General features: G+C 37.9%; 1 protein-coding gene across 5 annotated transcripts; it reads left to right on the top strand.

Moving 5' to 3' along the window:
* Window positions 1–26,101: 26,101 nt before the first annotated feature.
* On the top strand, window positions 26,102–98,967 carry LOC127531521 (zinc finger MYM-type protein 1-like). Of its 5 annotated transcripts, none has more exons than XR_007938638.1 (4): window positions 26,102–26,225; window positions 26,770–26,855; window positions 26,901–28,620; window positions 58,183–58,321. XR_007938638.1 is itself a non-coding variant. In XM_051941052.1 (3 exons), the coding sequence occupies exon 3, from the start codon at window positions 30,042–30,044 to the stop codon at window positions 32,115–32,117; it is 2,076 nt and encodes a 691-aa protein (XP_051797012.1). In that variant the 5' UTR covers window positions 26,102–26,225; window positions 26,770–26,997; window positions 29,813–30,041; the 3' UTR covers window positions 32,118–32,136. The 5 variants fall into 5 exon arrangements, 2 of the variants coding, with proteins under 2 accessions (XP_051797012.1, XP_051797013.1); XR_007938641.1 differs by lacking the exon at window positions 26,102–26,225 and adding an exon at window positions 26,232–26,692; XM_051941052.1 differs by lacking the exon at window positions 58,183–58,321 and adding an exon at window positions 29,813–32,136 and having other exon boundaries at window positions 26,770–26,997.
* Window positions 98,968–133,538: the final 34,571 nt, after the last annotated feature.

Consider the following 133,538-nt stretch of genomic DNA (forward strand, 5'->3'; position numbering starts at 1 on the left):
GACAAAGGCCGAAACTGCTGCTGAAAGTGATGATCTGAACTGAAGATGTCTCTCCCAGGAACTTGAAAAGAAAGAAAAACACTTTTCACTGAGCTTTAATAACCTCTTACAGGAACATTTCAATTTCTTTTGAGCTAACAGAAGTAAACATTTAGGGGTGACATCAGAGATAATCTTGTCTTTAAAACTGAAATACTGTTTGTGTCGCTGTGCAGTGTTCTAAAAGTCAGCCTCAAAAAACTGAATACCGTTCAGGGAATAACAATTTAAAAATGTGCTGTATTGCTTTTTATATGTGTCCACCACATATGTATTTGTATAAAATTAAAAATATTGTACAGCAGAGCATTAGGTTGGTAAAATCTCTTCATAATCAGTTGCCCTCAGTGTTTTGTCTTTCTTAAACAGTCAAGATTTGTCTTTTGGTTTCCACAGCATTTTGAAAAAAAAAAAAAAAAGAAAGAAAAAATAGCCATTTTGATTATACACTCACCAGCCGCTTTATTAGGTACACCTGTTTAGCTGCTTGTGAACACAAATCGTTAATCAGTCAATCACATGGCTGCAACTCAATGCATTTATTCATGTAGACGTGGTCAAGACAACTTGCTGAAGTTCAAAGAATTGGGATTTAAATTACTTTGAACGTGACATGATTGTCGGTGCCAGACGGGTTAATGTGAGTATTTCAGAAACTGCTGATCCTCTGGAATTTTCATACACAACCATCTCCAGCATTTACAGAGAATGGTCAGAAAAAGAGAAAATATCAAGGAAGTTATGTGGACCAAACTGCCTTGTTGACGTGAGAGCTCAGAGGAGAATGGGCAGACTGGTTGGAGATAGTAGAAAGGCAACAGAAAGTCAAATAACCACTGGTTACAACCAAGGAATGCAGAATACCATCTCTGAATGAACAACACGTCCAACCTTGAAGAAGATGAACTACAGCAGCAGAAGGCCATTCCTGTCAGCTAAGAATGGGAAACTGAGGCTAATTCACACAAACTCACCAAAACTGGACAATTAAAGATCGGAAAAGCGTTACCTGGTCTGAGGAGTCTCCATTTCAGCTGCCACATTAAGATGATGAGAATTTGGTGTAAACAACATGAAAGCATGGATCCATCCTGCCTTCTATCAACGGTTCAGGCTTCTGCTGGTGGTGTGAGGGATATTTTCTTGGCACACTTTGGGCCCCTTAGTACCAACTAAGCATCATTTGAACACCCCAGCCTACCTGTGAGTATTGTTGCTAACAGTGGCGGATTTAGCAATTTGGGGGCCCAAGGCGAATTTAGCTAGGGGGGCCCTTCAAATCCTTACTTTTAACAAGGACCTTTTAAAATGTGAGAAATACGATTCAGATTCAGATATCAATCACAGCAATGTGTAGAGAGAGACAGAGATCGAGCGAGAGACAGAGACACAGAGAGTGAGAGTGTGTGAATGAATGTATGTGTATGAGAAAGAAAATGTGTTGGAGTCAAAGAGAGAAAACAACAAATCTTGGAGCCATTTAAATTCACTTTCTATAAAGTGGAGGACTTGTGGATCTTCTGCGAAGAAATTGCAGACCGACGAAATTTTTCGATATAAGCCAAATGCAAAACTCAGGAATAATTCAATAATCTGTTCAATTAAAGGCAGAAAAAACAATAAAAATGTATTTTCATATTTGTCATTCTTAGATCATGCACACATAATAATTTCTGTTCCTTATATCTTGAACAACACAGATAGGTTAGTGCGTTTTAAGAAAATCAATACAGTTTAAACTAGCCCTATGCTGATGTTTTTAAATTTAATAAAATCTGATTGACTTCTATGTCTTCTATCTTTAGGTGTAAAGTATGATATACAAGACATAGCTGGAATCATTTAATGTGATAGTAGACGAAATAATGGAGTGTGTATAATATATATTAACATGTTATACATTATATACATGAGATGTTGAGTCTATGAAAGAAGCTTGATTCATTATGTTGATATGTTGATGATTTGATTTAACTACACTTCAAAAGGGCCTTAGGTTCACAATGTAAACAGATGCATAAGCACATTTAGTTCAAATCTTTACAATAAAACAAACTATTCAATTATAAATTATTCATAAATGGCAGGCCTCCAATCAACAAGCGTTGTTTTTCTGTATGAAAGAGGCACAAGCTATATTGACGGAGTTGTAGTGCAGATGTAGGCTCATGCAATAATGTTGCTGGCAAACGTCTAACCATGATAAATGCTATGTATACAGAATAGACTACATCAACATGCATTCTACATTTAATAAACATGCTTTTCGCGTTACACTGTTGAGTCATAAAATATAAATCCACGACAAAACCACGATCAACACGATCTTATTTTGAAGTTCCTGGCGTGCACTTCCTGTCCTGACCGACCTGACGCTGGAGGCGACCTGAGCAAGGAGCCTGCAGCATAGCGTTCTCAGGCGGTAGGTCTAGCGTTCTCAGGTGGGAGGTCTGCAGCCAGACTCTCTTGGGGCGCGATCATCATAGACATATGCCTATGGTGATCATGGCAGGGCCAGCCGCTGGCATAAACACTCTATGCCGTTGTTTATAGCCACATCCACTAGAGGGGGCCACACCACAATAAGTGTGTGATTCGCTTTTACAGTTTAAATATGTTAACTTATTTTTTTTCTATTATTTTGAACACTTATTGGTAATTGTCTCTATCGTTTTAAGGATACATTTTTTAAAAAATAAATATTTGCTGTTAATCATGTGCATGTGTGTTTTAACCCAATTACAAGCTGTGCAAGTGATTTGGTAGTTGCCCTGTGCATGTTTTGGGGCCACAAAAAAAATCTTGCTTAGGGCCACCAAAATCCAAGGGCCGGCCCTGGATCATGGCCTCGATGGAATAGTCCATTATTAAAAGAAATGGGAGGGGTGTACACGGATACTTTATTTCTTTGTATTTTAGTTTGTTGTCTTTGTTTTCCATTTAAACATACAAATTTACTATTTAAAAATGCAATGGCTGGGGATCACTGTCCACAGGGTCCCGATTCCCAGCTGAATGGAGAGTGGGCTGCCGGTCTGGGGGCCCCTGCAGTTGGAGGGACCCCAGGCAGTTGCCTACCTTGCCTCTATTGTATCCCGTCTGAGGTTAATTGATTACTCTAAATTGTCCGTAGGTGTGAATGTGAGTGTGATTGTGTGTCTGTATATGTAGCCCTGCGACAGACTGGTGACCTGTCCAGGGTGTCCCCTGCCTTCGCCCGAGTCAACTGGGATAGACACCAGCACCCCCCACGACCCAAGTGAAGATAAAGCGGTGTATAGAGGATGGATGGATGGATGGACCAAATTAAATGCATCATTACAACATCCATGTTAAGTTATTTTTTTATGTACAGCCATGGCCATAAGTTTGGACACAAGTACCATGACGCTTGTGAATCTTAGAAAATACCACAAAATTGTCACTTACAATACAGTACACAACTCCTGAGAACTATACTAAGTTTCATATTTAAAAAAAACATCAAAAGAGTTTGGTGTCATTTTGTTATTCTTACCAAATTCAGTTGTGAAAGTACTGCATTTTTTTGTTATTTTCTTCTAATATGTTTTGGGAACAAAGTTGTTCCAATTGTTGGAATTTATTGATAATATTATATCCCTTGTTGATTTGTTGACTAATTAAACTGGTGCTGTCAAAAAATATTAGTTATGTTCTGTAATAGACATCAAAACAGACATAGTAAGTCATGCTGTGTCCAAACTTATGGCCATGGCTGTATAATGTCCTCGGGCGCCTACATAAGGGTTCAGCGGGCCACCCATGCACAGAGGCTGGTCCCTGACACAGCAGCCTGGGTTCAATTCCTGCTCATGGACCTTTGCTGCATATGTTCCCCCTACTCTTCTATCTCCTTTCCTGTATGTCTACACTGTATCTGTCGACAAAAGGCCAAAAAAAATAATGCTAAAAAACCATAATGTCCTCAACAGTTCTTTCTGTTCTCTGGCATTTTGAAAACTGATCATTGTGAGAAAAATAACAGGATAATATTATGAACTGATTTTTCCAGAAGTTATGTTTACTTTAATTCTTCATTTTATCTTGTTAAAATATTACAGAATTTTAGTTCAGTTCCCTCCTTCCTGTGAGGAGGAGTCGATGCAAATCTCAACATTTTTCCACGGCTACTTATTCAGCTGCAGAGAGGAAAACAGAGAGTTGGACACTTTGTGGAAGATGATGGACTACAGGACAGGACTGCTGCTGTTAACTCTCTGCTGGGCAGGTGAAGGACTTCAACAATCCTGATTTGACATGACTCTTACATGAGTATGAACAGAATTCATTTGATGTTTTCTTCATGTCTTGGCAGGTGTTGATGGTCAGACTCTGACAGAATCTGAATCAGTGGTTAAAAGACCTGGAGAATCCCACAGACTGACCTGTACAACATCTGGATTCACATTTAGCAGCTATCCTATGAACTGGGTCAGACAGGCTCCTGGTAAAGGACTGGAGTGGATCGCTTATATCGGCACATATAGTTCTCCTATCTATTACTCCCAGTCAGTCCAGGGTAGATTCACCATCTCCAGAGATGATTCCAACAGTAAAGTCTATCTACAGATGAACAGTCTGAGGACTGAGGACACAGCAGTGTATTACTGTGCCCGAAGACACACAGTGAGAGACAGAAATAGAAGAGTGGTACAAAAACTCCTTCCTCTTTTAATCACCACCATGGAGACGGCAGTGTAAGGTTTAGTGACAACAGCATGAGAGAAACAAGTCACCTTTTATAGTGTCTGTCTATGAAAGATTTAGTGAATTTCCAGAAGATCTGAAACTTTGAAGAAAGTAAAAAAAATCTAATAATCAAAGTCTAAACTCATGTGGACAGAATATTGACATGTTGATGCAATAAAACATTCAGTAAATTTATTTCTATCTGCATTTGAAGAGAAGATCAGTGAATTTATCTCTGTGCAGATTGTTGTCATTTTTTCTGGTGTTTCCTCAGAATAACAAAAGAATACAACCAGTAAAAAATGCTGATATTATTATATTAATATTATACCACACTGGATGATGTTCTATTTGATTTTTATTTCTGACAACCACATATATTAAATTAAAATGTATGAATATTGCAAACATACATACGAAAGCATGACATACCATAGTTTTTATCTTAGCAAAACAATAATTTCTGATTTTATCATGTTTTTTTAATTTTATTTTGTCATATGTTTGCATTTTTAAGCAACTGTTTTTATTTTATTTTATTTACATGATCCTGCTTTATTTCAGAGTTTCCAAATCAATGAATTTCATATGAACCTGCAAACTGTAAACAGTTAGAGCAAACTTAAATTTTATACTATTTAGATCATCCTGAACTGTAACTTCAGTGTGCAGCAGTAGGTGTAGTACAGAAAATATGGAAATAACTAGATGAATACATAAATGCTGATGTTAAAAAATGAACAAATAAAAAGACTTCACTCATATTTATGAATCTGTTGAACAGCATAGATGTCAAAAGTTTGAAAAGCATAAAAAATACACTGTTAAATAAAGCAATGATCCTAGTAGTCTGCATGAGCTTTGATTATCATAATTATTTCAAATTTAATTCAGATAATTTTCTGCATTTGTGATTCACATTTATAAATGCAGTAATAACTTATTAGCATCAACAGTAACAACAATTTTAATTGTTTGTATTTCTTAAAAAAATGAATCAACAAATTGATTTCAAAATGTGAAATGTTGGTAAAACAGTTTGCAGAAATGTGTTGTTTGCAAAAGTCAGCACTATTTAGTTCATATTGACCCACGACCACGAATGTAACAGCAGGTGAGCAGGAACAGATTCATAATAAAAAATTAGTCTCCAGTATATGGTGTCCTAATATATTTATTTATTTATTTATTGTTTTGTTTTTTGGATCTGTCTGCCCAAGAGTTTCTGGACAGGAACACTGACATTGAGTGAAATAAAAATAATATTAAAACATTGTAAACACTCCTTACACATTTTTAAAGTATTTTTTAATTTTAGCCTGGTATGAATAAACATCAGTTATAAAATAACGTGTTGTAATCTCCTTAAATGTGACACAAAGATCTTTGAAGGTCTGAAAGAATCCAGGCCTTCAACCAGCTGAATCCAACTCAAGCATTCATTTATATTTTCATGCTGTCACTTCATTGACTATGAAGGAAATGAAATCAATCAAGAAATCTATTGTTTTTGTGTTTTCTGCGTTATTATATTTGTGAGACAATATACAGTTTTATCTTCCTGTCAGAAGTTAACAAAGGGTTACAATATTACTCTCCTAAATCAATAAATATTTAACAGAATCTGCTGGATGAGACATCACAAATGAAAGAATGAAATTTGGCCTACTTTAATGTCATGGAGGAAACAGATGTTTTTTCGATGCTGAGTTGTTGAAATGATGTTGAATCTCATGTTGTGCTGTTTATAGACCTGCCCTCTGATTTGACTGATGCAGGAGGAGCCTCATGGAAGCATTTTCATGTGGATTCAGTTTATTTAAAGGACATTTACAGACTTGAAGACATATCAGTCACATTGTCAACATGGATCACAGACAGCTCACACTGTTGGTGGTTGCTGTGTTTGTTTGGAGTGGTGCTGAAGGTTGGAGCATAACAGAGTCTGAAGCAGCAGTGAAAAGACCTGGAGAGTCCCACAGACTCACCTGTACAACATCTGGAATATCATTTAGTAGCAACTGGATGAACTGGATCAGACAGGCTCCTGGAAAAGGACTGGAGTGGATCGCTATCATCGAATTTGACAGTTAACCAGACAGACAGACAATTTGACATCTTTTACTCTCAGTCAGTCCAAGGCAGGTTCACCGTCTCCAGAGACAACAGCAAAGAGCAGCTGTATCTGCAGATGAACAGCCTGAAGACTGAAGATTCTGCTGTTTATTATTGTGCTCGACACACACAGTGACTGAAGTTGGTTGAACAGCTGTACAAAAACCTACAATCCTCATCAGACATGAAAAACATCCTCAGTTTAGAAAATTCTCTCACAACTAAACATCCTTTTTTGTGACCAGTGGTATTTCTAAAGACATTCCTGAGAACTAATTGGAACTAAATATAAATTTGAAGCACATATTTTACATAATATCTTAACATCTTGTCACTGAAACTGGTCTGGTTGCTGCCTATTAACTTCAATGCAGAATGCAAAAAAATGAAAACTGTCTCAAGTTTAATGGTGTAAAAATTTTTAAATTTATTTTATTTTAGCATCTACCAGCCCAGGAATGGCTGGAAAATATTATTGATATGAAGTGAATTATCATCATGCAATAAAATAATATTGACACTAACATTCCAAACACTCTTTACATATTTTTAAAATATTTGTTTTAGTTTGGTGCTAGTGTCCGCTAAATGTCTCACAGGCAGAAAAAAAATGGATAATTTGGAAATAAGGAGCTAAATTTCCTACAATGCTCAGTGGGGTGGCTGTGGATCAGGTGGAAGAGCGGGTCGTCCAATGATCGAAGGATCGGCAGTTCGATTCCCGCTCTTGCCTGGTCACATGCTGCATGCCGAAGTTTCCTCGGGTGAGATTCTGAACCCTGACTTGCCTACCAGTGACTGTTCCACTAGTAATGTAATGATTAGCAACCTGTGTGTGTGTGTGTGTGTGTGTGTGTGTGTGTGTGTGTGTGTGTGTGTGTGTGTGTGTGTGTGTGTGTGTGTGTGTGTGTGTGTGTGTGATTGTTGTAAAAGTGCTTTGAGTACTCTGATGAGTAGAAAAGTGCTATACACATGTGGACAAAATTGTTGGTACCCCTCAGTTAAAGAGGGAAAAACCCACAATTCTCACTGAAATCACTTGAAACTCACAAAAGTAACAATAAATAAAAATTTATTGAAAATTAAATAATCAAAAACAGCCATTACTTTTGAATTGTTGATTAACATAATTATTTAAAAAAACAAACTAATGAAACAGGCCTGGACAAAAATGATGGTACCTCTATAAAAGATTGAAAACTGTTTGACCAGAGTGACATGATTAACTCAGGTGTGTCATTTAATTGACATCACAGGTGTTTCCAAACTCATAATCAGTCAGTCTGCCTATTTAAAGGGAGACAAGTAGTCACCCTGCTGTTTGGTGAAAAGGTGTGTACCACACTGAACATGGACAACAGAAAGCGAAGGAGAGAATTGTCCCAGGACATCCGAAAAAAATTATAGACAAACATCTTAAAGGTAAAGGCTATAAGACCATCTCTAAACAGCTTGAAGTTCCTGTGACAACAGTGGCTCATATTATTCAGAAGTTCAAGACCCACGGGACAGTAGCCAACCTCCCTGGACGTGGCCGCAAGAGGAAAATTGATGACAAATTGAAGAGACGGATCGTTGGAATTGTATCCAAAGAGCCCAGAGCAACCTCCAAAGAAATTAAAGGTGAACTCCAAGGCCAAGGTACATCAGTGTCAGATCGCACCATTCGTCGTTGTTTCAGCCAAAGTGGACTTCATGGGAGACGACCAAGGAGGACACCACTGCTGAAAAAAACTCATAAAAAAGCCAGACTGGAATTTGCAAAAATGCATGTTGACAAGCCACAAAGCTTCTGGGAGAATGTCCTTTGGACAGATGAGACCAAACTGGAGCTTTTTGGTAAGGCACATCAACTCTATGTTCATAGACTCAAAAACCAAGCATACGAAGAAAAGAACACTGTCCCTACGGTGAAACATGGAGGAGGCTCAGTAATGTTTTGGGGCTGCTTTGCTGCATCTGGCACAGGGTGTCTTGAAAGTGTGCAAGGTACGATGAAATCTGAAGACTATCAAGGCATTCTGGAGAGAAATGTGCTGCCTAGTGTCAGAAAGCTTGGTCTCAGTGGCAGGTCATGGGTCTTCCAACAGGACAACCATCCAAAACACACAGCCAAAAACACCCAAGAATGGCTGAGAGAAAAGCGTTGGACTATTCTAAAGTGGCCTTCTATGAGCCCAGATCTGAATCCCATTGAACATATGTGGAAGGAGCTGAAACATGCCATTTGGAGAAGACACCCATCAAACCTGAGACAACTGGAGCTGTTTGCTCATGAGGAGTGGGCCAAAATACCTGTTGACAGCTGCAGAACGCTCATTGACAAATACAGAAATCGTTTAATTGCAGTGATTGCCTCAAAAGGTTGTGCAACAAAATATTAAGTTATGGGTACCATCATTTTTGTCCAGCCCTATTTCATTAGTTTGTTTTTTTAAATAATTATGTTAATCAACAATTCAAAAGTGATGGCTGATTTTGATTATTTAATTTTCAATAAATTTTTTATTTATTTTTACTTTTGTGAGTTTCAAGTGATTTCAGTGAGAATTGTGGTTTTTTCCTTCTTTAACTGAGGGGTACCAACAATTTTGTCCACGTGTGTATAAGAGCAAGTCCATTTACCATTTAAACCTTGTTTACATAAAATCTTATAAATGAATGAGAAACATCATTTTTGGCAACTGTGACTTTTTAGTTGGGTTTTAAAATCGCAATCATTAATGCCAGTTTGACTGCAGAGAAGATGATAAAACTTTTAGTTTGATGCAAAGTTTATGTTTCTCATCATCATTTTGACTGATTCACATTCATTTCATATAAAATCACGTTTTTACTGAATTTGTTCTTCATGATCACATCATATTCTCTGCAACTTTCTTCACTTTTATTTCTGCTGAAGTTCTCTTTCTCTGGCTTCATGAAAACAGAACGACTCACCAACAGTTTCAAGCATAACGTTAACAATATAAAACGTGTTTAATACAACAAAGTGTTTTTTTGTTGTTCATCTTTACATGATGCAGACGTGAACAACCAACTCCACAATGTGTTTGTCAACCTTATACACAAACTAAAGTGAAACATGGACAACAGAACATTTGATGAATGGTTCTTCTACAGTAAACATTCATTTATTGTCCAGTTTCTGTCACTGAGAGTCCAGTCATCCATCCATCCATTCTCTATACACCGCTTTATTGTCACTAGGGTCGCGGGGGGTGCTGGAACCTATCTCAGCTGACTCGGGTGAAGATACCCTGGACAGGTCGCCAGTCTATCACAGGGCTACATATACAGACAAACAATCACACTCACATTCACACCTACGGACAATTTAGAATAATCAATTAACCTCAGCATGTTTATGGACTGTGCTACTGGATGCACTGGATCAGACAGGCTCCTGGAAAAGGACTGGAGTGGATCACATGGATAGATAGCAGCAGTGGTAGCAGAAAATCCTACTCTCAGTCAGTTCAAGGTCGGTTCACCGTCTCCAGAGACAACAACGTACAGCAGCTGTTTCTGCAGATGAACAGTTTGAAGACTGAAGATTCTGCTGTTTATTACTTATTATTTAGTATTATTATACTGAAGTTGTGTTAGCAGCTGTACAAAAACCTCCAGTCGTCCCTTCTTATAGAAACCTCCAAATATTTTTGATGTTTTCTGTCAAATAATTTGTTTTACATTTATTGTATTATTTGATGTTTGTTAATGCTTTATTTTTGAGATGTTTAATCTTGTCATAGCACAAAACGCCATGAAAATTGTGAAATAACAAATTTTTACTCAAGATTAAACTCATTAAAAACTCTCCTCTTGCTGAAATGAAACTACTACAAATACAAGGAATTTTCACAAGTTTTGTTGTGTCATGAAGATAATAATTTCTGTGAAAAAGTTCCTGGGATTTTGGAAAGCTAAATATCTTGTCATCTGAGCAGCTCTTTTCTTCACAATCTTCTACTATTTTTTCGTATTTTGGTGCTACAACATTTTATAGTATTTGCAGGATCCTGATTGCTGCAGCTTCAGTGTAGAAAACAAATTTAGTCTAAACAGAAAGTGAATGACTAAATTAATGAATGTGTATTATTTTCTTAATGCAATTTTAAGTCGTAAAATATATCAACATGTGAAGTAATAACATCTCTCATTGATTTTAGTTTTACTAAAATATGATGTGATTAAAACAACAATTTGGTTTCATAGCAACACATTAGGATGTAGTACATATAGTAAGAGCAGACATGAATTATTTCCAAAACTATTGAGTGACGAAATCCAAATATCATGTACAACAGAGGTGTTTTACAAATGTGTTCTGAGCTGCACATACAACAGTCAGACCCTCTGATTGGCTCCACTTACTCTGATGCTTCATATGTTGGATTCTATGCAAACTCAGTGGCCTCCTTTGTTACTCAGCTCTAAAAACTTCTCATCAGACTGCAGAGTGGAGTTCACAGCAGCACAGGTTCACCATAAACCATGTTTGTGTTTGCTCTGTTTCTGCTCTTTGCAGCTGGACGTGAGTCTCTTATAACATCTGTATATTTGTCATCATCAGCAGTTCTTATTTTACAATATTAATAATTTGCCACAATGCTGTTTCTTGTTTTAACAGGTGTGAAGTGTGAACAGTTGACTCAGCCACAATCTGTGACTGTGCAGCCAGGTCAACGTCTCTCCATCACCTGTCAGGTCTCTTATTCTGGCTACTGGACAGCTTGGATCAGACAACATGCAGGAAAAGGACTGGAATGGATTGGAATGGCAGTTGGATCTTCAACACAATACAAAGATTCACTCAAAAGCAAATTCAGCCTTTCCACAGATGACTCCAGTAAAACAGTGACTCTGAATGGACAGAATATGCAGCCTGAAGACTCTGCTGTGTATTACTGTGCCAGATACACACAGTGACACAAATGATCAGTAGACCTGAACAAAAACCCCTCAGTGTCTGAACACTTGTAACATGAAGCCACCAGAGGAGGAGCCCTCAGATCAGGAATGAATTCAAACTGTTCATTCAAAGTTTAAAATGTGTCTTCTTTCTTTGACTCACAGAATTTTTGCAAAAATACTGAACTGGATTGAGATTAAAATAATAAAAAACAAAGCATTAATAAGCCCCTCATGTTAGCAAAGTTCATATTTTAGCATCCTGGTAGCTGAGCTGTGAGTTTCTCAAAACACTGAATAGTTCGATGAATAATGTTGATTTGTGTCTCCACAGGTGTGAACAGTATTGATCTCATCCAGCCAGACTCAATGCTTGTGCAGCCTGGACAGACTCTGACCATCACCTGTAGACTGTCTGGTTATTCTGTGACTGATAACAGCTATGCAACAGGTTGGATCAGACAGCGTGAAGGAAAAGCAATGGACTGGATTTTCCATATGTGGGGAGGAGGAAACTTGCACGAAAATAATGCTCTGAAGAACAAGTTCAGTTACAACAGAGACACTTCTGCAGGAACAGTGACAATAACAGGACAGAACCTGCAGTCTGAGGACACAGTTGTTTATTACTGTGTACGTCGCCCCACAGTGACACAAACCACCAACAGACCTGCACAAAAACTCAACAACCAGCAACCACACACGTTTTATCTGTACACAGTTCCTTCCTGACAGAGACACTACATATCAATATGAAACAGTTATCAAAGCTTCACCTTTTCCCCTTCACAACAATAATATGTGTGTTTTGATGGTGGTAGTTAAGAATATTTACTTTTATTTGAAGAAGACTAGCTTCCCACTCATCCACCTCCTCAAACAAATGACAAATTAGCACATGTTAATGTGTTTTGCCCTTTTAATATATGGCCAGAAACGTATCGTTAAAAATGAAAGATTCAAAGGTTTCAATTATCACATTTACACTCTTTTTATTGCACTGCATACTTACACTCTATTTCTTCAGAAATGCACATTTTACATTTATGCTTATACTGTTTCTACTGATCTTCATATTTCTGGGACATATTTTTTATGAAGGTAAATTTGTTTCTTTATTCTTTAATCGAAAAAAAAGTTGCTCCAATCTCAAAACATGTTTTCAATCAGAAAAAACTTCACTTCAATCAAAAAAAACATTTTCAATCAAAGAAAACTCTTGTTCAAACGCAAAAAAATATTTGAGACCCAAAAAATTGCATATAAACACGTTTTTTCTTTGATAGAAATTTTTTTGTTTTTGTTGTTGAAAATACATTTTTTGATTGAAGTCATATTTTTGGATTTGAGCCATATTATGGGTAGGACATTTGTTTCTTTATTACTCGATGAAAACAAAAGCATCCTCAATCTCAAAAAATGTTTTCAATAAAAAAAGGTCACTTCAATAATAATAAAAAAATTCAATCAAAGAAAAAACGTTTTCCCAATAGAAAAAATATTTGAGACTAAAAAACAAATGCATTCGAACACGTTTTTTCTTTGATTGAAATGTTTTCATTATTGAATTCAGTTTTTATTTGACTGAAAATATATTTTCTGATTGAAGTCATAGTTTTGGTTTTGAGCCATAAAATGAGTAGGACGTTTGTTTCTTTATTACTCAATCACAAAAGATATAGCTTCAATCAAGAAAATTATTTTCAATCAAAGCAAATAAAAAAGTGTTCGGAGTGTTTCGACTTTGTTTTGGCATTCAAACACCTTTTTTTCCAATCGAAGTGAAAAAAGTTTTGAAGCCTGTTTTTTGCGATTGAATCATTTTGACACAAGCATCCCACAGTGGGCGGATGCTTCTCCATTGGTCGGGCATGTTTGAGTGACAGGTGTCCACACCAATGACGAATCTCTCTCCAGAAGAAGTTACTTGTGTGCGGGGAAGTCAGTCTTTTCTATATATAGTGGCTAAATGTCTACCAACAACAATAAAATCAAAAAGCCACTGAAGGCACCGGATAGCGAATCTTACTCGGAGAGTTAAAGTGCGTGCAGGTAGTGATGGGACAAATGAACCGAGGCATCGAGGCGTGTCTCGAGTAAAAGTGGGCGTGTCAGATGAAGCTTCGCTTCGAGGCTTGGGTCGCTTCTGAAAAAGTCACGTGACCGATGACAAACGAGGCCTCGGTTTGTGCAGATCACGTGATTGGTTCGTTCAACGTATCGCTGTCCCATAAAAACGTTTCAGATCTCGAGTCACACTGTGGGTGTTGTTGGCGTTTGTGGAGAGAGGAGTGAGAGCAAGTTGTAGCTAGTATTATTCAGTAAGTATTATTAGTTAGTATTATTCGGTGTGAAATAGCAGTAGCTGGAGGAGTAGGAGAAGTGTAGGAAGAGCAGCAGTTTAGATTATTTCCCAACTGCAGTGCTTTGATGTGAGATATATATATTTTTCTTTTACATTGGTTTATGGGTTGTGTAAAATTATGGGTGTTTGTGTGTGTCAGTTTTACCATTTGTAAATGTAACTCCTGTATTTGGTGTTTGCACCTTCTGTCACCTTCTTCAGTCACATGGGAAATAGACACTGACGTGTATGCAAAGAAGCCACTGGGAGCCACAGTTCTACAGCAGGGCCTGCAAAGCATGTGTTAGTTTCTGTGTTACCTATTCTGAAAGACAACATGTGTAAGTGAAATATGTACAAAAGTTTTATTTATTATTAATAAAATGAGCTGTAAGCTATACACTGATGTTGGGTAATGATTAATTCATGTGATGGTGCATACATATATATATATATATATATAGTGGTGACAGTGATTTTACAAGAAAACACTGTAAGAACATTCACATTCCTGCCAGTTCCATGTTTGTTGGTTGTATCACAAATAGTCTCTCACAGACGGAGCAAGGAAGAAAGAGGAAGTCCTCACCCGTGTGGGAGTATTTTGAGTTGACTACTCATAATAAGGTTTTTATGTGGGAAAACTCATAATATATTGGATACCTGCCATATATTGAACTATTAGTCCTAATATGTATGATTTTATTAAAGGTGAGGTGTTCCAAGGAGCTGGAGAAATATTGTCCAAAAAAAAGAAACCACCGAAATCCCAGCTCTGTGGAAAAATTCTCATATTTTTGAATAATATCAAATAAAATGCTGTCCCTACTTTAGTTTTGTAATGGTACCACAAGCACAGTCACAAAACAAAAAGAAGCACAAGCACATTTTATTTATGTCGCCCTTATTACAATTAAAAGTAAACACTTTACAGAAAACCAGAACCTGACCTCAATCAAGCAGTCAAACTACAGATCTCAAATCTCTCCCCATTTGTTTCCACTTTCCTCTCTATCTCTGCTGTCAGGAAAAACAGACACTATATTAAGTATATTATATGTTTATTGGCATTATCATTTAAACACAATTCAAAGCTTCACATAGCAAAGCCAGTGTGTCATTATAGGCACTCTGCCTGTTTTACTTTTATTTGTCCACTTGATGGCGCAGTAGAGCAAAAGAAGCACCATGAAGCTTCGACCCATGAGTGAACCAACTGGATGGAAAGCCTCAGTGCTTCATGAAGCTTCATCTCGCCATCACTACGTGCAGGTACTGAGTCCATTGTCCAGCCAGAAAAAGTGCATTTTAAGGCAGGTTTTATTTTCAGTTCTAAAACGATGGTACAAACGATGTTCAAACTTGGCCTGCTGCTGCCTAACTCCCAGGTAAAAACCGTGTGTCCTCCCAGTGCGTTCTGTCACTGAGTGAGTGCCCATTGATTAAATAGCTACACCTGTGTGCCCAAATCACCCATGACCTTCAAAATAAGAGTATATAACTATAACTCAATTTAACAAATATAACTCATACTCAATAAAGTATTCTCAACAAAATAACATAACAAATAAACATTATAAGAAATAACAAACTACTGAATAGCTTCCACACTATAGTCGTATGTTTGTGCAGCTGACACTGCATCTGTGGTTGCAGGCGAACGCCACTACTTATTCCACCACCAGCTGCATTGTAGTATCCACGATACTGAATTTACTGTGAGTACAATGCCCTCAGCACACTTCATATTATAGGCTGGCCTGCTTCGCTGGCTCGGTCCCTAAACACGTTATATTAACCCGTTGCACTTCAGTTGCGCTTCAGTGTCCCGCCCGCGGTTCACTTTGAGATCTGCATAAGCAATTTGCTAAATGTCTGAAACTGCAAACATGAAGATACAAACACTATACGCCGATGGAAAGCTCAGATTCTCATGAATCCGCCGGTATAAACCATATAACGTGCTTAACAGTGTTTATATAGCCTATAATATGAAGTGTGCTGAGGGCATTGTACTCACAGTAAATTCAGTATCGTGGATACTACAATGCAGCTGCAGCTGGTGGTGGAATAAGTAGTGGCGTTCGCCTGCAACCACAGATGCAGTGTCAGCTGCACAAACATACGACTATAGAAAAGACTGACTTCCCCGCACACAAGTAACTTCTTCTGGAGAGAGATTCGTCATTGGTGTGGACACCTGTCACTCAAACATGCCCGACCAATGGAGAAGCATCCGCCCACTGTGGGATGTTTGTGTCAAAATGATTCAATCGCAAAAAACAGGCTTCAAAACTTTTTTCACTTCGATTGGAAAAAAAAGGTGTTTGAATGCCAAAACAAAGTCGAAACACTCCGAACACTTTTTTTTTTGCTTTGATTGAAAATAATTTTCTTGATTGAAGCTATATCTTTTGTGATTGAGTAATAAAGAAACAAACGTCCTACTCATTTTATGGCTCAAAACCAAAACTATGACTTCAATCAGAAAATATATTTTCAGTCAAATAAAAACTGAATTCAATAATGAAAACATTTCAATCAAAGAAAAAATGTGTTCGAATGCATTTGTTTTTTAGTCTCAAATATTTTTTCTATTGGGAAAACGTTTTTTTCTTTGATTGAATTTTTTTTTATTATTATTGAAGTGACCTTTTTTTTATTGAAAACATTTTTTGAGATTGAGGATGCTTTTGTTTTCATTGAGTAATAAAGAAACAAATGTCCTACCCATAATATGGCTCAAATCCAAAAATATGACTTCAATCAAAAAATGTATTTTCAACAAAAACAAAAAAATTTCTATCAAAGAAAAAATGTGTTTATATGCAATTTTTTGGGTCTCAAATATTTTTTTGCGTTTGAACAAGAGTTTTCTTTGATTGAAAACGTTTTTTTTTGATTGAAGTGAAGTTTTTTCTGATTGAAAACATGTTTTGCGATTGGAGCAACTTTTTTTCGATTGAAGAATAAAGAAACAAATTTACCTCCATAATTTTTCTACTCATCTTTATATTTTCGGGACATAACAACAAAAAGTTACAATGTAACACAATAAAATCAGTAAATATTTAACAGAATCTGCTGGATGAGACATCAAAAATGAAAAAATGAAAGAATAAACATTTACATTATTCTAATATCAAGGAGAAAACAGATGTTTTTTAGCTGCTGAGTTGTTGAAATGATGTTGAATCTCATGTTGTGCTGTTTATAGACCTGCCCTCTGATTTGACTGATGCAGGAGGAGCCTCATGGAAGCATTTTCATGTGGATTCAGTTTATTTAAAGGACATTTACAGACTTGAAGACATATCAGTCACATTGTCAACATGGATCACAGACAGCTCACACTGTTGGTGGTTGCTGTGTTTGTTTGGAGTGGTGCTGAAGGTTGGAGCATAACAGAGTCTGAAGCAGCAGTGAAAAGACCTGGAGAGTCCCACAGACTCACCTGTACAACATCTGGAATATCATTTAGTGGCCACTGGATGAACTGGATCAGACAGGCTCCTGGAAAAGGACTGGAATGGATCGCTGCTGAAGCACTCAGCTACGGCCAATATTACTCTCAGTCAGTCCAAGGCAGGTTCACCATCTCCAGAGACAACGGCAAAGAGCAGCTGTATCTGCAGATGAACAGCCTGAAGACTGAAGATTCTGCTGTTTATTATTGTGCTCGAAACACACAGTGACTGAAGTTGGTTGAACAGCTGTACAAAAACCTACTGACTCCTTCTTATTACATTCACAGGCCCCAGCAATAAAGTAAATGCATTTTTATACACATTATTATTTGTTTTGCTTTCATGAACTTTCCTTGAGAGGCCAGGTCAACGTCTCTCCATCACCTGTCAGGTCAATTATTCTGTGAGCACCTACAGCACACACTGGATCAGACAACCTGCAGGAAAAGGACTGGAGTGGATAGGTTATGACACAACCTTTCAAGATTCACTGAAGAACAACGTCAGTGGCAATTTAGACTCTTTCAGCAACAGAGTGACTCTAAATGGACAGAATATGCAGCCTGAAGACTCTGCTGTGTATTACTGTGCCAGAGACACACAGTGACACAAATGATCAGTAGACCTGAACAAAAACCCCTCAGTGTCTGAACACTTGTAACATGAAGCCACCAGAGGAGGAGCCCTCAGACCAGGAATGAATTCAGACCAGTTCACTCAGTAAAGGTCTCTTTGCTATCAGTCTTTGCACCATCGGTATGGAGTCACAGGAGTGCCACAATAAAGTATAAATCTGTTTTTAAAAATGAGGAAATAAATGTGTAAATATAAAGAGGAATAAAAAAAAGAATAAATAGAAGAATAATAGAATAAACAAATATACAAACAAACATACATAAAATGGTAAATTTTGTCTTTGTTTTTCCCTTTTCTGTTTTTTTCTTCATTTTGTCATTGCAACGAAAAGGGAATGAGAAAATGAAAAAGGTAATGATAAAAAGGAAAAATAAATGGAAAAAAGAGAAAAGGGAAAAGCAAGGACAAAATTTATGTATTTTTTTGTTTATGTATGTATTTATGTATTTATTTATTTGTTCTTTTATTTATTCCTCTTCGCATTTATACTTTTTTTGTCTTATTTCTTAACAGATTTCTTTATGTCTCTTTACATTTACACATTTATTTCCTTATCTTTTATCAGATCGATACTTTATTGTGGCACTCCTGTGACTCCATACTTCTACCTTCACAAAGTTACCAATTTACAACAAGTGACCATTTTCTTGTTTGTTTCTGCAGGTGTTGATGGTCAGACTCTGACTCAATCTGAAACAGTTATTAAAAGACCTGGAGAATCCCACAGACTGACCTGTACAGGATCTGGATTCACGTTCAGTAGCTACTGGATGCACTGGGTCAGACAGGCTCCTGGAAAAGGATTGGAGTGGATCGCTGCTACTGATTATGGTGGAAGCAGCAAATACTACTCTCAGTCAGTCCAAGGCAGGTTCACCATCTCCAGAGACAACAGCAAAGAACAGCTGTATCTGCAGATGAACAGCCTGAAGACTGAAGATTCTGCTGTTTATTATTGTGCTCGAGACACACAGTGACTAAAGACAAAAACCGACAGCACTTTGTTCTGTTGTAGCTCTTGAGGAAGAATTACACTTCCAGTTCATCCCCAGATGGAAAAGTTGTGAATTAAATTTTAAAATGCAGCAGTCGCCATCAAACATTAATAGAAGATTATGTCAATGAAATAAACGTGGCATTTGAAGAAAACACTGCAATAAGCTAAATCATTGCCATGGAAATGAAGCAGCAGAATAAAAGGCACAACAATCCAAATACAGGAATATTTCTGTAAAATCTGAAGTGAGCTGCAATAAAAAAGTGTAAATTAATTCTGCAATTTCTTTATTAAAGACATTAGAGGCCAATCAGTGACAAGTTTCTCTGTCTTCTCTCAAAGAGACAAACAAATCTGCTGTTCTCACTGATTTTACCTGAATGACACTGAATCCAGGACTAAGTTAAAGATTTATACTGACATCAAACATGTTTTTCACTTCTCAATCAGCTGCTCCATTAATGTTTCTTTCAGATAAAATTATTTCACACTGTCCCCCTTTTTGTCACACATGAAAATGATGTGAAAAATCTCGACAGGACTTCAGAGGCTGTGCTTAATGTTCTAACGTGGTCACTCCAGAAGACACACTGCTGACACCTGATTTGAATATAATTTATTCAACAATATGCAAATAAAGCTCACTTAAAAGGAAGTGTGTGTTTCTGTGTCAGTGAGAGGAAACCAGAGCTCACATCAGTTGAGCTCCAACATCAACATGTTCTCTGCAGCTCTGATTCTGCTGCTGGCTGCTGGATCCTGTGAGGAGCTTTCACTGGATTCACACTCATCAACACATTACAAACACTCAATAATATGATGCATGCTGGAGATAATGTTGATTTGTGTCTCCACAGGTGTGAACAGTATTGATCTCATCCAGCCAGACTCAATACTTGTGCAGCCTGGACAGACTCTGACCATCACCTGTAGACTGTCTGGTTATTCTGTGACTTCTAACAGCTATGCAACAGGTTGGATCAGACAGCGTGAAGGAAAAGCAATGGACTGGATTGTGCAGCAGTATGGAGGAGGAAGCTTGTACCAAAACAATGCTCTGAAGAACAAGTTCAGTTACAGCAGAGACACTTCTGCAGGAACAGTGACAATAACAGGACAGAACCTGCAGCCTGAAGACTCTGCTGTGTATTACTGTGTACGTATTAGAGCCACAGTGACACAAATGATCAGTAGACCTGAACAAAAACCCCTCAGTGTCTGAACACTTGTAACATGAAGCCACCAGAGGAGGAGCCCTCAGACCAGGAATGAATTCAGATCAGTTCACTATTAACGAAGGTAGCAATTTATTCATCAATGAAAGAGTAAAACAAGAAAGAACAAGATAATAAGAGAACAAGATTTTAGCTGCTTTGTCATTATTTCTAAAAAAAACAAAAACAAAAACAAAAAAACAAGATACATAAATGATAAATGCAGTTTTTATTCCGTATCTTCTCTTAATTTGCACTCTGAATACAGTGTTTGAGGACAGAAGATGTCTAATCACTGTAGCAACATCATATGTTCTGTAAAGATCATGACTATTATGACCAAAACTTTATATATGTGTGTGTGTGTGTGTGTGTGTGTGTGTGTGTGTGTGTGTGTGTGTGTGTGTGTGTGTGTGTGTGTGTGTGTGTGTACTTGTTTCTGCTATTCCGGTGGGGACTTTGACCTGACTATTTGCTATAAAGGTGGTGACTTGTCTTACGGTGGGGACCTAAAATGAGGTCCCCACGGGTGGCAACACCGTTTTCTTGGCCATATTGTTGTTAATAAAAAATGTAAAAGTGCAAAAACGTTTGTTTCGGGTTAGGCATTGATTTGGTGATGGTTAAGGTTAGGGTTAGGGTTAGGAGTTAGATATGAATGGGAGTCAATGGTAAGTCCCCACCGGTATAGAAAAAACAAACATGTGTGTGTGTGTGTGTGTGTGTGTGTGTGTGTGTGTGTGTGTGTGTGTGTGTGTGTGTGTGTGTGTGTGTGTGTGTTAATAAAGTTGAAACTCCATCCTGAACAAAACATTGTTTGTAAGCTTTATGCAAAGCAACACACTTGATATTTCTTTCACTTTTTCTCAAAAATATGGTTTATGGCATCCGTTTATTGGAGATTTGTATTTTCCATAAACCTTTTCGTCAAGCTTAAACATTATTCTCAACAGTTTTCTTCATTTTAGTTCCTCTTGAAATGTTCTTTTTTTCTTCTGTACTGAACATGTTAGGACTTCATCCATCCATCCTCTATGCACCGCTTTATCCTCACTAGGGTCGCGGGGGGTGCTGAGTCTATCCCAGCTGACTCGGGCGAAGGCAGGGGACACCCTGGACAGGTCGTTAGGACTTATTGTTAGTATAAAATCATCAGTATTACATTAATCTTACAGTGTTTGTCACAGAAAAATGTCAGTTTTTGTTACTTTAATTTGATGATCCAAAAATGTTGGAGGTATTTTAGAATTTAAACTTTTCAATAAACTGGTATATTTACATGATGCAGACTGTCCTTAAAAAGAACAATTAACTCGCTGTATTTGTCAATGAGTGTCAGAGACGCTACATATCAATATGAAACAGTTATCAAAGCTTCACCTTTTCCCCTTCACATCAATAATATGTGTGTTTTGATGGTGGTAGTTAAGAATATTTACTTTTATTTCAAGAAGACTAGCTTCCATCCATCTACTCAAACAAACTAGAAATTAGCACATGTTAATATGTTTTGCCCTTTTAATATATGGTCAGAAACGTATCGTTAAAAATGAAAGATTCAAAGGTTTCAATTATCACATTTACACTCTTTTATTACACTGCATACTTACACTCTATTTCTTCGGAAATGTACATTTTACATTTATGCTTCTACTGTTTCTACTGATCTTTATATTTTTTGGACATATTTTTCTCCTCATCTTTATATTTTCAGGACATAACAACAAAAAGTTACAGTGTAACACAATAAAATCAGTAAATATTTAACAGAATCTGCTGGATGAGACATCAAAAATAAAAAATGAAATAATGATAAGTAATTATTCAAATATCATGGAGGAAACAGATGTTTTTTTAGCTGCTGAGTTGTTGAAATGATGTTGAATCTCATGTTGTGCTGTTTATAGACCTGCCCTCTGATTTGACTGATGCAGGAGGAGCCTCATGGAAGCATTTTCATGTGGATTCAGTTTATTTAAAGGACATTTACAGACTTGAAGACATATCAGTCACATTGTCAACATGGATCACAGACAGCTCACACTGTTGGTGGTTGCTGTGTTTGTTTGGAGTGGTGCTGAAGGTTGGAGCATAACAGAGTCTGAAGCAGCAGTGAAAAGACCTGGAGAGTCCCACAGACTCACCTGTACAACATCTGGAATATCATTTAGTGGCCACTGGATGAGCTGGATCAGACAGGCTCCTGGAAAAGGACTGGAGTGGATCGCTACTGATGATACAGGCAGCCAGTACTACTCTCAGTCAGTCCAAGGCAGGTTCACCATCTCCAGAGACAACGGCAAAGAGCAGCTGTATCTGCAGATGAACAGCCTGAAGACTGAAGATTCTGCTGTTTATTATTGTGCTCGAGACACACAGTGAGTGAAGTTGGTTGAACAGCTGTACAAAAACCTACAGTCCTCATCAGACATGAAAAACATCCTAACTTTAATTCTCTTACATTTAAACATCTTTTTCTGTAACAGTGACATTTTTAGACATTCCTGAGAAATAATTGTTACAAAACATGGATGTTAAGCACATATTCAAAATAATATTTTAATATCTTATCATTGAAATTGCTTGTGAGGTTGCCTCTTAACTTGAATGCACTATTTATTTAAAAAAAAAAGAAAAAAGAAAGAAAAAGAAATAAAGTATCTAATGGTGCCCTAATATTTTATTTCTTAAACATTAGCAGTTTTGATGTTGAGTAAATTATCATGGCGCAATAAAATAATATTGAAACTATCATTCCAAACACTCCTTACATATTGTTTCAATCTAAATCCTCTAAATATAGAAGAGGCAGGTAATAAAAAGTGATAGTTTGGAAGTAAGGAGCTAAATTTCCTACAGTGCTCATCAGGTGAAATTCATCACTGATATGATGTCGATGTAGTTGCAGTAAATTGATTCTCTCAATGAAACTGAACAAATCATTTTAAACGACTCACTGACATAAAAATTTATTTAAATATGGAAAGCACAGCTTATGTAAAATAATATAAGCATTTGCAAATACATAAGAAATTTTAAAGTATTAGAAAACTGAATCACTGACAACACATTTATAGATTCCAGAAATAGAAAAGTTAACAGTTGTCTTATTAGTGTAAGTAGAGCAACATTTTATGTTGCATTTTATCATGTAATGACATTAAAATATCATGTATGAAGTCAGGAGGTGATTTCCATGTGTGTGTTCATTCTGCAGATACAATAAGTGAACAGACATTTCTATTGGCTTCTCTTGGACCAGCACTGATGCTTCATATGTTCTATGCAAACTCCATGAGCGTCCAGCTTTAAAAACATCAGACTGTCAGCAAAGTTCACAGCACATCAGTTTCACCTCCAACCATGTTGTCTGTAGCTCTACTGCTGCTCTTTGCAGCTGCATCCTGTGAGTCTCTTTGGATTTGTCACTATCTGTACTTCATTCTTTGTAGTATGACTTGATCATTCAACATACAACATTTTTTGTTTCAACAGGTGTGAAGTGTGAACAGTTGACTCAGCCACAATCTGTGACTGTGCAGCCAGGTCAACGTCTCTCCATCACCTGTCAGGTCTCTTATTCTTTGAGCAGCTATTGGACAGCTTGGATCAGACAACCTGCAGGGAAAGGACTGGAGTGGATTGGAATGAAATATACTGGAGACTCACACTACAAAGATTCACTGAAGAACAAGTTCAGCATTGAATTAGACACTTCCAGCAAAACAGTGACTCTGAATGGACAGAATATGCAGCCTGAAGACTCTGCTGTGTATTACTGTGCCAGAGACACACAGTGACACAAATGATCAGTAGCCCTGAACAAAAACCCCTCAGTGTCTGAACACTTGTAACATGAAGCCACCAGAGGAGGAGCCCTCAGACCAGGAATGAATTCAGACCAGTTCACTCAGTAAAACTCTCTTTGCTGTCAATCTTTGCTCCACTAGCAGCTCACAGGACTTTCAAAAAAGAAAAAATCTTTTATATTAATTCAAATAACAAAATGATCTTTCAATGGACCTCCATCAGGAAAAAGTTAGCTTGTGAGTTTGTGAGTCAAAAACAAAAAAGTTAAATCTAATTCCAGCAGCATTTACTGTTTCATTTATTATGATGTCATATAATGTTGAACAAGGACAGAATGTTTTGGATGCTGCTGCTGTCAGCTGGATCCTGTGAGACTCTTTCACACAGACTCAGGAAATAATCACATGAATGATGGAGACAATAGTAACTTCTGTGTCCACAGAAATTCACAATTAAATGTTTTGACCAAAAGTGAAATGAATGCAGAGTCAATTTCACATATCAAAGGTGATGCAAACAATATTTCTACTTGAAAACTCTGACATCCATGAAGACAGACTTCACTGCAGAATGCAACAAAATCTGAATATTTGATTGGTATTTTTGTTGTTTGCTGTGATTCTGTGGATGTGGAAAGATTTTTCTCCAGCTTTTCTAATGTAAGAAAGAGGAAAAATAGCAAATTAAACCCCAGTTTACAATATAAACTTGGAATGATCATTACATTATGAATTAAGTGTATTTCATAGGAATCAAACCTTGAATTGAACGACTGTAACTGTTCAAGTTCAACATATATGACAAAGATGAAGGCCAAGCCCAGTCCAACACTTTTCTTCCTGTGAGGAGGAGTCAATGTAAAGCGTCTTCAGTCTACTTATGTGACTGCAGAGAGGATGACAGAGACTAGTGGACACACAGTTTAACATGATGGACTTGAGGACACCATTGTTGATTTTTACCATTTTGTGGGCAGGTGAAGACTTTCACTGATGTTGGTTTGATCATCCATCTTCACAAAGTTACAAACCTACAACAAGTGAGAATTTTCTTGTTTGTCTCTGCAGGTGTTGATGGTCAGACTCTGACTCAATCTGAATCAGTCATTAAAAGACCTGGAGAATCCCACAGACTGACCTGTACAACCTCTGGATTCACATTCAGTAACCACTGGATGCACTGGGTCAGACAGGTTCCTGGAAAAGGACTGGAGTGGATAGCTGCTACTGATACAGGTGGAAGCAGCAAATATTACTCTCAGTCAGTCCAAGGCAGGTTCACCGTCTCCAGAGAAAACAGCAAAGAGCAGCTGTATCTGCAGATGAACAGCCTGAAGACTGAAGATTCTGCTGTTTATTATTGTGCTCGAGACACACAGTGACTGAAGTTGGTTGAACAGCTGTACAAAAATCTACTGACTCCTTCTCACTATTCACAGGCCCCAGCAATAAAGTAAATGCATTTTTTATACAGTTTCTTAAAAACTCTCTTTTAGAAAATGGGATTATTTTAGAAAAGCAGCTAAACTGCTCTCTATGTATTGTAAGAAGAAAGGAAATACTTCATCAATAGAGTAATAGACACAAGGGCGTAATTTACACAGGGGATATGGGGGTCATGACCCCCCAAAAATCAGGTTCAGCTCATGTAACCCCCACAATATAATCATATTTTTCCAATTTCATAAAAGCATTAATTATCTTGTTGATTTTTATTATTAATATCATTTACCAACAAAACATTAGCAAGTTTAATCATCTTAATGTAACCCCCCACACCCCCACTGAATACTTGGTATCACCCAACCCCCGGCGCCTCCTCTCCGTAACGTTCACTTCCCTGACCCTGTATATCTGGCATGGATGGAGACAGCAGGGCCGTGAAGAAATGAAAAGAGCGCGAAAAGGACAAACGACAATTCTTCATTGTTGGTCAACACCAACAACTTAAAAAAAAGGAAATATCTTGACCAAAAAGAGGTAAAATAGTCTACCTGTCTTGTTAAGTTAGCTGATGGTTTGTGACTGGATTTGGTTTGAGCTTGTCCTGTGAGGTACAGCCAGAGAGTGTCGGGGATGTACTGTTTAGGACCAGTGTCAGTTTTCACTGAATTGTAACTTAAAGGGCTGTTTGCTGACTTTGCTCCAATACACAGTGAAGGATGGCGGTGTAGTTAAACTACATTTCTCGGGGGAACCGGGGAGGTCGTAACGTCGCTGTTTTCCACATCAAATATCTTTTCAGTACTGAAGCTATTTTACTGATCAAACAACGCAATAGCATACACAGAAGCTACATTTTTCCAGGCATTTCTAAATCCTGAAGGAACAGGAATGTCTGCGTCGGCCTGAAGCGGTAACCATGGAGACAACAGATGCTCCTCCATGTGTTAAGTATCCGTCCTGCTGCTGCAGCACGGTGACAGTGACAGAGGAGGGGAAGAGAAGTACTTCATCTTTGACCTGGTCATTTTTAACCGGGCTGATACCATTTTAACATTAACTAAGCTTTTTTTTATACCAGGTTCAAGAATGATTGCCGAACAGGCCATGAAAGAGAGGCAGGTGACCAGAGAGGGAGAAGCACAGATGAGGAGAGAGAGAGAGGAGGTGACAGAGGAGGTGCAACAGTTGAGCAAGAGAGAGGAGGAGGAGGTGACAGAGGAAGTCCAGGTGATGGAGGATCATCAGGTGACCAAAGAGAGGGAGAGAGAGCACAGGGAAAGGCAGCACAGGAGGCACAAATGACCAGGTAACATACCTTAGCCCTTGTACTGTGTTAGTTTTCTCTATACATGCTCCATGCTAGGGTTGGTTTTGACCTGTGCCTTAAATCAGCTGTAAATTACACTTAAAACAATTATCTATCATGCAGTTTTTCCCTTATCTATTGTTACCTTGTCAGGCTTCATTATCCATGAATTACTGGTTTTAGTATATTTTGGTGTGGCCTTTGGGCCTTTCTTTGTCTGTATACCCCTTAAATTCAATTTAAAAAATGTGAAATGAACCTCAAGAGAATCATGTAAACAAATAAGAGGTTGTATTGTTACCTCATTATTACTGGGAGGTGTTAGAACATATATTGTAAAAATATATACTACTTTTTTATTCTAGTATTACAAACTATAGTAATATCTGTGGTGTGAAGGGTTAATTTCAACCATATATTGTTGTGAAGCATGGAGATATGAGATCCCAGAATCAGCCACAAAGGGGAGACTCTGACAGAACAACAGCTAAATAAGGGAACATTGTGATATTATAACCTGTAATTTAGGATCAAATTATGCCATAACCTAATGAATGTGTTTGAACTAACCAAGTGTCTATTCTTACATTCTATAATTTTGAAACAAGTGTAGAAATCAGAAGCGTGTCTCACTGTAAAAAGTGATGGTTTGATTATTTTTGAAAGGTTGTCTTGAGAATCTTTGTTTAAGAAGTAACCAGGTCAGAACAGCAGCTCACTGTGAAAACTGATGTTTTTGATAGATTTGACTAAAAAAAGAGAAACTTATGCTTTATGAAATGGGAAAGCTTTTAAGAGTTTTGGTTTGACTACTGTTAAAATAAGAGGTTTTAACTTTGTAATGAGGTGAGAAGTCACGAGTTAAGTGAACTAGGGTCAAATGTTCACCGTAAAGATTAAACTCAGAATAGATTGTTTTTTTTTAATAAGTCTGTACACATTGTCCAAAAGATTGCACAATGGGATGCCAGCGACAGTTAGAAGCTGACATCCGCTTTTCCATTTCCTGATCAGGAGCCTGTGCTGAGCTGCAGACAGGAGAGATCAGGGGGGCAAGATGGGCTGTCTGGACAGTCCAAAACAGATAGTTTCAGTTCCTTAAAAGTGGAGGTGTCCATGCGGTCAGTGTATGGGGCAAGTGTGCGAGTTGGGAGGGGGTAAAGATGAAGTTATTGCTCAAGTTAATTTAGTATGAGATCATTGCGTATGCATAAGGTTCAGTAAACTCTAAATTACATCTGATCGAGACGCAAGTTGGGAGATCGTTGCGGGTATCTGCCTGGGTGCAATCCAGACATCAGTCTGAGCACAGGGGATGATTACCACGTAACTCGGACGGGAATTCAACATGATCTGCAACGGAATAACTGTTCTGATGGAATTATGGACCAAAGTACTGCTCTTTCTGCATTGAGGATTACAGAACTGTGATCTGGAAATAATGCTGTCTGAAGGAACATTACTGTACTCTATTTTCCATGTGAGGAATAACACCTGAATGGATTAACAAAGTTTTTACTGGTCCAAACAATAAAAATGGATATATGCAGATCTAAATCTGGTCGGACCCCCGTCCACTTCCCCCTGGGCCCCGGCGGGTCGCAAACACTTGTCGGGTTTCAGGTGAGCAGCCGGGTGTGGCCACACCGTGGCTGCTCTCCCTCCAAATTATGTAATCTGGGTGAATATTACTTCTCTTTTATGAAAGCATAGTTCCAGTTATGAGTCGTGTTAAACAATTGAAAGAATAGTGATGTTTGATTAATTGTCTGATGATTAAGAGCTATTGCTACGCCCTGCTAAATATATTTTAATAAAGCATTATTCTGCAATTAAAGACAACAAATTGCAAGTGCTATTTTTATCCCTGAATGAATACTTATACATCTCGCTCTGGATGTAAAGTCAGATTACTGCGTGCATAACAATAGTAGAGGTTCTGAAAGGTTACCTAGTCATGGGGGCCAGGTTGGCCCTATATAAACATATCCTAGAGGTTGTCTATATGTCCATAATCTCTGAATTAAACCTGGCAACTTACCAAGAGCAAGATCCATGAGAGGAAAAGCTACCGTTAACAGGCGTGACTGGTGATTAAGTTTACCTATACCGAAGTGGCTACTCGGTTAAATTAATTATCAGAGGAAGCAGGGATAGGCGTCTGGATGAAGGCAGTGAGAAAGCTAGGCGAATTTTCCTCGTATTACCAGCTTCACAGTTCTTTAGAACCCATCTGGGTTAGACCCCAATGGGCTGGAGAACCGGACCCGTAGGATGGAGAGCTGGTCCGGTGATTCTCTGACAGCTGAATAAGTTAATTAGGGGGTTACTGGCCCTGAGGATCGACAATATTTACTTAAAGAAAGAGGCAAAACAGTATTTTTGTAGAACAAGAACTTTATATGCATGAATATTTCTGAACATTTATGAACATTTATATGTTAATATTCACAGATGCACCATGATTTCAGTTTTGGCTCTAATTATTGCCAAATAATCTTATTGTTATAACTGGGGCCATGACAAAACAGACAACACTATTTCAAACAGAGCACTTACAATTTAATGTTAATTACATGTTAATGTTTAATGTATTTTTCTTTCTTGTTTAATTTGTTTAAATCGAGGTTGCAGACAAAATCAAAAAGCCTTGATGCAATAAACAAATATTAATTAGTTCTTTAAACCATTTAAAACCTGAAACGGGTCAGTACCAACCCTAACACAAGAGGAAGGTTAAGAAACAAAATTGTGCATGCAAACACACACTATCAGAGCACTGAACTGATATTTGGTTCTTGTGGTTTCCTCACAGAGGGACACATAGTGAGGGCAGCAGTCAGGCAAATGAGCAGGTAAGAATGCAAGGACAATTTAACCATAAATAGTGTTATTTATATTTACAATACATTAATTTAATAGATTTTTATTTCAGAGACTGACAAGTCTTCCTGTCATGTTCACCACAGGGACTTGAGCCCCATGTTAGGGACCAGTTGAACACCGACAACAGGGACAGAGAAGGATTTGATGTTACAGACATCATGACCTGCACAAAGCCTGCGCAACCTGATCCTAAGTTTATTGTAGTGCAGAAGCGAGCTAAATGTGTGTTGACTTTTCAGCAAAAGTGGTTCACAACTTTTCCTTGGTTGCATTACAGTGCCACTTTACAAGGGGTCATATGTTTTCACTGTGCCAAAGTTTATTTGAATCAGTCAACATTTGCAAGCAAGTGTGACCCTGCCTTTGTGAGCGTAGGCTTTAGAAATGGGAAAAAGGCTATCCAGAGGTTCTCAGAACATGCTAAATGTCAGTTGCATATCCATGCCATGAATATCTTTGCTCAAAAAGGGAGCACTGTTGCTTCACAGCTTTCTTCAGCTGTTGCCAGACAACAGGAGGAAGCAAGGAATGGATTGTCGAAGATTGTAGGCTCCATCAAATACTTAGCTCGGCAAGGTTTAGCTCTGCGAGGTCATGTGGAAGAGAAAGGTAATCTATCCCAGCATCTTAAAGAAAAGGCAGAAGATGACCCTGCTTTTCAAAAGTGGTTAGAGACACACAAGCAGGATTACACAAGTCCTCTCATTCAGAATGAAATACTAGGCATACTGAGCAATGACATTGTAAGAGGAATAGCTGACACTATTCGATGCCTCCCAGTCACACAGTTTGCCTTGATAGTTGATGGGACACAAGACATATCAGGTCGAGAGCAAGAATCTGTATGTCTTCGTTATGTGGATCATGACTTATATCCTCATGAGGAATTTATTGGGATGTATTCAGTGACCGAAACAACAGGAGAGTGTCTTGCAAAAGTAGAATTAGATGTACTTTGCAGACTAAATTTGCCATTGTCAGCACTGCGTGGGCAGACATACAATGGTGCAGCAAACATGTCTGGCAAATATTCTGGTACACAGGCTCTTATTAGGGAGAAACAACCACTAGCTTTGTACGCACACTGTGGAGCACACTGTGTGAATTTGGTAGCACAAAAAGCATGCGCAGCTTCTACAGTTGTACGAGATGCGCTTGACTGGGTTCATCAGTTAGGAGTTTTGTGTGGACAGTCTGGCAAATTCAAACAGATGTTTCATCAGATCGCAAAATCTGACCATGGAACCCCAAGCACCCTGAAACCACTGTGTGAAACAAGGTGGACTGTAAGACACGATGCCATCCGTTCAGTTTTAACACAGTATGACTCTGTCCTCACTGCCTTAGAGGAAATGGCAGGGACTGACTCTCCCACTGCAGCCACTGCAAATGGTCTGTTTCAGCAGTTTATGAGAGGCAGTACTGTACTTGGTCTTGTGATGGCACAAGCAGTTATTGGTGAGCTGGAGTGTCTCAACAGTTCTCTTCAGAGAAGGACACAGACTGTTTCTGGTATGCAGGCTGCTGTTTGTAAGGTTCAGTCTACTCTCAATGGCAAGAGAAGTGATGAGGCCTTCCAAAGCCTTTTTGAGGAGGCATCTCCAGTTGTGAACTCTTTAGACTTAGAACCTATAACAATGCCAAGAGTTCGACAACCACCCAAGCGCTATAGTGGAGAATCAAGTGGTTTCGGTCCTAAAACTCCTGCAGAATTCTACAGAGTTGAGTTTTATAAGGTACTTGACACCATTCACACACAGTTCACAGAACGTTTCCAGCAGGGTGGGCTTTCTATCCTGCAAAAGCTGGAGAACACCTTGCTGTCAGGAAATGTTGACCCTGTGATTCACAACTATCCAGAAATTAATGCCCAGTTGCTGGAAATCCAGGTGCCTATGTTCAAACACAATTACACATACAATTCCTGTGGAGAGGCTACAAGCATTCTCAAAGGTTTGCCATGTGAGGTGCGAGGCTTATTTACTGAAGTTGAAACTCTGGTCAGGTTACTCCTTGTGGTACCAGTCTCATCCTCAGAGGCAGAGAGGAGCTTTAGTGCTCTTAGACGATTAAAGACTTGGTTACGCACAACTATGACGCAGCAGAGGCTGAACCATGTTGCAGTGTGTCACATCCATCAGGACAAATTGGACCTCTTAACTAAGAAGTCAGTGTGTGCCCAGTTCGTTTCTTTTACACCGAGACGCAAACAGGTATTTGGTGCTTTTATCTGAATTGCCCAACATTATCTATAGTCCGCTAGTTGCTGGCAGAGTAGATACCAGTATAGCAACCTGTTTATTTGTCAAATACTTGTCATGGGAATGGTATGTGTGATGGTAGTGTATTCTAATATGTTGTGACATAGCTACCTTAATATGTGGTTTACAGATAGGCCTACTGTTGTATTTTAATGCTTTTATTTGGATTTTGTTAATATGAATTGGTGATGTTCACCAATATGTGAAATCAGTTTGCCATGTTCAGAATAGAGGTGCAAGCTGCACTCCAGTGTGCCACCCTGTATTGTGTGTTGTATTGAGTGTTGCCATGAATTGTGCATAAGACATTTTCTGTTTGTACTTTAGTAGTGTCAATACAGTGATGCAATTGATTAATCTTTAAAGTTCTTGATTTTTTTTCATAGATGGTTGACATAAACCCAAAATCAATTAAGTGGAAGCTGCTACGGTCTTGCTAGCTAGTACTTAAACACAAAAGGAATTAATTGGTCATTGTTGCATAAATAGTCAAGTACACAGCTGCAACAACTTCAAGTAAATCACCAATGTATTTCTAATACAGACATGCCAAATTACCGCGATTCCTTTTACAAAAGTAAACAATTCAATAAATACCAATAAACAGGCACAAAGTTTAACCCCCCCAGTGGAAGACCCAAAGTTACGCCCTTGAATAGACACATTTTTCTTACTGATCTTAGACGTGTGGTTTTCCGATGAGATGAATGCTTAAAGCTGCTGCTTGTTATGTATTTGTACGTTTACTGTTGGAAGCTCCTTCAATGTCAGAAATGATACTGTGATTAAAGACTGATGAAACATTGTTCCTGCAGGAGAGTGGTGCCTGCATACATTTTTCATAGGGGTGGCCAGCTGCAGCCACTTAAAATCTTGGGGTGGCACACCAAAACTAAAAAGTCATAATTTCAGGGATTTTATTTTACTAGTACTATTATTACTATCTTTTTATTATACCGTAGTATGTAGGCTAGCAGAAAACTATCAGAAAGACTTGAGGGAGCACCTATTGATAAACTTATTGTCTTTATTGTTATATTTAATGCTACTAATGATCTAAAGTGCATAGACTAAGAACAGTACAGTTAACATTTTGAGTTAATTTCCTCCCTCTACCTTCCTCCTCCGTCTCCTCATCACTATGCCTCTGCTGCTCAACCGTCGGCTCTCTCTCTAATTTTCTTCTTGAAGTAAGGAGAGATGTCTGTTGACTTTCTCTTCATGGTCTGCAAATTTAATCTAGAAAAGCACTCAGAGAGTGCAGTACTCCACCAAGGCTGCTGAGTTAACGTGTTATTTACAATGGAAGAAATCTTTAATAAAAAATGACCTTGTGCCGAGCACAGGCATGTGTTATGCATGTGCATGTTATGTATGCAGGCTGCACAGTGGAGTAGTGGTTAGCACTTTCACCTTGTAGCAAGATGATCCCCGGTTCAAATTGGGCCTGGGATCTTTCTGCATGGAGTTTGCATGTTCTCCCTGTGCATGTGTGGGTTTTCTCTGGGTACTCCGGCTTCCTCCCACAGTCCAAAAACATGCTGAGGTTAATTGGTTACTCTAAATTGTCCGTAGGTGTGAATGTGAGTGTGATTGTGTGTCTGTATATGTAGCCCTGCAACAGACTGGTGACCTGTCCAGGGTGTCCCCTGCCTTCGCCCGAGTCAGCTGAGATAGGCTCCAGCACCCTCCGCGACCCGAGTGAGGATAAAGCGGTGTATAGAGAATGGATGGATGGATGTTATGTATGCATACGAAACTGCGTGTTACACTTATGAAGGTGTGTTGATCAGTTCATCACTTTTGGCAAGCCTTTGTTTTGCTAGTGTTAAAATAACCATTCCTTCCATGCTTTTATTTTGAAGATATATTTTTAATGTTGCAGGCTTTTATTTTGTCACCATTCCAGCGGCACAGGAAGTGTTGTCTAAGAAGCGGTTTCGTGACATGATGAAAAGTCCGAAAATTCACATAAAGATGACAGAAAACGGGGATGTGTTTAAACTTATAAGCACCTAGCGGGGACAAGGTGTTGGTGAAGAAATGAGGGAAGGACAGAAAGGTGAATTTGTGTTCAAATAAGGCTGATGGCTGAACTTAACTGTCTGGCTGGGGTTTGCTACATCGCATGACCTAAATACGTTGCGGTGGGAACTGATGGGACTCAGAAACACCCCATAGTTTAATCATTTGTTCCTTGTATGATTTCCAACTGATAAATCTGTCATTTTGTTGTAGGATCACAATCATGTGATCATCAGCGGGTAGCAGACATAGAGTTCACGTCATGGTTACAGCAATGCTGTGCAGGCTGCTATATGTGGCAAAGGGAAATCTTTAACAAAGCCGTGGATCCACAGTATAGGCCGCATCAATGCCAAAATTTAATCACGTGGTCCTTGTGTCATTTCTGGCCTTCCCTGAAAATTTCATCCAAATCTGTTGCTCCGTTTTGAGTGATGTTGCTAACAGACAGATAGATTCACAGAATAACAGATTCACAGAGAAAGGTACGCTGATCGTCATATAACTCTGCCACACCTTAGCGGAGTAATAATAGCAGCAGCTAACATTAGCTGACTATCAATGTTGGGAGGGTTGCTTTTAAAATGTATTCCCCTACAGATTACTGATTACATGTCCTAAAATTTAATCTGTAATGTATTTCCTTGGATTACTCAAGTAAAGTAATGTATTTTAAATACTTTTGGATTACTTTTAGCCTACTCAACAATCATCTCATTGAGTGTGTTTATCTGGGACACTGAATTTAGTTAACACATGTTTTAGAGAACGATGTAATTACTAAGTACATAAAATTAGCTGACCGGCAAGCTAACGCTAATTAGCCAACTTATCTCAAGATGCTTCTTCAAATTAGACGTGGAGTCCCTCGATGCTGAAAGCAGCTTTGTTGATGGTAAGCAAAGCTTGCTGTCACCCCCCCTCCCGCTCCTGTGCACTGGCTCGTCACGTTAATGACGAGCTGCTGTGCTAGAAGCACAGCCGGCGCAAGTTTCAGTCAGCGCAGCATATAAGCCTGACTCTCCTCACGGCTCACCGCTGGTTCATTGACCCATACTCCATGCTGCACTCTGCACTCTGCACTCCACCGCGAGCACACCACTCTGGATTTATGGATTACCTCGCCTGCTCGTCACCCCTGCTGCTAACTGCACGCCATCATATGCACACCGCTGCCTGGATTCTAATTCACCATTACCGGCTCCGTCTTCCTTCCTCACCCCAGAACCCCTGCTCCGCTCTGCATCCCTTCTCCGTCTCCTCCTGGTCCGTCTGCTCCTCAGTCTGCACCACATCCCCGCTACCGGCTCCCTCAGCTCTGCCCCCCACCTCGTCTCCTGATTCCTTGGACATTCTGTAAGTCACCTCTCCCCGTTTAGTTTTAGTTTAGCTTTCATCGTGGCCCTCGGCCGCCGCCTTTAGCTAGTTTAGTTTACCCCGCTCTGTTAATTCCCCATGCCTCCTGTTGATAATTCTCTGTTCATTTATTATTGAAACCTTTTCATAAATCATCCACCTGTCTGTTTGCCTGCTGCTTGGGTTCTACACGCCTGTCCATGACACTTGCATTGCACTGTGATGTCACAACCTTCTTGCCCAGGTTTGTAGGTAAAATGTTCTGTAAATTTCCATGCCAAAATTGTGTTTTTGCCCTCCCCCTCGTCGTTCTCTCATCCTCTGCCATTGTTGCCCTTTGGTTGTGGAACGTCCTCTCGTGCATTGACTTGCAGCACCTAATGCCACCTGCATCCGCCCAGTGCAACCTGCGTGAGGTGAGTTTCAAAGTAATCCCTACAAGTAATCACTTTTTTAAAGAAAGTAACCGTATTCAAAGTACACCAATTTCAATTGTAACTATAACGGAATACAGTTACTCTTATTTTGTATTTTAAATACATAACGCCGTTACATGTAATCCGTGACTCCCCAACTCTGCTGACTATGCCTACCTACTGTAAAGTTACCTAACACAAATAAGTTAAAAAGCACAGCAGTGCTGATCTAACAGGTTGCTGTAGCAGCACCTTTTGGCACTTAAAAAGCACGTCACAGTGAATATTCCTTCTCCCCCTTCGTTTTTTTCAAAAGAAATTATGACTTACTCATGGTCCTCTCTTTAGATCGGTGCTGCTGATCGATGCAGATCAATGGCGATGCTGTGGAGTTTGTGAGGAGTGATTGACATCACTGCTAGACAATGAGCCAATCAAGGGGGAAGGAGCCGTCTGTCATCTCTGATTGGCTACGTGTGCACCATCTGAGCCCTGTCCTGGCCGCGGTGTGAGCTTAACTGGCAATCGATTTTGTGACTGGTCAGTGGGGTGGCCAGCAGATTTGTAGAGGTGGCCACAGCCACCCCAGGCCACCACCTGATAGCGCCATTGCTGCAGGATTTAACAGGAACAAACTTCTGTGTATCACAGGTGAATGAACTATTCTTGAATGTGACTGCTGTTCTTGTTTTAAACTCTAGAGGGCAGACAAAGACAGCTTTAGCTTCATAGTGATAAATTTTCTCTTATTCATCATCTGCTGCAAACTTTTATGACAAGAAATAACCTCTGTCACTTTCAGCTGTGCACCACTGCTTCACTGCTTCATGCTATTTTTGTTATTCTAGTTTTTGCAATTATATTTTTCAAGATCTTAAAATGTCTAAATTCAATTAAATGTTTTAAATTTTATTTTCACAATAAAAGTCAACATCATGTTATTGTGTAACTCACCTAAATCAATAACTATTTAACAGAATCTGCTGAATGGGCGGTCAAAAATAATCAAAATATACTCTAATGTCATGGAGGAAACAGATGTTTTTTAGCTGCAGAGTTGTTGAAATGATGTTGAATCTCATGTTGTGCTGTTTATAGACCTGCCCTCTGATTTGACTGATGCAGGAGGAGCCTCATGGAAGCATTTTCATGTGGATTCAGTTTATTTAAAGGACATTTACAGACTTGAAGACATATCAGTCACATTGTCAACATGGATCACAGACAGCTCACACTGTTGGTGGTTGCTGTGTTTGTTTGGAGTGGTGCTGAAGGTTGGAGCATGACAGAGTCTGAAGCAGCAGTGAGAAGACCTGGAGAGTCCCACAGACTCACCTGTACAACATCTGGAATATCATTTAGTAGCTACTGGATGGCCTGGATCAGACAGGCTCCTGGAAAAGGACTGGAGTGGATCGCTTCCATTCACCCCAGTAGTGGTATATCCTACTCTCAGTCAGTCCAAGGCAGGTTCACCGTCTCCAGAGACAACAGCAAAGAGCAGCTGTATCTGCAGATGAACAGCCTGAAGACTGAAGATTCTGCTGTTTATTATTGTGCTCGAGACACACAGTGACTGAAGTTGGTTGAACAGCTGTACAAAAACCTACAGTCCTCATCAGACATGAAAAACATCCTCAGTTTTAATCATTCTCTAACACTTAAACATCTTTTTTGTAACCAATGACATTTCTGTTGTTTTAAAAAGGCATGTCTGAGAACTAATTGTTCAGCACATATTTTACATAATATCTTTATATCTTTCAGCTAACTTCGATTTTACTCATATAGTGCCAAATTTAAATTCAAACTGTCTCAAGACGCTTTACAGAATCCACATGGCTGAATCTTGTCACTGAAACTGCTTGTCAAGTCGCTGCCTTTAAACTTGAGCAATTATTTGTCAAAATCAGTCTCCATTATAATAGTGTCTGAATTTATTGGTTCTTTTTGCACCTATCTGCCCAGGAGTGTCTGGAAAGCAATGCTGATATTAAATGAATTATCATGGTGCAATAAAATAATATTGAAACTAACATTCCACACACTCCTTACTCTTTTACATACATATTCTTAAAAGTGACAGTTTGAAAGAAAGGAGCTACATTTCCTACAGTGCCCATCAGACCTTCCTCACATGAAAAACCTTATAAATAAATAAGAAACATCATTTTTGGCAACAGTGACTTTTTAGTTGGGTTTTAAAGTCACAATTATTAACATCAGTTTTTATTCCTGAACATCTTACAAACAGTTTCAGGTGTGATGCTGATCTTTACCTGCAGTAAAAGGCTGCATGCAGAAAACAGACACTGCATTAAAATAACAAGTCTCTGATTTAGTTTGAGTCAGTTTACATTAGAATAGAAAGAACTGTTTGAGAGATCCTGATCTTTTTTATTAACCCATTACAGGGATTCAAAGTAAAGTTTTGTGTCATTGTATTAGCATCAGTTCATGTATTAGAGAGCTAAAATATATGAAGAGTTCATTTGCAAAATCAGGTAACTCCGTTTTCAGAAAACTAATTTTTATTGTTTACTTGAGATAATAATAATAATAACACTAATAATTAATTTTTCTACTGAGTCAAATACACTCAACTTCAGTTTGATTGATATTATCTCAAGGAAACAATCAAAAAAAAGTTTTCTGAAAATGTATCAAAATGGAGTTATCTGTTTTTGCAAATGTTCTCTTCATATATACAGTGCCTTGTGAAAGTATTCGGCCCCCTTGAACTTTTCAACCTTTCGCCACAATTCAGGCTTCAAACATAAAGATATAAAATTTTAATTTTTTGTCAAGAATCAACAACAATTGGGACACAATCGTGAAGTGGAACGAAATTTATTGGATATTTTATACTTTTTTAACACTTAACAATCCGAAAAGTGGGGTGTGCAATATTATTCGGCCCCTTTACTTTCAGTGCAGCAAACTCACTCCAGAAGTTCAGTGAGGATCTCTGAATGATCCAATGTTGTCCTAAATGACTGATGATGATAAATAGAATCCACCTGTGTGTAATCAAGTCTCCGTATAAATGCACCTGCTCTGTGATAGTCTCAGGGTTCTGTTTAAAGCGCAGAGAGCATCATGAAGACCAAGGAACACACCAGGCAGGTCCCAGATACTGTTGTGGAGAAGTTTAAAGCCGGATTTGGATACAAAAAGATTTCCCAAGCTTTAAACATCTCAAGGAGCACTGTGCAAGCAATCATATTGAAATGGAAGGAGTATCAGACCACTGCAAATCTACCAAGACCCGGCCGTCCCTCTAAACTTTCACCTCGAACAAGGAGAAGACTGATCAGAGATGCAGCCAAGAGGCCCATGATCACTCTGGATGAACTGCAGAGATCTACAGCTGAGGTGGGAGAGTCTGTCCATAGGACAACAATCAGTCGTACACTGCACAAATCTGGCCTTTATGGAAGAGTGGCAAGAAGAAAGCCATTTCTCAAAGATATCCATAAAAAGTCTCATTTGAAGTTTGCCACAAGCCACCTGGGAGACACACCAAACATGTGGAAGAAGGCGCTCTGGTCAGATGAAACCAAAATCCAACTTTTTGGCCACAATGCAAAACGATATGTTTGGCGTAAAAGCAACACAGCTCATCTCCCTGAACACACCATCCCCACTGTCAAACATGGTGGTGGCAGCCTCATGGTTTGGGCCTGCTTTTCTTCAGCAGGGACAGGGAAGATGGTTAAAATTGATGGGACGATGAATGGAGCCAAATACAGGAGCATTCTGGAAGAAAACCTGTTGGAGTCTGCAAAAGACCTGAGACTGGGACGGAGATTTATCTTCCAACAGGACAATGATCCAAAACATAAAGCCAAATCTACAATGGAATGGTTCACAAATAAACGTATCCAGGTGTTAGAATGGCCAAGTCAAAGTCCAGACCTGAATCCAATCGAGAATCTGTGGTCAGAGCTGAAGACTGCTGTTCACAAACGCTCTCCATCCAACCTCACTGAGCTCGAGCTGTTTTGCAAGGAAGAATGGGCAAGAATTTCAGTCTCTCGATGTGCAAAACTGATAGAGACATACCCCAAACGACTTGCAGCTGTAATTGCAGCAAAAGGTGGCGCTACAAAGTATTAATGCAAGGGGGCCGAATAATATTGCACGCCCCACTTTTCAGGTTTTTATTTGTTAAAGTTTAAAATATCCAATAAATTTCGTTCCACTTCACGATTGTGTCCCACTTGTTGATTCTTGACAAAAAATTAAAATTTTATATCTTTATGTTTGAAGCCTGAAATGTGGCGAAAGGTTGAGAAGTTCAAGGGGGCAGAATACTTTCACAAGGCACTGTACAAAGATTTGTCTGTTAGTCAGAGGCATTTAAAGGTGGTCATGCTTGAAGATGATAATAATGAGGGTCTAAAAAAGTTTTAAAATCTGTCAGTAGTTGAAAATCAAAACCAGCAGCACAGAGCATGAAGAAGAAAAAATGTAACTATCCAAATGCTTTGATGAACTGTAGATATTTATCTAAATGCTGTTCTTTATGACATGTAGAGATTTTATACATGAGGACCTGTAGATCCTCTGTGATGTCTGCCTTCTACATTATCATGTCTAACAGTGGTTCTTAGTAAATGTGTTTGAGAACTGATTGAAACTCCTTAAATGTGACAAATGAACTCTAAACACAACTTGTGCTGTTAAATGGTTTGAAAATATCTAGTTTGCATTTACAGTTCAGAAGACTGATAATAATCCAACTTAACATTCATAGAAAGTAAATGTACCAGATAATATCAGAGTTACACAAAACATTTACTTTGTTTTGACCAAGATGGTCGAAGTGACTTGAGGAAATAATTGTAGAAAAATGGACCTGAAACCAGAATAGATTTGTCAGCTACATGGTAGAAAAAGCTATTTTTAAAAAAGTACTTTGGAAAGTTTCTGTTTGATTTCAGGTTATTTAGCTCAGCAGAGTGTTGTGAGTCAGAGTAAGAACAGAATATTTCTATGATTAGTTTTTCTCATCTGCTCCTCAACATGCTAACAGGGACTAACGTCCAACAGAAGATTGAACTGCACAAAGTTCCCTTTTTAAACCTGTAGAGGGAGGTCTATGCAAAGATTTGATCCTTTATAAACACACCATCTGGAATTCTCATGTCATTTGTGACGGAACCATTTGGACCCACAAACACTCATAGAAGTTGTTGTTTGACAATAGAAGATATGATTCTCTGGACTTTATTCTTTCTAATTAGTGTTCATGGTGAGAAAATCATTTCTGCTTTAAAACACTGAAGACTTTTTATGTGGTTCACAGAAATGTGATGGATGATGATGATTTGTTTGCTTCCAGGAGTCTGGAGTGAGATCAGACTGGACCAGTCTCCATCTGAGGTGAAAAGACCTGGAGAGACAGTGAAGATGTCTTGTATCATATCTGGTTACAGCATGACGAGCTACAATATTCACTGGATACGACAGAGACCAGGACAAGCTCTGGAGTGGATCGGTTGGATGAATACAGGCAACAATGCTGCCAGCTATGCCAGCGCCTTCCAGAATCGTTTCCCGATGACTGAAGATGTGTCCAGCAGCACTCAGTACCTCCAGATCAAGAGTCTGACAGCAGAAGATTCTGCTGTTTATTATTGTGCTCGACAACCACAGTGAGTGAAGTCAGTGAAGCAGCTGCACAAAAACCTCCACAGATGTCAGATAACAGAGAGACATCTGAGACATCATGGCTGAACTCAGTCATACTGTAGATTATCTACAATAATGTAAAGGCTTTAATGGGCCTGTTCAGCTCAAACAGAACACTAGCTCACAAAATTAACTATAAAAATGAAAGTTCTTTTGAAAATGTTCACGTCTGAATTTTTGTTAATGTTAAAATGAATACAGTTGTGGTTTTTATGCTGCAACACGTTTTGTGCACTTAAAAAAAAGCATAAAAGCTTCAGAATACCTGATATCATAGATTTGCTCTTGGATTTTATTTCATCAGTTGAATAAATGATTTTCAGTCCAGCTGTGTCCTCCCTCCTGTCATGTAAATGTAAAGTTTAGATGTCTTCCATCTCTGTTCATCTGACTGCAGGCACAACAACAGACAACAGTTTAGGTTTTTTAAATTATTTGTTGAGCATCCATGTAAACTCCTGCAGTACTCACCCTTTACTACAACTATTCATTACTGATGTTAGAGTTTGAGTAGCTTTTGAAAAATGAATACAGTTAAACACTTTGTCACAACCATTAATGTTTTATTGAACAAAAGAAACTGTATTACTAAGAGAAACCACACAGTCTAAATTCCATTCTAGATCTTCATTAAAACTGTACCTTATGATAGAAGCTACTCAATAAACAGCATTTGATGTGGTTGAATGATTTGGTTATTTTCCTTTCCACTACAGCATCAGCATTTTGTATTTAGTCAAACTAGTTTCAGTTCCTGAGTGTTTAATGATCTCTTGATGATTGAAGTTTCTCTGTAAGTCTGTGGCTTAAAACATAAATGAAATCCTGAAATCTTTGAAGGTTTTAAAGAATCCAGTCCATCAGCTGAAATCAAGTCATTCATTTAGATGTTCATGCTGTAGGTTCTTTCGCTATTACTTAAATAATTTAAATTAAGAAATGTATAGTTTTTGCTATGTTTCTACATAATTGTATTTTTCAAGATTATATTAATTGATTCAGTTTTATATTCATGTCAAAAGTCAGCAAAAGGTTACTGTGTAAGTCATTGAAATCAGTAAATATTTATGAGAATCTGCTGGATAAGATATCAAAAATGAAAAATGAAAATTTATGCTACTCTTGTCATGAAGGAATCAGATGTTTTTTAGCTGCAGAGTTGTTGAAATGATGTTGAATCTCATGTTGTGCTGTTTATAGACCTGCCCTCTGATTTGACTGATGCAGGAGGAGCCTCATGGAAGCATTTTCATGTGGATTCAGTTTATTTAAAGGACATTTACAGACTTGAAGACATATCAGTCACATTGTCAACATGGATCACAGACAGCTCACACTGTTGGTGGTTGCTGTGTTTGTTTGGAGTGGTGCTGAAGGTTGGAGCATGACAGAGTCTGAAGCAGCAGTGAAAAGACCTGGAGAGTCCCACAGACTCACCTGTACAACATCTGGAATATCATTTAGTAGCTACTGGATGCACTGGATCAGACAGGCTCCTGGAAAAGGACTGGAGTGGATCGCTGCTGATCTACTCAGCACCGGCAAATACTACTCTCAGTCAGTCCAAGGCAGGTTCACCGTCTCCAGAGACAACAGCAAAGAGCAGCTGTATCTGCAGATGAACAGCCTGAAGACTGAAGATTCTGCTGTTTATTATTGTGCTCGACACACACAGTGACTGAAGTTGGTTGAACAGCTGTACAAAAACCTACTGACTCCTTCTTATACATTCACAGGCCCCAGCAATAATATAAATGCATTTTTAAATTTTTTGCTTTAATAATAATATACTTCTTTTATGTCACGTAGTTTCTTTTAAAAATTCTTTCTGAAAATGTGATTACGATAGAAAAGCAGCTAAATTTCTCTCTATGTACTGTAAGAACAAAGGAAATGCTTCATCAATAGAGCAACAGACACACTTTTCTTACTGATCTTAGATGTGTGGTTTTCCAGCACTGGATGGGATGAATGCTTAAAGCTGCTGCTTGTCATGTATTTGTATGTTTACTGTTGGAAGCTCCTTCAATGTCAGAAATGAGAGTGTGATTAAAGACTGATGAAACATTATTCCTGCAGGATTAAACAGTAATAGACTTCTGTGTATCACAGGTGAATGAACTATTTTTGAATGCGACTGCTGTTCTTGTTTTAACCTCTAGAGGGCAGACAAAGACAGCTTTAACTTGATGGTGATTAGTTGTTTTCTTGTATTCATCACCTCCTGCAAACTTTTATGACAATAAATGACCTCTGTCACATTCAGCTGTGCACCACTGCTTCACTGTTTACTGCTTTTTTTGTTATTATTGTTTTTGCGCTATTATCTCTTTCAAGACCTTCAAATGGCTAAATTCAATGAAGTGTTTTGAGTTATATTTTATTGACAAAGTCAGCAACATGTTCTTGTGTAACTCACCTCAGTCCGTAAATATTTAACATAATCTGCTGGATGGGAGGTCAAAAAAACAATGAATAATGAAAATGTACTCTTCTCTAATGTTATGGAGGAATCAGATGTTTTTTAGCTGCTGAGTTGTTGAAATGATGTTGAATCTCATGTTGTGCTGTTTATAGACCTGTCCTCTGATTTGACTGATGCAGGAGGAGCCTCATGGAAGCATTTTCATGTGGATTCAGTTTATTTAAAGGACATTTACAGACTTGAAGACATATCAGTCACATTGTCAACATGGATCACAGACAGCTCACACTGTTGGTGGTTGCTGTGTTTGTTTGGAGTGGTGCTGAAGGTTGGAGCATAACAGAGTCTGAAGCAGCAGTGAAAAGACCTGGAGAGTCCCACACACTCACCTGTACAACATCTGGAATAGAATTTAGTAGCAGGTGGATGGCCTGGATCAGACAGGCTCCTGGAAAAGGACTGGAGTGGATCGCTTTCATTCACCCCAGTAGTAGTAGCCATATATACTACTCTCAGTCAGTCCAAGGCAGGTTCACCATCTCCAGAGACAACAGCAAAGAGCAGCTGTATCTGCAGATGAACAGCCTGAAGACTGAAGATTCTGCTGTTTATTATTGTGCTCGAGACACACAGTGACTGAAGTTGGTTGAACAGCTGTACAAAAACTAGTCCTCATCTCTTTGGGTGATACAGATCATGTATGAAGAATTTTTTAGGATATTTTTTATTCTCTGCTATGTAAACATGATTCATTTCAACTGTAATATTTTGAAATATAATTTATATTTAATTCTTCAAAGTTCTTTTAAAATTTACATGTTTTGCATACAAATTCAATGATATTGTCTTTAAATCATTCAATCTGTTCATTGAAAATAAAACAAACAACAGCTTGTCCATAAAGAAAGATGAAGACAGAAAACAATCTGTTTGCTGACAATAAACACATTTCATCTAACTGATGACAATAATGTCTGTAATGTATCTGCTGTCTACATGAAATCATAACGTGTGTTCTGCCTCTCCTACACATAAACAGAGGGTTTGAATCATCATTTTGAAGCTGTCCCTCAAGCCTGATCTGTCTGTTATGCTCTGCAGGAAGCATAATCTGTACATTTATTTGATTGTATCAGATATTTGTACCTTTTGTTAATATCATTTCATTGTTGGAACAGCAGAAGAGTATTTTGAGGATGTCTGTTTAGACTTATTAGATTTGTTGTGTCTGTATTTATGCAGCCATGCTTGCTGTAGTGTTCTTTAAGTCATTTGTTGTAAGTGTATTTTAAGAGTAATTTTTTATTTCCTTTGTATTGTTTGACGGTTTTACACGGCTTCCATTAAAACACCTAAAGTCAGCTCCTGTCTTGGCTTCTTCATGGGAGAGTGTTTAGGCCGCTGCATAGCTTTGTATGCAAAAGTGTAGTGAGGGCAGCAGAATGTGAATGAAAAGAATATTGACCCTGATGTTGTTTGTGTGGAGATCAATGTAGAAAGAGTTTTCATGATAATGTAGTGATATATTGATCAAACCACTGATGTGTTTTATTTGAAAAACTAAATTAAAAAGTGCATAAAGAATATCAAGAGTTTGAGGCAATAGAACGGTCGACAGATTTATGAATATGGAACAAAATCAACATTCTCCTGACTGACAATAGAAGAGCAGTTTTTCACAGCTTTTGTGTTCATATTAACATATTACCAAATAATAAGAATAATACAGAAAGAGAAAAATTACAATTAAGATAAGAAAGGAAGTGAGGAGTAAATCAGTTTTTTCAGATAAAAAGTGATATGATGATATTTATCTAAATGTTTGCAGAAACAGCAGTTAAAGTTGAATGAGTTAAAAATAAAAAGCATCAAATGTGAGGGAGATGAAGACAGAGAGCAGATAAAGTCAAACTCTTCTATTGGCTCCACTTAGTCCAACATTCAGGCTTCATATGTTTGATTCTATGCAAACTCACTGAGCTTCCTTCCTACTCAGCTATAAAAACTTCACAGCAGGATGTGGAGTGAATTGAACTGAACATCTGTCTCAACAGAAACCATGTTGTCCGTAACTCTGCTGCTGCTGTTGGCAGCTGGATCCTGTGAGTCTCTTCTGATGTGTCGTAGTCAACAGTTCTTCTTTAGCAGCACAACTTCATCATTTGTTTTAAAATCTGTTCTGTCTGTTGACAGGTGTGAAGTGTGAACAGTTGACTCAGCCGCAATCTGTGACTGTGCAGCCAGGTCAACGTCTCTCCATCACCTGTCAGGTCTCTTATTCTGTGAGCAGCTACTGGACAGCTTGGATCAGACAATCTGCAGGGAAAGGACTGGAATGGATTGGAATGAGGGTTGGTAGCTCGACAAACTATAAAGATTCACTGAAGAACAAGTTCAGTATCGACTTAGACTCTTCCAGCAACACAGTGACTCTGAATGGACAGAATATGCAGCCTGAAGACTCTGCTGTGTATTACTGTGCCAGATACACACAGTGACACAAATGATCAGTAGACCTGAACAAAAACCCCTCAGTGTCTGAACACTTGTAACATGAAGCCACCAGAGGTTGCAACCAGAGGAGGAGCCCTCAGACCAGGAATGGATTCAAACTGTTCATTCAAAGTTCAAAGTTTGTCTTCTTTTATTCACAGTATTTTTTACAAACAAACAAACAAACAAACAAACAAACAAACAAACAAAACTCAGCTGGACTGAGATTAAAATGATGACAACAAAGCATTAGCAAAGCCCTCATGTTAGCAAAGTTAACATTTTAGCATCCTGGTATCTGAGCTGTGAGTTTCTCAAAACTGGTTGTTCTGAGATTCAGACATTCAAAGTTATCTGCAACTTCAAAGCTTTAAATTTCTACGTATTAAAATCTTAGAAATTAGGCACTGATTTGAAATTTAGACAAACTAATGATATTCAGTTGGCTATAATAAGTAAAAACTAAAAATGGCTGAACCATTCCTTCACACCTGTAGAATATTATTGCACTAAGAACAATGTTCTCTGCTTTTTGCAGTGTGGTCTCACTCTAGCAGTTGTCATTTTGCATAACGGTGTATATATATTCTAATCTAGATGTGTACATATTGATACATAAATACATATATTATTTACTTTTGTTCTGATTATTTTGTCTCTCTATTTATTTTATTATTCTCTTTTTCTTATTCCTAGAGTGACACTAAAAGCTGAGACCAAATTCCTTGTATGCTGTGAACATTAAAGCTAATTCTGATTCTGATAACAGTAGTAACAGTATTAGTTATAGCAATAATAATGATAATAATAATAATGATAATTATTATTATTATTATTATTATTATCACATCAAAAAACAACAAAAGGACTGCAAATAACTTTATCAGTTTCCGTTTTTTCACACATTTTTTATTTCTGACTGAACAATTTAATTTCATCAACTGGAAAAATGAGTCATTAAAACATCCATGTAAAGTCATTTTTGATGTTTAAATAATGTCCTCAACGGTTGTTTCTGTTCTCTGGCATCTTGAAAATTGATCATCGTGAAGAAAATAACAGGATAATATAATGAACCGATTTGTCCAGAAGTTCTATTTACATTAATGATACATTTTATTCATTCTGTCTTGTTAAAATATTACAGAATTTTAGTTCAGTTCCCTCCTTCCTGTGAGGAGGAGTCAATGCAAATCTCAACATTTTTCCACGGCTACTTATTCAGCTGCAGAGAGGAAAACAGAGAGTTGGACACTTTGTGGAAGATGATGGACTACAGGACAGGACTGCTGCTGTTAACTCTCTGCTGGGCAGGTGAAGGACTTCAACAATCCTGATTTGACACGACTCTTACATGAGTATGAACAGAATTCATTTGATGTTTTCTTCATGTCTTGGCAGGTGTTGATGGTCAGACTCTGACAGAATCTGGATCAGTGGTTAAAAGACCTGGAGAATCCCACAGACTGACCTGTACAACATCTGGATTCACATTCAGCAGCTACGGGATGAACTGGGTCAGACAGGCTCCTGGAAAAGGACTGGAGTGGATCGCTTTTGTGCACACAGGCAGTTCTCCTATCTATTACTCCCAGTCAGTCCAGGGTAGATTCACCATCTCCAGAGATGATTCCAGCAGTAAAGTCTATCTACAGATGAACAGTCTGAGGACTGAGGACACAGCAGTGTATTACTGTGCCCGAAGACACACAGTGAGAGACAGAAATAGAAGAGTGGTACAAAAACTACTTCCTCTTTTTGTAATAACAACTCTAATTGTTTGCATTTAAAAAAAAAAAAAATCAACAATTTGATTTCAAAATGTGAAATGTTTGTAATTCATTTTGCAGAAATGTGTTATTTGCAAAAGTCAGCACTATTTAGTTCATCTTCACCCACAACCACGAATGTAACAGCAGGTTAACAGGAACAGATTCATAATAATTTAGTCTCCAGTATAATGGTGTCCTAATTTATTTATTGTTTTTTCTTTTGTTTGTCTGTTTGTTTTTTGCATCTGTCTGCCCAGGAGTTAGTGGACAGCAACACTGACAATGAGTGAATTATCATGGTACAATTAAAAAAACTCACACTCCTTACACATTTTAAAATGATATATTTCAGCCTGGTATGACTAAACATCTGTTATAAAATCACTTATTGTCATCTACTTAAACGTGACACAAAGATCTGTTTTATGGAGATTATTTGACAGATAAAAAAAGCAGATATTTTTCCTGTCCACTACAGTATCAGCATTTTACATATATTCAAACCAGTTTCAGTTACTGAGTGTTTAATTTCCTCTTGATGGTTGAAGTTTCTCAAAAATTCTGTGGCTTAAAACATAATTTAAATACTGAAACCTTTGAAGGTCTTAAAGAATCCAGTCCTTCTGTCAGGGACGAGCGGGTGGACCCAAGCAGAGAGCCACACTACCAAGGCTGGCTGGAATGAAAGCGTTTATTGTTGGAGGTGAAATGGTGGCTCGATGGGGGGAAAATCCAGGGTACAGGAGCGGCTGGTGTAGTGGGGGGTCTTGGCCAGAAACGGGGGGTCCAGGCAGGGGCAGAAGGGGTCCAGGCAGGAATGGGGGTCCAGGCAGGAGCGGGGGTCCAGGCAGGAGTGGGGAGGTCCAGGCAGGAGTGGGGAGGTCCAGGCAGGGAAAACCCGACGATGACTGGGCTGGGGAGAGTCGGAGGGGAAGGAGGACGGCAGGGATCCCGGACAGCTGACCTAGGTGAGGAGGCAGGAGAAAACAGCGTAAGAAAACAAAGACAGGAACTCAACAGAAAATGCAGAAGGCTCGAGAGTGAACTGAACTGAGTGGTCTTAGTTCAACAATCTGGCAGGGAGTGGAAGGCTGAGCCGGTACTTATTGTTGAGGTGAGTCATTAGTGTGATGATCGTCAGCTGTCCGGGAGCCGTGGAGGTGGTTGATTGCCTGAGTGGAGTCAGCTGAGAAGCTAGACTCCACTCAGGCACCGAGCTGTAGGGGAAGATACAGGGCAGAGGAGTGGATGGGAGACAGACAAGGCAGAGGAGAAGGGAGCTGTGACACCTTCAATCAGCTGAATCCAACTATACTATAATATTACTCTCCTAAATCAATAAATATTTAACAGAATCTGCTGGATGAGACATCAAAAATGAAAAATGAAATAATGATAAGTAATTATTCTAATATCAAGGAGGAAACAGATTATTATTTTTTGGCTGCCAAGTTGTTGAAATGATGTTGAATCTCATGTTGTGCTGTTTATAGACCTGCCCTCTGATTTGACTGATGCAGGAGGAGCCTCATGGAAGCATTTTCATGTGGATTCAGTTTATTTAAAGGACATTTACAGACTTGAAGACATATCAGTCACATTGTCAACATGGATCACAGACAGCTCACACTGTTGGTGGTTGCTGTGTTTGTTTGGAGTGGTGCTGAAGGTTGGAGCATAACAGAGTCTGAAGCAGCAGTGAAAAGACCTGGAGAGTCCCACAGACTCACCTGTACAACATCTGGAATATCATTTAGTGGCCACTGGATGAACTGGATCAGACAGGCTCCTGGAAAAGGACTGGAATGGATCGCTACTGAAGCACTCAGCTACGGCCAATATTACTCTCAGTCAGTCCAAGGCAGGTTCACCGTCTCCAGAGACAACAGCAAAGAGCAGCTGTATCTGCAGATGAACAGCCTGAAGACTGAAGATTCTGCTGTTTATTATTGTGCTCGAAACACACAGTGACTGAAGTTGGTTGAACAGCTGTACAAAAACCTACTGACTCCTTCTTATTACATTCACAGGCCCCAGCAATAAAGTAAATGCATTTTTATACACATTATTATTTGTTTTGCTTTCATGAACTTTCCTTGAGAGGCCAGGTCAACGTGTCTCCATCACCTGTCAGGTCAATTATTCTGTGAGCACCTACAGCACACACTGGGGCTGAATCCCAAACCGCCCCCTACACACTCCCCCTCCACTACCGAGTGTCACTCCAAAAGAAGTCACACTCGCAGCTGTGGAGGGCACCTATTATTGAAGGGGGAGGGTATAAATACGATCGGCAGGAATGGGACGCCCTGTTGCCTCACCGGAAAACGGAAGACGTCATCGCCATGGTAACACAAAGACGCCTACTGTGCATGGCCGTAGCGCTGTGGCACAGGTTGCATCTACACGTGGACAAAATTGTTGGTACCCCTCAGTTAAAGAAGGAAAAACCCACAATTCTCACTGAAATCACTTGAAACTCACAAAAGTAACAATAAATAAAAATTTATTGAAAATTAAATAATCAAAAACAGCCATTACTTTTGAATTGTTGATTAACATAATTATTTAAAAAAACAAACTAATGAAACAGGCCTGGACAAAAATGATGGTACCTCTATAAAAGATTGAAAACTATTTGACCAGAGTGACATGATTAACTCAGGTGTGTCATTTAATTGACATCACAGGTGTTTCCAAGCTCATAATCAGTCAGTCTGCCTATTTAAAGGGAGACAAGTAGTCACCCTGCTGTTTGGTGAAAAGGTGTGTACCACACTGAACATGGACAACCAGCATAGCCTATTTAGACTACATTGGGGTGGTGTGGATGTACAGTTTTGTTGGGTACCAGCACATGAGGGGGTGAAAGGGAATGAGATGGCAGACAAATTAGCCAAAGCATCACTTAAGGGAGAAATAGCACTGCATATTCAATTAGGCAGAGGAGAAGGGAAAACAATAATTAAAAGGAAAGGACTGGAAAAATGGCAGAAAAAGTGGGATGAAGATAAGAAGGGTAGGGGATTTCATAAAATTCAAAAATCAGTGAAAGTTAATATCTACGAAGAAAGGAGCAGGAGGGAAGAAATTGTCATCTCACGTTTACGAGTAGGACACACTGGGCTTAACAATATCATGTATCTGTTAGGGAAACGAGGAGATGATCTATGTGAAACATGCAGAGTTAAAGAAACCGTGGAACATGTGGTGATGCAGTGTAGGAAATTTTCAGTGGAAAGGGAAATGTTGGAGAGGAAAGTTAAGGAGTCGGGTAGGAAGTGGAGCCTAGTTGGAATGTTGGGAACAGAAGGAGAGGGGGAAGAGATAAGGAAAGGGAGGAGGGCGCTACTTGTGTTCCTGAGGGACACAGGGTTATTAAATAAGATATAAATAGGTAAATAGAAATGACTGAATGATGATACACACTCTTGTGCAGTAGGTGGCGGTATGCACCTTAAGTTGTTTGCGACCCGCCATTTAAAAAGAGAGAAGAAGAAGAAGAACATGGACAACAGAAAGCGAAGGAGAGAATTGTCCCAGGACATCCGAAAAAAAATGATAGACAAACATCTTAAAGGTAAAGGCTATAAGACCATCTCTAAACAGCTTGAAGTTCCTGTGACAACAGTGGCTCATATTATTCAGAAGTTCAAGACCCACGGGACAGTAGCCAACCTCCCTGGACGTGGCCGCAAGAGGAAAATTGATGACAAATTGAAGAGACGGATCGTTGGAATTGTATCCAAAGAGCCCAGAGCAACCTCCAAAGAAATTAAAGGTGAACTCCAAGGCCAAGGTACATCAGTGTCAGATCGCACCATTCGTCGTTGTTTGAGCCAAAGTGGACTTCATGGGAGATGACCAAGGAGGACACCACTGCTGAAAAAAACTCATAAAAAAGCCAGACTGGAATTTGCAAAAATGCATGTTGACAAGCCACAAAGCTTCTGGGAGAATGTCCTTTGGACAGATGAGACCAAACTGGAGCTTTTTGGTAAGGCACATCAACATGTTCATAGACTCAAAAACCAAGCATACGAAGAAAAGAACACTGTCCCTACGGTGAAACATGGAGGAGGCTCAGTAATGTTTTGGGGCTGCTTTGCTGCATCTGGCACAGGGTGTCTTGAAAGTGTGCAAGGTACGATGAAATCTGAAGACTATCAAGGCATTCTGGAGAGAAATGTGCTGCCTAGTGTCAGAAAGCTTGGTCTCAGTCGCAGGTCATGGGTCTTCCAACAGGACAATGATCCAAAACACACAGCCAAAAACACCCAAGAATGGCTGAGAGAAAAGCGTTGGACTATTCTAAAGTGGCCTTCTATGAGCCCAGATCTGAATTCCATTGAACATATGTGGAAGGAGCTGAAAATGCCATTTGGAGAAGACACCCATCAAACCTGAGACAACTGGAGCTGTTTGCTCATGAGGAGTGGGCCAAAATACCTGTTGACAGCTGCAGAACACTCATTGACAAATACAGAAATCGTTTAATTGCAGTGATTGCCTCAAAAGGTTGTGCAGCAAAATATTAAGTTATGGGTACCATCATTTTTGTCCAGCCCTATTTCATTAGTTTGTTTTTTTAAATAATTATGTTAATCAACAATTCAAAAGTGATGGCTGATTTTGATTATTTAATTTTCAATAAATTTTTATCTATTGTTACTTTTGTGAGTTTCAAGTGATTTCAGTGAGAATTGTGGGTTTTTCCTTCTTTAACTGAGGGGTACCAACAATTTTGTCCACGTGTGTAACAAGGATCGCTGCTGCTTCCAGAAGCATCCCACTTTTTTCACTCACATTTTTTCCAATCCTATTATCTGGCATTTCAGATCCAACAAATGAATAAATGAATTCTGTCAGTTGTGTTCAAATTTTAAGGTGTCAGGGGGTGCACAATTAAATCAAACGTCAGCAGAGAAGATTTGTTTCTTTTGTTTTATCTTTTTACACCACTCTTTGTGATGCTCTGTCAGTGTGAAAAAGGCGTGGGAGAAATAAAGAACGCATGTGGAACTTACATCGATATGTTTGTTTCCTCCTCCATTTCGACGTTGCACTTCCTGAAAAAGTTGTCCGGAGTGAGCATCAATGCAGACTCGCTATTTAAGGGCTGAACAGTCCACTCTCCCTCCGCACTACGCGGTTTGGGACGGCCCTTAATATGGAGGACCCTCCACGGGAACGCGCAAACGGAGGGGTAGTGTGTAGGGATAGTGTGTCGGGGGCGGTTTGGGATTCAGCCAAGGTCTCTTTGCTATCAGTCTTTGCACCATTAGTATGGAGTCACAGGAGTGCCACAATAAAATATAAATCTGTTAAAAAAAATAAGGAAATAAATGTGTAAATATAAAGAGGAATAAATAAAAGAATAAATAGAAGAATAATATAATAAACAAATATACAAACAAACAAATACATAAAATGGTAAATTTTGTCTTTGTTTTTCCCTTTTCTGTTTTTTTCTTCATTTTGTCATTGCACCGAAAAGGCAATGACAAAATGGAAAAGGTAATGATAAAAAGGAAAAATAAATGGAAAAAAGAGAAAAGGGAAAAGCAAGGACAAAATTTATGTATTTTTTTTGTTTATGTATGTGTTTATGTATTTATTTATTTATTTGTTCTTTTATTTATTCCTCTTCACATTTATACTTTTTTTGTCTTATTTCTTAACAGATTTCTTTATGTCTCTTTATATTTACACATTTATTTCCTTATCTTTTATCAGATTGATACTTTATTGTGGCACTCCTGTGACTCCATACATCTACCTTCACAAAGTGACCAATTTACAACAAGTGTCCATTTTCGTGTTTGTTTCTGCAGGTGTTGATGGTCAGACCCTGACTCAATCTGAATCAGTTATTAAATGACAGAAGACAGTTTCAGCAGAGACACTTCTGCAGGAACAGTGACAATAACAGGACAGAACCTGCAGTCTGAGGACACAGCTGTTTATTACTGTGTACGTCGCCCCACAGTGACACAAACCACCAACAGACCTGCACAAAAATTCAACAACCAGCAACCACACACATTTTATCTGTACACAGTTCCTTCCTGACAGAGACACTACATATCAATATGAAACACTTATCAAAGCTTCACCTTTTCCCCTTCACATCAATAATGTGTGTGTTTTGATGGTGGTAATTAAGAATATTTACTTTTATTTGAAGAAGACTAGCTTCCCACTCATCCACCTCCTCAAACAAACTACAAATTAGCACATGTTAATGTGTTTTGCCCTTTTAATATATGGTCAGAAACATATCGTTAAAAATGAAAGATTCAAAGGTTTCAATTTTCACATTTCCACTCTTTTTATTACACTCTATTTCTTCGGAAATGCACATTTTAGATTTATGCTTATACTGTTTCTACTTATCTTTATATTTTTTGGACATATTTTTCTACTCATCTTTATATTTTCAGGACATAACAACAAAAAGTTACAGTGTAACACAATAAAATCAGTAAATATTTAACAGAATCTGCTGGATGAGACATCAAAAATGAAAAATGAAATAAGGATAAGTAATTATTCTAATATCATGGAGGAATCACATGTTTTTTAGCTGCAGAGTTGTTGAAATGATGTTGAATCTCATGTTGTGCTGTTTATAGACCTGCCCTCTGATTTGACTGATGCAGGAGGAGCCTCAAGGAAGCATTTTCATGTGGATTCAGTTTATTTAAAGGACATTTACAGACTTGAAGACATATCAGTCACATTGTCAACATGGATCACAGACAGCTCACACTGTTGGTGGTTGCTGTGTTTGTTTGGAGTGGTGCCAGGCCCGGACTGGCAATCGGGAGAGGCGGGACTTTTCCCGGTGGCCTGCCTCCTTATTGGCCTGCCTGGACAGGCCAGCCACGGACTAGGAGGCCAATGAATAAAAGTTGATCGGCTTTTTGGCAGACAGGCCAGAGACAGCGAGACAGCAGCGCTCGAAGCCTTACAGAGTACACGCCCACCCTCCTGTCACTCACACAAAGCAAGTGCTCTGAGCTCAAAATCAGAAGAATAGGGATTGGTCAAAGTGACATTTTTTTTAGAAGAAACGTGCCATGATTGGTTAGTTGCTTTATGGCCCGCCCCTTCATAGCGAGAACGAACTGCAGAGCGGTGATATGAGAGTGAGGCCAGAGAGTGGAAGGAGCGGAGATTATGGAGCACTCTTACTTCAAGTAAGTTTACAAACGGTCAGTTCTTCTCACAAATTCACAAATGCATCATCAGACTTCAAAGGCCAAAATATAATAAAAAATGTCTGGCCCCAAATAAGCTCCACAGGTGTCAGGTGGGTTGCAGGAAGCCTGAAAACGTTTGAGACCCCTTCTTCAGGTAGGATCATGGCCGTAGCCAGGTATGAGGTCAGCGAGGTCCAGACCTCACCTATTTTTTCCGAGTTTTTTTTTTTTTTTCACCAAATATGCCCAACTGAATAAAACATAAACTCATAAAAACATCCATGGGCTTTGTGTTCTGTTTGTGCCTGTGTGCGTGTTGCGGTGAAAAGCTGTTTGATCAGCTGATGCACGTACCCGCAAATGCGCCCTGTGACGCGCTTGGCAGCGGGCCAAACCCCGTTCAAAAACTAGTGTTTTTATTATTAGCACTTTGTAGACCACATCCCCGCCCATCTACACCGAGATGACCACAATATATTTTATTTAGATAATTCGGCACTAGTTCGGCCTGTCAGATCATCTGATCAAAGAGTTTAATTACTTTATCCACAGCGGAGAGCGCGTCCCGCGCTTTTTTTTTTTTTTTTTTTTTTTGATGAGCGCCTGACTCATCAGACAACATACAATGTATGTTGAAGATATTTCTAACCTTGCCAGTGACGACTTGTGTCTGTGAGAGGTCATTCTCAGCCATGCGAAGACTTAAGACATGGCTTAGATCTACCATGTCCAACGACAGACTGACAGGCCTGGCGATGATGCATGTGCATCAGAAAGTGGAGGTGAACCGGGAGAATATCCTTGAACGGTGGGATGCCTCTGGTCACAGGAGGATTCAGCTAGCCTTTGATATAAAAAGTTGATTTGTTTTTTTGAAAAAATATACATTTTTGTTTGGAAAATGCTGATTTCACATCATTAAAAGATATTTAAACAACAAACATCTTGTGTGACTTGTAGCCTAAAAAAATATATAAAATAAATATTTTTAAAAAACATTGAAAAATTTTCGGCGCGCGCTTTGCGCACGCATCATGGACCTCACCTATTCCAAAATCCTGGCTACGGCCCTGGGTAGGATAGGCAGTTGACTTACAATTTTCAGTTATAAAATGAACGTTGGTGTTTGCATATACTGTTAGCTATGACCAGCTGACATCTAAATGATTTGCTGACAAAATAATATATATATTTTTAATCCTACATGTTATATAAATAATAGGAAAAGGAAAACATTAGAAAAATTGGTGAGGGTAGTGAAGAGATTACAGAAGAGAAAAGTACTGGACTGTATGGAGCTGTCATTATGGTTGTGTTTAATAGACTTACTGTCTGTTTAGTAGTGTTGCAATTGCTATAACATAACTGTAAAAGGCATATTTTTGGAAGGAAAAAAAAACAAAAATTTGGTGCATTATCCCACGTGACACAACCGTTGCGGTGGCGGAAGTGGCCTGACTGATTGGAAATCTCCCGGCCTGAATTTCTTTCCCAGTCCGTCCCTGAGTGGTGCTGAAGGTTGGAGCATGACAGAGTCTGAAGCAGCAGTGAAAAGACCTGGAGAGTCCCACAGACTCACCTGTACAACATCTGGAATATCATTTAGTAGCAACTGGATGAACTGGATCAGACAGGCTCCTGGTAAAGGACTGGAGTGGATCGCTACTGATGATACAGGCAGCCAGTACTACTCTCAGTCAGTCCAAGGCAGGTTCACCATCTCCAGAGACAACGGCAAAGAGCAGCTGTATCTGCAGATGAACAGCCTGAAGACTGAAGATTCTGCTGTTTATTATTGTGCTCGAGACACACAGTGACTGAAGTTGGTTGAACAGCTGTACAAAAACCTACAGTCCTCATCAGATATGAAAAACATCCTAACTTTAATTCTCTTACATTTAAACATCTTTTTTTTGTAACAGTGACATTTTTAGACATTCCTGAGAAATAATTGTTACAAAACATGGATGTTAAGCACATATTCAAAATAATATTTTAATATCTTATCATTGGAATTGCTTGTGAGGTTGCCTCTTAACTTGAATGCACTGTTTGTTAAAAAGAAAAAGAAAGAAAGAAAAAGAAATATCTAATGGTGACCTAATATTTTATTTTTTAAACATTTATTAGCAATATTGATGTTGAATAAATTATCATGGTGCAATAAAATAATATTGAAACTATCATTCCAAACACTCCTTACATATTGTTTCAATCTAAATCCTCTAAATATAGAAGAGGCAGGTAATAAAAAGTGATAGTTTGGAAGTAAGGAGCTAAATTTCCTACAGTGCTCATCAGGTGAAATTCAACACTGGTATGATGTTGATGTACTTACAGGGAATTAATTCTCTCAATGAAACTGAAGAAATCATTTTAAACGACTCACTGACATATAAATTTATTTAAATATGGAAAGCACAGCTTTTGTAAAATAATATAAGTATTTGCAAATACATAATAAATTATACAATATTAGAAAACTGAGTCATTGACAACACATTTATAGATTCCAGAAACAGAAAAGTTAACAGTTGTCTTATTTGTGTAAGTAGAGCAACATTTTATGTTGCATTTTATCATGTAATGACATTAAAATATCATGTATGAAGTCAGGAGGTGATTTCCATGTGTGTGTTCATTCTGCAGATACAATAAGTGAACAGACATTTCTATTGGCTTCTCTTGGACCAGCACTGATGCTTCATATGTTCTATGCAAACTCCATGAGCGTCCAGCTTTAAAAACATCAGACTGTCAGCAAAGTTCACAGCACATCAGTTTCACCTCCAACCATGTTGTCTGTAGCTCTACTGCTGCTCTTTGCAGCTGCATCCTGTGAGTCTCTTTGGATTTATGACAGTCTGTACTTCATTCTTTGCAGTATGACTTGAAACTTTAACATACAACATTTTCTTTATCAACAGGTGTGAAGTGTGAACAGTTGACTCAGCCACAATCTGTGACTGTGCAGCCAGGTCAACGTCTCTCCATCACCTGTCAGGTCTCTTTTTCTTTGGGCAGTTACACAGCTTGGATCAGACAACCTGCAGGGAAAGGACTGGAGTGGATTGGAATGAAAAATACTGGCTACTCATACTACAAAGATTCACTGAAGAACAAGTTCAGCATCGAATTAGACACTTCCAGCAAAACAGTGACTCTGAATGGACAGAATATGCAGCCTGAAGACTCTGCTGTGTATTACTGTGCCAGATACACACAGTGACACAAATGATCAGTAGACCTGAACAAAAACCCCTCAGTGTCTGAACACTTGTAACATGAAGCCACCAGAGGAGGAGCCCTCAGACCAGGAATGAATTCAAACTGTTGATTGAGAGTTTAAAATGTGTCTTCTTTGTTTGAGTCACAGAATTTTTGCAAAAGTACTGAGTTGGATTGAGATGTTAGCAAAGTCCATATTTTAGCATCCTGGTCGCTGAGCTGAGAGTTTCTCAAAACTGGTTGTTCTCAGATTCAAACATTCAAAGTTATCTGCAACTTCGAAGCTTTAAAATTCTACGTATGAAGACATTGAAATTAGACACAAGTTTAAAATGTATAAAAACTAATTAAATGTAGCTGGCTATAACAATAAGAACAACAACAAAAGGAATGCAAATAACTCCAATTTCCATAGTTTCACACAGTTTTTATTTCTGACTGAAAATTGTTCCGTCAGTTTCATCGAATGGAAAATTAATCATTGAAACATCCATGTAAAGTCATTTTTGATGTTTAAATAACGTTCTCAGTTTGTTTCTGTTCTCTGGCATCTGGAAAACTGAACATTGTGAAGAAAATAACAGGATAATATTATGAACTGATTTGTCCAGAAGTTATGTTTACTTTAATTCTTCATTTTATTCAATTCTATTTATATAGCGTCAATTACAGTCAAATCGTCTCAAGACGCTTTCCAGAACCCATATGCCTGACCCCCAGAGCAAGCCCAAAGGCGACAGTGGCAAGGAAAAACACCCTTTTAACAGGGAAGAAACCTCGAGCAGAACCCAGCTCTATATAGGGGGGACCCATCTGCCTGCTGGCCGGGCGGGTTGAGAAGGACAGAAGAGGGCAAGGGGGAGGGATAGGAGAAGAGGGAGGGGTGGGAAAGCAAGGAAAACAACACACATTTGGATACATGCATGACAGGATATGTGACACAGACAAAGTATAAGCTAACATTGAAAACTGACTCATAATTTACTCTTATGATGTACGGCTCTGACATTAAACATACTCCATAGCTAGCAGTAAAATTCAAACAGTATGTAAGTTAGCATAACAGTATAGTGAAGGCAATGCAGAGTTGACTGGTGGAAAAAGGGAGTTGGAAGCAGAGGGCTGGAGGAAGGTCAGCAGCAGCATCCCACAGTGGACATGGTGGAGACTGGACCAGCTGGTGGAACATCAACCGCAGATCTGAAGCATCCAGCTCTGGGAACAGGGACACTCTGAGAAATAGCACAGGGGGAAACAGAGTGAATGTACTGCAATAACGGTATACATATTAAATGTAAAGGTAGATAGAGAAGGGCTCAGTGCGTCAAGAGAAGTCCCCCAGCAGCCTAGGCCTATAGCAGCATGACTAGGGGCAGAACTAAGGGACGTCCAAGAGGGAGTCAGCTGTGCAAATGAAGACACAAGCCGAACCCCTGTGGGTCACCCAGTCAGCCCCAACTATAAGATTTGTCAAAAAGGAACGCTTTAAGCCTGGTCTTAAAAATAGAGAGGGTGTCTGCCTCCCGACCCCAAACTGGGAGCAGGTTCCACAGGAGAGGCGCCTGATAACTGAAGGCTCTGCCTCCCATTCTACTTTTAGAAATTCTAGGAACAACAAGTAAGCCTGCAGCTTGAGAGCGAAGAGTTCTACTAGGATAATAAGGTACTATCAGATCTTTAAGATATGATGGAGATTGGTTATTAAGAGCTTTATATGTCAGAAGAAGGATTTTAAATTCTATTCTGGATTTAACAGGAAGCCAGTGAAGAGAAGCAAGTTTCGGGGAAATATGATCTCTTTTGCTAACTCCTGTCAGTACTCTCGCAGCAACGTTTTGGATCAACTGTAGATGTTTGAGAGAGCTATTTGGACAACCCGATAATAAGGAATTGCAATAGTCAAGCCTGGAAGTAACAAAAGCATGAACTAATTTTTCTGCATCACTCTGAGACAGAATACACAGTGACACAAATGATCAGCAGACCTGAACAAATCTTGTTAAAATATTACAGAATTTTAGTTCAGTTCCCTCCTTCCTGTGAGGAGAAGTCAATGCAAATCTCAACATTTTTCCACGGCTACTTATTCAGCTGCAGAGAGGAAAACAGAGTTGGACACTTTGTGGAAGATGGACTACAGGACAGGACTGCTGCTGTTAACTCTCCTAAAATCCTGATTTGACACGACTCTTACAGGAGTATGAACAGAATTCATTTGATGTTTTCTTCATGTCTTGGCAGGTGTTGATGGTCAGACTGACACAATCTGAATCAGTGGTTAAAAGACCTGGAGAATCCCACAGACTGACCTGTACAGGATCTGGATTCACATTCAGCAGCTACAGGATGGTCTGGGTCAGACAGGCTCCTGGTAAAGGACTGGAGTGGATCGCTTATGTATGCACATATAGTACTCCTATCTATTACTCCCAGTCAGTCCAGGGTAGATTCACCATCTCCAGAGATGATTCCAGCAGTAAAGTCTATCTACAGATGAACAGTCTGAGGACACAGCAGTGTATTACTGTGCCCGAAGACACACAGTGAGAGACAGAAATAGAAGAGTGGTACAAAAACTACTTCCTCTTTTAATCACCACCATGGAGACGGCAGTGTGAGGTTTAGTGACAACAGCATGAGAGAAACAAGTCACCTTTTATAGTGTCTGTCTATGAGAGATTTAGTGAATTTCCAGAAGATTTTAATCTTTAAAGGAAGCATAATGAAATAATAATTGAAGTCTAAACACATGTGGACAGAATATTGACATGTTGATGCAGTAAAACATGCAGTAAAGTTATTTCTATCTGCACTAAAAAAAGCTCAGTGAATTTATGTATGTGTTGGTTTTTGCCTTTTTTTTTTGTCGTATTTCTTCAGAGTAAAAAATTTAACCAGTAAAATAATTCCAAGAGATTTTATTCATTATTAGATTTTTATTTCTGACAACCACGTACTTATTTCAAATGCACTGAATATTGCGAACACACATACCATAGATTTGATCTCAGCAAAACAATACTTTTTTATTTTTATCATGTGTTTGCATTTCTAAGCGACTGTCTCTTTATTTTATTTGTTGTTTTTCATCCTACAAAGTTTCATTCTTTTTAAATGATCCTGCAGCTGCTTTATTTCAGAGCTTCCAAATGAACCATTTAAGGTTTTTCATATGAACCTGTAAACAGTTATAGCAAACTTAAGTTTAACACTTTGATAATTCCAAACACTAACATGTGCAGCAGTAGGTGTAGTACAGAAAATATGGAAATAACTAGATGAATACATAAATGCTGATGCTAAAAAATAAAGATAAAATGACTTCATATTTTTGAATATGTTGAACAGCACATATGTCAAAAATGTGTATTATAATTTGATTTCAAAGCATGATAAAGACACTGTTAATATGCCCTAAAAAAAAAAGCAGTGATCCTAGCAGTCTGCATGGACCCCTTCTATAATAATTATTCCAAATTTAATTTCAGAAAAATATAATTTTCTTTTTTGTAATAAGCATTTATAAGTGCAGTGTTCATTTATTAGCTTCAGCAGTAATAACAGTCCCAATTCTTAGCATTTCTAATAAAAATTAACCAACAATTTGGTCTTAAAATGTGAAATGCTGGTAAAACAGTTTGCAGCAATGGCAGAAATGTATTATTTTCAAAACTCAGCACGATTTAGTTCACTTGCACCCACGACCACTAATGTAACACCAGGTTAGCAGGAACAGATTTAAAAAAAAAAAAAAAGATTCCAGTATAATGATGTCCTCATTCTTTGTTTTATTTTTTTGCACCTGCCCAGGAGCTGCTGGAAGGCAAGACTGATTGTTAGGGTTGTGGAGAACCCAGGTGCAGACATCACTGACAAAACGCAAGGCATAGCTTTAAGAATTTATTCACTAAATCAAAAACCATTCACAACTGAAAACGAGACTAAGGTGGACAAAAAAAAACTAATTAGACAGAGGCGAAACAGCAGACTAAGAAGGAAGGACAAAACTAAACAAGACAAAGGCAACGGCAAGACTAAGAGGTACTTACAGAAGGAGAACAAACAGCCAACACAAGAGCAAACTAGGGTATCAACAAGCATCAAGTCCAGTGGGGGTAATCCAAAAAAGGGGCGAAAAATGACAGAGTCCAACAACTGAGAATCCAGCGGAGGAGGGTAGTGGGGAGTGAAGACAAAACTGCATGAATGTCCAACTATGCGCCAGCAAAGACTGAAGGGAATGGCAGAGCTTAAATAACAGGAGACAGGTGAGTAGAATTTACTAATTAGTGGCAGCTGACGCTCGTGCCGTAATCAGAGCAGGTGACAAAGCCAGAAAATGAGTGACAGGAGAGAAGGGCCACAGACAGAGGGAGACAAAGACACACCAGCAAAAATACACACAGAAGAGCAACCAACACAGAAGGAACAAACAGGCACACGTCTTAAACAGAAAACAACAGAGTCCAAAAAGGGTCAAATCCAAACGAGGGGAGGAAGGAAAAGGGAGGAAAAGTGGAGCAGAAACAAGAGGCAGCAACAGGGCAGAATCCTGACACTGATATTGAGTGAATTATCATGGTGCAATAAAATAATATTAAAACTAACATTCCAAACACTCCTTAGACATTTTTAAGTGATTTTTTAACCTGGTGCGACTAAACATTTGTTATAAAATCACTTATTGAAATCTCCTTAAATGTGACACAAAGATCTGTTTTGTGGAGATGATTTGACAGATTAGAAAGCAGATATTTTCCTGTCCACTACAGCATTTTACAGATAGTCAAACCAGTTTAGTTTCTGATGTTTAATTTACTGTTGATGGTTGATATTTCTCTGCAATTCTGTGGTTTAAGACATAATTTCACAGCCTAAAAGAATCAAATCCGTCAATCAGTTGAAACCAACTCAAGCATTCATTTAGATTTTCATGATGAAAGTTCACTGACGATTAAAATAAAATTTAAATTAAGAAATGTCTAGTTTTTGTTATTTTTCTACATTACTGAAGTTTTCTAGACTTTATTCATTAAATTTTATCCTCCCGTCAAACGTCAACAAAATCTTATTGTTTTACTCACTGAAATCGATAAATATTTAACAGAATCTTCTGGATGAGACATCAAAAATGAAAAATGAAACAATGAAACTTCACACTACTCTAATGTCATGGAGGAAACAGATGTTTTTTAGCTGCAGAGTTGTTGAAATGATGTTGAATCTCATGCTTTGCTGTTTATAGACCTGCCCTCTGATTTGACTGATGCAGGAGGAGCCTCATGGAAGCATTTTCATGTGGATTCAGTTTATTTAAAGGACATTTACAGACTTGAAGACATATCAGTCACATTGCCAACATGGATCACAGACAGCTCACACTGTTGGTGGTTGCTGTGTTTGTTTGGAGTGGTGCTGAAGGTTGGAGCATGACAGAGTCTGAAGCAGCAGTGAAAAGACCTGGAGAGTCCCACAGACTCACCTGTACAACATCTGGAATATCATTTAGTAGCTGGTGGATGGCCTGGATCAGACAGGCTCCTGGAAAAGGACTGGAGTGGATCGCTTCCATTCACCCCAGTAGTGGTATATCCTACTCTCAGTCAGTCCAAGGCAGGTTCACCGTCTCCAGAGACAACAGCAAAGAGCAGCTGTATCTGCAGATGAACAGCCTGAAGACTGAAGATTCTGCTGTTTATTATTGTGCTCGAAACACACAGTGACTGAAGTTGGTTGAACAGCTGTACAAAAACCTACAGTCCTCATCAGACATGAATCAAATGGTCAGTTTAGATCGTTCTCTCACACCTAAACATTTATATAGTTTTTTAAATCTGTGACATTTCAGTATTTTTTACTAAACATGTATTTTTTGCACATATTGTACATAATATCTTAATATATCATCATTCAAACTGCTTGTCAGATTGCTGCCTCTTACCTCGAACACGGTATTTGTAAAAACTCAGCCCCCAGTAATACTGATATTGAGTGAATTATCATGGTGTAAAAAAAATAATACTGAAACAAACATTCCAAACATTCAATGCATTATTTCTTAAAGATTTTTTCTTTTCTTTTCTTTTCTTTTTTCTTTTTTTTTTTGCCCGTTGCAGATTTATTCCTAAAAAGTGCCTGAACACTTACAGCATGAAGTCACCAGAGGAGAAGCACTCAGACCATAAATGACTTTAAGAACAGAACACTGCTGTTTTTGTGTCTGAACACTTGTAGCATGAAGTCACCAGAGGAGGAGCCCTCAGACCAGGAATGACTTCAAACCAGTTCACTCAGTAAAACTCTCTTTGCTGTCAATTTTTGCTCCATTAGCAGCTCACGAGACTTTCAAAAAAGGAAAAATCTTTTATATTAATTCAAATAGCAAAATGACCCTCCAAAAGGCCTCCATCAGGAAAAAGTTAGTTTGTGATTATGTGAGTCAAAAACAAAAAAAATTAAATCTAATTCCAGCAGCATTTACTGTTTCAATTATTATGATGTCATATAATGTTGAACAAGGACAGAATGTTTTGGATGCTGCCGCTGTCAGCTGGATCCTGTGAGACTCTTTCACACAGACTCAGGAAATAATCACATGAATGATGGAGACAATAGTAACTTCTGTGTCCACCGAAATTCATAATTAAATGTTTTGACAAAAAGTGAGACGAGTCCAGAATCAATTTCACATATCAAAGGTGATGCAAACAATATTTGTACTTGAAAATTTTGACATCCATGAAAAAAGAGTTGACTGCAGAATGCAATAAAATCTGAACATTTGATTGGTATTTTTGTTGTTTGCTGTGATTCTGTGGATGTTGAAAGATTTTTCTCCAGCTTTTCTAATGTAAGAAAGACGGAGAGATGCAAAATTAAACTTCAGTTCACAATAAAAACTGGGAAAAATCATTAGATTACTAAATAAATGTATTTTGTAGGAATCAAACCTTGAATTTAACTACTGTAACTGTTCAAGTTCAACATATATGACAAAGATGAAGGCCAAGGCCACTCCAACTCAATTAATTAGAAAAGTACATAAATAAAATAAACGTGGCATTTAAGGAAACACTGCAATGTGCTGAAGTCAATAATGAGAATGAAGCAGCAGAATAAAAGGCACAACAACCCAAATACAGGAATATTTATGTGAAATCTGAAGTGAGCTGCAATAAAAGAAACAAAAGTGTAAATTAATGCTGCAGTTTCTTTATCAGATATTAGAGGCTATTGTGTGACAAGTTTCTCTGTCCTCTCTCACTATAAAGAAACAAACAGGACTAATTTAAAGATTTATACTGACATCAAACATGTTTTTCACTCCTCAATCAGATGCTCCATTAATGTTTCTTTCAGATTAAGTTAATCCACACTTTCCTCCTTTTTCTCAAACATAAAAATGATGTAAAAAATCTAGACGATACATTAGAGGCTGTGCTAAATGTTCAAGTGTGGTCACTCCAGAAGACACTCTGTTGATTTAAATGTAATTTATTCAACAATATGCAAATAAAGCTCACATAAAAGGAAGTGTGTGTTTCTGTGTCAGTGAGAGGAAACCAGAGCTCACATCAGTTGAGCTCCAACATCAACATGTTCTCTGCAGCTCTGATTCTGCTGCTGGCTGCTGGATCCTGTGAGGAGCTTTCACTGGATTCACACTCATCAACACATTACAAACACTCAGTAATATGATGAATGCTGGAGATAATGTTGATTTGTGTCTCCACAGGTGTGAACAGTATTGATCTCATCCAGCCAGACTCAATGCTTGTGCAGCCTGGACAGACTCTGACCATCACCTGTAGACTGTCTGGTTATTCTGTGACTGATAACAGCTATGGAACAGGTTGGATCAGACAGCGTGAAGGAAAAGCAATGGACTGGATTTTTCATCGGTGGGGAGGAGGAAACTTTTACCAAAATGATGCTCTGAAGAACAAATTCAGTTACAGCAGAGACACTTCTGCAGGAACAGTGACAATAACAGGACAGAACCTGCAGCCTGAAGACTCTGCTGTGTATTACTGTGTACGTATTAGAGCCACAGTGACACAAATGATCAGTAGACCTGAACAAAAACCCCTCAGTGTCTGAACACTTGTAACATGAAGCCACCAGAGGAGGAGCCCTCAGACCAGGAATGAATTCAGATCAGTTCACTGTTAAAGAAAGTAGCAGATATTTATCAATGAACGCATAAAACAAGAAAGAACAAGATTATTAGAGAGCAGGATTTTAGCTGCTTTGCATGTCATCATTTATGAAAACAAGACACATAAATGAAGAATGCAGCTTCTATTCTGCATCTTTGTTTAAATTCCATTTTGACCAATTTGTATACAGTGTTTGTGGACAAAAGAGCCCTCATCATCATTTTAACAACATCATATGTCCTGAAAAGTTTTGATACATCTGCTGGCAGCTAGATCTCTAAAGGACTTGATACTTTATCTAATGTAATGCAAACACTGTCTATTTTGTATAAAGCTACATTTAATATCCCTTCATAAACTTGTAAATGTAAAGTTTAGTTGGGGGACAAATTCCAACTCCATCCTGTCTGTGAGGACAGTTAATGCCAAACATAGTTCTTGACTTTGACTGCAGAGAAAATAAGAAGCCTTTTTGCTTCACACAAAGTAACATACTTCATTTTTCCTTTCACTTTTACTGACACAAAGATATGTTTTCAGGACATTAATTGACTGGAAATTTGCATATATTTTCCCCAAATCTATTATTAAGCCTAATCATTTTTCTCAGCAGTTTTGTTTGTTTTAATTCCTGCTGAAACGTTCTTCTCCCTGCTGTACTGAGCATGGACTTATTGTCAGTATAAAATCAACAATATTACATTTATCTTACAGTACTTGTTAGATTGAAAGATTTTAGTCTTTGAAGAAAGTTTAAAAATCTAATCATTGAAGTCTGCACATGTGGACAGAATATTGACATGTTGATGCAGTAAAACTATTAATAAATCTATTTCTGTCTGCACTTGAAGAAAAGCTCAGTGAATTTATTTCTGTGCAGGTTTTTGTCATTTACAACCAGTAAAAAATGCTAATGCAGTTACATTAATTCTAAATCACACCAGATGATGTTCTCTTTGATTTATATTTCAGACAACCACATACAATGCTACAAGGTTCCATTTTATTTAAATGATTCTGCAGCTGCTTTATTTCATAACTTCCAAATGAAACCATTTAAGGTGTTTCATATGAACCAGCAAACCTGTAACCAGCTACAATGAGCTTAAATTTTATAATATTTGGATCATCTGAACACTAACTTCAGTGTGCAGCAGCAGGTGTAGTTCAGAAAATGTGTAAATAACTAGTCTGCATGGGGCCCTTTGATCAAAATTTATTCCAGACTTAATTTATAAAAATTATAATTTTACATGCAAAAATGTAGTATTCACTTTGTAGCATGAACAATAATAACTGTAAATGAATTTTGAAAAAAAAGATGAATTAACAAATTGGTTTCAAAATGTGAAATGTTGGTAAAACAGTTTGCAGAAATGTGTTGTTTGCAAAAGTCAGCACTATTTAGTTCATCTTCACCCACGACCACGAATGTAACACCAGGTTAGCACAGATTTGTAACAAAGCACTCTAATATAATTGTGTCCTCATTTATTTATCTACTTATTGGGATTTTTTTCTTTTTTTGCATCTAACTGCCCAGGAATTTCTAGAGAGCAACACTGACACTGAGTGAATTGTCATGATGAAATCAAAGAATACTAATACTCACATTCATACACTTCTGACACATTTGAAATGATTTATTTAACCTGGTGCTACTGAACATCTTTTATAAAATCACTTATTGTAATCTCCTTAAATGTGAAAAAAACATCTGTTTTGTGGAGGTTATCTGATAGATATGAAAGCAGATATTTTCCTGTCCACTACAGTATCAGTATTTTACATGTAGTCAAACCAGTTTCTGTTACTGACTGTTTAATTATCTCTTGATGGTTGATGTTTGTCTGTAAGTCTGTGGCTTAAAACATCATTTAAATACTGAAATCGTTGAAGTTCTTAAAGAATCCAGTCCTTCAACCAGCTGAAACCAACTCAATCATTCATTTAGATTTTTATGAGTTTTCAGACCATCAATGAAATAAAATCAATATATCTGGGTTTTTTTTTTTTTTGCATAATTCCATCAATCGATTGTTTTTGTAATTTTCTGCTTAATTATATTTTGGAGACAATATTAATTAATAAAGTTTCATCTCCATGTTAAATGTTAAGAAAAGGTTACAATATTACTCTCCAAAATATATAAATATTTTTCAGAATCTGCTGAATGAGACATGAAAAATCAAAAATCATAAATCAAATAATGAAAATTTACACTAATGTCATGGAGGAAACAGATGTTTTTTAGCTGCCAAGTTGTTGAAATGATGTTGAATCTCATGTTGTGCTGTTTATAGACCTGCCCTCTGATTTGACTGATGCAGGAGGAGCCTCATGGAAGCATTTTCATGTGGATTCAGGATATTTAAAGGACATTTACAGACTTGAAGACATATCAGTCACATTGTCAACATGGATCACAGACAGCTCACACTGTTGGTGGTTGCTGTGTTTGTTTGGAGTGGTGCTGAAGGTTGGAGCATGACAGAGTCTGAAGCAGCAGTGAAAAGACCTGGAGAGTCCCACAGACTCACCTGTACAACATCTGGAATATCATTTAGTAGCTGGAGGATGGTCTGGGTCAGACAGGCTCCTGGAAAAGGACTGGAGTGGATCGCTTACATTCACCCCAGTAGTGGTATATCCTACTCTCAGTCAGTCCGAGGCAGGTTCACCATCTCCAGAGACAACAGCAAAGAGCAGCTGTATCTGCAGATGAACAGCCTGAAGACTGAAGATTCTGCTGTTTATTATTGTGCTCGAAACACACAGTGACTGAAGTTGGTTGAACAGCTGTACAAAAACCTACAGTCCTCATCAGACATGAAAAACATCCTAACTTTAATTCTCTCACATCTAAACATCTTTTTATTGTAACAGTGACATTTTTAGACATTCCTGAGAAATAATCGTTACAAATCATGGATGTTAAGCACATATTCAAAATAATATTTTAATATCTTATCATTGAAATTGCTTGTGAGGTTGCCTATTAACTTGAATGCACTATTTGTTAAAAAAAGAAAAAGAAAGAAAAAGAAATAAAGTATCTAATGGTGTCCTAATATTTCATTTTTTAAACATTTATTACCAATATTGATACTGAGTGAATTATCACGGTGCAATAAAATAATATTGAAACTATCATTCCAGACACTCCTTATATATTGTTTCAATCTAAATCCTCTAAATATAGAACAGGCAGGTAATAAAAAATGATAGTTTGGAAGTAAGGAGCTAAATTTCCTTCTGTGAATCACAGGTGAATGAACTATTCTTCAATGTGACTGCTGTTCTTGTTTTAAACTCTAGAGGGCAGACAAAGACAGCTTTAGCTTCATAGTGATAAATTATTTTCTCTTATTCATCATCTGCTGCAAACTTTCATGACAAGAAATGACCTCTGTCACTTTCAGCTGTGCACCACTGCTTCACTGCGTCATGCTTTTTTTGTTATTCTAGTTTTTGCAATATTATGTTTTTCAAGATCTTAAAATGTCTAAATTCAATTAAATGTTATAAATTTTATTTTCACGATAAAACTCAACATCATGTTATTGTGTAACTCACCTACATCAATAACTATTTAACAGAATCTGCTGAATGGGCGGTCAAAACTAATCAAAATATACTCTACTTTAATGTCATGGAGGAAACAGATGTTTTTTTAGTTGCTGAGTTGTTGAAATGATGTTGAATCTCATGTTGTGCTGTTTATAGACCTGCCCTCTGATTTGACTGATGCAGGAGGAGCCTCATGGAAGCATTTTCATGTGGATTCAGTTTATTTAAAGGACATTTACAGACTTGAAGACATATCAGTCACATTGTCAACATGGATCACAGACAGCTCACACTGTTGGTGGTTGCTGTGTTTGTTTGGAGTGGTGCTGAAGGTTGGAGCATAACAGAGTCTGAAGCAGCAGTGAAAAGACCTGGAGAGTCCCACAGACTCACCTGTACAACATCTGGAATATCATTTAGTAGCTACTGGATGAACTGGATCAGACAGGCTCCTGGAAAAGGACTGGAGTGGATCGCTTCCATTCACCCCAGTAGTAGTAGCCATATATACTACTCTCAGTCAGTCCAAGGCAGGTTCACTGTCTCCAGAGACAATGGCAAAGAGCAGCTGTATCTGCAGATGAACAGCCTGAAGACTGAAGATTCTGCTGTTTATTATTGTGCTCGAGACACACAGTGACTGAAGTTGGTTGAACAGCTGTACAAAAACTAGTCGTCATCTCTTTGGGTGATACAGATCATGTATGAAGAATTTTTTAGGATATTTTTTATTCTCTGCTATGTAAACATGATTCATTTCAACTGTAATATTTTGAAATATAATTTATATTTAATTCTTCAAAGTTCTTTTAAAATTTACATGTTTTGCATACAAATTCAATGATGTTGTCTTTAAATCATTCAATCTGTTCATTAAAATAAAACAAACAACAGCTTGTCCATAAAGAAAGATGAAGACAGAAAACAATCTGTTTGCTGACAATAAACACATTTCATCTAACTGATGACAATAATGTCTGTAATGTATCTGCTGTCTACATGAAATCATAACGTGTGTTCTGCCTCTCCTACACATAAACAGAGGGTTTGAATCATCATTTTGAAGCTGTCCCTCAAGCCTGATCTGTCTGTTCTACGCTGCTCTGCAGGAAGCATAATCTGTACATTTATTTGATTGTATCAGATATTTGTACTTTTTGTTAATATCATTTCATTGTTGGAACAGCAGAAGAGTATTTTGAGGATGTCTGTTTAGACTTATTAGATTTGTTGTGTCTGTATTTATGCAGCCATGCTTGCTGTAGTGTTCTTTAAGTCATTTGTTGGAAGTGTATTTTAAGAGTAATTTTTTATTTCCTTTGTATTGTTTGACGGTTTTACACGGCTTCCATTAAAACACCTAAAGTCAGCTCCTGTCTTGGGTTCTTCATGGGAGAGTGTTTAGGCCGCTGCATAGCTTTTGTATGCAAAAGTGTAATGAGGGCAGCAGAATGTGAATGAAAAGAATATTGACCCTGATGTTGTTTGTGTGGAGATCAATGTAGAAAGAGTTTTCATGATAATGTAGTGATATATTGATCAAACCACTGATGTGTTTTATTTGAAAAACTAAATTAAAAAGTGCATAAAGAATATCAAGAGTTTGAGGCAATAGAACGGTCGACAGATTTATGAATATGGAACAAAATCAACATTCTCCTGACTGACAATAGAAGAGCAGTTTTTCACAGCTTTTGTGTTCATATTAACATATTACCAAATAATAAGAATAATACAGAAAGAGAAATATTACAATGAAGATAAGAAAGGAAGTGAGGAGTAAATCAGTTTTCTCAGATAAAAAGCGATATGATGATATTTATCTAAATGTTTGCAGAAACAGCAGCTAAAGTTGAATGAGTTAAAAATAAAAAGCATCAAATGTGAAGGAGATGAAGACAGAGAGCAGATAAAGTCAAACTCTTCTATTGGCTCCACTTAGTCCAACATTCAGGCTTCATATGTTTGATTCTATGCAAACTCACTGAGCTTCCTTCCTACTCAGCTATAAAAACTTCACAGCAGGATGTGGAGTGAATTGAACTGAACATCTGTCTCAACAGAAACCATGTTGTCTGTAACTCTGCTGCTGCTGTTGGCAGCTGGATCCTGTGAGTCTCTTCTGATGTGTCGTAGTCAACAGTTCTTCTTTAGCAGCACAACTTAAAGCTGCTGTCCAGAGTTTGAATCGCAGCGTCTCCCAAAACACTGTTGGTCCCACCCTCCCTCTGATTTCGCCCCTTTATTTGTGCACGCGCGCAGTACCTGAGAGGAGTGCCCGGAGTGCTGCAGCATCTCGCCTGTTTTGCTGTTTTCCCCTCTTCTACATTTAGTACATTTAGTAAATAATAAAGGAATTACGTTAGAATTCTGTATTGAGTCTAACTTGTCCTAATACCAAAATAACATGAATCTGCTAGGACGAACTAGTAAAGTTTCAATATGTGATTACACTCGTGTACACACGTGGACAAAATTGTTGGTACCCCTCAGTTAAAGAAGGAAAAACCCACAATTCTCACTGAAATCACTTGAAACTCACAAAAGTAACAATAAATAAAAATTTATTGAAAATTAAATAATCAAAATCAGCCATCACTTTTGAATTGTTGATTAACATAATTATTTAAAAAACAAACTAATGAAATAGGGCTGGACAAAAATGATGGTACCCATAACTTAATATTTTGTTGCACAACCTTTTGAGGCAATCACTGCAATTAAACGATTTCTGTATTTGTCAATGAGCGTTCTGCAGCTGTCAACAGGTATTTTGGCCCACTCCTCAAGAGCAAACAGCTCCAGTTGTCTCAGGTTTGATGGGTGTCTTCTCCAAATGGCATGTTTCAGCTCCTTCCACATATGTTCAATGGGATTCAGATCTGGGCTCATAGAAGGCCACTTTAGAATAGTCCAACGCTTTTCTCTCAGCCATTCTTGGGTGTTTTTGGCTGTGTGTTTTGGATCGTTGTCCTGTTGGAAGACCCATGACCTGCGACTGAGACCAAGCTTTCTGACACTAGGCAGCACATTTCTCTCCAGAATGCCTTGATAGTCTTCAGATTTCATCGTACCTTGCACACTTTCAAGACACCCTGTGCCAGATGCAGCAAAGCAGCCCCAAAACATTACTGAGCCTCCTCCATGTTTCACCGTAGGGACAGTGTTCTTTTCTTCGTATGCTAGGTTTTTGAGTCTATGAACATAGAGTTGATGTGCCTTACCAAAAAGCTCCAGTTTGGTCTCATCTGTCCAAAGCACATTCTCCCAGAAGCTTTGTGGCTTGTCAACATGCATTTTTGCAAATTCCAGTCTCACTTTTTATGAGTTTTTTTCAGCAGTGGTGTCCTCCTTGGTCGTCTCCCATGAAGTCCACTTTGGCTCAAACAACGACGAATGGTGCGATCTGACACTGATGTACCTTGGCCTTGGAGTTCACCTTTAATTTCTTTGGAGGTTGCTCTGGGCTCTTTGGATACAATTCCAACGAGCCGTCTCTTCAATTTGTCATCAATTTTCCTCTTGCGGCCACGTCCAGGGAGGTTGGCTACTGTCCCGTGGGTCTTGAACTTCTGAATAATATGAGCCACTGTTGTCACAGGAACTTCAAGCTGTTTAGAGATGGTCTGATAGCCTTTACCTTTAAGATGTTTGTCTATCATTTTTTTCGGATGTCCTGGGACAATTCTCTCCTTCGCTTTCTGTTGTCCATGTTCAGTGTGGTACACACCTTTTCACCAAACAGCAGGGTGACTACTTGTCTCCCTTTAAATAGGCAGACTGACTGATTATGAGTTTGGAAACACCTGTGATGTCAATTAAATGACACACCTGAGTTAATCATGTCACTCTGGTCAAATAGTTTTCAATCTTTTATAGAGGTACCATCATTTTTGTCCAGGCCTGTTTCATTAGTTTGTTTTTTTAAATAATTATGTTAATCAACAATTCAAAAGTAATGGCTGTTTTTGATTTAATTTTCAATAAATTTTTATTTATTGTTACTTTTGTGAGTTTCAAGTGATTTCAGTGAGAATTGTGGGTTTTTCCTTCTTTAACTGAGGGGTACCAACAATTTTGTCCACGTGTGTATCCCTCTGGATGACGTTGTTTATCAAACTTAGTGCATTTACGCTTGTATATGTGTTACATTGTTTATTTACTTCTATCTAGAGTTCAGAATTGCATGACTCCTCTGACGAAGAGTATGTCCCAGACGCCCCAACATCTTCCTCCAGAGGTCGGGCATCTAAACGAAGCCGTCAGGCGGGCTATGGAGGCCGTGGTCGGGGAGCGACGCGAGCACCCCGAGCCAAAAACGTCCTGCAGTCTCTTGGCCTGACAAGCCGTGGGATTGGTAACTTTTCTGGAAGTTGCTGATCCCTGATGCTCTCTCAGCTCCTCCACAAGCAAAACAAATGTGCGCACGGTTGCGTAGTGCGCAGCTCGCCCTCCTCTGCATGGGCTTGCTTGCTGTGCGCGTAACCGTTGATTGACAGCATGACAAAGCTGAAGCTCGAACTTGATTGGTCGGCAGCGACCGGCGCTTTTTGGAATAACACGGGGGTCTATGAGAGGAAGGCGGAGCTCATGAATAAATTTTCATATCGCGTTATACTAACTTTATATTATAGTATCGAACTAGACTAACACATTTAAGCTTTGTTAAAAAATGATACATAAATTGAAAACAAACGGAAACTCCGGACAGCAGCTTTAATCATTTGTTTTAAAATCTGTTTTTCTGTTGACAGGTGTGAAGTGTGAACAGTTGACTCAGCCACAATCTGTGACTGTGCAGCCAGGTCAACGTCTCTCCATCACCTGTCAGGTCTCTTATTCTGTGGGCAGCTACTGGACACACTGGATCAGACAACCTGCAGGAAAAGGACTGGAGTGGATTGGAATGAAATATACTGGAGACTCACACTACAAAGATTCACTGAAGCACAAGTTCAGTATCGAATTAGACACTTCCAGCAAAACAGTGACTCTAAATGGACAGAATATGCAGCCTGAAGACTCTGCTATGTATTACTGTGCCAGAGACACACAGTGACACAAATGATCAGTAGACCTGAACAAAAACCCCTCAGTGTCTGAACACTTGTAACATGAAGCCACCAGAGGAGGAGCCCTCAGACCAGGAATGAATTCAGATCAGTTCACTCAGTAAAACTCTCTTTGCTGTCAATCTTTGCACCATGAGCAGCTCACAGGACTTTCAAAAAAGAAAAAAAATCTTTTATATTAATTCAAATAACAAAATGATCTTTCAAATGACCTCCATCAGGAAAAAGTTAGCTTGTGAGTTTGTGAGTCAAAAACAAAAAAAATTAAATCTAATTCCAGCAGCATTTACTGTTTCATTTATTATGATGTCATATAATGTTGAACAAGGACAGAATGTTTTGGATGCTGCTGCTGTCAGCTGGATCCTGTGAGACTCTTTCACACAGACTCAGGAAATAATCACATGAATGATGGAGACAATAGTAACTTCTGTGTCCACAGAAATTCACAATTAAATGTTTTGACCAAAAGTGAAATGAATGCAGAGTCAATTTCACATTTCAAAGGTGATGCAAAAAAATATTTCTACTTGAAAACTCTGACATCCATGAAGACAGACTTCACTGCAGAATGCAATAAAATCTGAATATTTGATTGGTATTTTTGTTGTTTGCTGTGATTCTGTGGATGTTGAAAGATTTTTCTCCAGCTTTTCTAATGTAAGAAAGAGGAAAAATAGCAAATTAAACCCCAGTTTACAATATAAACTAGGAATGATCATTACATTATGAATTAAGTGTATTTCATAGGAATCAAACCTTGAATTGAACGACTGTAACTGTTCAAGTTCAACATATATGACAAAGATGAAGGCCAAGCCCAGTCCAACTCTCTTCTTCCTCTGAGGAGGAGTCAATGTAAAGCGTCTTCAGCCTAGTTGTGTGACTGCAGAGAGGATGACAGAGACTAGTGGACACACAGTTTAACATGATGGACTTGAGGACACCATTGTTGATTTTTACCATTTTGTGGGCAGGTGAAGACTTTCACTGATGTTGGTTTGATCATCCATCTTCACAAAGTTACAAACTTACAACAAGTGAGAATTTTCTTGTTTGTCTCTGCAGGTGTTGATGGTCAGACTCTGACTCAATCTGAATCAGTCATTAAAAGACCTGGAGAATCCCACAGACTGACCTGTACAACCTCTGGATTCACATTCAGCAGCTATGGGATGCACTGGGTCAGACAGGTTCCTGGAAAAGGACTGGAGTGGATCGCTGCTACTGATTATGGTGGAATCAGCAAATATTACTCTGTCAGTCCAAGGCAGGTTCACCGTCTCCAGAGACAACAGCAAAGAGCAGCTGTATCTGCAGATGAACAGCCTGAAGACTGAAGATTCTGCTGTTTATTATTGTGCTCGAGACACACAGTGAGTGAAGTTGGTTGAAGAGCTGTACAAAAACCGACAGCATTTATTTCTATTGTAACTCCTGTGGAAGAATTAAACTTTCAGTTCATCTCTGGATGGAAAAGTTGTTGATTAAATTTTAAAATGCAGCAATCGCCACCAAACATTAATAGAAAAATATGTTAATAAAATAAACATGACATTTAAGGAAAACACTGCAATGTGCTGAAATCATTATAATGGGAGTGAAGCAGAATTAAAGGCACAACAACCCAAATACAGGAATATTTAGGTGAAATCTGAAGTGAGACGCAATAAAATAAAATAAAAATAGTGTAAACTAATGCTGCAGTTGCTTTATTAAATACATTAGAAGCCAGTGTGTGAGAAATTTCTCTGTCTTCTCTCACTATAAAGAGACAAACAGGACTAATTTAAAGATTTATACTGACATCAAACATGTTTTTCACTCCTCAGTCAGCTGCTCCATTAATGTTTCTTTCAGATTAAGTTAATCCACGCTTTCCTCCTTTTTCTCAAACATAAAAATGATGTAAAAAAATTGAGAAGATACATTAGAGGCTGTGCTAAATGTTCAAGTGTGGTCACTCCAGAAGACACACTGTTGATTTAAATGTAATTTATTCAACAATATGCAAATAAAGCTGACTTAAAAGGAAGTGTGTGTTTCTGTGTCAGTGAGAGGAAACCAGAGCTCACATCAGTTGAGCTCCAACATCAACATGTTCTCTGCAGCTCTGATTCTGCTGCTGGCTGCTGGATCCTGTGAGGAGCTTTCACTGGATTCACACTCATCAACACATTACAAACACTCAGTAATATGATGCATGCTGGAGATAATGTTGATTTGTGTCTCCACAGGTGTGAATAGTATTGATCTCATCCAGCCAGACTCAATGCTTGTGCAGCCTGGACAGACTCTGACCATCACCTGTAGACTGTCTGGTTATTCTGTGACTGATAGCAGCTATGGAACAGGTTGGATCAGACAGCGTGAAGGAAAAGCAATGGAATGGATTGTGCAGCAGTGGGGTGGAGGTGCACTTTGGCAAAATAACGCTCTGAAGAACAAGTTCAGTTTCAGCAGAGACACTTCTGCAGGAACAGTGACAATAACAGGACAGAATATGCAGTCTGAGGACTCTGCTGTGTATTACTGTGCCAGAGACACACAGTGACACAAATGATCAGTAGACCTGAACAAAAGTCCTCAGTGTCTGAACACTTGTAACATGAAGCCACCAGAGGAGGAGCCCTCAGACCAGGAATGAATTCAGATCAGTTCACTGTTAAAGAAAGTAGCAGATATTTATCAATGAACGTGTAAAACAATATAGAACAAGATTATTAGAGAGCAGGATTTTAGCTGCTTTGCATGTCATCATTTATGAAAACAAGACACATAAATGAAGAATGCAGCTTCTATTCTGCATCTTTGTTTAAATTCCATTTTGACCAATTTGTATACAGTGTTTGTGGACAAAAGAGCCCTCATCATCATTTTAACAACATCATATGTCCTGAAAAGTTTTGATACATCTGCTGGCAGCTAGATCTCTAAAGGACTTGATACTTTATCTAATGTAATGCAAACACTGTCTATTTTGTATAAAGCTACATTTAATATCCCTTCATAAACTTGTAAATGTAAAGTTTAGTTGGGGGACAAATTCCAACTCCATCCTGTCTGTGAGGACAGTTAATGCCAAACATAGTTCTTGACTTTGACTGCAGAGAAAATAAGAAGCCTTTTTGCTTCACACAAAGTAACATACTTCATTTTTCCTTTCACTTTTACTGACACAAAGATATGTTTTCAGGACATTAATTGACTGGAAATTTGCATATATTTTCCCCAAATCTATTATTAAGCCTAATCATTTTTCTCAGCAGTTTTGTTTGTTTTAATTCCTGCTGAAACGTTCTTCTCCCTGCTGTACTGAGCATGGACTTATTGTCAGTATAAAATCAACAATATTACATTTATCTTACAGTACTTGTTAGATTGAAAGATTTTAGTCTTTGAAGAAAGTTTAAAAATCTAATCATTGAAGTCTGCACATGTGGACAGAATATTGACATGTTGATGCAGTAAAACTATTAATAAATCTATTTCTGTCTGCACTTGAAGAAAAGCTCAGTGAATTTATTTCTGTGCAGGTTTTTGTCATTTACAACCAGTAAAAAATGCTAATGCAGTTACATTAATTCTAAATCACACCAGATGATGTTCTCTTTGATTTATATTTCAGACAACCACATACAATGCTACAAGGTTCCATTTTATTTAAATGATTCTGCAGCTGCTTTATTTCATAACTTCCAAATGAAACCATTTAAGGTGTTTCATATGAACCAGCAAACCTGTAACCAGCTACAATGAGCTTAAATTTTATAATATTTGGATCATCTGAACACTAACTTCAGTGTGCAGCAGTAGGTGTAGTACAGAAAATATGGAAATAACTGGATGAACACATAAATGCTGCTGTTAAAAAATAAACAGTTCAAAAGCCTTCAACTCATATTTTTTGATTTGTTGAACAGCAGATATGTCAAACATGTGTCTCAAATTTTATGATCCTGCTCCAGTTCCTGCCCTTCTTCCTCCTTTTGTCCTTTTCCCCATTATCTCTCTCTCCCAGTCACTCGCCCTCTGGCTCTGTCTGCACTCAACTGGCTGATTGCTGCTGTGGGTGTCAGCTGCAGTCATCAGCTCAACACCACTCACCTGTTCCCTTCCTCAGCTATATAAGCTCTGTTCTTCCCCTTAGTCTCTGCTGGATCATTGACAGACTCAGGTGTCATTCCAGACTCTGTCCCCCACAAACCCTACCACCTCTGGACTGTGTCAGTTTATGGGCCCTTCTGCTTCCCCTTTGTGGATTGCCTACAATTTCATTTCATTTAGCAGACGCTTATCTCTTGGGCTCTGTTTTTGGATTGACCTCAGTGTAGCGATATTGCCTTATTAAACGTTAATTTAATAAGTCTGCACTCGTTGATAGTTTATTAATCGGGGCACCACCCAGTCTATTTACTGGGAAATTATTAATCCATCTTAATAAAAATATTATTAATGGATTGAAAATTTTGATTAATCAGTCTAATATCTGAATGTCGAGAATCCTCGAAAAACATTGACCCCAGTCAACACATATAAACGCAAAAGAGACTGTAATTGTGGTTTAAATGAAAGATATTTATTGACTAAAACTAATAACAAAACAGTGATTAATACAGTAATAAGTATAATGGGTGTGTGTGTGTGTGGGTGTAGGTGATGATAGATGGGTGTGTGTGTGTGTGTGTGTGTGTGTGTGCGCGTGCGTTAATTATTCAGATTTGCATTTCTTACTAGGATTATGGACTGAGTAATCAGACCGCTGAAGGTATGACGAGATGATTAATAATTTGGAAAATGAACGACTGACCGGTGACTAAACGAAGTTATTAAAAGGAAGATTTTGGAAGCTATTTAAGGAAGATTTCAAGCTATTTTGAGACGTCAACCCAATAATTCAGATCACACCAATGTGTTTGCTGGCTTACTTTGTTGGAGAACGGGTCACTCACGAGGTCCGGCTGGGGCTGCGTTGCCTTGAACGGACCTGACTATACGGGTCGGCTGATGCTCCGGCCGTGAAGTCTGTCGCTATGGCAACGTCTTGGCGTCCTGCCGTCTGGTAGCTGTCGATGCTTTTGAGCGCCTCTGGTTCGGTTCGGGCCAGCTGGGTGGATCTCAGCCGATGGTGGGGAGAACGCAGGAACGTTCGTCCTTCTCTGGGGTTGACTTGACCGAAAAATAGCTTGATAACAAAATAAAACCGCAGGCTCTTGTTTTGTCTCGGTCAGCAGTTTTGGCTGGAGAACAGATGAATAAAGAGCCGCTAAAAAAAACTGTCGAAGCCGTGAAAACGGGATCAAATTAGTTCTTAATTAAAAATAATTGTCGTCAAATAAAAATGGACTTCATTTGTTTAAATAGTGAGCGAAGATATCTATTCTTTGATTTAAAAGAAAAATGATTAAGAGTCGTGGTTAGCAAAGGCCAGCCCTGCTACCAGGATAAACTTAGAATAAAGAGGACAAAAGATAGTGAAAGGCGCCAAAGAAAACAAAAGAGTCGCTCGGACGGAGTTTCGGTAAGCTAGTTAGTAAGAAGAGAGCGTAAGAGTAAGAGCGTAAGAGCGGAAGAGCGGAAGAGTGGAAGAGCGAGCAACGTAAAATGGCTGGTTTTAAGGGTTTTCTCTGAGAAGGGGCGTGGAAGTGTCGGCTGAGGCGCGCATTCCTTTGAATCTGAATGAGGAACCTCCTTGGGCTCAGAGGGGAGAGATGAAACCGGATCAAATAATGATTAAAAATATTAAAACGCGCAAAAAGAACGATTTGTTTACTCCTCCATGATCCTTACAATATATTTTAAACAATCAAAGATAAAATAAACTGATTATACAAGCTAGTCTAAGAATATGTGAGTCCTAGTTTCTATTTATATGTTCGTGTGCATTCTAATGGTTGTTATATGTATTGCAGTGAAGACATGGTAACATACATTCATACAAGGCAGAATAAAACAGTTTTCACTTCTTTGAAATCTGGATAAAGCAAAGTTTTTATAGTTAATACCGTGAAAACCTCGATAATGTCATGGCATTCCGACGTCCATAGGGGGCAATGTTGAACTGTGGAAGAGATGGGTCAGGCAGACAATAAACTTTCCAGAATTAATATCTCAGGACAGAAACATGCTAGAGACGTCGGAGTTGGACTAACATGTATAACAACTTATTATTTCAACTTTAATATCTTCAAAATCGCAAAATAAACGTCAGAAGCAGGATTTTAGAAAGAGTGTCCTTCTGTGCAACAAACAGGCTGAGTGTCTTTTTGCAGAGGTGAGAAGCAGGTCATTAGAATATTTATGACCCTGCTTATCTGATGGCAGACCGGGAGAGCAGCAGAGGTCCAGCTGCGAGGACACTTAGTTCATCAAAGCAGTTCTGTCGGTGTGGACCACAAACATTTGAATGGTAATCAAATTTAAAGGTGTTAACAGTACTCTGAAAAAAAGGGTCTGTATGTGAAGTTAGAAATACATGAAAGCATACATGTCCCAATTCAATACAGGAATAGTGATAGCCTGCAAAAAAAAAGAGTCTCTTAAGCAATGTCAGAGGTCGTCATAAACATGAATCAGGTGTCCTGGTGAATGTCTCTGAAATGATGCAGGTCTCTCTCTGGTCATAAAAAAAGCACTTTGGCTGTTTACTTAGGTCTTTGGGAGAGAGAGTTTCGTTGTTATCGAAGGAGGGAATCTGCTGTGGAATGTTCTGGTCACTTAAAGTGGATGTCTTACTACCTCAGCCTGTTTGCTCCCTCGATTATTAGTTTCCCCTGTGTGTGAGTACCTCTCCTTAGCTCTGTTGTTTTCAGCTGTTTGGTTTTTGCTCTACCTCCTTAGTCCTGTTCTCAGTTATTTAGTAGTTGAATTCTCATTTAATAAAAACCCCTTTCCCGATCACACCAGTTGTCCTGTCTGTTGTGTCTGCGCCTGGGTTCTCCAACCTCCCACCGTAACATTAAATTTGATTTGAAAGCATGATAAATACACTGTTAATATTCTCCAAATATAGCAGCAATCCCAGGAGTCTGCATGGGGCCCTTTGATCAAAATTTATTCCAAACATAATTTATAAAAATTATAATTTTACATGCAAAAATGTAGTATTTACTTTTTAGCATGAACAGTAATAACAACTCTAATTAAATTTTGAAAAAAACAGTTTGCAGAAATGTGTTGTTTGCAAAAGTCAGCACTATTTAGTTCATCTTCACCCACGACCACGAATGTAACACCAGGTTAGCACAGATTTGTAACAAAGCACTCTTCTGTATAATTGTGTCCTCATTTATTTATCTACTTATTGGGATTTTTTCTTTTTTTGCATCTAACTGCCCAGGAATTTCTAGACAGCAACACTGACACTGAGTGAATTGTCATGATGAAATCAAAGAATACTAATACTCACATTCATATACTTCTGACACATTTTAAATGATTTTTTTTAACCTGGTGCTACTGAACATCTGTTATAAAATCACTTCTTCTTAAATGTGACACAAACATCTGTTTTGTGGACATGATTTCATAGATATGAAAGCAGATATTTTCCTGTCCACTACAGTATCAGTATTTTACATTTAGTCAAACCAGTTTGTGTTACTGACTGTTTAATTATCTCTTGATGGTTGATGTTTGTCTGCAAGTCTGTGGCTTAAAACAAAATTTAAATACTGAAATCTTTAAAATTCTTAAAGAATCCAATCCTTCAACCAGCTGAAACCAACTCAATCATTCATTTAGATTTTTATAATATGAGTTTTCAGACCATTAATGAAATAAATCAATATATCTGTCTTTTTTTTTTGCATAATTCCAGCAATCGAATGTTTTTGTTATTTTCTGCATTATTATATTTTTTGAGACAGTATTAATTAATAAAGTTTTATCTGCATGTTAAATGTTGACATAAAGTTTCAATATTACTCTCCTGGATCAATAAATATTTATCAGAATCTGCTGAATGAGACATGAAAAATCAAATAATGAAAATTTACACTAATATCATGGAGGAAACATGTTTTTTAGCTGCTGAATTGTTGAAATGATGTTGAATCTCATGTTGTGCTGTTTATAGACCTGCCCTCTGATTTGACTGATGCAGGAGGAGCCTCATGGAAGCATTTTCATGTGGATTCAGTTTATTTAAAGGACATTTACAGACTTGAAGACATATCAGTCACATTGTCAACATGGATCACAGACAGCTCACACTGTTGGTGGTTGCTGTGTTTGTTTGGAGTGGTGCTGAAGGTTGGAACATGGCAGAGTCTGAAGCAGCAGTGAAAAGACCTGGAGAGTCCCACAGACTCACCTGTACAACATCTGGAATATCATTTAGTAGCTACTGGATGGTCTGGGTCAGACAGGCTCCTGGAAAAGGACTTGAATGGATCGCTACTGAAGCACTCAGCTACGGCCAGTACTACTCTCAGTCAGTCCAAGGCAGGTTCACCGTCTCCAGAGACAACAGCAAAGAGCAGCTGTATCTGCAGATGAACAGCCTGAAGACTGAAGATTCTGCTGTTTATTATTGTGCTCGAGACACACAGTGACTGAAGTTGGTTGAACAGCTGTACAAAAACCTACAGTCCTCATCAGACATGAATCAAATCGTCAGTTTAGATCGTTCTCTCACACCTAAACATTTATATATATTTTTTAAACCCGTGACATTTCAGTTGTTTTTACTTAACATAGATTTTAAGTACATATTGTACATAATATCTTAATATATCATCATTCAAACTGCTTGTCAGATTGCTGCCTCTTACCTTGAACACGCTATTTGTAAAAACTCAGTCCCCAGTAATACTGATATTGAGTGAATTATCATGGTGTAAAAAAATAATACTGAAACAAACACTCCAAGCATTCAATACATTATTTCTTAAAGATTTTTTTTTTTTTTTTTTTTTTTGCCCGTTGCAGATTTATTCCGAAAAAGTGCATGAACACTTACAGCATGAAGCCACCAGAGGAGGAGCCCTCAGACCAGGAATGAATTCAGACCAGTTCACTCAGTAAAGGTCTCTTTGCGTTCAATTTTTTTGCTCCATTAGCAGCTCACTTTTTCTTGTTTGCTGTGATTCTGTGGATGTTGAAAGATTTTTCTCCAGCTTTTCTAATGTAAGAAAGACGGAGAGATGCAAAATTAAACTTCAGTTCACAATAAAAACTGGGAAAAATCATTAGATTATTAAATAAATGTATTTTGTAGGAATCAAGCCTTGAATTTAACTACTGTAGCTGTTCAAGTTCAACATATATGACAAAGATGAAGGCCAAGGCCACTCCAACTCAATTAATTAGAAAAGTACATAAATAAAATAAACGTGGCATTTAAGGAAACACTGCAATGTGCTGAAGTTACTGTAATGAGAATGAAGCAGCAGAATAAAAGGCACAACAAAACAAATACAGGAATATTTATGTGAAATCTGAAGTGAGCTGCAATAAAAGAAACAAAAGTATAAATTAATGCTGCAGTTTCTTTATCAGATATTAGAGGCTATTGTGTGACAAGTTTCTCTGTCCTCTCTCACTATAAAGAGACAAACAGGACTAATTTAAAGATTTATACTGACATCAAACATGTTTTTCACTCCTCAATCAGATGCTCCATTAATGTTTCTTTCAGATTAAGTTAATCCACACTTTCCTCCTTTTTCTCAAACATAAAAATGATGTAAAAAATCTAGACGATACATTAGAGGCTGTGCTAAATGTTCAAGTGTGGTCACTCCAGAAGACACACTGTTGATTTAAATGTAATTTATTCAACAATATGCAAATAAAGCTCACATAAAAGGAAGTGTGTGTTTCTGTGTCAGTGAGAGGAAACCAGAGCTCACATCAGTTGAGCTCCAACATCAACATGTTCTCTGCAGCTCTGATTCTGCTGCTGGCTGCTGGATCCTGTGAGGAGCTTTCACTGGATTCACACTCATCAACACATTACAAACACTCAGTAATATGATGAATGCTGGAGATAATGTTGATTTGTGTCTCCACAGGTGTGAACAGTATTGATCTCATCCAGCCAGACTCAATGCTTGTGCAGCCTGGACAGACTCTGACCATCACCTGTAGACTGTCTGGTTATTCTGTGACTGATAGCAGCTATGCAACAGGTTGGATCAGACAGCGTGAAGGAAAAGCAATGGACTGGATTTTTGATCAGGTGGGATCCAGCAGTGGCAGCTTTCACCAAAATAATGCTCTGAAGAACAAGTTCAGCTACAGCAGAGACATGTCTGCAGGAACAGTGACAATAACAGGACAGAACCTGCCCAGCAGGCATCTGATGTCAATGCAACATCAACTTGATGTCATTCATTGAATAATGACATCAACTTGATGTTGCATTGACATCAGATGCCCGCTGGGTGCAGTCTGAGGACACAGTTGTGTATTACTGTGTACGTCGCCCCACAGTGACACAAACCACCAACCGAACTTGTTGTGAAGCATGGAGGTATGGGATCCCAAAACCAGCCATTTATAGGGGCTGACCGGGATCTCATAGAAGGGGGTGTTGTGAAGCACAGAGATATGAGATCCCAGAATCAGCCACAAAGGGGAGACTCTGACAGAACAACAGCTAAATAAGGGAACATTGTGATGTTATAACCTGTGATTTAGGATCAAATTATGCCATAACCTAATGAATGTGTTTGAACTAACCAAGTGTCTATTCATACATTCTTTAATGTTGAAACAGTGTAAAAATCAGAAGAGCAGCTCACTGTGAAAACTGATGTTTTTGATAGATTTGACTAAAAAGAGGAACTTATGCGTTATGAAATGGGAATGCTTTTAAGAGTTTTGATTTGACTACTGTTAAAATAAGAGGTTTTAACTTGGTAATGAGGTGAGAAGTCAGGAGTTAAGTGAACTAGGGTCAAGTGTTCACAGTAAAGGTCACTAGACTCAAAATAGATCGGGTTTTTTTTAACAAGTCTGTACACATTGTCCAAAAGATTGCACAATGGGATGCCAGCGACAGTTAGAGGCTGACATCTGCTTTTCCATTTCCTGATCAGGAGCCTGTGCTGAGTTGCAGACAGGAGAGATCAGGGGGGGCAAGATGGGCTGTCTGGACAGTCCAAAACAGACAGTTTCAGTTCCTTAAAAGTGGAGGTGATCATGCGGTCAGTGTATGGGGCAAGTGTGCGAGTTGGGAGGGGGTAAAGATACAGTAAACTATAAATTACATCTGATCGAGATGCAAGTTGGGAAATTGTTGTGGGTATCTGCCTGGGTGCAATCCAGACATCAGTCTGAGCACAAGGGATGATTACCACGTAACTCGGACGGGAATTCAACATGATCTGCAACGGAATAACTGTTCTGATGGAATTATGGACCAAAGTACTGCGTTTCCTGCAGTGTTGGAGGATTACTGAACTGTGATCTGGAAATAATGCTGTCTGAAGGAACATTACTGAACTCTATTTTCCATGTGAGGAATACTGGACCAAACAACAAAAATGGATAAATGCAGATCTAAATCTGGTCCGGAACCCCGTCCACTTCCCCCTGGGCCCCGGCAGGTCTCAAACACTTGTCGGGTTTCAGGTGAGCAGTTGACTACGGCCAAGCCGGCTGCTCTCTCCCTCCAAATTATGTAATCTGGGTGATTATTACTCTTCTTTTAGGAAAGCATAATACCAGTTAGGAGTTGGGATGAGTGATTTGAAATATTATCTAATGTTTGATTATTTGTCTGATGATTTATTGGCTATGCTTTTGCCCTGCTAAAACTATATTAATAAAACATTTTTCCTGCAATTAAAGACAACAAATTGCAAGTGCTATTTTTATCCCTGAATGATACTTATACATCTAGCTCTGGATGTAAAAAGTCAGTTTACAGCGTGCATAACAAGAGTAAAGGTTCTGAAAGGTTACCTAATTAAAGGGGCCACTGGCCCGGTATAAACATATCCTCGAGGTTGTCTATATGTCCATAACCTCTGAATAAACCTAGCAATTTACCAAGTGCCAGATCTATGAGAGGAAAAGCTGCCGTTAACGGGCGTGTCTGGTGATTAAATTTAGCTATACCGAAGTGGCTACTCGGTTAAATTAATTATCAGAGGAAGCAGGGATAGGCATCTGGATGAAGGCAGTGAGACAGCTAGGCGAATTTTCCTCGTTTACCAGCTTAACAGTTCTGCAGCATCCCTCTGAGTAAGATCTCAGGGGGCAGTAGAACTGGACCTGTAGGATGGAGAGCTGGTCCAGTGATTCCCTGACAGCTGAATAAGTAAATTAGGGGGTCACTGGCCCTGAGGATCGACAACCTGCACAAAAACTCAACAACCAGCAACCACACACATGTTTTATCTGTAGACAGTTACTTATTTATTTACTTACAGTAAATAAATTATCTCAAAGAAACTTTACAAATCATTTTAAAGGACTCACTGATATATAAATATACTAAAAAACATACAGAGAGCACAGCTTATATAAAGTAACATAAGTGTTTGCAAATACACAAGAAAGTACACAACATTAGAAAACTGAATCTTTTTTTCCCTCCTTTTGAGTGGATTTATTGTCATTGTTTAACTCCACAAAAGGGGTGTCAACATTTTATGAGATTAATGCATATTTTAGTCTTGCAGCCAAATATTTTTTTTAAATGCGTGTGTGTTAGCATGACAGGCTCTCCCTGAGAGCGAAGCTTATATTCTTTATTAGAATTCCCTAATAAAAGCCAGGGAGGGCAGTGCTACACCTCAGTGATGTGCAGGGGAAACAAAGGGTGGAAAACTGAATCATTGACAACACATTTATAGTTTCCAGGAATAGAAAAGCTAACAGTTGTTTTACTGGTGTAAGTATAGAAATATTTTATGCTGCATTTTAACATGTAATGACATTAAAATATCATGTATGAAGTCAGGAGGTGATTTCCATGTGTGTGTTCATTCTGCAGATACAATAAGTGAACAGACATTTCTATTGGCTTCTCTTGGACCAGCACTGATGCTTCGTATGTTCTATGCAAACTCCATGAGCGTCCAGCTTTAAAAACATCAGACTGTCAGCAAAGTTCACAGCACATCAGTTTCACCTCCAACCATGTTGTCTGTAGCTCTACTGCTGCTCTTTGCAGCTGCATCCTGTGAGTCTCTTTGGATTTGTCACAATCTGTACTTCATTCTTTGCAGAATGACTTGATCATTCAACATTTTCTTTTTCAACAGGTGTGAAGTGTGAACAGTTGACTCAGCCACAATCTGTGACTGTGCAGCCAGGTCAACGTCTCTCCATCACCTGTCAGGTCTCTTATTCTTTGGGCAGCTACCACACAGCTTGGATCAGACAACCTGCAGGAAAAGGACTGGAGTGGATTGGAATGAAATATACTGGAAGCTCACACTACAAAGATTCACTGAAGAACAAGTTCAGCATCGAATTAGACTCTTCCAGCAAAACAGTGACTCTGAATGGACAGAATATGCAGCCTGAAGACTCTGCTGTGTATTACTGTACCAGACTCACACAGTGACACAAATGATCAGTAGACCTGAACAAAAACCCCTCAGTGTCTGAACACTTGTAACATGAAGCCACCAGAGGAGGAGCCCTCAGACCAGGAATGAATTCAAACTGTTCATTCAAAGTTTAAAATGTGTCTTCTTTGTTTGACTCACAGAATTTTGAGATTAAAATGATGAAAAACAAAGCATTAAGAAGCCCCTCATGTCAGCAAAGTTCATATTTTAGCATCCTGGTAGCTGAGCTGTGAGTTTCTCAAAACTGGTTGTTCTCAGATTCAAACATTCAAAGTTATCTGCAACTTCAAAGCTTTAAAAATCTATGTATGAAAACACTGAAATTAGACACAAGTAGAAAATTTATATAAACTAATTAAATGTAGCTGGCTATAACAACAACAACAAAAACAAAAAGAATGCAAATATCTCCATCAATATCCATTGTTTCACACAGTTTTTATTTCTGACTGAAAATTGTTCCGTTAGTTTCATCGTATGGAACATGAATCATTACAACATCCATGTAAAGATATTTTTGAACGGTTGTTTCTGTTCTCTGGCATAAAACTGAAAGTTGTGAGGAAAATAACAGGATAATATTATGAACTGATTTGTCCAGAAGTTATGTTTACTTTAATTCATTCTGTCTTGTTAAAATATTACAGAATTTTAGTTCAGTTCCCTCCTTCCTGTGAGGAGGAGTCAATGCAAATCTCAACATTTTTCCACGGCTACTTATTCAGCTGCAGAGAGGAAAACAGAGAGTTGGACACTTTGTGGAAGATGATGGACTACAGGACAGGACTGCTGCTGTTAACTCTCTGCTGGGCAGGTGAAGGACTTCAACAATCCTGATTTGACACGACTCTTACATGAGTATGAACAGAATTCATTTGATGTTTTCTTCATGTCTTGGCAGGTGCTGATGGTCAGACTCTGACAGAATCTGAATCAGTGGTTAAAAGACCTGGAGAATCCCACAGACTGACCTGTACAGGATCTGGATTCACATTCAGCAGCTACAGGATGGTCTGGGTCAGACAGGCTCCTGGTAAAGGACTGGAGTGGATCGCTTATATAAGCACATATAGTTCTCCTATCTATTACTCCCAGTCAGTCCAGGGTAGATTCACCGTCTCCAGAGATGATTCCAGCAGTAAAGTCTATCTACAGATGAACAGTCTGAGGACTGAGGACACAGCAGTGTATTACTGTGCCCGAAGACACACAGTGAGAGACAGAAATAGAAGAGTGGTACAAAAACTACTTCCTCTTTTAATCACCACCATGGAGACGGCAGTGTAAGGTTTAGTGACAACAGCACGAGAGAAACAAGTCACCTTTTATAGTATGTTTATGTGACATTTATCAAATCAAATCAAATCAACTTTATTCATATGGCACTTTTCATACAGTACAGTAACACAAAGTGCCTCACAGAGGATAAAAACAAGAACAACACAATATAAAACACTATGAGAAACCCGAACCCTCCCACCCCCACCAAATATACACACAGATACACAAGCACATATACATTCACACACATACGTAGACATACGAACAGACATACAGACCCACACACACAAACATACCAACATACACACACCCACATACACCATCTGTCGGTAAGAGATATAGAGGAGACATGGCTGGGCACCGAAATCCGAGGTGAGGAAGAAGCTCCCTTTGGGGGCCACGCACACCGAGAGGAGTCATGGACCATGACTGCAGGGGAGCCGACACAAGTACCACCCCAGCCCAGGCAGACAAGAGGCTCCACACGAAGGTGTAAAGCTCTCCAGCCACCCGGGCCAGGGCCATCCACGGGCCAGCACCCTCATCAGTGGACCAGAATCAACTCCAGGTGTGGTAGGTCCCCAGGAGGAAACACTGGAAAATCGAGGGACTAAAACAGTAAAACAAAATAAAAGGTATGGAAGCTAAAACTGAGGATAAAAGAATAGGATGTATAAAGTAAAATTTATATATAAAATAGTCATAAAAACTATAAGAATAGAGGTCAGCTTAAGAAATTATAAAGAGTTAAAATGAGTCAGTTAAAAGCCTGATTAAAAAGATGGGTCTTGAGCCTCTTTTTAAAAACATCAACATTCTCTGCGGCCCTGAGGTTCTCTGGGAGGGTGTTCCACAATCGGGGGCCATGATAACTGAATGCCGCCTCCCCGTGTGTTCTAGTTCTAACTTGTGGTATCGTTAAAAACCCAGCACCAGAGGACCTCAGGGTCCGCGAGGGTTGATAAAATAAAAGTAGTGCAGACAAATAAGAAGGCCCAAGACCGTTAAGACACTTATAAACTAATAAAAGAACCTTCAAATTGATCCTGAAGTGCACGGGGAGAAAATGCAGCGATTTTAAGATAGGTGTAATATGCTCCCGCCCTCTGGTCCTCAACAGCACACGTGCAGCTGAATTTTGTAATAATTATAAGTTATGCATGCTCTTTTTAGGAAGACCAGAGAGCAGGGCATTACAGTAATCTAAACGACAGGAGATAAAAGCATGCATCAGCACCTCCGTAATGGCCTGAGAGAGGAACGGGCGGACTCTAGCTATCTTCTTGAGATGGTAAAAACCAATCTTTGTTATGTTTTTGATGTGTGGAATAAAAGTGAGCTCAGAGTCAAAAATCACTCCCAGATTTTTGGCTGATTTTGAGGGTTTAAAATCCTGTAACTTTGGTAAAATTTTCTCCCTCTGGCCTTCAGGAGCAATAACTAAAACCTCTGTTTTATCCCGGTTGAGCTGCAGGAAGTTTGCTGCCATCCATGAGTTGATGTCTAAAATACAGTGAAAAAGGACATCAATTGGCCCTGTGTCATCAGGAGACACGGCGATGTACAGTTGCGTGTCATCAGCATAACTGTGGAAGCTGACGCCGTGCCTCCTGATGATGTCCCCAAGGAGCAGCATGTAAAGATTAAAAAGAGTTGGACCTAAAATTGACCCTTGGTGAACCCCACACTTTGTCTTATGGGTTCCTGAGGAACATGTATCCATACTTACAAAGAAACTTCGGTCAGTGAGGTAGGACGTGAACCAGTTAAAAACAGTACCAGAGAGGCCGACCAGGTTCCTCAGTCTATTAAATAAAATGTGATGGTCTACTGTATCAAAGGCGGCGGTTAGATCTAGTAGAACCAAGACTGTGAGATTATGGTTATCTAAATTACACCTGATGTCGTTTAAAATCTTTAAAAGTGCTGTCTCTGTACTGTGGTTCCTCCTAAAGCCAGACTGATGAGTCTCTAAAATATGTTTCGAGTTTAAAAATTCATTCATTTGATTAAGAACAAGTTTTTCTAGAATTTTACTTAAAAATGGTAGGTTGGATACAGGCCGGTAGTTATTTAAAACATTAGGGTCTAGATCACTCTTCTGCTGAAGGGGCTTCACCGCCGCCGTTTTAAAGGAGGTGGGGAAGACACCCGTCTGAAGAGAGCAATTGACCAAATACAGCAGCTGTTCCTCAAAGAATCCATAGAGTGTTTTAAAAAATGGTGTGGGAATTGGGTCTAAAAGGCAGGTCGTGGGCTTTACCTGGGAGAAAACTCGACCAAGTGTCTTCGCATCAACCAGGGTAAAACTCTCCAGGGTTTCCTCAGGTACAGGCAATGATCCAGGTGTTAAAAGCTGTTGGGATAAAAGAGTGGATCTTATGTCATTGATTTTTCTTCTGAAGTGGTCTGCAAAATCCTCACAAAGGGCGTTATCCGGTGTCTTGGAGGATCTTTTAAAGTTTTTGTTTATTAAAACACCAATTGTGGAGAATAAGACTTTGGGATTATTTTTATGGTCATGAATTAGGTTTTGGAAGTGGGAGATTCTTGCTTGTTTGACTGTGTTATTGTAAATTTTGAGGTGTTGACGTAGTATTTCATAGTGAACTGTCAACTTTGATTTCCTCCATCTCCTTTCAGCACTCCTGCATTCCCTTTTAAGTTTTAAGTTTAAAGAATTTCCAGAAGATTTTAATCTTTGAAGAAAGTTTAAAAATCTAATAATTAAAGTCTGCACACATGTGGACAGAATATTGACATGTTGTTAGAGTTGAATTTGTAAATACATTTATCATAATCGAGCCTTAGAGCATTAACTGTGTGTGCATAGTGTTTTACATGACTATTTTTATAGAATACCACTCACTCACTTCTACCTGCACATCTCTCTCTCTCTCTCTCTCTCTCTCTCTCTCTCTCTCCCTAGTCTCCACATCCCAGTATATTTCCACTCTTTCAGCTTAGCACACCCCTTGTGTAACTCGAGCTATTTCTTATCTTATGCCATGTCTTCATTTCTGCTTGTGTATAAAATAAACCTTGTATGGGAGCAGTCTTTGTAGCTCGCACTAACGTGTTACACTGTGCTGTGTTACCCTTGCAAGTAAAATTACTGTTTCCGTGTGTTTTTCTGATTTGGTGAAGATCTTCTTATGTTATGTGAGAGCTCTTAACAGAGTTTCTCCCTGACACATGTTGATGCAGTAAAACAAATAATAAATTTATTTCTGTCTGCACTTGAAGAAAAGCTCAGTGAATTTATTTCTGTGCAGGTTTTTGTCATTTACAATCAGTAAAAAATACTAATGCAGTCATATTAATTCTAAACCACACCAGATGATGTTCTCTTTGATTTATATTTCAGACAACCACATACAATGCTACAAGGTTCCATTTTATTTAAATGATCCTGCAGCTGCTTTATTTCATAACTTCCAAATGAAACCATTTAAGGTGTTTCATATGAACCTGCAAACCTGTAACCAGCTACAATGAGCTTAAATTTTATAATATTTAGATCATCTGAACACTAACTTCAGTGTGTAGTAGGTGTAGGTGTAGCTTAAAACATCATTTAAATATTGAAATCTTTGGAGTTCTTAAAGAATCTAGTCCTTCAACCAGCTGAAACCAACTCAAGCATTCATTTAGATTTTTATGATATGAGTTTTCAGATCATTAATGAAATAAAATCAATACATCTGGGTTTTTTTTTTTTGGTATAATTCCAGAAATCTATTGTTTTTGCTATGTTCTGCATTATTATATTTTTTAAGACAATATTAATTAATAAAGTTTTATCTGCATGTTAAATGTTAACAAAAGGTTACAATATTGCTTTCATGAATCAAAAATATTTATCAGAATCTGCTGGATGAGACATGAAAAATCAAAACTCAAAAATCAAATAATGAAACTTTTCAATTGTCCAATGTCATGGAGGAAACAGATGTTTTTTAGCTGCTGAGTTGTTGAAATGATGTTGAATCTCATGTTGTGCTGTTTATAGACCTGCCCTCTGATTTGACTGATGCAGGAGGAGCCTCATGGAAGCATTTTCATGTGGATTCAGTTTATTTAAAGGACATTTACAGACTTGAAGACATATCAGTCACATTGTCAACATGGATCACAGACAGCTCACACTGTTGGTGGTTGCTGTGTTTGTTTGGAGTGGTGCTGAAGGTTGGAGCATGACAGAGTCTGAAGCAGCAGTGAAAAGACCTGGAGAGTCCCACAGACTCACCTGTACAACGTCTGGAATATCATTTAGTAGCAGGTGGATGCACTGGATCAGACAGGCTCCTGGAAAAGGACTGGAGTGGATCACAATTATCGAAGATAACAGTAACAGAATCTATTACTCTCAGTCAGTCCAAGGCAGGTTCACCGTCTCCAGAGACAACAGCAAAGAGCAGCTGTATCTGCAGATGAACAGCCTGAAGACTGAAGATTCTGCTGTTTATTATTGTGCTCGATACACACAGTGCTTGAAGTTGGTTGAACAGCTGTACAAAAACCTACTGACTCCTTCTTACTACATTCACAGGCCCCAGCAATAATATAAATGCATTTTTAAATTTTTTTGCTTTAATAATAATATACTTCTTTTATGTCACGTAGTTTCTTTTAAAAATTCTTTCAGAAAATGTGATTACGATAGAAAAGCAGCTAAATTTCTCTCTATGTACTGTAAGAACAAAGGAAATGCTTCATCAATAGAGCAACAAACACACTTTTCTTACTGATCTTAGATGTGTGGTTTTCCAGCACTGGATGGGATGAATGCTTAAAGCTGCTGCTTGTCATGTATTTGTATGTTTACTGTTGGAAACTCCTTCAATGTCAGAAGTGAGAGTGTGATTAAAGACTGATGAAACATTATTCCTGCAGGATTAAACAGTAATAGACTTCTGTGTATCACAGGTGAATGAACTATTCTTGAATGTGACTGCTGTTCTTGTTTCAACCTCTAGAGGGCAGACAAAGACAGCTTTAACGTCATGGTGATGAGTTATTTTCTAGTATTCATCACCTCCTGCAAACTTTTATGACAATAAATGACCTCTGTCACATTCAGCTGTGCACCACTGCTTCACTGTTTACTGCTTTTTTGTTATTATTGTTTTTGCATTGTTATCTCTTTCAAGATCTTCAAGTGGCTAATGATCCTACAGCTGCTTTATTTCATAACTTCCAAATGAAACCATTTAAGGTGTTTCATATGAACCTGCAAGCCTGTAATCAGCTACCATGAGCTTAAATTTTATAATATTTGGATCATCTGAACACTAACTTCAGTGTGCAGCAGTAGGTGTAGTACAGAAAATATGGAAATAACTGGATGAATACATAAATGCTGCTGTTAATAAATAAACAGTTAAAAAGGCTTCAATCATGCTTTTTAATTTGTTGAACAGCAGATATGTCAAAATGTGTCTTAAATTTGATTTGAAAGCATGATGAATACTCTGTTAATATTCCCCAAATAAAGCAGTGATCCTCATCGTCTGCATGGGGCCCTTTGATCAAAGTTTATTCAGAACTTAATTTATAAAAATTAGAATTTTACATGCAAAAATGTAGTATTCATTTTTTAGCATGAACAATAATAACAACTCTAAATGAATTTTGAAAAAAATGAAAATGTGAAATGTTGGTAAAACAGTTTGCAGAAATGTGTTGTTTGCAAAAGTCAGCACTATTTAGTTCATCTTCACCCACGACCACGAATGTAACACCAGGTTAGCACAGATTTGTAACAAAGCACTCTTCTGTATAATTGTGTCCTCATTTATTTATTTACTTAATTTGATTTTCCCCCCCCTTTTTTTTGCATCTAACTGCCCAGGAATTTCTAGACAGCAACACTGACATTGAGTGAATTGTCATGATGAAATCAAAGAATACTAATACTCACATTCATACACTTCATACATTCATACACTTCTGACACATTTGAAATGATTTTTTTAACCTGGTGCTACTGAACATCTGTTATAAAATCACTTATTATAATCTCCTTAAATGTGACAAAAACATCTGTTTTGTGGAGATTATCTGATAGATATGAAAGCAGATATTTTCCTGTCCACTACAGTATCAGTATTTTACATGTAGTCAAACCAGTTTGTGTTACTGAGTGTTTAATTATCTCTTGATGGTTGATGTTTGTCTGCAAGTCTGTGGCTTAAAACAAAATTTAAATATTGAAATCTTTGAAACTCTAAAAGAATCCAATCCTTCAACCTGAAACCAACTCAATCATTCATTTAGATTTTAATGATATGAGTTTTCAGACCATTAATGAAATAAAATCAATATATCTGTTTTGTTTTGTTTTTTGCATAATTCCAGAAATCTATTGTTTTTGTTATTTTCTGCATTATTATATTTTTTGAGACAATTATTTATTAATAAAGTGCTGTACAACATTTAAAAGCATTAAAAATAAGAATACCAATAAAGTTTTATCTGCATGTTAAATGTTAACATAAAGTTTTAATATTACTCTCCTGGATCAACAAATATTTATCAGAATCTGCTGGATGAGACATCAAAAATCAAAAATATAAAATCAAATAATGAAACTTTTCAATCGTCCAATGTCATGGAGGAAAACAGATGTTTTTGAACAGAGTTGTTGAAATGATGTTGAATCTCATGTTGTGCTGTTTATAGACCTGCCCTCTGATTTGACTGATGCAGGAGGAGCCTCATGGAAGCATTTCATGTGGATTCAGTTTATTTAAAGGACATTTACAGACTTGAAGACATATCAGTCACATTGTCAACATGGATCACAGACAGCTCACACTGTTGGTGGTTGCTGTGTTTGTTTGGAGTGGTGCTGAAGGTTGGAGCATAACAGAGTCTGAAGCAGCAGTGAAAAGACTGGAGAGTCCCACAGACTGACCTGTACAACGTCTGGAATATCATTTAGTAGCTACTGGATGGCCTGGATCAGACAGGCTCCTGGAAAAGGACTGGAGTGGATCGCTTTCATTCACCCCAGTAGTAGTAGCCATATATCTACTCTCAGTCAGTCCAAGGCAGGTTCACCATCTCCAGAGACAACAGCAAAGAGCAGCTGTATCTGCAGATGAACAGCCTGAAGACTGAAGATTCTGCTGTTTTATTATTGTGCTCGAGAGACACAGTGAGTGAAGTTGGTTGAACAGCTGTACAAAACCTACAGTCCTCATCAAACATGAAAAACATCCTCAGTTTACATAATTCTCTCACACCTATACACCTGTTTTGCAACCAGTGACATTTTTAAAGATATTCCTGAGAAATAATTGTTACGAAACCTAGATTGTAAGAACATATTCTACATAATACCTTAATATCTTGTCACTGAAATTTGTGCACTTGCTGCTCTTAACTTGAACGCAGTATGTGTAAAAAAATTTTTTTTTGAAGTTTCGAGTATAATAGTGTCCTAATTTTAATTTATTTAATTCAGTTTTTGCACCTAGCTGCCCAGGGATTTCGGGAAGAAATACTAATTCTGAGTGAATTATCATGGGGAAATAAATAATATTGAAGCTAACATTCCAAACACTCCTTACATATTTTAAATATTTGTTTCAGTCTGATGCTACTGTCATCTGTGTCTCACAGGCAAGTTGGAAATAAGCTACATTTCCTACAGTGCTCATCAGACCTTTCTCACATGAAAAACCTTATAAATGAACGAGAAACTTCATTTTTGGTACCACTGACTTTTTAGTTGGGTTTACAGCCACAATGATTAACATCAGTTTGAATTCCTGAACATCTTACAAGCAGTTTCAGGTGTGACGCTGGATCTTTATCTGCAGTGAAAGGCTGCATGCAGATAACAGACGCTGCATTAAAGCGGCAACTAAATGAAAGCATTTAGTTAGAGTCACTTTACATTAGAATAGAAAGATCTGTTTGAGAGATTCAGATCTCGTTTGTCGTCTGATTGTGCCCAACAGGGATTCAAAGTAAAGTTTTGCAATCAAGCTATGCCAGAAACGAGTGGCTAACGGAAGTGCCAAGCTTAACCGGCTTTTTCTGCTGGCCATGTCTCCTATTTGACCGTCTACCGGCTCCCTGACAACCCTGGAGCACTTAACCTCTTTTTTATCACTGAAATGAATGAGAAGTCGTAGAATAAAGGTACTGTAACAGTAGGCTGATTTGTTTACATGAAAATAACAGTTAAAACACCGAATCTAATTTGTTGTTCACACTGGCTTCCTCGGTAATTTTGGTCACGGGCCGCCACTGGTTGAAACATTGCTCAAAGTTGAGAGTTTCCTTTGCTTCATATGTTGGATTCTATGCAAACTCAGTGGCCTCCTTTGTTACTCCAGCTATAAAAACTTCTCATCAGACTGCAGAGTGGAGTTCACAGCAGCACAGGTTCACCATAAACCATGTTTGTGTTTGCTCTGTTTCTGCTCTTTGCAGCTGGATGTGAGTCTCTTAGAACATCTGTATATTTGTCATCATCAGCAGTTCTTCTTTTACAATAAATCTGATCATTTGTCACGATGCATTTTCTTTTTTTAAACAGGTGTGAAGTGTGAACAGTTGACTCAGCCACAATCTGTGATGTGCAGCCAGGTCAACGTCTCTCCATCACCTGTCAGGTCTCTTATTCTGTGAGCAGCTACTACACAGCGTGGATCAGACAAACCTGCAGGGAAAGGACTGGAGTGGATTGGAATGGTAGCAGGATCTGCAACATACTACAAAGATTCACTCAAAGCAATTCACCCTTTCCACAGACTCTTCCAGCAAAACAGTGACTCTGAATGGACAGAATATGCAGCCTGAAGACTCTGCTGTGTATTACTGTGCCCGAAGAGACACACAGTGACACAAATGATCAGTAGACCTGAACAAAAATCCTTCAGTGCCTGAACACTTGTAACATGAAGCCACTAGAGGAGGAGCCCTCAGACCAGGAATGAATTTAAGAACAAAACACTGCTATTCTTTCCATTTTAAATTAATTGACACAGCGACGCTTTCTTCATCAGTGGATACAGAATGATCCAGTTCTTATTCCACTTATTCCACTCCCATCTGCTTAAGGCCTGTTCATCTGTCTTGTGTGGCCATCTTGCCACTGTCATTAACTCCTCTCTCTCCTCTGGTCTTGTCCCCTCTGCTCTCAATGCTGCTGCTGTCACCCCCATCCTGAAAAAACCCGAACTGGATCCATCTTCTCTCACAAACTACAGACCCATCTCCAACCTTCCATTTCTTTCCAAGGTCCTGGAAAGGGTTGTTGCTGCCCAGCTTCAGTCCTTCCTGTCCACTCACTCTCTCTATGAAGCCTTTCAGTCAGGTTTCCGTAAGCATCACAGCACTGAGACCGCCCTCCTGCGTGTTGTGAATGATCTTCTCCGGTCTGCAGACAAGGGCTCAGTCAGTGTCCTCCTGCTCCTGGACCTGACTGCAGCTTTCGACACGGTCAACCACTCCATCCTCATCTCCCGTCTCTCCTCCGTCAGCATTTCTGATTTGGCTCTTCACTGGTTAATGTCATATCTCACCAATAGAAAACAGTTTGTCACTCTTGGTCCTCACAAATCCTCCACCTCACCGGTCACATGTCATGTTCCCTAGGGTTCAGTTCTTGATCCGTTGCTCTTACTCATTTACATTCTTCCCATTGGTCACATCATCCGCAAACACGGCCTCAATTTCACTGTTACGCTAACGATATCCAGCTATATCTCTGCTCCAAATCCCCCACTGACTTCCCTTATCAAAAACTCTCTGTTTGTCTGTCTGATCTCAAATCCTGGCTCCATCACAACTTTCTTAAACTTAACTCTGATAAAACAGAAATCATTCTTATTGGATCCAATCATTAAATTCTCCCACTTCTCCTTCTCCATTGACTCTGTCCCTCTTACACCCTCTTCAACTGTTAAAAACCTTGGCATACTTTTCAACTCCACCCTCAGTGTTCAACCTCACATAAAGCAGCTGTCTAAGACTGCCTTTTTTCACCTCCGCAATATCGCACGCCTCCGCCCTTTCCTCATTTAAAGTACTTCAAAGCTTTAAAAATTCTACACATGAAAACATTAAAATTAGGCTTGAGTTTAAATTTTGGACAACCTAATGAAATTTAGTTGACCATCATAAATAAATAATAAAAATGGCAGAAACATTCATTTACACCTGCAGAATATTTTTACACCAAGAACAATATTCTCTGCTTTTTTGCACTGTATTCTCACTCTAGCAGTTGTCATTTTGCAATATTGTGTTTGTATCTGTATATATACATAAGATATTTGTGATGTAATGACAGATTCACCAAAATCTGTGTTAAAACAATTTCTTAGTTTAATAATGCATTAAAGATAAAAATACAAATTACCATATTACCAGACCAAAAAAATCACTGCAAAATAATACCACAGAATACAACAGGAGTGCAGTCTGAGTATGATGAATAAGATATATCTGTATTTATATTTTATATTTTATTATACTTAATAATGTTTGGATTTACAAGAATTGGAAATTAACACAACTCATTTTTAACCCCAGTAAATTTTAGCTTAAATTTCGCTGGAGGACAGGGAGCTAGTGGAGGTTCTGAAGGATGGAGGTAATGTGACCACAGGTGTGAGTGGGAGCAGCAGAGTTCTGGGTGTATTTGAAGTTTCTTGAGTGTTTTGGATGTTGTACCAAAGAGAAGACTGTTGCAGGAGTCAAGCCTATGTGATGAATGACTGGATGAGTGAGCTGCAATAAAACAAAAGTGTAAATGAATACTGTAGTTTCTTTATTTAAGACATCAGATGCCAGAGTGTTGGCCGAAATTTACAGTAAAACAGGCAGTAAAGTTATTTCTATGTGCACTAAAAGAAAAGCTTAGTGAATTTATCTATATGTTGGTTTTTGCCTTTTTTGTGGTATTTCTTCAGAATAAAAGAAGAATTTAACCAGTAAAATCATTCTAAGAGATTTTCTTAATTATTAGATTTTTATTTCTGACAACCACGCACTTATTTCAAATGCACTAAATATTGCAAACACACATGTGAAAGCATGACATACCATAGATTTGATCTCAGCAAAACAATACTTTTTATTTTTATTGTATTTTATCATGTGTTTGCATTTATAAGCAACTGTCTCTTTTTATTTTATTTGTTGTTTTTCATCCTACAAAGTTTCATTCTTTTTAAATGATCCTGCAGCTGCTTTATTTCAGAGCTTCCAAATGAAACTATTTAAGGTTTTTCATATGAACCTGTAAACAGTTATAGCAAACTTAAGTTTAACACTTTGATAATCCCGAACACTAACATGTGCAGCAGTAGGTGTAGTACAGAAAATATGGAAATAACTAGATGAACACATTAAGGCTGATGTTAAAAAATAAAGAAATAAAACGACTTCTCACATATTTTTGAATATGTTAAACAGTATATTGTCAAAAATGTGTCTTAAAATTTGATTTGAAAGCATGATAAAGACAGTTAATATGCCCTAAAAAAGCAGTGATCCTAGCAGTCTGCATGGACCCCTTCTATAATAATTATTCCAAATTTAATTTCTGAAAAATATAATTTTTTTTTTGTAATAGCATTTATAAGTGCAGTGTTCATTTATTAGCTTCAGCAGTAATAACAGTCCCAATTCTTAGCATTTCTAATAAAAATTAAACAATTTGGTCTTAAAATGTGAAATGTTGGTAAAACAGTTTGCAGCAACGGCAGAAATGTATTATTTGCAAACTCAGCACGATTTAGTTCATCTTCACCCAACCACTAATGTAACACCAGGTTAGCAGGAACAGTCATAAAAAAGCAGACTCCTGTTACAAAATCACTTATTGAAATCTCCTTAAATATGACACAAAGATCTGTTTTGTGGAGATGATTGACAAATAAGAAAGCAGATATTTTCCTGTCCACTACAGCATTTTACATTTAGTCAAACCAGCTTCAGTTTCAGTGTTTAATTTACTGTTGACGGTTGATGTTTCTCTGCAATTCTGTGGTTTAAACATAATTTCACAGCCTGAAAGAATCAAATCCTTCAATCAGTTTGAAACCAAGTCAAGCATTCATTTAGATTTTCATGCTGACAGTTCACTGACTATTAAAAGAAAAATTTAAATTAAGAAATGTCTAGTTTTTGTTATTTTTACATTCGTGAAGTTTTCTGGACTTTATTCATTAAATTTTATCCTCCCGTCAAACGTCAACAAAATGTTATTGTTTAACTCATTGAAATCAATACATTTTTAACAAAATCTTCTGGATGAGACATCAAAAATGAAAAATTTAATCATGAAAATTTACACTACTCTAATATCATGGAGGAAACATGTTTTTTAACTGCAGAGTTGTTGAAATGATGTTGAATCTCATGTTGTGCTGTTTATAGACCTGCCCTCTGATTTGACTGATGCAGGAGGAGCCTCATGGAAGCATTTTCATGTGGATTCAGTTTATTTAAAGGACATTTACAGACTTGAAGACATATCAGTCACATTGTCAACATGGATCACAGACAGCTCACACTGTTGGTGGTTGCTGTGTTTGTTTGGAGTGGTGCTGAAGGTTGGAGCATAACAGAGTCTGAAGCAGCAGTGAAAAGACCTGGAGAGTCCCACAGACTCACCTGTACAACATCTGGAATATCATTTAGTAGCTACTGGATGGTCTGGATCAGACAGGCTCCTGGAAAAGGACTGGAGTGGATCGCATACATTAGCAGCAGTAGTGGCAGCAAATCCTACTCTCAGTCAGTCCAAGGCAGGTTCACCGTCTCCAGAGACAACGGCAAAGAGCAGCTGTATCTGCAGATGAACAGCCTGAAGACTGAAGATTCTGCTGTTTATTATTGTGCTCGAGGCACACAGTGACTGAAGTTGGTTGAACAGCTGTACAAAAACCTACAGTCCTCATCAAACATGAAAAACATCCTAACTTTAATTCTCCCACATCTAAACATCTTTTTTTTTGTAACGGAAATAACTCGATGAATACATAAATGCTGCTGTTAAAAAACAAACAGTTAACAAGACTTCACTCATACTTTTAAATTTGTTAAACAGCATATGTGTCAAAAATGTGTCTTAAATTTGATTTCAAAGCATGATAAATACTCTGTTAATATTCCCCAAATAAAGCAGTGATCCTCATCGTCTGCATGGGGCCCTTTGATCAAAGTTTATTCCAAACTTAATTTATAAAAATTAGAATTTTACATGCAAAAATGTAGTATTCACCTTGTAGCATGAACAATAATAACTGTAAATGAATTTTGAAAAAAAAGATGAATTAACAAATTGGTTTCAAAATGTGAAATGTTGGTAAAACAGTTTGCAGAAATGTGTTGTTTGCAAAAGTCAGCACTATTTAGTTCATCTTCACCCACGACCACGAATGTAACACCAGGTTAGCACAGATTTGTAACAAAGCACTCTTCTGTATAATTGTCTGCTAATTTATGTATTTACTTATTGGTATTGTTTTTTTCTTTTTTTTTTGCATCTAACTGCCCAGGAATTTCTAGACAGCAACACAGACATTGAGTGAATTGTCATGATGAAATCAAAGAATACTAATACTCACATTCATACACTTCTGACACATTTAAAATGATTTTTTTAACCTGGTGCTACTGAACATCTGTTATAAAATCACTTATTGTACTCTCCTTAAATGTGACACAAACATCTGTTTTGTGGAGGTTATCTGATAGATATGAAAGCAGATATTTTCCTGTCCACTACAGTATCAGTATTTTACATTTAGTCAAACCAGTTTCTGTTACTGACTGTTTAATTATCTCTTGATGGTTGATGTTTGTCTGCAAGTCTGTGGCTTAAAACAAAATTTAAATACTGAAATCTCTAAAGTTCTAAAAGAATCCAGTCCTTCAACCAGCTGAAACCAACTCAATCATTCATTTAGATTTTTATAATATGAGTTTTCAGATCATTAATGAAATAAAATCAATACATCTGTTTTTTGCATAATTCCAGAAATCTATTGTTTTTGTTATTTTCTGCATTGTTATATTTTTAAGAAAATAATCAAATCAAATCAAATCAAACTTTATTATAAAGCACTTTTCATACAAAAAAAAGCAGCGCAAAGTGCTGTACAACATTTAAAAGCATTAAAAATAAGAATACCAATAAAGTTTTATCTGCATGTTAAATGTTAACATAAAGTTTCAATATTACTCACCTGGATCAACAAATATTTATCAGAATCTGCTGGATGAGACATCAAAAATCAAAAATATAAAATTAAATAGTGAAACTTTTGAATCGTCCAATGTCATGGAGGAAACAGATGTTTTGAACAGAGTTGTTGAAATGATGTTGAATCTCATGTTGTGCTGTTTATAGACCTGCCCTCTGATTTGACTGATGCAGGAGGAGCCTCATGGAAGCATTTTCATGTGGATTCAGTTTATTTAAAGGACATTTACAGACTTGAAGACATATCAGTCACATTGTCAACATGGATCACAGACAGCTCACACTGTTGGTGGTTGCTGTGTTTGTTTGGAGTGGTGCTGAAGGTTGGAGCATAACAGAGTCTGAAGCAGCAGTGAAAAGACCTGGAGAGTCCCACAGACTCACCTGTACAACATCTGGAATATCATTTAGTAGCAGGTGGATGCACTGGATCAGACAGGCTCCTGGAAAAGGACTGGAGTGGATCACGATTATCGAAGATAACAGTAACAGAATCTTTTACTCTCAGTCACTCCAAGGCAGGTTCACCGTCTCCAGAGACAACAGCAAAGAGCAGCTGTATCTGCAGATGAACAGCCTGAAGACTGAAGATTCTGCTGTTTATTATTGTGCTCGATACACACAGTGACTGAAGTTGGTTGAACAGCTGTACAAAAACCTACTGACTCCTTCTTACTACATTCACAGGCCCCAGCAATAATGTAAATGCATTTTTTAAATTTTTTGCTTTAATAATAATATACTTCTTTTATGTCACATAGTTTCTTAAAACTTTTCTTTCAGAAAATGTGTTTACTTAAGAAAAGCAGCTAAATTTCTCTCTATGCACTGTAAGAACAAAGGAAATGCTTCATCAATAGAGCAACAAACACACTTTTCTTACTGATCTTAGATGTGTGGTTTTCCAGCACTGGATGGGATGAATGCTTAAAGCTGCTGCTTGTCATGTGTTTGTATGTTTGCTGTTGGAAGCTCCTTCAATGTCAGAAGTGAGAGTGTGATTAAAGACTGATGAAACATTATTCCTGCAGGATTAAACAGTAATAGACTTCTGTGTATCACAGGTGAATGAACTATTCTTCAATGTGACTGCTGTTCTTGTTTTAAACTCTAGAGGGCAGACAAAGACAGCTTTAACTCGAGTCCCTATATTATCAGAGTAGCGACAACTGGGGATTTGATGCCATTTTGTTTCCATTCACTCAATATGGGACGCTCAGCGCGAGGTGCACATTCACGAAAACTAGCTATTTGTGGATTGTTTACTGATTTCAAGACATGTTTTGGACAAAATATTTTACTGGCTTGTTTTGTCTGGATGTCCAAGGTTGGATTATGGCCATTTTTTGTTTAATATTTTCATCTGTGACTAGTTTTGAGCCTTCAAAAGTGAGTTGTGCCGTTTACGTTATTTGCTGCTGTCGGACAAATGTGTTTATATTACCCACTGTGGTAATCACATCTGAAAGTGGTTTATACAGACGGATTCATGAGAATCTAAGCTTTCCATGGGTGTATAATGTTTCTGTCATCGAGTTTGCAGCTTCGGTCAATTTAGCAAAATACGTTTGCACATACAGGCCGCTGAAGTTTAACAGGTGCATCTCCATGCATGAAAATGGTCAAAGTCAAAATAACCACAACTGCCTAAAATCAAATCAAACTTTTCTATCTGTCATTCACCCATACATCATAACATGAAAGTACATACATGGGACTAACCTGGCACAAAAACGATGATGAAGTCGGTTTCCATCCCACTCTCCGGACTTTATTTTCCCACAGTTTCCTTCTTTCAGGATCACTGGGAAACCTAAACATGTGGAAACCCTTCTCTGACCGATTTGTGCACCCAAAGGCACAACAGCCCGTCATTTTTCAGGTATTTAGGAAGCGAAAAAGGACCTAGAATTACTCTCGGCGGTGTAAACAACGTTAACAGGAAAACCCGGCATTCATGAATAGGAAACAAAATGGCGTCTATACATCACGTGACCAAAATTTTTTGGACCCGTCATGTCGATGCTCTGATAATATAGGGACTCTAGCTTTAACTTCATGGTGATTAGTTGTTTTCTAATATTCATCACCTCCTACAAACTTTTATGACAAGAAATGACCTCTGTCACATTCAACTGTACACAACTGCTTCATTGTTTACTGCTTTTTTGTTATTATTGTTTTTGCATTGTTATCTCTTTCAAGACCTTCAAATGGCTAAATTCAATGAATTGTTTTGAGTTATATTTGATTGACAAAGTCAACAACATGTTCTTGTGTAACTCACCTCAATCAGTAAATATTTAACATAATCTGTTGGATGGGAGGTAAAAACAAACAAACAACTAAATAATGAAAATGTAATCTTCTCTAATATCATGGGGAAACAGATGTTTTTTAGCTGCTGAGTTGTTGAAATGATGTTGAATCTCATGTTGTGCTGTTTATAGACCTGCCCTCTGATTTGACTGATGCAGGAGGAGCCTCATGGAAGCATTTTCATGTGGATTCAGTTTATTTAAAGGACATTTACAGACTTGAAGACATATCAGTCACATTGTCAACATGGATCACAGACAGCTCACACTGTTGGTGGTTGCTGTGTTTGTTTGGAGTGGTGCTGAAGGTTGGAGCATAACAGAGTCTGAAGCAGCAGTGAAAAGACCTGGAGAGTCCCACAGACTCACCTGTACAACATCTGGAATATCATTTAGTAGCAGGTGGATGAACTGGATCAGACAGGCTCCTGGAAAAGGACTGGAGTGGATCGCTGCTGATGGTGGCGGCAGCAGCAAAACTACTCTCAGTCAGTCCAAGGCAGGTTCACCGTCTCCAGAGACGACGGCAAAGAGCAGCTGTATCTGCAGATGAACAGCCTGAAGACTGAAGATTCTGCTGTTTATTATTGTGCTCGAGAGACACAGTGACTGAAGTTGGTTGAACAGCTGTACAAAAACCTACAGTCCTCATCAGACATGAAAAACATCCTCAGTTTACATAATTCTCTGACACCTATACACCTGTTTTGCAACCAGTGACAATTTAAAGATATTCCTGAGAAATAATTGTTACTAAACCTAGATTGTAAGAACATCTTCTACATAATATCTTAATATCTTTTCCCTGAAACTTGTGCACTTGCTGCCTCTTAACTGGAATGCAGTATGTGTAAAAAAAATGTTTTAAAGTTGAATATAATAGTGTCCTAATTTTTAATTTAATTTAATTTAATTTAATGTAGTTTAGTTTTTGCACCTAGCTACCCAGGAATGTCGGCAAGAAATACTAATTCTGAGTGAATTATCATGGGGAAATAAAATAATATTGAAGCTAACATTCCAAACACTCCTTACATATTTTTAAATATTTGTTTCAGTCTGATGCTATTGTCATCTGTGTCTCACAGGCAAGTTTGGAAATAAGCTACATTTCCTACAGTGCTCATCAGACCTTCCTCACATGAAGAACCTTATAAATGAATGAGAAACTTCATTTTTGGTACCAGTGACTTTTTAGTTGGGTTTTACAGCCACAATCATTAACGTCAGGTTGAATTCCTGAACATCTTACAAACAGTTTCAGGTGTGACGCTGGATTTTTATCTGCAGTAAAAGGCTGCATGCAGAAAACAGACTCTGCATTAAAGCGGCAACTAAATGAAAGCATTTAGTTAGAGTCACTTTACATTAGAATAGAAAGATCTATTTGAGAGATACAAATCTTTTTTGTCATCTGATTGTGCCAAATTACAGGGATTCAAAGTAAAATTTTGCGTCTTTTGTATCAGCATTAGTTCATGTATTGAAGAGCTAACATGGCTCAGAGTTGAGTTTCCTTTGCTTCATATGCTGGATTCTATGCAAACTCAGGGCCTCCTTTGTTACTCAGCTATAAAAACTTCTCATCAGACTGCAGAGTGGAGTTCACAGCAGCACGGTTCACCATAAACCATGTTTGTGTTTGCTCTGTTTCTGCTCTTTGCAGCTGGACGTGAGTCTCTTATAACATCTGTATATTTGTCATCATCAGCAGTTCTTATTTTATTATACAAACTGATCATTTGTCACAATGATTTTTATTTTTTTTAACAGGTGTGAAGTGTGAACAGTTGACACAACCACAATCTGTGACTGTTCAGCCAGTGTCACGTGTCAGGTCTCTTATTCTGTGAGTGACTACGACACAGCTTGGATTGGGATGATATCTGGATCTACAACATACTACAAAGATTCACTATAAAAGCAAATTCAGCCTTTCCACAGATGACTCCAGCAAAACAGTGACTCTGAATGAACAGAATATGCAGCCTGAAGACTCTGCTGTGTATTACTGTGCCAGAGACACACAGTGACACAAATGATCAGTAGACCTGAACAAAAAGCCTCAGTGTCTGAACACTTGTAACATGAAGCCACCAGAGGAGGAGCCCTCAGACCAGGAATGAATTCAAACTGTTCATTCAAAGTTTAAAATGTGTCTTCTTTGTTTCACTCACAGAATTTTTGCAAAAATATTGAACTGGATTGAGATTAAAATGATTGAGAACAAAGCATTAATAAGCCCCTCATATTAGCAAAGTTCACATTTTAGCATCCTGGTATCTGAGCTGTGAGTTTCTCAAAACTGGTTGTTCTGAGATTCAGACATTCAAAGTTATCTGCAACTTCAAAGCTTTAAAATTCTACATATGAAGACACTGAAATTAGACACAAGTTTAAAATTTATATAAACTAATTAAATGTAGCTAGCTATAACAACAACAACAAAAGGAATGTTTCACACAGTTTTTATTTCTGAATTGAAATTGTTCCGTATCAGTCTTCATCGAATGAAAAATGAATCATTACAACATCTATGTAAAGTCATTTTTGATGTTAGAAAAAGTGCTCAGTTTTTGTTTCTGTTCTCTGGCATCTTGAAAAACTGAACATTGTGAAGAAAATAACAGGATAATATTATGAACTGATTTGTCCAGAAGTTCTATTTACATTAATGATAATTTTTTTTCATTCTGTCTTATTAAAATATTACAGAATTTTAATTCAGGTCCCTCCTTCCTGTGAGGAGGAGTCGATGCAAATCTCAACATTTTTCCACGGCTACTTATTCAGTTGCAGAGAGGAAACAGAGAGTTGGACACTTTGTGGAAGATGATGGACTACAGGACAGGACTGCTGCTGTTAACTCTCTGCTGGGCAGGTGAAGGACTTCAACAATCCTGATTTGACACGACTCTTACATGAGTATGAACAGAATTCATTTGATGTTTTCTTCATGTCTTGGCAGGTGTTGATGGTCAGACTCTGACAGAATCTGAATCAGTGGTTAAAAGACCTGGAGAATCCCACAGACTGACCTGTACAGGATCTGGATTCACATTCAGCAGCTATCCTATGAACTGGATCAGACAGGCTCCTGGAAAAGGACTGGAGTGGATCGCTTACATTCACAGCGGTGGCAGCACCAAATATTACTCTCAGTCAGTTCAAGGCTGGTTCACCATCTCCAGAGACAACAATGTACAGCAGGTGTATCTGCAGATGAACAGCCTGAAGACTGAAGATTCTGCTGTTTATTATTGTGCTCGAGAGACACAGCGACTGAAGTTGTGTCAGAAGCTGTACAAAACCTACAGCAGTCCTTACTTGGTATTAATTAATTCATTTATTTAATCAAGTACCATGCAATTATCATAGAACACGTAGAACTGATGCATAGTGTATCCTCTTAAGACCTGCCGTCCACATATGTGGACATGTTTTTGTTTTTTGATTATTTTTTTCCCAAAAGGGCATATTGTTAATACTAATAATAATACTAATATTACTACTTCTGCTTCTACTACAAATAATAATAATATTTACAATGTAAATCTAGTAAAAAAACTTTATATACATATATAGGTAAATGTAATGAACATAATAATCAGATATTAGATATTATCTAGTTATTATATTTGTTGGTTACTCCTTATCCCGAGTAAGTAGAAAAAACTAAAATGCAAACCAAACCAAAGCTTGGGTCTTAGGAGGGTATAGCGTTGAGCTAATTTTCAATGTGAGCATATTTCTATGTCCTTTTTTAAAACACATATTTAAAAATAAAAATATGTTGTCAATGTCTTCTATATGTTGTTTTGTTTTATTTTTGTAGTAATCTTCTATTAAATTGTTACCTGATTTTACTGTTTAATTTCCATGGATGCATTCATTACATTTTATGACCCGATACAATTTCCTCAATAAAGTTCATTTTTAACTTTGATACATTATTACAGAAGCTTTTGCACTAAACACCCACACTGACTGCAGCTTTATGGGCGGCTGATCAAAATCCTACATTGGTCTGATCCTCCCCAATAATTCACCATATCTTTGCTTTTTCTTCATTTATTTTTCCTTCGTCATATTATATCATAAAATCTGTCTGACTGTACAGAGTGTATCAACAATAAATGATCAAAAAACGATCCTGCCATTATCATTACTTCATAACATGGCAATGCAACAACCCATCTTCTATAATTGCAATTAAAACTCTGATCGTTTTAACTGATGTTTCTTCCATAATAATTCATGAGTGAGCTGGACAAACATTCTGTATTTTCAGTCACATTGGAGTATCATGTATTGATCATTAGCAGTGACTGAATGTTAAAATCGTTCATCTCTAAAGTTACTGAGGCAAGTGGATGTCAAGATGAACAGCAGCATTCTGAAGCAGCTGCTCTGTGTTCTGGTGCTCAGGAGAAAGAGATCAAACTCAGATGACAGAGTTTTTTTCTCAAATAAAGTTCTCTCTGAATTTAATATTTACATCTATTTACACAAACTGTACAGATACCAGACAGTCCAGTTATCTCGTCCCTGTCAGGAGAAGTCAACTCTTCTTAACTGACTGCAGAGAGGATGCAGAGTCAGTCTAACATGATGGTCTACAGGACAGGGCTGCTGCTTTTAACCATCTACTGGGCAGGTGAAGATTTTCTCTGACTTCAGCTTCATATTTCCTATTTGTCATCCATCCTCATTGTTCTTTTTACTCTCTTGGCAGGACTGATGGTCAGACCCTGACAGAATCGGGATCAGTGGTTTAAAGTTCTGGAGAGTCCCACAGACTGACCTGTACAGTCTCAGGATTCATCCTCAGCAGCTATATATGGCCTGGATCAGACAGGCTCCTGGCGTGGATTGCTTATCTTGGCACAGCTAGTTCTCCTATCGATTGCTCTCAGTTTATCCATTACGGTGTCTTTTAATTGTCCAGATTCAACACACGAACAGCCTGAAGACCGAAGATTCTGTTGTTTATTATTGTCATCGATGACTGAAGTTGGTTGAACAAATGTACAAAATCCTAAAATAGTTAACTTTATGACCTTAAATCATAAATCGTCAGGAAAATATTTGTTGATGTTCGTTTTCATGAAACTGCATCACTTGCCCTGAGAATAATCATTACTCAAAACAAAAATAATCACTAAAACATGAATAAAATACATCCTGTTGCTGTGTTGATCAGTAATCAACACTCACTGCTAAATTCTGTCTCGTTATGAAGAACAGAAATACTCAATGTACAATATTTAGGGATGGAATGGAAGCATGGTTTTAAATGCGGAAATAAATCCTTCTGTAGTTCCCTTAAATGAGCACTCGAGGGCAGTCAGTATCCAATCTTTCTCTCCTCTGTCACAACAAGGAGACTTCAAAATCTGTTGATTTCGACTGACTCCTACTGAAACCCTGAACTCATCTCAGAGGTTTGATCTCATTGTGCTCATGTACACTGGAAGTAGCGACTGTCCACAATATCGGTGCATCATTACAAGCTTTAATTTTAAAAAAAACAACAGCAGTGAGAGCAGCTTCATGTGTAAATTCAGTTGAACATCACAATCTCTTCATCTCAGATAAGTTTTAAGATCACAAAGCCAGAAGACTGATTGAGCTGCTATTTATTGTTGATATTTTGTGATGAACTCTTTAAGAAAAGTAACACAACAATCAGACAAACGTTCACATGCTGGGTGCTTCCTGACCTGTAAAAGTTCATTACTAATAATTATTTTCAACTACTGACCATAAATTCTGACTTCCTCTTTCAAACAAATGTATACATTTGTAAATTTTGTGAAAGTGCCACATTTAAGCAATAACTAAGATTTTAAAGTTGCTATAGAAAGAAATTTGTCTGAAGTTGTGTTTTTAATATGCATCTACAATTCCCACAAATAAAACACAACTACATTTAAATATAAACTACAGGCCAAATGCTCGGAAGAAACTTCAGATTTCTGTTGGCAATGTCTTTCTTAAAAAACAGTATGAATTCTCTGTATTTTGGGATGCATTTACTGCATGATCAGACTTTGCTTTCATCGATATGCACCATTTCCTCAATTTACCCTTAGGTATACATAGATGTTACCAGACAATTGGTGACCAATAAATGTTAATAAAAGAAAGAAGGGCTTAGTTTTAGATTTGAGAAGATTAGCAAGAGTCACAACTTAAGTGCAAAAATAAAAAAAACAAGTCCCAGTTTACATTATTCACTTTATCGCTTCGCCTTTAGAGAGTTTGCATTAAAAAAAAATCACAGTAAATCTCAGCTGTGTCCATATCTCTATAATTATCACAGAAATGGCTAGAAAGAAACAATTGACTAAAGAAACAAGAGAACAGATACAAATACCTGACAATTTTTTAATAAAATGTGTTTGATGAGTGACTCTTCATATTATAACCGTGTTTTATTTTTTTTTGCAAAGTACACCAATGAAACTATGATCTTTTTTGTACAAATTTCATCTTGTTTCCAAACTTTTGGCCTAAAGTGCACTTATTTGAAGAAATGATTATTTTTATATTTTCCATCAAACACTAAACTAAAAGTTTTGGTTTTGTCAACTTCTCTCCATCTTTGAAGGCGGAGTCGATGCAAACTGTCTTCCACCTCTACATATGTGACTGCTGAGAGAACAACAGAACAGTGGACAGTCAGAGTTAAACAAGATGGACTTTAGCACAGGACTGATACTTTTAACTGTCTGCTGGGCAGGTGAAGATCTCCACTTAAATTTGTGTTCTGTTTTGTAAATCTATGAAGAAGTTAACTTGTGTCTATATTATTTTTTTTCTGTTTATTTGCTCTTTACAGGTGTTGATGGTCAGACTCTGACAGAGTCTGGATCAGCAGTTAAAAGACCTGGAGAATCCCACAGACTGACCTGTACAACATCTGGAATATCATTCAGCAGCTATGAGATGAGCTGGATCAGACAGGCTCCCGGTAAAGGACTGGAGTGGATCGCTTACATTCACCCCAGTAGTGGTAGCGATATATACTACTCTCAGTCAGTCCAAGGCAGGTTCACCGTCTCCAGAGACAACAGCAAAGAGCAGCTGTATCTGCAGATGAACAGCCTGAAGACTGAAGATTCTGCTGTTTATTATTGTGCTCGAGACACACAGTGACTGAAGTTGGTTGAACAGCTGTACAAAAACTTATATTGGTCAGATAACCACTAATATTGGACTGTATGTTTATTTATTTATAACATATGCTTCCTTAGATTACATGAAATCTTGTACAACTTGTACAGCAGTGGAGGCAATCAACAATGAATGCTAAACAGAGAAAAAAATTAGCTTCTAAAATCCTACAGGTATCACTTCTTCATTAACAGGGCAAAACAACAATTCGTATTCAATACGTACAATGAGAATGTCAGAAATTCTCACTTTTCTTGTTCATCTTAACAGATGTTTCTGATATAATAAGTTATGAGTGAGCTGTACCAACATATTTCATTTTGAATCAGATAGGAATGAAATAAGCTTTTATCTCGTAAATATTGTAATATCTAAGGGCAAAAGAAATTTAAGTTTTGTGTGACCAATATACATAATATATGTAGATCTATGTAGATATGATATGTAAATATTATATATCACTGCTGACCTGGGAGCGGTTTTGTATTGTCTGTGTATTGTTGTGTTGTGTACATTTTATTTTTAATTTTATTTTTTTTTATTTATTTTTATTTATTTATTTTTTTTTTGTTTTATGTTGCATTTGTATATGGATTGTATTGTAAATAATGCAATTGCATTGATACATTGTAAGGATGTTGTATGGACCCCAGGAAGAATAGCTTTGGCATTGCCATAGCTAATGGGGATCCAAATAAATCAAATCAAATCAAAAATCTCGTTCAGGTCTGACTACTGAAAATCACTCCACAGTGAAAGGATGAAATTTTAAGCAGTTCATTAAAAATTCCACCTCAATATAAGTTGCACATCAAATTTAGAAACAGGTTTATGCATTTATAGCTTTTAAAGCCCTGCATAATCTGCTTTTGTCTGTTACCCCATTAGCATGGTTTGAGATCATCACAGCATATTTAGTCACCTACAATCATGTATTTGAGAGACTCAGTGACTGAAGTTGTCTTAGCAGCTTCACAAAAACCTACAGTTGTCATCCCTTCATTGAAATGCGTCCAAATATTTTAGATTTTTTTCTGTCTTATAGTTTGTTTTACATTTATTGCATTATTTGATGCTTTTTAATGTTTTTTTTTCCATATTTGTTGTATTTTGTCCCAGCAGAAAAGACCATGAAAACTGCAGAATAACATATTATTACTAAAGATTAAACCCATTCAGAACACTCCTTTAGCTGAATTTTCTCAAGTTGTGTTGCGTCATTAAAGATAATTTCTGATAAAAATTTTCCTGGGATTTTGGAAAACTAAACATCTTCTCATGTGTGTATTTCCATCTCTGAGCAGCTCTTTATTTCCACAGTCTTCTACTATTATTTCTTATTGTTGGCCAACTACATTTCATACTATTTGCAGGATCCTGATTTCTGCAGCTTCAGTGTGCAGAAAATAAATACAGTCTAAACAGAATGTGAATGACAAACCTCATTTAACAATAAAAACTGGGAAATATCATAAATTATGAATCAATTTCATTTCGCAAGAATCAAACCTTGAATTGAATGACTGTAACTGTCCAAGTTCAACATACATGACAAAGATGAAGGCCAAGAACACTCCAACTCTCTTGTTCCTGTGAGGAGGAGTCAATGTAAAGCGTCTTCAGCCTACTTATGTGACTGCAGAGAGGATGACAGAGACTAGTGGACACACAGTTTAACATGATGGACTTGAGGACACCATTGTTGATTTTTACCATTTTGTGGGCAGGTGAAGACTTTCACTGATGTTGGTTTGATCATCCATCTTCACAAAGTTACAAACTTACAACAAGTGAGAATTTTCTTGTTTGTCTCTGCAGGTGTTGATGGTCAGACTCTGACTCAATCTGAATCAGTCATTAAAAGACCTGGAGAATCCCACAGACTGACCTGTACAACCTCTGGATTCACATTCAGCAGCTATGGGATGCACTGGGTCAGACAGGCTCCTGGTGAAGGACTGGAGTGGATTGCTGCTACTTGTTGCGGCAGCAACAAATACTACTCTCAGTCAGTCCAAGGCAGGTTCACCGTCTCCAGAGACGACGGCAAAGAGCAGCTGTATCTGCAGATGAACAGCCTGAAGACTGAAGATTCTGCTGTTTATTATTGTGCTCGATATACACAGTGACTGAAGTTGGTTTAACAGCTGTACAAAAACCGACAGCATTTATTTCTATTGTAGCTCTTGAGAAAGAATTACACTTTCCGTTTATCTCTAGATAGATTTGGGCAATAAACTGGATAAACTGGTCAGACAACACGGACAGCATCTACAGGAAAGTACAGAGTCGTCTGTTTTCCTGAGGAGACTGGGGTCCTTTAACATCTACAAAAACTGCTGTGGATGTTCTACCAGTCTTTCATGTCAAGTGTTCTCTTGTATGCTGTAGTTTGTTGGGGAGGAAGCATTAAAAAGAGGGATGCTGAATGACTGGACAGACGGGTGAGGAGAGCTGGCTCAGTGGTGAGCACAGAGCTGGACTCTCTGTTTTCAATAGCAGAGAAAGATTCTCTCCATCCAGAACAACACACAGCATCCTCTACACAGGACTGTGATCAGTCAGAGGAGTGTTTTCAGCTCCAGGCTGCTGTTTCTGACCTGCTCCACCAACTGACTCAGAAACTCTTCTGTCCTCCTGGCCATCAGACGGTACAACTCATCACTGAGTGATCTGGGAGGATCACAGTCATAATCACATTAGGACCAATGTTATTATTGTTATAGAATGTCCATGCACCTGAGGTAGTTCAATATAACTTTGTCTTACTACCTGTCGAAGTCACTTTAAATCACTGTGCCTTGAAATGTGTAAATACTGTGTAGTATTCTAAAGATTTTAAAATTAGGAAAGTTTTTTATAGTATGGTATTGTACAGCAAGATTTCCAGAACATATACTAACCTTTATTGCTAGTGTTACTAACCTGCCTTTTTGTTATTTGATGTTGTTGTATGTACGCTGCTGAACACTTGAATTCCCCCGTGGATTATTGAAGCATCTATTTATCTATCTAGATGGAAAAGTTACTTAAAACTTAAAAAGCAGCAATAGCCATCAAAAACTAATAGAAAAGCATGTAAATAAAATAAACATGAGGCATTTAAGGGAAACATTGCAATGTGCTGAAATCATTGTAATGGGAATGAGGCAGCAGAATAAAAGGTACAACAATCCAAAAGTGGAAATATTTATGTGAAATCTGAAGTGAGACACAATAAAAACTGTAAATGAAATTAAATGCTGCAGTTTCTTTATTGAAGACATTACAGGCCAGTGTGTGACAAGTTTCTCTTTCCTCTCTCATTTAAAGGCACAAATATATCTGCTGTTCTCGCTGATTTTAACTGAATGAAACTGAAAGATCTACACTGACATCAAACATGTTTTTCACTCCTCAGTCAGCTACACCATTAATGTTTTTTTTTCAGACGAAATTAATCCACAATTTCCTCCTTTTCCTCACAGATGACAAACTGCTCAAATACATAATATCTCTATTGTTGGAGTTTATAATTCACTCTCTCTCTCATAGTTCAGCACTGATCTGATCTTTCAGAACTGTATCTCCAAAGTCTCAGACAGGTGAAAATGCAAATCCACAATCTCCACCCATTCTTCCTGCACTATACATAAATATATAACCTTCATATGAGCCTTTACACTCACAGTCTCTGCTGAGGTTTCATCATGACACTTTTACAAAGTCTCTTCCTTGTCGCTCTCATTTCAGGTAAGTCAAGTCTGGATCCTGCAGAGGAAAAGAAAATGATCTCCAGATGCTGCTGCCATCTAAACTCTGTGTCCTTTCAGCTGCTCGGGGTCAGTCCCTCACCTCGTCAGATCCACTGGTCAGCAGAGCAGGACAATCAGTCACTCTGTCTTGTAAAGTTCAAGGACTCTCTCTGGCTTGGCTGCACTGGATCCGTCAGAAACCAGGACAAGCACTGGAATGGATCGGACGCATTGACGGTGGAACTGGAACGATATTCTCTCAAAGTCTCCAAGGACAGTTTTCCATCACCAAAGACACTTCTCTAAATGTTGTGTATTTAGAGGTGAAGAGTCTCAAACCAGAAGACTCTGCAGTTTATTTCTGTGCACGAGAGACACAGTGACACAAGAGTCAACAACGCTGTACAAAAAGTGAACAACAACCATCACTGAGTGAGAAGCACTGAAGCATGTCAGGCTTTAAAAGACACTTTTTCAGCTGAATAACGGACAATTATTAATGAAACACATCAATAAAGTTCATCAGTCTGGTGTCAGAATGTTTATCATGACTCACTGCAATAATAACAGCAGAAAATCAACCACAGAGAAAACTTTCCTTTAAAAACAACATTCAGTGTTTCTACATTAACCTGAAGTAAATAACCATCTAGATGGTCCATTAGAGGCTATGTAAAATGTTTTAGTGTAGTCACTCTGGAAGACGCACTGTTTGATCCTGATTTAAATAGAATTTATTCAACAATATGCAAATAAAGCTCACATAAAAGGAAGTGTGTGTTTCCCAAATACAGGAATATTTATGTGAAATCTGAAGTGAGCCGCAATAAAATAAAATAAAAAATACATTAGAAGCCTTTGTGTGACAAGTTTCTGTCTTCTCTCACTATAAAGAGACAAACAGGACTAATTTAAAGATTTATACTGACATCAAACATGTTTTTCACTCCTCAGTCAGATGCTCCATTAATGTTTCTTTCAGATTAAGTTAATCCACACTTTCCTCCTTTTTCTCACACATGAAAATGATGTGAAAACTCTAGAAGATACATTAGAGGCTGTGTTAAATGTTCAAGTGTGGTCACTCCAGAAGACACACTGTTGATTTAAATGTAATTTATTCAACATTATGCAAATAAAGCTGACTTAAAAGGAAGTGTGTGTTTCTGTGTCAGTGAGAGGAAACCAGAGCTCACATCAGTTGAGCTCCAACATCAACATGTTCTCTGCAGCTCTGATTCTGCTGCTGGCTGCTGGATCCTGTGAGGAGCTTTCACTGGATTCACACTCATCAACACATTACAAACACTCAATAATATGATGAATGCTGGAGATAATGTTGATTTGTGTCTCCACAGGTGTGAACAGTATTGATCTCATCCAGCCAGACTCAATGCTTGTGCAGCCTGGACAGACTCTGACCATCACCTGTAGACTGTCTGGTTATTCTGTGACTGATAGCAGCTATGGAACAGGTTGGATCAGACAGCGTGAAGGAAAAGCAATGGATTGGATTGTGCAGCAGTGGGGTAGTGGTACACTTTGGCAAAATGATGCTCTGAAGAACAAGTTCAGTTACAGCAGAGACACTTCTGCAGGAACTGTGACAATAACAGGACAGAATATGCAGCCTGAAGACTCTGCTGTGTATTACTGTGCCAGATACACACAGTGACACAAATGATCAGTAGACCTGAACAAAAACCCCTCAGTGTCTGAACACTTGTAACATGAAGCCACCAGAGGAGGAGCCCTCAGACCAGGAATGAATTCAAACTGTTCATTCAAAGTTTAAAATGTGTCTTCTTTGTTTGACTCACAGTATCTATGCTAAAGTATCGAGCTGGATTAAGATTAAAATCATGAAAACAAAGCATTAACAAGCCCCTTATGTTAGCAAAGTTCATATTTTAGCATCCTGCTGTGGGTTTCTCAAAACTGGTTGTTCTGAAATTTAAACATTCAAAGTTTGCTGGAACTTCAAAGCTTTAAAAATCTACGTATGAAAACATTGAAATTAGACACAAGTTTAAAATTTATATAAACTAATTAAATGTAGCTAGCTATAACAACAACAACAATAACAACAACAACAACAACAACAAAAGGAATGCAAATAACTCCATCAATTTCCATTGTTTCACACAGTTTTTATTTCTGACTGAAAATTGTTCCGTTAGTTTCATCGAATGGAAAATGAATCATTACAACATCCATGTAAAGTCATTTTTGATGTTTAAATAATGTTCTCTGGCATCTTGAAAATTGATCATTGTGAGGAAAATAACAGGATAATATATTAACTGATTTGTCCAAAAGTTATGTTTACTTCAGTTATTCTTTTTAGTCATTCTGTCTTGTTAAAATATTACAGAATTTTAGTTCAGTTCCCTCCTTCCTGTGAGGAGGAGTCAATGCAAATCTCAACATTTTTCCACGGCTACTTATTCAGCTGCAGAGAGGAAAACAGAGAGTTGGACACTTTGTGGAAGATGATGGACTACAGGACAGGACTGCTGCTGTTAACTCTCTGCTGGGCAGGTGAAGGACTTCAACAGTCCTGATTTGACACGACTCTTACATGAGTATGAACAGAATTCATTTGATGTTTTCTTCATGTCTTGGCAGGTGTTGATGGTCAGACTCTGACAGAATCTGAATCAGTGGTTAAAAGACCTGGAGAATCCCACAGACTGACCTGTACAGGATCTGGATTCACATTCAGCAGCTTTCCTATGGTCTGGGTCAGACAGGCTCCTGGTAAAGTACTGGAGTGGATCGCTTATATCGGCACATCGAGTTCTCCTATCTATTACTCCCAGTCAGTCCAGGGTAGATTCACCATCTCCAGAGATGATTCCAGCAGTAAAGTCTATCTACAGATGAACAGTCTGAGGACACAGCAGTGTATTACTGTGCACGAAGACACACAGTGAGAGACAGAAATAGAAGAGTGGTACAAAAACTACTTCCTCTTTTAATCACCACCATGGAGACGGCAGTGTAAGGTTTAGTGACAACAACATGAGAGAAACAAGTCACCTTTTATAGTGTCTGTCTATGAAAGATTTAGTGAATTTCCAGAAGATTTTAATCTTTGAAGAAAGTATAATTATATAACAATCAGAGTGTCAACACACATGGACAGAATATTGACATGTTGATGCAGTAAAACAGACAGTAAATTTATTTCTATCTGCAAAGAAAGAAAAGCTCAGTGAATTTATGTATGTGCAAATGTTTGTCATTTTTTTCTGATATTTCTTCAAAAATAATAAAATAACCTAAACAGTAAATTAATCCTATTGCAATTAAATTACTTATAAACCACACTGGATGATGTTCTATTTTATTTTTGTTTCTGACAACCAAACATATTAAATTAAAATGCACTGAATATTGCAAACATACATATGAAAGCATGACATACCAAAAAAAACAAACAGTAGTTTCAGTTTTATTTCATTTTGTCATTTGTTTGCATTTCTAAGCAACTGTTATTATTTTATTTGTTGTTTTTCATCCTACAAAGTTTCATTCTTTTTAAATGATCCTGCAGCTGCTTTATCTCAGAGCTTACAAATAAAACATTTAAGGTTTTTCATATGAAACTTGTAAACAGCTACAATAAACTTGCACTACTAGTCCTGAACTGTAACTTCAGTGTGCAGCAGTAGGTGTAGTACAGAAAATATGGAAATAACTAGATGAATACATAAATGCTGCTGTTAAAAAATAAACAAATAAAAAGACTTCAGTCATATTTTGAAATTTGTTTAACAGCATGTATGTCCAAAGTGTTTTTAAAATTTTATTTCAAAGCATGATAAAGACACTGTTAATATGCCCTAAATAAAGCAGTGATCCTTATAGTCTGCATGGGGCCCTTTTGTCATAATTAGTCCAAATTGAATTTATGAAATTATAATTTTCTGTATTTGTGATAAACATGTATAAATGCAGTATTAGTTTATTTGCATTAACAAAAGTAACAACCCTGCATTTCTAATAGAAATGTGAAGTAATTTTACCAACAATTTGGTTTCAAAATGTGATATGTTTGTAAAACAGTTTGCAGCAACAGCAGAAAAATCAGCACTTTTTAGTTGGATGTTCACCCTTAACCACTAATGTAATACCAGGTCAGCAGGAATAGATTAGTGTTTAAAAAATAAGCAGTCTGCAGTTTTATTGCTTTTGTTTTGTTTTATTTTTTGATTGCTGATTATTGTTGTTGTTTTTTGCATCTACCTGCCCAGAAGCTGCTGGAAGGCAAGACTGATACTGAGTGAATTATCATGGTACAATGAAATAATAGATATTAAAACTAATATTCCAAACACTCCTTACATTTTATCAAATGCTTTTCTTCTCCCAGTGCTACTAAATGTCTGTTATAAATCACTTATTGTAATCTCCTTAAATGTGACACAAAGATCTGTTTTGTGGAGATTATCTGACAGAGAAGAAAGCAGATATTTTCCTGTCCATTACAGCATCAGTATTTTACATTTAGTCAAACTTCAGTTCCTGAGTGTTTAATTTCCTCTTGAAGGTTGAAGTTTCTCTGTCAGTCTGTGGCTTTAAACAAAATTTCAACACTGAAACTTTTGAAGGTCTGAAAGAATCCAGTCCTTCAACCAGCTGAAACCAACTCAATCATTCATTTAGATTTTCATGCTCTCAGTTTTCAGACTATTAATGAAATTTAATCAATACATTTGTTGTTTTTGTTATTTTTCTGCTTTTTTATAGTTTTCATGACTTCAATACGTTTTATCTTCATGACAAAAATCAACTAAAGGTTACAATATTACTCTCCTAAATCAATAAATATTTCACAAAATCTGCTGGATGAGACATCAAAGATGAAAAATTTAATAATGAAAACTTTCACTGATCAATTAGTATTTTTCAGAATCTGTGGGAGGAGACATCAAAAATCAAATAATGAAACTTCACATTACTCTAATATCATGGAGGAAACAGATGTTTTTTTAGCTGCTGAGTTGTTGAAATGATGTTGAATCTCATGTTGTGCTGTTTATAGACCTGCCCTCTGATTTGACTGATGCAGGAGGAGCCTCATGGAAGCATTTTCATGTGGATTCAGTTTATTTAAAGGACATTTACAGACTTGAAGACATATCAGTCACATTGTCAACATGGATCACAGACAGCTCACACTGTTGGTGGTTGCTGTGTTTGTTTGGAGTGGTGCTGAAGGTTGGAGCATGACAGAGTCTGAAGCAGCAGTGAGAAGACCTGGAGAGTCCCACAGACTCACCTGTACAACATCTGGAATATCATTTAGTAGCTACTATATGGCCTGGATCAGACAGGCTCCTGGTAAAGGACTGGAGTGGATCGCTGCTGATCTACTCAGCTACGGCCAATACTACTCTCAGTCAGTCCAAGGCAGGTTCACCATCTCCAGAGACAACAGCAAAGAGCAGCTGTATCTGCAGATGAACAGCCTGAAGACTGAAGATTCTGCTGTTTATTATTGTGCTCGAAACACACAGTGACTGAAGTTGGTTGAACAGCTGTACAAAAACCTACAGTCCTCATCAGGAATGAATAAAATCGTCAGTTTAGATAATTCTTTCACACCTAAACATTTATTTTTTAAAATCAGTGACATTTCAGTATTTTTTACTAAACATGTATTTTTTGCACATATTGTACATAATATCTTAATATATCATCATTCAAACTGCTTGTCAGATTGCTGCCTCTTACCTTGAACACACTATTTGTAAAAACTCAGTCCCCAGTAATACTGATATTGAGTGAATTATCATGGTGTAAAAAAAAAAATACTGAAACAAACATTCCAAGCATTCAATACATTATTTCTTAAAGATTTTTTCTTTTTTGCCTGTTGCAGACGTCCCCCCAAATGTCAGGTTGTAAAAAGTGCATGAACACTTGTAGCATGAAGTCACCAGAGGAGAAGCACTCAGACCAGGAATGACTTTAAGAGCAGAACACTGCTGTTTTTGTTTTCATTTTGATTTAATTCATATAACAGCAAACTCTGCTCTCCTCTCCAGCTTCTCTTTCTTTGAAGAAAAGAGCTGAACATTTATTCTTAATTTGGGTTCATTAAAAATCAGCATTTAGTGTTTGCTTTTTAACTGTCGTTAACAATCAGATCTTCTTGTGTGCAGCCTCAAGACAATTGTTTCTCCCTCATTTATGTAATGTAGTTGAATTGATTTTAAATATCAGTTATAGGACATTGTTTGCACTATCAAGTACGAGTGAAAAACAGCATTTCATTTCAGCCTGTGTATTTTTGTAAATACCATGTGAGAAATGACAATAAAGGAATCTATCTATCTCACAAAGTCATTGCTGTCTTCACTGGTTGAGACGGAAACCTTTTAAGTTTTCTCAGCCTGTTTGAAGAAGTTGTGCTGTACAGCTGCCATTGATGTTGTTTGGATGTTGACTACTTATGCATCATATTATTATCATGAATATCAGAACAAAAGTCTGTCAACAACCAGAATGATGAGCAGAAAATGGAACTTCCACATCAAAATAAATTTCTAGACAAACACGAATCACAAGTTCATCTGGTCTGAATCAAAACTGTCACTGCACATTCTGAAGGTTTACATTTAGTCTGATGATGAAGTCTAATTTCCAGTTTGATGCTTCCTGTGAGGAGGACTCAATGCAAAACTTGCATGTATAATTTCCACCTCTACATCTGTGAGTGCAGAGAGTGAGACAGAGCAGTGGACTGACAGTTTAACATGATGAGCTACAGCGTTGGACTGCTGCTTTTAACTCTCTGCTGGACAGGTGAGAAACTATTCACACATCTGAGTCTGGCCTCAAAAAGTAACCAACTCACAACTATTTTCTCTTGTCTTGACAGGTGTTGAAGCCCAGACTCTGATACAATCTGGGGCGGTAATTAAAAGACCTGGAGAATCCCACAGACTGACCTGTACAGCCTCTGGAGTCACAATCAGTGGTTCTACTATGCACTGGATCAGACAGGCCCCTGGAAAAGGACTGGAGTGGATCGCTTATGTTAGCAGCGGTGGCAGCACTCACTACTCTCAGTCAGTTCAAGGACGGTTTACCGGCTCCAGAAACAACAACGTACAGCAGCTGTATCTGCAGATGAACAGCCTGAAGACTGAAGATTCTGCTGTTTATTATTGTGCTCGAGAGACACAGTGACTGAAGTTCATCAGCAGCTGTATGAAAACCTACAGCAGTCATCTCTGTAGGTGATACAGCTCCTGTAGGAAGGATTCTTTTCTATATTTTTCAGTCTTTACTTTATAAATATGATCCATTTTACACTGCAATATTTCAAAAAACATTCATATTTCATTTTACACAGCTTTTTAAAAATGTGTGTTTGCAGACAAGTTCTTTAGAAAAAGGTAAATGATATTTTTTGTGAATCATTAAACTTATTAATAAACAATGTACAAGACCAACAGCTTGTCTATGAGGAAGATTGAAAATACAATCTGTCTGCTGACAATAAGCCCATTTCTACTAACTGATGACAGTAATATCTATAATATATCTGCTGTCTACATCAGATCATAACAGTGAAAAGATTGTTGACCTTGATGTTGTTTGAATGGAGATCAATGTAGAAAGATTTTTCATGACCAAAGAAAATGTAATGATTTATTAATCAACTAGTGTGTTTTATTTGAAAAACCAAATCTAAAAGTGCATAAAGAAAACTGAGAATCTGAGGCAATTAAACGGTCTACAGAGTTATGAATACGGAACCAAATCAACATTCTCCCGACTTGCAAGAGAAGATACATTTTTTGTTAATATTAAAATATTACCAAATGACAAGGGCGTCAGTTTGTTTTTACAAGTGGGGGGGATGGAGACCACAGCCATTGTCAAATGGAAATGCACACCCTGGGTGGCGTGCTGGGTAATCGGGAACACCGGGGATATCCCCGGTGGGCCGCTTTATTGTTGACTCGCTCCAGTCATAAAATAATAATAATAATAATAATAATAATAATAATAATGCTTTAAATCATGGATCTCAAACTCGCGGGACAACTGCAGCCCGTGGGACGATATTTTGTGGCCCTCGAGTTGAGATCAAAGTTTAGCATTGGTGCAGCACGCCTGCTTTTCTCATATGCTTCCGTGTCGTTGGTAAGACAGCACTTTGAGAAAATGTTGAAGAACGGCGGCAAAATGTCACAAGCTGGACTCGAACTCACAACCACGGCACCAAAGGCGGAGGCTCAACCTGTTCAGCTCTCAGTACATGTGAGTAGATGGGTCTGTGGGCCGCTATAGTACTAATTCTCCTGGGCCCAAATTTTGCCCCTGCACGCCTCTGGTCGGAGCTTCCACTTGGCACGGGCGCAAATTTAGCATCTGCACGTTTTTTTTTTAACCTAAGGAAGGTATGCTGCATGTCTGTGCAACTCTCAGCCGAGTGCGGATGGTGCGTTCAGGAGCGTCGGAATTTTCTATACTACTGAAAATAACTGGGTTTACAACGGCTTACATGTGAAGAATTTGAATGTGTTGGAGACAAAATGACCCCTGACAAAAAGTAGGGGGGACACATCCCCACCGTCCCCCCCTAAACTAACGCCTATGCCAAATGATAAGAAAGAGAAATATTACAATTAAAAATTTAATTTGAAGAATGTGTTAGAAATTAAAAAAAGTAATTTTATTTCTAAAACAACCACACACTGATAAATATGAAATATGTTGCTTCATATCAACTAATAAATGCTTTTCTGGGATTTGTTGCACATTCAGCTCAGAAGCTGCAGTTCTTCTTTAAAGCCTCCAAGTTTATCTGAGTGTGGAAATAACATTAAACATTAAAATGAGTTCATGCAAACATTTTCTAGACCTGTTTTTATGCAGGTGTTTAAAGTTATTTGCTTGATACTGGATGGTGTCACTTCATTGTGTACAGGAAATAAATTCTAATAAATTGTTGCAAACTGTTTCTGCAATTGAGAAAGAAATAAATCCTTTTTAAGGATGGATCTAATTATCTGAAAACATGCTAAATGCAATATAAACATGTTACATAATGTTAATGGTGGTTGGTCTTTCAGTTTTCATGGTTGCAAACTTGCTGTTCATTGATTCTTTGTGATAATATTTATTTAACACAAACTTTCAGTAAATGTTTGCAGCAAAAACAGTTAAAGTTGAATGAGTTAAAAATAAAAAGCATCAAATGTGAGGGAGATGAAGACAGAGAGCAGATAAAGTCAAACTCTTCTATTGGCTCCACTTAGTCCAACATTCAGGCTTCATATGTTTGATTCTATGCAAACTCACTGAGCTTCCTTCCTACTCAGCTATAAAAACTTCACAGCAGGATGTGGAGTGAATTGAACTGAACATCTGTCTCAACAGAAACCATGTTGTCTGTAACTCTGCTGCTGCTGTTGGCAGCTGGATCCTGTGAGTCTCTTCTGATGTGTCGTAGTTAACAGTTCTTCTTTAACAGCACAATTTAATGGTTTGTTTTAAAATCTGTTTTTCTGTTGACAGGTGTGAAGTGTGAACAGTTGACTCAGCCACAATCTGTGACTGTGCAGCCAGGTCAACGTCTCTCCATCACCTGTCAGGTCTCTTATTCTTTGGGCAGCTACTACACAAACTGGATCAGACAATCTGCAGGGAAAGGACTGGAGTGGATTGGAATGAAATATACTGGAGACTCATTCTACAAAGATTCACTGAAGCACAAGTTCAGTATCGACTTAGACTCTTCCAGCAAAACAGTGACTCTGAATGGACAGAATATGCAGCCTGAAGACTCTGCTGTGTATTACTGTGCCAGAGAGACACAGTGACACAAATGATCAGTAGACCTGAACAAAAACCCCTCACTGTCTGAACACTTGTAACATGAAGCCACCAGAGGAGGAGCCCTCAGACCAGGAATGAATTCAAACTGTTCATTCAAAGTTTAAAATGTGTCTTCTTTGTTTGACTCACAGAATTTTTGCAAAAATATTGAACTGGATTGAGATTAAAATGATGAGAACAAAGCATTAAGAAACCCCTCATATTAGCAAAGTTCACATTTTAGCATCCTGGTATCTGAGCTGTGAGTTTCTCAAAACTGGTTGTTCTGAGATTCAAACATTCAAAGTTATCTGCAACTTCAAAGCTTTAAAATTCTACATATGAAGACATTGAAATTTGACACAAGTTTAAAATTTATATAAACTAATTAAATGTAGCTAGCTATAACAACAACAACAACAAAAGGAATGTTTCACACAGTTTTTATTTCTGATTGAAAATTGTTCCGTTAGTTTCATCGAATGAAAAATGAATCATTACAGCATCCATGTAAAGTCATTTTTGATGTTTAGAAAAAGTGCTCAGTTTTTGTTTCTGTTCTCTGGCATCTTGAAAACTGAACATTGTGAAGAAAATAACAGGATAATATTATGAACTGATTTGTCCAGAAGTTCTATTTACTTTAATTCTTCATTTTATTCATTCTATCTTGTTAAAATATTACAGAATTTTAGTTCAGTTCCCTCCTTCCTGTGAGGAGGAGTCAATGCAAATCTCAACATTTTTCCACGGCTACTTATTCAGCTGCAGAGAGGAAAACAGAGAGTTGGACACTTTGTGGAAGATGATGGACTACAGGACAGGACTGCTGCTGTTAACTCTCTGCTGGGCAGGTGAAGGACTTCAACAGTCCTGATTTGACATGACTCTTACATGAGTATGAACAGAATTCATTTGATGTTTTCTTCATGTCTTGGCAGGTGTTGATGGTCAGACTCTGACAGAATCTGAACCAGTGATTAAAAGACCTGGAGAATCCCACAGACTGACCTGTACAACATCTGGATTCACATTCAGCAGCTACGGGATGAACTGGGTCAGACAGGCTCCTGGAAAAGGACTGGAGTGGATCGCTTATGTATGCACAGGCAGTTCTCCTATCTATTACTCCCAGTCAGTCCAGGGTAGATTCACCATCTCCAGAGATGATTCCAGCAGTAAAGTCTATCTACAGATGAACAGTCTGAGGACTGAGGACACAGCAGTGTATTACTGTGCCCGAAGACACACAGTGAGAGACAGAAATAGAAGAGTGGTACAAAAACTACTTCCTCTTTTAATCACCACCATGGAGACGGCAGTGTGAGGTTTAGTAACAACAACATGAGAGAAACAAGTCACCTTTTATAGTGTCTGTCTATGAGAGATTTAGTGAATTTCCAGAAGATTTGAAACTTTGAAGAAAGTTTAAAAATCTAATAATTAAAGTCTAAACACATGTGGACAGAATATTGACATGCTGATGCAGTAAAACAATTAATAAATCTATTTCTGTCTGCATTTGAAGAAAAGCTCAGTGAATTTATTTCTGTGCAGGTTTTTGTCATTTACAACCAGTAAAAAAAATACTAATGCAGTAATATTAATTCTAAACCACACCAGATGATGTTCTCTTTGATTTATATTTCAGACAACCACATACAATGCTACAGGGTTCCATTTTATTTACACACGTGGACAAAATTGTTGGTACCCCTCAGTTAAAGAAGGAAAAACACACAATTCTCACTGAAATCACTTGAAACTCACAAAGTAACAATAAATAAAAAATTTTTGAAAATTAAATAATCAAAATCAGCCATCACTTTTGAATTGTTGATCAACATAATTATTTAAATAACAAACTAATGAAATAGGGCTGGACAAAAATGATGGTACCCATAACTTAATATTTTGTTGCACAACCTTTTGAGGCAATCACTGCAATTAAACGATTTCTGTATTTGTCAATGAGCGTTCTGCAGCTGTCAACAGGTATTTTGGCCCACTCCTCATGAGCAAACAGCTCCAGTTGTCTCAGGTTTGATGGGTGTCTTCTCCAAATGGCATGTTTCAGCTCCTTCCACATATGTTCAATGGGATTCAGATCTGGGCTCATAGAAGGCCACTTTAGAATAGTCCAACGCTTTTCTCTCAGCCGTTCTTGGGTGTTTTTGGCTGTGTGTTTTGGATCGTTGTCCTGTTGGAAGACCCATGACCTGCGACTGAGACCAAGCTTTCTGACACTAGGCAGCACATTTCTCTCCAGAATGCCTTGATAGTCTTCAGATTTCATCGTACCTTGCACACTTTCAAGACACCCTGTGCCAGATGCAGCAAAGCAGCCCCAAAACATTACTGAGCCTCCTCCATGTTTCACCGTAGGGACAGTGTTCTTTTCTTCGTATGCTTGGTTTTTGAGTCTATGAACATAGAGTTGATGTGCCTTACCAAAAAGCTCCAGTTTGGTCTCATCTGTCCAAAGGACATTCTCCCAGAAGCTTTGTGGCTTGTCAACATGCATTTTTGCAAATTCCAGTCTCGCTTTTTTATGAGTTTTTTTCAGCGGTGGTGTCCTCCTTGGTCGTCTCCCATGAAGTCCACTTTGGCTCAAACAATGACGAATGGTGCGATCTGACACTGATGTACCTTGGCCTTGGAGTTCACCTTTAATTTCTTTGGAGGTTGCTCTGGGCTCTTTGGATACAATTCCAACGATCCGTCTCTTCAATTTGTCATCAATTTTCCTCTTGCGGCCACGTCCAGGGAGGTTGGCTACTGTCCCGTGGGTCTTGAACTTCTGAATAATATGAGCCACTGTTGTCACAGGAACTTCAAGCTGTTTAGAGATGGTCTTATAGCCTTTACCTTTAAGATGTTTGTCTATCATTTTTTTCGGATGTCCTGGGACAATTCTCTCCTTCGCTTTCTGTTCTCCATGTTCAGTGTGGTACACACCTTTTCACCAAACAGCAGGGTGACTACTTGTCTCCCTTTAAATAGGCAGACTGACTGATTATGAGTTTGGAAACACCTGTGATGTCAATTAAATGACACACCTGAGTTAATCATGTCACTCTGGTCAAATAGTTTTCAATCTTTTATAGAGGTACCATCATTTTTGTCCAGGCCTGTTTCATTAGTTTGTTTTTTTAAATAATTATGTTAATCAACAATTCAAAAGTAATGGCTGTTTTTGATTATTTAATTTTCAATACATTTTTATTTATTGTTACTTTTGTGAGTTTCAAGTGATTTCAGTGAGAATTGTGGGTTTTTCCTTCTTTAACTGAGGGGTACCAACAATTTTGTCCACGTGTGTAAATGATCCTGCAGCTGCTTTATTTCAGAGCTTCCAAATGAAACATTTAAGGTTTTTCATATGAACCTGTGAACCTGTAAACAGTTATAGCAAACTTAAGTTTAACACTTTGATAATCCCAAACGCTAACATGTGCAGCAGTAGGTGTAGTACAGAAAATATGGAATTAACTAGATGAACACATTAAGGCTGATGTTAAAAAACAAAGAAATAAAACGACTTCTCTCATATTTTTGAATATGTTAAACAGCATATATGTCAAAAATGTGTCTTAAAATTTGATTTCAAGACAATCAGCGCATCTTCTATAATTGCAATTAAAACTCTGATCGTTTTAACTGATGTTTCTTCCATAATAATTCATGAGTGAGCTGGACAAACATTCTGTATTTTCAGTCACATTGGAGTATCATGTATTGATCATTAGCAGTGACTGTATGTTAAAATCGTTCATCTTTAAAGTTACTGAGGCAAGTGGATGTCAAGATGAACAGCAGCATTCTGAAGCAGCTGCTCTGTGTTCTGGTGCTCAGGAGAAAGAGATCAAACTCGGATGACAGAGTTTTTTTCTCAAATAAAGTTCTCTCTGAATTTAATATTTACATCTATTTACACAAACTGTACAGATACCAGACAGTCCAGTTATCTCGTCCCTGTCAGGAGAAGTCAACTCTTCTTAACTGACTGCAGAGAGGATGCAGAGTCAGTCTAACATGATGGTCTACAGGACAGGGCTGCTGCTTTTAACCATCTACTGGGCAGGTGAAGATTTTCTCTGACTTCAGCTTCATATTTCCTATTTGTCATCCATCCTCATTGTTCTTTTTACTCTCTTGGCAGGACTGATGGTCAGACCCTGACAGAATCGGGATCAGTGGTTTAAAGTTCTGGAGAGTCCCACAGACTGACCTGTACAGTCTCAGGATTCATCCTCAGCAGCTATTATATGGCCTGGATCAGACAGACTCCTGGCGTGGATTGCTTATCTTGGCACAGCTAGTTCTCCTATCGATTGCTCTCAGTTTATCCATTACAGTGTCTTTTAATTGTCCAGATTCAACACACGAACAGCCTGAAGACCGAAGATTCTGTTGTTTATTATTGTCATCGATGACTGAAGTTGGTTGAGCAAATGTACAAAATCCTAAAATAGTTAACTTTATGACCTTAAATCATAAATCGTCAGGAAAATATTTGTTGATGTTCGTTTTCATGAAACTGCATCACTTCCCCTGAGAATAATCATTACTCAAAACAAAAATAATCACTAAAACATGAATAAAATACATCCTGTTGCTGTGTTGATCAGTAATCAACACTCACTGCTAAATTCTGTCTCGTTATGAAGAACAGAAATACTCAATGTACAATTTTAGGGATGGAATGGAAGCATGGTTTTAAATGCGGAAATAAATCCTTCTGTAGTTCCCTTAAATGAGCACTAGAGGGCAGTCAGTATCCAATCTTTCTCTCCTCTGTCACAACAAGGAGATTCAAAATCTGTTGAATTTCGACTGACTCTCTGGAAAACCCTGAACTCATCTCAGAGGTTTGATCTCATTGTGCTCATGTACACTGGAAATAGCGACTATTGGTGCATCATTACAAGCTTTAATTTTTAAAAAAAAACAACAGCAGTGAGAGCAGCTTCATGTGTAAATTCAGTTGAACATCACAATCCTTCAATCTCAGATAAGTTTTAAGATCACAAAGCCAGAAGACTGATTGAGCTGCTATTTATTGTTGATATTTTGATGAACTCTTTAAGAAAAGTAACACAACAATCAGACAAACGTTCACATGCTGGGTGCTTCCTGACCTGTAAAAGTTCATTACTAATAATTATTTTCAACTACTGACCATAAATTCTGACTTCCTCTTTCAAACAAATGTATACATTTGTAAATTTTTGTGAAAGTGCCACATTTAAGCAATAACTAAGATTTTAAAGTTGCTATAGAAAGAAATTTGTCTGAAGTTGTGTTTTTAATATGCATCTACAATTCCCACAAATAAAACACAACTACATTTAAATCTAAACTACAGGCCAAATGCTCGGAAGAAACTTCAGTTTCTGTTGGCAATGTCTTTCTTAAAAAACAGTATGAATTCTCTGTATTTTGGGATGCATTTACTGCATGATCAGACTTTGCTTTCATCAATATGCACCATTTCCTCAATTTACCCTTAGGTACACACGTGGACAAAATTGTTGGTACCCCTCAGTTAAAGAAGGAAAAACCCACAATTCTCACTGAAATCACTTGAAACTCACAAAAGTAACAATAAATAAAAATTTATTGAAAATTAAATAATCAAAATCAGCCATCACTTTTGAATTGTTGATTAACATAATTATTTAAAAAAACAAACTAATGAAATAGGGCTGGACAAAAATGATGGTACCTCTATAAAAGATTGAAAACTATTTGACCAGAGTGACATGATTAACTCAGGTGTGTCATTTAATTGACATCACAGGTGTTTCCAAACTCATAATCAGTCAGTCTGCCTATTTAAAGGGAGACAAG

This window comes from Acanthochromis polyacanthus, chromosome 21 (genome assembly GCF_021347895.1).
Source record: "Acanthochromis polyacanthus isolate Apoly-LR-REF ecotype Palm Island chromosome 21, KAUST_Apoly_ChrSc, whole genome shotgun sequence".
Classification (NCBI taxonomy): domain Eukaryota; kingdom Metazoa; phylum Chordata; class Actinopteri; family Pomacentridae; genus Acanthochromis; species Acanthochromis polyacanthus.

Coding starts and splice junctions, on each gene's coding strand:
- LOC127531521 (XM_051941052.1), top strand. CDS start 30,042: ATGACCTGCACAAAGCCTGCGCAACCTGATCCTAAGTTTATTGTAGTG.